This window comes from Gordionus sp. m RMFG-2023, chromosome 3, assembly GCF_954871325.1.
Source record: "Gordionus sp. m RMFG-2023 chromosome 3, tfGorSpeb1-WG-v2, whole genome shotgun sequence".
NCBI lineage: Eukaryota > Metazoa > Nematomorpha > Gordioida > Chordodea > Parachordodidae > Gordionus > Gordionus sp. m RMFG-2023.
This window is the reverse complement of record NC_088777.1, coordinates 16831371-16955695: the sequence shown is the minus strand read 5'-3', so window position 1 is coordinate 16955695 and position 124325 is coordinate 16831371. Positions and strand designations below refer to the sequence as shown.

The 124325-nt window shown below is 25.5% G+C and overlaps 5 protein-coding genes across 8 annotated transcripts; 2 read left to right on the top strand and 3 right to left on the bottom strand.

Annotated features, from left to right (window-relative positions):
* Window positions 1-8512: 8512 nt before the first annotated feature.
* LOC135926765 (cation channel sperm-associated protein 2-like) lies at window positions 8513-13812 on the top strand. The gene is made up of 9 exons (XM_065462697.1): window positions 8513-8660; window positions 8714-8872; window positions 10492-10640; window positions 10698-10822; window positions 10880-11052; window positions 11095-11227; window positions 13386-13469; window positions 13527-13600; window positions 13655-13812. The coding sequence occupies exons 1-9, from the start codon at window positions 8513-8515 to the stop codon at window positions 13810-13812; spliced, it is 1203 nt and encodes a 400-aa protein (XP_065318769.1).
* Window positions 13813-15985: 2173 nt separating this feature from the next.
* Window positions 15986-28161, bottom strand: LOC135926561 (transforming acidic coiled-coil-containing protein 1-like). The gene is made up of 6 exons (XM_065462480.1): window positions 28091-28161; window positions 25986-26219; window positions 24728-24820; window positions 23906-24012; window positions 19158-19233; window positions 15986-16174 (listed from the first exon to the last, which is right to left on the bottom strand). Exons 2-6 carry the CDS (start codon window positions 26091-26093, stop codon window positions 16109-16111), a joined length of 450 nt encoding a protein of 149 aa, XP_065318552.1. The 5' UTR covers window positions 26094-26219; window positions 28091-28161; the 3' UTR covers window positions 15986-16108.
* A 31678-nt stretch (window positions 28162-59839) lies between these two features.
* LOC135926599 (ankyrin repeat and LEM domain-containing protein 1-like) lies at window positions 59840-75049 on the bottom strand. Of its 2 annotated transcripts, none has more exons than XR_010571924.1 (4): window positions 74836-75049; window positions 74382-74794; window positions 74205-74333; window positions 59840-60334 (listed from the first exon to the last, which is right to left on the bottom strand). XR_010571924.1 is itself a non-coding variant. In XM_065462525.1 (4 exons), the coding sequence occupies exons 1-4, from the start codon at window positions 75005-75007 to the stop codon at window positions 60174-60176; spliced, it is 882 nt and encodes a 293-aa protein (XP_065318597.1). In that variant the 5' UTR covers window positions 75008-75049; the 3' UTR covers window positions 59840-60173. The 2 variants fall into 2 exon arrangements, 1 of the variants encoding a protein (XP_065318597.1); XM_065462525.1 differs by having other exon boundaries at window positions 74205-74340.
* A 3961-nt stretch (window positions 75050-79010) lies between these two features.
* Window positions 79011-87239, bottom strand: LOC135925739 (glucosamine-6-phosphate isomerase 1-like). Its single transcript, XM_065461200.1, has 5 exons — window positions 87078-87239; window positions 86928-87029; window positions 86632-86814; window positions 79848-80032; window positions 79011-79703 (listed from the first exon to the last, which is right to left on the bottom strand). Exons 1-5 carry the CDS (start codon window positions 87199-87201, stop codon window positions 79491-79493), a joined length of 807 nt encoding a protein of 268 aa, XP_065317272.1. The 5' UTR covers window positions 87202-87239; the 3' UTR covers window positions 79011-79490.
* A 9526-nt stretch (window positions 87240-96765) lies between these two features.
* LOC135927655 (solute carrier family 22 member 15-like) lies at window positions 96766-116000 on the top strand. Of its 3 annotated transcripts, none has more exons than XM_065463787.1 (12): window positions 96766-96889; window positions 96974-97055; window positions 102719-102982; window positions 106477-106710; window positions 107059-107255; window positions 107587-107810; window positions 108085-108352; window positions 108646-108777; window positions 108908-108990; window positions 110912-111032; window positions 114869-114941; window positions 115312-116000. In XM_065463787.1, exons 1-12 carry the CDS (start codon window positions 96834-96836, stop codon window positions 115447-115449), a joined length of 1872 nt encoding a protein of 623 aa, XP_065319859.1. In that variant the 5' UTR covers window positions 96766-96833; the 3' UTR covers window positions 115450-116000. The 3 variants fall into 3 exon arrangements, 2 of the variants coding, with proteins under 2 accessions (XP_065319859.1, XP_065319858.1); XR_010572138.1 differs by adding an exon at window positions 113723-113928 and having other exon boundaries at window positions 96802-97055; window positions 115312-115375; XM_065463786.1 differs by having other exon boundaries at window positions 96801-97055.
* Window positions 116001-124325: the final 8325 nt, after the last annotated feature.

Genomic DNA, 124325 nt, shown 5'->3' with positions numbered 1-124325 from the left:
CTTTTTTTAATAAAAGATAGGTTTTGACCTTTCGCCATTTATCCAGGTTGCTTTACGCAAAAAAATAAATATTAAATAATAATACTATTATAACAAAATGATCTATAAAACTACAGGGAAAGTCATTTCATGAAAATGAATGTTTAATTTTATATTTTTAAAGCCACGTATAAAAATCGATTTTTCTAAATAGAGCTAATTTTTAAAAAATAGGGTGATCATTTTTTAAAAAATAGGGTGTTAATATTAGAAGAATTGGGCACTGATCATTTTCTAAAATTGAAACTTATTTCTCGAAAGGAAAATTATTATGCCCACAATGAGGGAAAAAAGTCAGTTCTCATGATATTAGACGCAGAGTTTTGTTCTCTAGTTAAATCAAATGATGAGACTGCTGAAGAACCCATAAGTATCTGTTTGATATTTAGCCGGAGATGAAAATTCGATCTCTAATTTTCGCTTCATAAAAATTTAATTAACCGGACTTATCTAATTCTAGCATTTACCTGGCTACTGTCAGTCAATATTTAAAAGAAGTAATATATTACTAGCCGGAGAGCCTGACAAAATGTGAATCACATATGGTGATTATTCATAAACGGTGGTAAATCATAAATGGCATTGAAATTGAAACACAAATGATTTGAATATTAAATGAGCAAAAAGTGCCAAATCACAAATGATAATTAAAAAATATAATGTCAAATTTTATTTTTTAATATAAAACAAAGACAAAAAATTAAATGGGTTATTACAATATATATTTTATTATGTAAGTGATATTGTGTACAAAAGAATATTATTGGATATTAAATATAAAATCAAATAAAAATATATAGCAAAAATTTGCTTTGATATAATAGAAATATGATTAAAAATATAGGGTAAAAAACCATAAGGAATGATATTATATAATAGTAGTGTGTAAAATAAAAATATTTAAAAAAATAATAAAGAAGTATCTAAGAATTTTATTTAAAAATATATTTAAGTAAGAATATCCTGTAAAACAATGTTAGGGATAAAAAGAAATTATTATCCAAATGTTTACCTTGATGATGTGCAGGTAATATAATCTTGGTATTTTGAACTAAGATATGCTCATGCAAGTAAAAACCAACTTATGTAAATGTTTGTTCATGGCTTTGATTTATATTAATAACAAAAGCTGGTAGACATTATTTTATTGTAATAAATAAGAAGATAGATGATATATCTGGCATGCACGCGGAAACAGCATGGGCCATGAGAAATCAATTGTGGACACATGGACAGGGTTGCCAGGTCAAAATTTTCAAATTGTGGGAGAAATATAAAAATTGTGGGAGAAATTGCTAAAAAAAATTTTTTTGCAGGCCGGGATTTAGAATTGACTTAGTTATCCACTTATTTTTTTTATAAATATAAAATCTAATCTATATTTTCCAAAATAAAATAGGTAATTATTTTTCAAAATAAAATAGCTAACTTTTTTTAAAATAAAATAACTTTTTTTCAAAATAAAATAGCCAACTATTTTTTAAAATAAAATAGCCAACTATTTTTCAAAATAAAATATCCAACTCTTTTTCAAAATAAAATAGCCTAATTATTTTTCAAAATAAAATATCCAACTCTTTTTCAAAATAAAATAGTTAACTATTTTCCAAAATAAAATACCCATCTATTTTTCAAAATAGGTAATTACTGTACGACACAAAATTTCTTAGAGTACTATCTTTATTATTAAAAAAACATATTGATTTATTATAATATATTAATTTTGTTTAAAAATAATAACCAACGATCTTTTTTAAATACAAAAGAATGTAAACAAGATAAAATTTTATAAAAAATTGTAATTTTACAATGTAAAAAAATAAATGGGGGAAAGGAATTTGATATTTTGAGGTATCAAAAATCTTCAAAGCATAAATCAGTACAGGGCATTCTATCAACATCTATTTCAAAACAAAAATATTCTCTTCAAAAATAAGAAATAATATAGATGCAACTACAGTTGCGGAAATGGTAAATACCTATCATGCAGTACAACATTCAGAGAGTTACTCAACATCTCAATGTTGGTAGAATCTTTCTCCATAATATTTAACGACTAATATAAATGAATAGAATACTTTGTAGAACACAAAATGAGCAAGGCTATCAACAATGTTTTAGGATATAAATCCAGAAGGTCAATTCTTGACGATTTGAAAGATGTGCAAACATATGCAATTCTAACAGATGCATCTAATAAGGAGATATCAAAACATTTCCCTTGATCCTCCCCTATTTCAACAAAATTAATGTCATTTTAATAAAACTATTAAAAAAATTTTCTCCAGATATGAAATATCCAAAGACATAGCTAACCATATATAATGGTAAATATGGCAGATTTGGGATTACCAATGAATTGCATGGTAGCTTTCTGATCTGATAATTCCTCAGTGAATTTGGCAAAAACCAGAGTGTATTTACAGAATTGAGTCAGCATAATGTTGGTTGACAGGTTCCTCCCACCCAGGGTTGCCATGCCTCCCCCCATCAGTGGTAGTCTCCCACAAATTTTTAGTTTACCCACATACATCTCACTCCCACAAAACTCCCACAATTAGAAATCTCCCACAATTTTTTAATCTCTCCCACAATTTTTTTTTAGCATTTTAATGTTTTTAATATATAAATAATAATTTTGGGAGACAGTATTTGATTATTTTTATATTTTTAAAATAAATTTTAAATATTTATTCGAAAAATATGTCTAGTTCTTTTATTTTATTTTTCCGCTAATTTTAAATTCTCCATCCAATCCAATCCATTCGACATTTTCAAAATTTGAAGTTAGAATAGTATGGGAAACTAGTGCTTTTTTTATATTTTTATTTATATATACCATGATAGTTATCTTCTAGGTGAGATAAAGCACTAGTTTCCAATACTGATGTTGTTTTTTGGACAATAAAATGTTATAATTAAATATATAAAAAGAAAAATTATTTTCAATATAAATTGCTTATGTACTATTATATATTAAAAAATATTATTAATATTAGAAGTAATATAATATTTTTAAAATTTAGCAATGAAAGTGGAACTCATCTTAGAAAATATTATTATCCTAATCATCTTTAATCTAAGCTTAAAAAATCCAAAATATTATACATATTTTATATTTTTATTTATATATACCATGATAGTTATCTTCTAGGTGAGATTTAGATTGTTTTGAGGTTAAAGCATTAGTTTCCAATACTGATGTTGTTTTTTGGACAATAAAATGCTATAATTAAATATATAAAAAGAAAAATTATTTTCAATATAAACTGCTTATGTACTATTATATATTAAAAATATATTATTAATGTAATATTTTTAAAAATTAGCAATGAAAGTGGAACTCATCTTAGAAAATATTATTATCTTAATCATCTTTAATCTAAGCTTAAGATATCCTAAGAGGCCGAGTTAATGGTTAAACAAAATTATAAAATGTCATGCCAGGATTTTTATAAATATCTTAATAACGACGGTAAACGTTTAGTTCCATTATTTAAATCTCATATAAAATATAATTAACTATAACTATTTGACTTTCTATATTTTAATTTTATAAAATCTTATTTATACATTTGCATAAAATCAAATAAATTTATTTTTTACATTGTAAAATTAATATTTTGAATATTTTGGCAAATCATAAAAATAAAGAAGCATTACAATCTCCTCAAACATGACATCATATTAAATCTTATTAATAATTATCCGATAATAGTAATATTCTTACTTTGGTATTTCTGCAGCATAATTTAGTGAGCCTTTATTAAATTATATTCTTCTGATTGCAACTGCATATTAACAGCATATAGTAGATTTCCTATATGTAAAATTCCTAAATATACTTCTGCCATTTATTTTTGAAAATTATTTCAAATAGGACAGCTTTTATAATCTATTTTTTAAAGGTTTGTATTTTAAAATTCTACGATGGCGCGTATTAGGAGGAACCTGTCAACCAACATTATGCTGACTTAATTCTATAAATACACTCTGGTTTTTGCCAAATTCACTGAGGAATTATCAGATCAGAAAGCTACCATGCAATTCATTGGTAATGCCAAATCTGCCATATTTACCATTATATATGGTTGGTTAGCTATGTCTTTGGATATTTCATATCTGGAGAAAATTTTTTTAATAGTTTTATTAAAATGACATTAATTTTGTTGAAATAGGGGAGGATCAAGGGAAATGTTTTGATATCTCCTTATTAGATGCATCTGTTAGAATTGCATATGTTTGCACATCTTTCAAATCGTCAAGAATTGACCTTCTGGATTTATATCCTAAAACATTGTTGATAGCCTTGCTCATTTTGTGTTCAAAGTATTCTATTCATTTATATTAGTCGTTAAATATTATGGGGAAAGATTCTACCAACATTGAGATGTTGAGTAACTCTCTGAATGTTGTACTGCATGATAGGTATTTACCATTTCCGCAACTGTAGTTGCATCTATATTATTTCTTTTGAAGAATATTTTTGTTTTGAAATAGATGTTGATAGAATGCCCTGTACTGATTTATGCTTTGAAGATTTTTGATACCTCAAAATATCAAATATCCTTTCCCCCATTTATTTTTTTACATTGTAAAATTACAATTTTTTATAAAATTTTATCTTGTTTACATTACATTCTTTTGTATTTAAAAAAGATCGTTGGTTATTATTTTTAAACAAAATTAATATATTATAATAAATCAATATGTTTTTTTAATAATAAAGATAGTACTCTAAGAAATTTTGTGTCGTACAGTAATTACCTATTTTGAAAAATAGTTGGGTATTTTATTTTGGAAAATAGTTAACTATTTTATTTTGAAAAAGAGTTGGATATTTTATTTTGAAAAATAGTTAGGCTATTTTATTTTGAAAAAGAGTTGGATATTTTATTTTGAAAAATAGTTGGCTATTTTATTTTGAAAAATAGTTGGCTATTTTATTTTGAAAAATAGTATTTTATTTTGAAAAAAAGTTAGCTATTTTATTTTAAAAAAAGTTAGCTATTTTATTTTGAAAAATAATTACCTATTTTATTTTGGAAAATAGATTAGATTTTATATTTATAAAAAATAATAAGTGGATAACTAAGTCAATTCTAAATCCCGGTCCTTTGCAGGCCTCTCCCACAATTTTTATATTTCTCCCACAAAATACCTAATTTCTCGCACAATTTGTGAAAATTTTGACCTGGCAACCCTGGTTCCTCTTAATACGCGCCATCGTAGAATTTTAAAATACAAACCTTTAAAAAATAAATAGATTATAAAAGCTGTCCTATTTGAAAATAATTTTCAAAAATAAATGGCAGAAGTATATTTAGGAATTTTACATATAGGAAATCTACTATATGCTGTTAATATGCAGTTGCAATCAGAAGAATATAATTTAATAAAGGCTCACTAAATTATGCTGCAGAAATACCAAAGTAAGAATATTACTATTATCGGATAATTATTAATAAGATTTAATATGATGTCATGTTTGAGGAGATTGTAATGCTTCTGTATTTTTATGATTTGCCAAAATATTCAAAATATTAATTTTACAATGTAAAAAATAAATTTATTTGATTTTATGCAAATGTATAAATAAGATTTTATAAAATATAGAAAGTCAAATAGTTATAGTTAATTATATTTTATATGAGATTTAAATAATGGAACTAAACGTTTACCGTCGTTATTAAGATATTTATAAAAATCCTGGCATGACAATTTTATAATTTTGTTTAACCATTAACTCGGCCTCTTAGGATATCTTAAGCTTAGATTAAAGATGATTAAGATAATAATATTTTCTAAGATGAGTTCCACTTTCATTGCTAATTTTTAAAAATATTACTTCTAATATTAATAATATATTTTTAATATATAATAGTACATAAGCAGTTTATATTGAAAATAATTTTTCTTTTATATATTTAATTATAACATTTTATTGTCCAAAAAACAACATCAGTATTGGAAACTAATGCTTTAACCTCAAAACAATCTAAATCTCACCTAGAAGATAACTATCATGGTATATATAAATAAAAATATAAAATATGTATAATATTTAGGATTTTTTAAGCTTAGATTAAAGATGATTAGGATAATAATATTTTCTAAGATGAGTTCCACTTTCATTGCTAATTTTTAAAAATATTACTTCTAATATTAATAATATATTTTTTAATATATAATAGTACATAAGCAATTTATATTGAAAATAATTTTTCTTTTTATATATTTAATTATAACATTTTATTGTCCACAAAAAACAACATCAGTATTGGAAACTAGTGCTTTATCTCACCTAGAAGATAACTATCATGGTATATATAAATAAAAATATAAATAAAGCACTAGTTTCCCATACTATTCTAACTTCAAATTTTGAAAATGTCGAATGGATTGGATTGAGAATTTAAAATTAGCGGAAAAATAAAATAAAAGAACTAGACCTATTTTTCGAATAAATATTTAAAATTTATTTTAAAAATATAAAAATAATCAAATACTGTCTCTCAAAATTATTATTTATATATTAAAAACATTAAAATGCTAAAAAAAAAATTGTGGGAGAAATTAAAAAATTGTCGGAGATTTTTGTGGGAGATTTCTAATTGTGGGAGTTTTGTGGGAGTGAGATGTATGTGGGTAAACTAAAAAATTGTGGGAGACTCCCACTGATGGGGGGAGGCATGGCAACCTTGCCCATGGAGGCAAATTCTACCAAAATTGGTTATGGTGAGGAATCAAATGAATATGCCAATAAAGTTTTTAAATAAAGGAATTAATTGTTATCTAATAATTTAATCATACCTTTATGGCATAAATTTTTAATTTACCATCAAAAGGAGACAAGAAAATAAAAGAAAATATTTTTATATAAGGCACAGATAAACGTGGGAGCGGGAGAGTTTGTCTCCTCGGATTGTGACAAGATTGTCTTGAGAACCACCAAATTTGGTTCTTGTGCATATAAAAGTATATTTTAATTTCAAAAATTGAAAATATTACGTTATTACATAATATTGAGCGTTCAAATTAAACAGCTTCGCGAGTGATTGTTTTTAAGAAAAAACATGGTGAACGACTTTTATTTTAGACATATTGTTCCTGTTGTTTATGGCTATCTGATATAAAAAAAAAGGAAGATGGAATACATAAAATACATTTGTAGAGTTTCCTTAAAATAATTAAAATGTCTACAGTTATCTGAGGTTAAAAAATAAGATTAAATATATAAAATACATTTGTAGATAGTTTCCTTAAAAGAATTCTAAGTTTACAGCTATTTCATGTAAAAAAATCATAAATACATGTAGCGTCTACATGAAAGGATATTCATTTGAAGCAAACCCCACTCAAAAACCAATACTTACCCCCCCCCCTCCAAAAAAATCAATTCGCCGATTTGGCGGCAATATTATTATTAATTACGAGTCTTATCTTAATTATGATGGTACCCCTCAATATATTTTAAAAAGAATAACAAAAAAATGTCTGTAAAAGATATTTTTTAGAACATTAATTTAATTAAAAATCCTCTCATTTACGATGTATGCATTATTATAGCATATTGTTTGGCATGTATATGAGTTCTAATAGAATTTTTAACCCTTCTAAATTACATAAAAATAATAGTAAATTATCCCAAAATAAATTTTATTCTAAGAATAATAACAATGTATATACTATTGATATTTAGTATTCTATTATATGAATATATAATCCATAAATCATCCAAAAATGTAATAGATAACACTTTAAATAATTATACCCCCCCCCCCCTGACCCCACCTTTAAAATATATGGATGTATTTTTGTTCAAAAAATTGTATGGCAACTTATTCTAAAAAACGGCGATTATATAATTAAATATCATTTTAATATTTCACATTAATTTATTTCCAATCGTATTTTAAAAAAGAATAAGAAAGAAAACTATTTAGAATCAATTATATTTTTTATTAATTAAATATGTATAAAATGTTATGAATCATTTAAAAATGTATAATATAAAATGCAAACTGTAGTTGACAATAAGAAAATAAACCACTATTCCGACAACCAGAAATTAAAATTACTTGGATCCATAAATGATTTATGCTTTGAATTAAATAGAATGCTTGATGACCAGGAAATTCAAAGAAATGATTTTGGGATGATTCTACAAGAATTTAATAAAAAATTAGCTTTTTTTGAAGTAATGATTCAAGACCTCAAACGAAATTTGAGCTTTTTAGATAAAATACCGATTTTGAAATTATTTTTTGATAGATCTTAAACTTTAAAAAAATGTAACCAAGCATAAAATAAATTTTACCTATAAATAATATTTTGCACATATAAACATAATAATTCTTATTAACTAAATTTCATTATTTAATCTCGCCGATTTTAAAATTAAATTATAGAAAATAAACTATCTTATTGCTATCCTTCTAATATAATTCTTATAAAACTCGAACTTGTAATAATGGAAAACGAAGAGAAATTCGAAGGCAACTTTGATTTATGTGATAATGCCAAAATATTTAGATCAAAACTAATTGATACCTATTCCCTAATAGATAAAATAAAGAAAAAGGAAGCAAAAAAAATTGTCAATTTTGCGGACATCGGAAGTTAGCATATTGATCTACAGAATTTTTCAATTTAAATAAAATCATGTTTTAAGCTTTAAAGCAAGTAAATGAAAAGGAATTGGTATCTCTACCAAACCTAGAAATTAAAAACAAAAAATATGTTAGCGTGAAAGAACATGGTTTATTTACTGTAATGGTTGAGCACGGAAATAAAATTCCTTTCGAATTTTGGATATCCTGGATACGAAATAGTGAGTGTTATGTTATATATCTATTTTGGGGGAGAAGTTAATTTTGCGCATTCATTGTTATTAATGAGAAGTTAATTTTGCGTATTCATTGTTTTTTTTTAGTTAATTTATCGAGTCATCCCCGTAATTATATATAGAAGTGAGAATAAAATTAATTATTTAATTTAAAATGAAACCTATTAATATTTCAAATATTTGCAAGAATAGATATTTATTTTATTTTAATGGTGGGAAGGAGGGGGGGGGGCGAAGATTTTTTTATCTTCAAGCCTTTAATGTTGCAAAAGTCCTCTATTTAAAAAGTTATCAATTTGACATTATTTCCCCTAAAACCAACCTTTAGGACAAAATTAGAAATGGGTAGTCAGATATGGGATAGATAAAAATTTATTTTTATATATTATAAAACCTGGTTCGGAATTTTTTAAATTTCGTTATTTTGAATCCTTTGGCCCGAGCTTGCAGATCCCTAGTTTCTTATATTCATTTCATCTTTTGAAAATATTCTGCAGTCGATTCTGATCTTTTGATATCGATTCAATGCCGAATCGGCCTTCACTATTAATTATTAAGTTGTTCGATAGATAGGAATCGGATCGGTCAATATTATTTTTAAAAATAATAGTGTAATAAACTATATTTTATTTTTGACACACCCCTTTTTATAAAATATTAGGAATGAGTAAGAGAAGGGATGTTAAAAAACAGGAAAAAAGGAGAACAAGGAACAGGTCCAAAATCATGTTAACTAAATTTCTAAACCAAAATTTATATTTACAAAATTTGTAATAAATATTGGCAAATATTTTTTTCCCTATATTTTGATTGTACATTTTTTGCAGTAAGATTGAGACTAATATTATATGAAGAAAAAAATAGTTACTTTCTTCTAATATAAATATCTTTACCGACCAGAATTAAATTAGATAACATTTTAAATAAATTAGAAAAACTATCCTTAGAATACTTCTTTTTTTTATAAGACAAGTTAAGAGAATTATTCTGATTCTTAAAATAAAATCTCAAAGCTTAAAATTAAAATAATATTAAGAAACACTTTTTAATTAAATTATCGGATCGGTTTTAAAAATATTTTCAAACTCGGAACAGTGAAATTATTATAATTCATTCAGTAAACATAATCAAAAGCCTGTTTGTTTTGCCAAATATCAATAGTAATTATATTACATGAATTTAAACTAGAATTATTTTTTATATTTAGGTGATTGGTGGAACAAATTTATTATATGGATTATCATAATAAACTCTATCACAATTGGGATTGAAACCGGTTAGTATTATGTTAATTATTGAAATAATAATCGAATTTAAAAAATAGGCATGAGTACGCCTTTGGAAAAATACGCATGGAAGGATCAAACATTTTATATATTAATCATATCACTTGATATAATAAATTACTTATGTTTACCTATTTATTTAACCGACTTTATGATCAAAATGATTGACAGTTTTAAAGAATTTTGGCAAACTTCTTGGGATTTATTTGATTTATTTATAACTTTCATAGTGCGTAAATTTTAAAAATTTGAACTCAAATGTAATAAAACATTTAATTGGATAACAGGCTATAATATCGGAATTTATCTTTATAATAGTACCAATATCAAGTTTAGTAGACGAAAACCCTAGGCTAATAAATGTGGCGCACACACTGAGAGCATTTAGAATACTTCGAATATTGAAATTGATACCTCGTGTGCAAGCGTTACGTTTGGTAACCTTGGCCCTAAGTAGATCCTTCAAGGTTAACTAAAATCATTTTCTTGATTTTGCAATAAATTTTATAACTAACTTTTTTTAGGCAGGAATTTTTTTGTCCGTATTATTTTTCATATTCGCATTTATATTTTCAATAATTGGCTTATCATATTTTGAAGATTATACGATATCTTCTCTCAACGGATTAAAATATCAATACAGTTTTAGGTATATCTTATAAATATTTTTCTTTAAAACTATACAAAAAAACAATCCCATTACTAGCGGAATCATATATACAGGGGCTACTTTATTCAGAATATTTACGTTAGATGGATGGCATGATCTTTTAGAAGATGTATTAATCATAAAGGATCCCGTGTTGGCCTGCACCTATTTCATTTTGTGGATTATAATTGGCGCTTTTATCTTTAGAAATTTATACATAGGAATAATGGGTTTTTAAATACTTAACCAATTTATAGATAATGATTTTATAGTTAACAACTTCCAATCCATAAGAACCGAATTGCAGAAAGAAATGGAAGAGGTTGAAAAGAATAGAAAAGCAGAATTAAGGAAAGAATCTTTTAATATTGAATTAATGAAACAAGATTTGACTGATGAACTCAAGTAAAATTATTTTTAGGCTTGTTTAAATTGCGTAGCCGATCTAATAATTTAGACTTGTTTTGAGGATAATTTTTAAAAAATTTCTCTAATCGAAAATATTTTAGTAGTGTTTAGAGGGTTGGGAGCACATCAATCGGATCAGGTCAAGAGGCACGTAAGCTCAATTTCTATTTATTATAAAATCAATTAAGTTTAAAATTTAATCCTATGAATGACGGCAAGTTAATATACACCTTTCTACAAAAATTTTTTCTTAAGTAACTCATAATTTTGTACTAAAAATATTTTTTTTGTCCTATTAAAGTAAATAAATAGATTTTAGCATTTCATAAAATTTTTAATAGTTATCTTAAGTACAATAAATGCTATATAGAATTAAAGCTCAAACTGTATTACATCAAATTTGCAAATCTTATAACAAGATTTTATAAAATATCTTCTTTTGTCGTGAGATGGGGCAAGTCAAACCAAGGAACATAGAACCATTTATATTAATAAAATATAAGTGTTTCTCTTAGTCTTTATTGAAATAATACCTTAATATTAAAATATAACTTTTTATATGATCCTGGGTGTGGCCGTCTTACGTACTCCTTTAGGCCCAACATTAGGGCTGACATACTAATATTTTCTTGGCTTTCATACCAACTTTATGGATAATGTTAAAAATATTTATTTATGTCTTATTTACCGGAAAATATATCGATGAAATTATTACTTTTAAAAGGGTTAGATAATCTAGATCACTTATCTACATTTATTATATAAGTCTAGCATTTGTATTAGCAATATTTTTGTATCTAAGAAAATATATTTATATCAATTATTTATTTAGGATTCGAGATCTGCAAAGTCCGGTAAGCGGGCAGAGAAAATTTTAAAATAAATTAAATGGGCCGGGAAAAAATTATAACGGACGGAGAAGTCGTACAAAAAAAATTTGGGACAGGCAATTAGATAAAAAATTTGCACCAGGCTGGGTTTTCATAACATTTTCTACTTATATGGTATAATTAAAAAAAGTTAATAAAATACAAAAGTTTAAAATACTTTTATTTCTTTTCTTCATAACATATTTTTATAAAATATAATGTTAAATAAAAAGATAAAAAAGTCATCTATATATAGTGAAATGAAAGATGGAAAGAACTAGACTAAAATTAATAGCAATCTGTTTACTTAGGCAAAGAATAAAAAAATACAAAAGCAAAGCATATTATCACCAATAGCTAAATCTACCAACGGACAGTTCGCTCCATTAACTTTTAGTTTTTAGCTCACAAAATCAAATGGCAGACATCTAAACCAAGATAATTCCTATTCCTCAGACAGAATATACAAATTTAACTATTGTTCCTTTTTAGGAACCAATTATGTTACCCTTAAAATTAAATTATTTTTTTTTTATATTTTTGTAGATATTATAAATAATAGTTTTTCAAACCATTACATATTGAATGAAGGAAAGAAATGGCTCACAACTTTTGGAATAAAATAATGAATGATAAATAGTTAATATTAATAACAAACTATTTTATTGTATATTTTAAATTTCATATTCATAAAAAATAAATATTATATTTAATATTTTTATCAAGGTAAAAACGTTACTTAAATGCTTTCGATACCTTTGTCTAGAACGTTTAGTAGCTTACTTGCAAAATTAATTTTAATTTCATTCAAAAGTGAACCGTCTTTTGGTGGTCTATATTTTCTTTATAACGGTTTGGTTAAGGTTCACAAAATTATAACGGTTAGTTCAGATTTCGCGGTTCGGTTTGAAGTCCTGGTTTTCATATAATATGATCAAGTTGTATGGATAATAATTAAAATCAATAAAATACAATATAGGGAAAATATTGTTAAACCAATCAAAAGGTATAATTCACTACCAATATAATAGTAACTAGCCCTATATTATACACTGTTTTTTAGCTTGACAAATTGAAATAATATTTAAAAAAATAGAATTAACTATAAAAAATAAATTATATATTAGAGAGGCAAGTCACTTATCTATTGAGATATTCACCATTTTTACATTTACATCCCGACTATGTCCCGTTTCCCTTACGCATTTTCCTATCTCCAGTGATGCCATTGATTTATAAATTGGCATATTATAATTTAATATTTTAATGAAATACATTTAATCAAGTCCCGAATTCAAGGATAATCTTGACAACAAAAAGGGGATATCAGAAAATACAGTTATAGAAGCCACCAGTAAACCTCTAGATGGGTAAAAAAAAAATTTAGTTAAACTGAAATTTTTTGAATATTTATAAATTTAAATAAGTCTAGATCAAACTAATGAATTGCATAAAGTATCAAGTAATGCCGCAGTGTCAAAAACTTTGCAAGAAGGAAAAAGTGCGTCAGATTTAAATTTCGATATTTGTAAAAAATCGATTTTATAAAATATAGAATGGGATGGTTACGTACGCAAAAATCTAGACGTATTATCAAGAGTTCCGCAAAAAACGGTATGGCCTAAGGATACCTTATTTGTATACTTTCAATTGATGGAGGCTTTGATGGAAAACTTGGAAGAAAAAAAAGATATATTGGAGTTTATCGGTTAATTTCAATGAAATAAAATATAGTTTGATTTAGAGTGCTTTTACATATTTCTGCAATTTAATTTTTTTTGATATTATAAATTTAACTGTCAAAGAAAAATATTAGAGCATTCCAAAATCTAGACAAAATATAATTGTTGGTAATCTAAATAAATTTAACTATCACAAATAAAATAGTTATATATATGTTATCGGCAATGTGTTATTTTTTCAATTTAAATCAATTTTTAAGCGCGTCTTTATAAATTTAAAAATACGATTTTACCGAAAATATATTCCAGCATGTTTAGAATACCTATCTTATGAATTGTAGATAATTTATATAAAAATATGTAAATATTAATATAAATTATATTAACAAATGTTTATAGCAAAATTGTCTGAAATTATAGGTATTCCAAACATGGTAATACATTTCCGGTAATAGCGCGCAATTGCTACCGCTATTTTTCGTCGGTCGCTAAAAAAAGTAGTAAACTATCGCTACAAAAATGTAGCGCGCTATGTTAGAAAAAAGTATCTAAAGCTATCTTTTACGATATTTTCAATTTTTTTTAAAAATATTTTAACGTATTTATATTTCAACAAATAAAAAATATGACTACAATTCCAAATATATAAATTATTTATTTTTATTGCATTTCATTAATAATAACATTTCTATACTCTCATCTCCAAGTCTAGAGCGACAATCAAAAAGTATAAGCTTTGCTGTACTAATAATCAAATAATCGTTTAACTTCAACACTAGCACTTGAGGGCAATGTAGTATTAAATTTAATATGCATATTTTTTATATAAGAAAAATTATCAAAAATATTCATTTGAGTATTTTTACATTTAAAAAATGCGTCTAGAGGATTTTAGTATTTGTTTAAAAAAAATCACCTATAGTAGGTGGCGTTTTTGATCTGGCTAGGGTAACCTGGTTTGGTATAGTATTATTTAACGTTACCATTAGCCTGTCAAGTTGTCCTTTGGATTGAGTTAAATTAATATATAGCCAATTCAACTTAAACCTAGGAAGAACAATAGCAGCTGTTTAATATTCAGATAATAATTATAAAATATTATCATTAAATAGATGAGTCTGATGATAAAATGTTGTTATGGCCAGTTGAAACATACCATGTTTGAACTAGGCCAGAAAATAAACTCACATAAACTCATTTAGCTCAAAAACTACTATAGATATAGCTAATTTTATTTTAAAGATTAAGGATTGGCTACACATTGATATTAAATTTGTTTGATATATTACCATATGGTTGAAGCTACTAGTTTTGTTTGATGATAAAACCTTTTGGCACATCTTACAACGAAATTTATATAGTGTTAATTTTTTTATTCAGATTAAAATATTTTGCGAATTTAGGAAAGTAAATTCCATATTATCATCATTTCCCAGGGAAATTACTTTGTGGGCGATTTGTATCAAAATTATCTTCAATAACAATCTCTATTGTCATTTTAAACTTTTAATTATTTTGAAAACTAGATTTATAATACATATTATTTTTTAATATAAATTCAAAATTAAATTAAAAGATTAAGATTTTACAATTAATTATAAAATTATAAATATAATAATTTTTATGTGAATTTATTAAATAAAATTGAAAGTACTAAATTAGTAGTGAGATACCGCTATCGCTATTTGTTAAAATATGAAGCGCGCTAAAACTAAAACTACTGAAAAACGCGCTACTATAACAAAACTGGAGATTTTGAGTTATGTAAGATCATTTAAAAACTATTTTAGTCCTAGTAGTGTGCAGGCTATGGTTGTGTTATGAAAGGTTTATTATTCATTATAAAATATTATCCTATAATAGGGATAAAACCTTTGATATATCCACCTCTTATTGTAAAAAAAATTATAAATTTTAATTTTATTTTCTATTATTAAATGCTAACAACTATTTTTAATAATAAAAATATAGCTCAAACAATAATCAAATCATATCAAGAATAACAAAGTGGTATTAATGCTTTTTAAATCGTTCAAGTTATTTATTTTTCATCAATAGTTATTTATATTTTGCAATAAATATAAATGTTACTTTTAAATTATATTGTGGTCAACACCCACTTTATACCTTATTTATCAGAAATACGCTTGTTTATTACTTTTAGATTTTAATCAACATAATCAATATTAGAGAAATTTTTATTTGTATAATAAATTTCTAATATTAATACATTCTAATGATCAATCAAAAGTATTTATAAAAAATATACAACTGTAGGATTCTCGATCAAAAGTAAGATATCTTTAATAATACATATAAATATAAATTCAATTTTGTTCCATTTTGGCAATTAATTCGTCACACATCACATGGAGTTGAGCATTTTCTTCATTCTTTATTTAAATTTAAATAGATAATATATACATTGTATCTATAATCTCCTGACTTTATCAAGAATTAAGACATGCAAGGTTGTATTTAAAACCTGTTTTTTTAAATATAAGAAATCCAATTTTTTAAAGCTATAATTTTCAGCGGTCAAAATGAAATATATGTTTTTTAAGACAATATTAACTTTATAATATTTTTTAAATTCATTGTCATTTAATAACTAATGTTTCGCTCTCCGTGGCAAAGTTTTGTTCTGATTCATATTCAATATTATCATTTTCTTTAATTTTTTTTAATCAGTGTTCAATCTTCAATCGATTCCTGTTTAATAAGAATATTAACCCAAATCGACCAATCTGAAGAAATAGAAATTGTTAGTAAAATGGCACTTCTATTAATGGACATGGTCAGCAAAGCCCATTCCATTAACTTGAGACCGGAATCTGATTGTTTCCTATGAAGTTACTGGCTTCCACATAATTTTCTATAAAACATGCCGATTTTAATTCTGAAATTTATGATATCACTTGAAATATTTTATCACCTCCACCTTGTAAAACGCCTATTTCTTATATTATATCACATATTTCATTAAATTCACTATTTGTAAGATGCTCCACCTGATATTGGGGACCCAATAAATAGATCATATATATTTATATCGTTTTTCTTTTTTTTCATATTTTCTTCTTCAGATATTTTAGAGTATTTGACTAGATCATACTACTCTGGTCAATTGACTGTATCTGACCGGCCAATTGACTAACTTGCCAACCCTATAATTTTACATAAACAAATATTTGAGTTGTCTATTATCATACAACTAGTGTTTATTTAATAATATATGCATTATTTATGATACAATAGATTTTTTTTTCATGAATAAATAAATTTCGCGTTAAGTTTACCAAAATTTTAATATTAATTTAACTTAACAAGAATTGTTAATAGCATTTTAATAAATTTTACATTATGTGATAAATATAGAAATAACTTCTTTCTTTGTTCTTTTAATATAGCTGACATTTTATAAAGAGTTTAGTGTATATTTCCCAACTTTGAGTACATCCAAAAACATATTTCTATGAAGAATTAGACGAACCATTTCAAAATCTATCCATAGAATACTAAAACACGATTTCCATAAAATTTTTGAATCGCAAATTTCTCCATATTGATTAAATAATCTATTGTTTGGTGATACAATATTTTTGTCTATAATATTCAGTACATGACATGAAATGATGGTATGATAAATTCAAGCCTTCCTCTAAATTTAATTCTTTGCCATTAAATTAAAATTTCTCCAGAACTTATCTAAACTATCATCTTGTCGTATTGCATCTAAATTGTGATCAGGTTTCTATTTTATATTTTGTAAATGTAATGAAGAACTTTGAATTCCAGCGTTAAACTTCTACTCTCTCAAATATTGTTATCATTTTAAGAAATAAAGAATTTTCGAAAAGCTTCATTTGGTTTAATAAATTTTTTACACTGTTCTATGTGTTTATAATTTCTAATAAAAGTTTTATGATTATTTCAAAATTACTTTCAATTCATTTTCGCGATATTATTAGTCGCCAGCATGTAGGGCATAATTGCCTTAAAGAACTATCATTTTCATCTTGGATGAAATGAAATATCTCCATATGTTTAGGAGAACTCGAGCAAAAGATAATAAATCTTTCATTAATACTATAAAATCGCCAAATTTTGCATTAGTATTAAATGATCTTGTACCACAAGTTTTAATATATGACCTACACTATGTACAGATTTTTCTAGATTCTTCAATACGAAGATGCGTCTGTAAACTAGAAATCTTTACAATAACGTTAGAGGCTCCATTTTAACATAACCTCTGCATTTTTTGATGTCTCTGTAAACTAAAAATCTTTACAATAACATTAGACGCCCCACCATAATATTAACCTCTGCATTTTTTGATGTCAAAAGAATATCTAAATAATATAATATATTTTATTAACTCATGGGATTTTGCTAAAGTTTTGAGTTTATTTGATTTTATAACATATTTATCTTAGGCATAAAATATTATTCATTTATGGGTAATATCGTCATTGACCTAGTGAGGCGCAGAAGTGCCTTGATTGCAATTGGATTTTAATTTTCGTTTAAATAATTAGAATTTATTTTTAGGATAACAATAATGCATAATTTGGAAGTTTTATACAAAGTTTGTTTTATATATAAATGATTATATTTCTATCGATTGACCTTATAATATGTATAATTATTTTTGGTAATAAAAACCTAATAAATTGTGTAATTCTTTTAAATTTTACCATATTTTATCAAAATATTTTTTGCCCTCCCTAAGAAAAAATCCCGCGAGAGCCCCTGCACTATCATTTAGATATGTATAAAAAATTTACAATATAAATCTCGATGTATACAATAAATAGGGCTATGACAATATTTTAGATCCCAATATATATTGTTTCATAAAATAATGGAATCCGGTCGATATTTCCCAAAAAACCAATCTGATATTTTTATTGGTTATTTTAAAAAATTGGTTAAGAGAAAGAGTAATGTGATATTATTTTTTTTGCTATATTATTAGTAACAGCAAAAAAATATTTAATGATTCAAATGTAGCACATAAACATTGCCCAAATTTTAAATGAGATAATTAACTTTTGCGAAATTTACAAAAATATATACACGTAATAATTCGTGATAATGCATAAAATATTGCCTTGGCCATGAGAAACGGAAAATTTAAATTTGTTTTGCCTATAGTATATAGTTAGTTATTTTTTTGCGTAAGAATGATTTTATTTTTAATGAAATTGGTTCAAAGATGGGTGGTAAATAAAAAGAAATTTAAATATCAGATCGGTTTTGGATGAATAATTGGAAAATATCGGATGAGATAGGTGAAAAATTTAAGGATCAATAGTGGCCCTAATAAATATCCAAATATATATAATTAAATTTAATAGCATTTTTTTTTACTTTTTGAATCAACTCTCGCTCCAATCTCGTTGTCTTCATTTCTAGTTTATTATATTTTACCTGAGATACGTTAGCTCTACAGGATTTTAAAAAATTTTAAGAAATTATATAGAATTTAGCACATAGAAAAATAAAACTTTAATATATTTTATTAAAAGAATATAAATTATTTTCTTTATTATCAAATAAAAAACCACAAAAAAAGTGAAGCCAAATTTTAAATATTTTGCACTTTTAAAAATGGTTATAGGTAGTGTTGTTAATTAGTCGAGTTCTTTCGTGGAAATCGACTAAAACGACTAATAGAGTCGAGTAAAACGACTAATATAGTCGACTAAAACGACTAATATAGTCGACTAAAACGACTAATATATTCGACTAAAAAGACTAATATAGTCGACTAAACGACTAATTTAATAGTCGACTAAAAAGACTAATATAGTCGACTAAAACAACTAATTTAGTCGACTAAGTTGATTTATTTAGTCAGCATATAGGTAAAAATATATATTGTAAACATATTAAGTTAAAATTTATGTGAAGATTTACCATAGAAAAGTGACAATTGTCATAATCGTTATTTTTGAACTTTTTTGAATTTTTTCAAATCAAATAGGTAAAAATAAATATATTGTAAATGTGTTAAAATAAAATTTCAGTGAAGATGTACCATAGAAGAGTGATAATTGTCATAATCGTTATTTTTTAACTTTTTTGAATTTTTTTAAAGTAAATAGGTAAAAATATATATTGTAAAGATGTTAAAATAAAATTTCAGTGAAGATGTACCATAGAAAAGTTACAATTGTCATAATCGTTATTTTTGAACTTTTTTAAATTTTTTCAAAGCAAATAGGTAAAAATATATATTGTATAAAGATGTAAAAATAAAATTTCAAGTGAAGATTTACCATAGAAAAGTGACAATTGTCATAATCGTTATTTTTTAACTTTTTTGAATTTTTTTAAAGTAAATAAGTAAAAATATATATTGTATAGATTTTGCAGAAGGTTATAATATTGTATAACAAAATATTCAAATAATAGCTTTGAATTAGTGATCTGATCGGGCCTAATTTTCAGGCCCGGCCCGGCCCGAAATATTTTTAAAAAAGTTTACCCTGGACGGAACGAAATTTTTTTAAAAAAATTTACCGGCCCGGCTCGAATTAATTTAAATACAGAATTGATTTATATAATTTCTATAATTAAACGATATTTTTTATATGGTATCTAGTTTCTAGAAATAAAATATAAATTAATCATAAAATTGATAAATTTATATAAAAAAATTTCTAAGGCCCACCCGACCAAACCCTAATTTTATTAAAAAATATTCGGCCCCACCTAGTCCAAATCCAATTTTTTTAAAAAAATTCCCGGCAGGACCTTGCAAATGGTACCTCTACAGGTCTCTGATTTAAAATTTTACAATTACAATACTATTCTTAAAATTAGTCTTTTTATTCCATCAGTATATTCTAAAAATTAATATCTTAATTAAAATAAAAATACCCCCTCCACCCCCCCCCCCCGCATTGGTAAAAAAAATATTATTTAAAAAACAATGAATTTTATATACATAAAAATAAAATTATTCCCCTCCCCTTTGGTGCCAGCTAAATGATAATTATAAGAATAAAAATATTTTAAGTTATTTATTTTTTTTTATCTTGGAGAAAATTTTTTATTAAAAATATAATCAATTAAATTAATATTAAAAAATAAAAATTATAAAAAAAATAAAAATTATAAAAAAAATAACAAAATAAATAAAATATAATATTATCCCGAAACTTTTTATAAACACTTTTTTCATATGATCATTTTTAACTTATTTCTTCATTGTTTATTTTATTTTCTATCAAATTTACCTTTCTAATATTAAAGTTTCGAAAATGACTTGTGAAATCATTATTTAATATATATTTTATTTACATAATAAAAGATCAAAAAATATTATTTTTCTATTTGTATTGCACATAATATAACGAAAAAATATATCTATATTATATAATAATCTAGTGTAATAATTTATTAAATTAATTGTTCAAAGGAATAGATCGGATTCCCTCTTCGATATATCGTATCGTATGTGAATAGAAGGCTGTGAAATTGAAATTAGTGAAATTAAGTAATAGGCAAGTAATTGCCTCAATTATATGAATTCTGTTATTGGGTTTGGATATATAGAACGATACTGATTTTTCAAAACGCCTAAAAAATTCTCAATGGGATTTAATTGAGGGGAATAGGGTGGGAGATATACTATATTTTGATAGTTTTCTGTTATTATATGAGCTCGGTAAATGGGCGCATTATCCATTATTATTAGCAAATTCAACGGTAAAATGTATGATAATTCATCCAGGTAAGTTTTGAATTTTATTGATGTAAATGCCCCGTCTATAATCATGTATTTTTTGAAACCATTAATTCCTATGGTGCATAAAACCGATACGTTTTTCTTCTTTGAAGGAGGGAGTTTGACAGATGGCCTCTTACCCAGAGGTGCCCTTCCATAGTGGGAAATGACGTGGGAATTGAAGCCTGTTTCATCTAAATAGAATATATTTTGAAATAGCACGTTCATCATATTTAGGCAATATTCTTTACGAATATTTATAACATCTGGGGAATTCCGTCTATCGAGTTCTTTTCCAACCCTTTTCCTGCTCCATCCTATTGATTTAAGGCATCTTGATATTCCCGAATCACTCATTTTGAGATGACGTGGTAAATTTTCCACTATATTTTTTATCGTCAATCCATTATTATGTTCTAGTAGCTGTATAATTTTAGATTTTAATTCTGAATCATCCTTTTTGTTTTTTCCTCTTTGATGGATTATGTAATCGGCCAAGGGGCCACCGTAGTATTCGGAGAATGGTACATCTTCACTGAAATTTCATTTTAACATCTTTACAAAATATATATTTTTACCTATTTACTTTAAAAAAATTTAAAAAAGTTAAAAAATAACGATTATGACAATTGTCACTTTTCTATGGTACATCTTCACTGAAATTTTATTTTAACATCTTTACAATATATATTTTTACCTAATTACTTTAAAAAAATTTTAAAAAAGTTAAAAAATAACGATTATGACAATTGTCACTCTTCTATGGTACATCTTCACTGAAATTTTATTTTAACATCTTTACAATATATATTTTTACCTATTTGTTTTAAAAAAATTCAAAAAAGTTCACAAATAACGATTATGACAATTATCACTTTTATATCGTACATCTTCACTTAAATTTTATTTTAACATCTTTACAATATAGATTTTTACCTATTTACTTTAAAAAAAATTTAAAAAAGTTAAAAAATAACGATTATGGCAATTATCACTCTTCTATGGTACATGTTCACTGAAAACACATTTACAATATATATATTTTTACCTATTTACTTTTCAAAAATAACGATTTTGATAATTAATATTTTTCTATGATGGTACATCTTCACTGAAATTTTATTTTTACATCTTTACAACATATATTTTTACCTAAAAAATTTAAAAGGTTCAAAAATAACGATTATGACTTAATTTAGTCGACTTAATTAGTTCTTTTAGTCGACTTAATTAGTTCTTTTAGTCGACTAAATTAGTCGTTTTATGGACTATATTAGTCGTTTTAGTGGACTATATTAGTCGTTTTAGTGGACTATATTAGTCGTTTTAGTGGACTATATTAGTCGTTTTAGTCGACTAAATTAGTCGCTTTAGTCAACTATATTAGTCGTTTTAGTCGACTAATAGACTAATTTAGTTGCTAAAGTTTTTAGTCGAATTTTCGACTAAAACTATTAGTTAGTCGTCTGTTAATCGACTAAATTTAGTCGATTAGGCACTCATCAATTTATATATATATATATCATTAAGTTACTAAAGATCTGCAGATCCGACCAAAAATATGGTATGAATTTAAAATACACCTTAATTGTAAAAATGACAAAAACACTAAAATATATTTTATTTTAGCAAATTAATTATTCTAATGTTTTTATATATTCTCATTATAGTAATACATCACATATTTATGCAATATTTTAATTGCTATGAAATATTTAAAAACACTAAATTACATGCATTTATACCATAGTTTCCAAATATATTTTAAAGACAATGGAAAATTTTTAAAATTCATATAATAGAGCAATTAATTTGAAATTCATTTACTGCAAATATTTTCAATTTTCCTTTGAAACAGAGTTTTATTTTCGATCAAATTCTAATCAAAATTTAAAAATCGTTCAATAAAAAACAATTTTATGATTTTCAAAGATATTTTTCTTCAAAATTTAGGGCAAAAAAATGGACAAAATCTTTTTTAAAACTCTGCTTTGCAAATAATTTGCTATTCAAATAAACAAAATTTTAAAAATTTGAAGCCGGGATAAAAAAAATGAAATAAAAATCTGAGCTGGACTAAAAAATAATTTCCAGATGAATCCCGAATAGAGCGACATGGCACGCATTAACAATAATGTTTATAATAAAATATTATGTTAAAAAATCTAAAATTATAGATCTATCGACGTCATTTTAAAAATATATTATAAATTATGGCTTCATTTTTTTTGAACATGGTTATATGAATAAAATAACGAGCTGTGTATGTCGTTTATATATTTCTATGATAATAATATATTAAATTCACTTGAGTCCTCATATATAATAATTTTATTTTTCTAAATAATTAAAATTACGTTAGTTATTATATAATGTATCTTACTGTTTTAAAATTGCGTCTGTTTGATGTTTAAACTCGATTTGAACCTTTGTACTTTCTTGTAATTCACGTTCATTGTCGTTAATAGATCTTAAAAGGATTTCTTCATTCTTTTATTATTTTATTAATAGTTATATTAAAAAATAAAGTATAAAAGTGAAGCCTCTAATAGTCGAGCACTCAAGGTTAGTTTAATTTTTGTCAAAGAAGTAGATAATATATATAAATTTTGATAAAGATCTTTTGTATGATGACAGGGAATGACCGATTCAAAGGGGTCAAGAGGTTATCATATTTAGAGGCTTACCTTATATTCATAGATTAAATAAAACCATGACGGACAAAAACTTGGACCTTTTTATAAACGCTTGTATTTTAAATAATATAATCTTAGAGACCTTAACTTTAAGTAGAGACAATTATATATTATTTTTACAAAAATTAATTAAAATATATAGCAAAGAACAATAAAATTAATATATATATCAGAGATCTTAGGGCCCGGGCTGGGTCCACGGCCGTAAATTTTAAATATCCATTATTAGCTATAAAAATTAAAGATAATATATTTAAAAAAATCTGGGCCGAGCTTGAAATTTTTTTAAAAAATCAGGACCAAGCCATGCTAAGACCTATTTCAAGAAATTTATAATTTCTTTTTCGTTTTAGCGACAATTAGCAGTGGCACTAATATGAAACAAGTTTGTTATATGGCTAGAGCTAAGGTTAGATATAAATTAAATATCTTAGATCACAGACTTAAATAAATAATTTATTCACATATATATCATTTAACATTATAAATAATATTATAATGAAATATACCGATTTGTAATTTTCTAGGTTAACTTTTAATTTTTCGTATCTCCTATGCAAATCTGAAAATGCAACTTCAACTCCTTTAACATCTTCAAGCAACTTTATATGAATAAAATAAAATATTGAATCTAAAATTTAAACCAAAATAATAAATTTAACATTATTTATAAAAAAAATGATCAGGCATATTTTTGCACCCTATTTCTTTTCTTAGTGCCTAGCCAATAACAATGATAAAAGAAGTCATTTTTATGCTTGACACATCGCTTAAAGAAAATAAGTATCTAGCTATAAATTTTGTCTGACCTTACCAATAAGTATTTAATTATTAATTATAATGTAATATCGCTAATTTAATGTATGTTTGATCTAAGCGTTTTTTTTATATTTAAAAGCTAACATATCAAATAATGGTGGTGAGAATATGTTATGCGAAAATTAATTTCAGATGGATTTTATAAGCACTATAGTACATTGAAGCATGTATTATTTTCCCCATATTATATAGTAAATGAATATATAAGAGATAATTGATCATATCCTTAATCCTTTGCCCCAGAGGTCTGCAATAGCCCAAATAAAAAACAGGCAGGGCTGGGCAAAAATATAAATGGGCCAGGCCAGACAAAAAGTAGATTCCGGGCCTGCTTAATATACATTAAATAATTTTTTAAAAATATTCCAAAATCTAATTTTGATTAAATAATTATTTTTTATTGGCTTATAATTTTAATGACAAATTAAATTATTATTACGTTTTTTTTATTTTAAATTCAAAACAAAGTTAAATGATTATTAGCAGAAATAAGACATCTTTTATAATGTATTAGACTTATTGATGAATTCTGATTAAAGTGATAATCCATAAAGTATAGTTTTTAAATTTAACTACCTCCGACATTATAAATAGTTGTTTATTTTGGTGTTCAACTAAAAATATTTGAGTAAGCCTTATATTATAAAAAACAGTGCCAGGCCGGGCAAATTTAATAAAAAATATGAAGTCAGGCAGGTAGGCAACCTTAATAAAAAATTAAAATTAGGCCAGGCCGGACAAAAACTAAATTCCAACTGGGCTGGGTTGGGCCTGAGAATTCGGCCATTTGCAGACCACTGCTCACTATTCAAAAATAATCTTAATGTACAAGGAAAAATTCAAATAACGATCTCTTCACCTCTTGATTTAATTTTCTTCTTAATTCTTAATTTTGTGACCTTGAATCAAAAAATATTTAAATTATTAATAAAAAAATTAAGATTTTACCTGATCACGTTCTTTAGAAATTGCTAGATAATCTTCTTTAGGAATAAGAGTCGGGGGTTGGGGTGACGAAATTTGAGATTTATTAGCCTCCGATTGTTCCACGATCATTCGATATTCGGAAAGTAAACGTAGAGAAGTGCGAAGTAGTTGAAAATTTTTCTCATTTTCGGCTTCGAACTGACGACATTTATTCACTAAATCGCAATCGGTATCTGGCTGTGTTGAGACATAATTCTTCATTTTATTTTTATCACCATTATCATATGAAAAATATAATTTTTATACATTAGATAATTACAATATCTGACATCCATTTACTATATTTAAATTATTAAAATCTGTATAACACAGACACTGATATTTACCCTTTGGCGAAAATATCAGATAGGTAAATGTTTCTGTAAAACATATCTGATAAAGATTTTGTTTTTTGTAAACATTAATGTTATAGGTATCACAATTCTTCAAATATATTTTTAATCCGCGTTATGAAGGAGGGGTTAAGGTTACTTTTATAATTATTAGTTACAATTCGGTGTCTATACAAAGATCATTTTTATAATAGATAACAAAAATTTGAGTTATTTATTAAATAACTAGTTCTTATACATATTCATTCGTTCTTTATTGTACACCGGCCTATTTTTTCCTTATTAATAAAAATAATTACATATATTTTTTTTGAAATAGTTTGAGTTCGACCCAAATAATATTCATTTTTTTTATTAAATAAGATTATGTTAACATAACACATCATCGATATGTTAAAAAGCTAAGCAAAATCAGTGAGCCGAATATTTATTTATAACGGTTCAGTTTGATTACAGTTCAGTATGTAAAAAATTATAATGGTTATGGTTCGGTTACGGTTCTTAAGAAAAAATTAAAGTTTCGGTTCAGCTAATTGTAAAGATTTATAAAGGTTTATTATGGTTAGAATATTTTAAAACTATTATTGAAGCAACATCATCGTATAATGATTTTAGTTATATATATATAATTTATTAAAAATTTCGTGATCACTTGTTTATTTATAAAATAAATTTATTTATTTTTATTATAAGTATCTATGAATATTATATAAAAAAATATATAAGAATCATAACTCATTTTTAAATATTATATTTGAACGTGTTCGTATAACACAAATTTCGAAAAGGCCCTTTCAACAGAAACTTGTGTTGTGGGAACCGAGTTCCTATAAGAGCAAGTTTATATAATTGTCCCAATATATAAAAACTGATAATTTTTTAGATTAAATTAATTTAACTAAATCAAAAAATAGTTATTTAGATATTTTTCATACAAAAATATAGAAATAGTAATATGGTTTTAATACTATATGAAATAAATACAAAAAAAATATAAGGTCAAAGCAAACAAACATTGTAAAATTATAATATTAATAAACTAATTAGAATTGGTCATAAATTTGTAAAGCCACATCATATTGATATTATTGGTTTAAAAATTTACAATCCTTCACCTAAAAGATAATAAAAAAACAGATTTGAACAATACTTGCATTTCAAGAAAACACAAATCTATTTTTCATAATAAAGGCTATAAATATTAATGCTCTAAATGCCAAAATTCTATAAATTATATATAAAATTATAACCTTATAAATTCGGTCATTTTGAAATTTTTCATTGGTAGGTGATGATATTATATTTAAATTAATCAAATGCAACTAAATCAAAAATCTACAAATTGGTTATTTAGATATTTTGCATACTAAAATAGAGAAAATAGGAATGCTCTTATACTATATGAAACAGTTAAAAGATTGTGGATCAATTTAAGTCATAATGAAAAAAATCAATACATACTTCTTATGAATATTAAACAAATATGATCATTTAATAATTATTAATAACGATGCAGATATGGTACAGTGTGTGTATGATTTGTTGTAAAACATTTCCATATATGTTACAACTTTCTTATAAAAATGTTTGACTTGTAATTTTTGTAAAAATACAGATTGATAACATTTAAAAAAATAAGATTTAAAATTAAATAATTTTTTTAGAAAGTTGTTACAATTATATGGAAATGTTTTAAAACAAATCATATTTATACTGTAATATATGTAATAATACCACAAGGAAAAATGTAAAATTATTTATTATATTTTTGTTGAATATACTGATCGATGTTATTTTATTATTTATTTTGGCAATAGATTTATTTTTTTATATATCAATTTGTATTTAAATTTAATCGGTGAAAATTTTATATTAACATTTTTTTTATACATCAATTTGTATTAGTTATTTGTTTTATTATTGTTTAAAAAAATATATAAAGAGAAATTGTCTTTGTTGACGAAAAGATAAAAAGTAATTTATCTTTGAAAATAAAAATGTAATTTATCACATAATAAAATTTAAATTATGATTAAAAATAAAATGATAATCAATGAAAAATATGATATAATTATACTATAATAAACGTAGAATTAATTCAATTTCAACAATTTTGATTGAAACCGGTTAAAAAAAAATTTCTAAAGGTTCTTTTTACTCCTTTAAAACATTATTATATCCGTTTCAGTTATGGTTCATTCGAATCTAGGCGTCATTCACACCAGCAAGTTTAAGTATCATACTTAATCCCTTATGTACCCCACTAAGACACTATAAAATATTATTTAATAAAATATAGTATTAAAGCTTTATTATTTTATTATTATATCATAAGTGCGACACAAAAATTATACCATTAAAAATAAAAATGTTATGAAATCAATTCATTATATATTCACTAAAATGATTTAAACTTTAAAAGCAAGCAAAACTAATATAAGATAATAGTTATTTATTGTATCTGTATCTCTCTATATATATACACTTGTATAAAATTATACGAAGTATTGCAAATATGGTATTAATTTAGATGATTAATATTAATATGAGTAAGAAAAAATTAACACAGCAGAAAATTCTTAAACTTGATTAGACTGACTTCAAATGCCATCAGAAAATTTAAAGAAAAAAAACAGCGATTAGTATGAATTTTCAAGGTTTCCAAAAGACATTAATTGCAGAAAAAATTGAAAAATTTAATATATTTTTTTTCAACATCCACAAGAGGATATGGATACAATTTTAAATTTTAACACCCACTTTGACTGACTATGTTAAAAATCAGTATAGTAATTTTATTAAATTTAAGGACCAATCTAGTATTTAGATATTCATGTAACACTATACTACCTACCAGCATACCAGTTGAAAGAAAATAAACGTTTTATTTATGATATAATTTGTGTAAAATAATACATAGCGTTAAAATACTAAATTAAAATAATATAAAATAAATAAAATAAATAAAATATTATATAAAAACCGAGGTGGGACTACAAGTTCCCAAAAAACATGTGTAGTTATATTTTAAAATTATGATTTGGAGGTTTTGTTTTAAGAAATAAGATTCTTTAGGTTCTGATGTAAGGGCTCTTATCTTATCCCCTAAATTTTTTAAAAACTTTAAAGTTCCACTTGGCATATGTCCAAGGGAAGAGATGACAATCGGTGTAAAAATATAATTTGTGAATTTGGAATATTTCATTGTTTTTTTTTCTCGGCTATATCAACCGGATTAGAATTTAAATTTTTTTCTGATTGCAACTGAATATTTACTGCAGGAAGTAGATTTCCTACATGTGAAACGAATCCCAAATATGTTTCTGATTTTTCAAAATTTTAGGACAGCTTTTAAAATCTCTATTTAAGGAGTATTTTTTTAAGGGTTTGTAAAATTTTAAAATTCTATCGTTGGCAGGTTTAATGACAACCACCTAATAGGTATATATCGCAACAACTCACACCATTCCAAGTCAGACCACTTCACCAACTCTTTTAATTCATTAACTCTTTTAGTTGATGAACTAAATTCGTTAAAACATTCCATCACAATTATTTCGACATCCACAGTACATTCATTGCCTTCCTGTAAGAATTATGTAGTATATGGCATATACAGCCAATTGGTATTAATTCATTATTGTGCTGCCTCAATTCGGCAACTTTGGTTTTTGCCAAAATTTACAGAGGCATTATCAGCGCAGAAAGCTGACATTCAAATCATTGATAACCCTGAATCAGCTATATTTACCATTATGTGGCTAGCTACATTGTTGGGATTTTCATTATCCGAAGAAAAAATTTAAACAGTTTTTTGAAATGTTCTTATTCTTGTTGAAATAGCGTAATGTTTTAATATTTCCCTTATTAGATGCAGCTGTTAGAATTGCAAATGGATGCCCATTTTTCAAATCGTCTAGAATTGATCTCTAGGATTCTGGTAACACTTGTGATAGCCTTGCTCATTTTTATTCTGCCACAAGTAAGGTTTGCACTAATATTGGAGTGGTTAAATATCATGAGAAAAAATTTCGACCCACATTGTGATGATATAGCTCTGTGAATGTTGAACTACATGGTAGATGTATACGATTTCCGCAAATGTAGTTGCATCTGTATTATTTACTATTTTTGAGAATATTTTTGTATTGCAATCGATGTAGATATACTTTTTAAAGATTTATTCTTGGATAAAAATAAAACAGTATAGAAAGAAATATACACACTAGACATGTTTTTCGAATAAATATTTAAAATTTATTTTAAAAATAAAAAATAATCAATTGATGTCTCTCAAAATTATTATTTATATCAGAGACCTGCAGGCCCGGCCCTAAGCCCGGCCCTAAGACCGACCGTATTTTAAATTTTTTAAATATACCCGGGCCTAAAAAATTTTTTTTTAAATATATCCGGGCCGGGCCAGGTCTAAGATTGTTAAACCCAGCCGGGCCGGGCCTTAATATTTTTTATAAAAATTTTTACATTATGAGTTAATGGTTATAAGATTATATTATATTAAAGTTATGATTATTATAATATTGGGTGATGGTTAACACTACCTAACACCCACAGATCGATCTAATTATTAATTTCCTACAAATTTATTCAAAGTATTAATATATTTTTTTATAATTCATATCTAAATTTTTACAACATATTTTACCAAAACCATCAAATAAAAGAATATCTTAAATAAGCCCCAATATTCAAGTATTATTAATATATTTTTTTATAATTCATATCTAAATTTTTAGAATATATTTTACCAAAACAATCAAATAAAGGAATATCACTTCTTGAAGTTTGTAATACCTTTCAAAGCGAAAAAGGAGAAATAAATTGATTTTACTTAATATAAAGCATTTTTTAATTGAAAAATTTGTTTTACACAAGTATCATTTTATTTCTCCTTTTCTCTGTCCCAAATATAAGCAATTACATATATAGTCAGGGACAGATCGCAAGATGACGGAAAACTATATAAAAGATTATATTAAATTACAAGAGGCTCAGGAAGTAAATGAAATACCATCGACCAGTCAAATTACGACTGTTGTTAAACAAACTGAATCGTTTTATGACAAATGGGGCGATAGTAATTTTGGTAATATGTCAATACCCGATGATGAATATTATAATTACATAAATAAAAAAATAGATGAAACATTTAAGGTGGATAATTTGTTAGAGTGGTGGGCGGCTCATCAAAGCGAATTTCCAATTTTAGCAAAATTGGCAAAACGGGTATTGGCAATTCCTGCTTCAAGTGCAAGCTGTGAGCGGAATTTTTCCACTACTAGGAGAATTCTTGAAGAAAGAAGAAGTAATCTTCAACCTGAAAAGGTAGATATGCTTCTCTTTCTTCATGATAATTTGTGAATTTTTAATATCTTTCTTGAGTATAGGGTTTCGTCAATCATGCTGGTTTTTTACTTTGCAAACTGTCAAATATTTATTGCATTTTTTATATTTACCTAGAGTCATGAAAGTTTTTAATCCAACATTTTTCATTATTTTTTTTTACAATATTATATAATACAATTATCTTCTTTTGTTAAAAATTTATATTATAAAATAAATTATATTAATATTGTGCAATTAGATTATATTTTCAAAGTACTATTTATTATACATGCATTTTTTTAAATAGCGATTTATTTTTATTTTATAAATTAAATAGCAAATTAAATACAATATATTATATTCTCAAATATTTTCCATTTTTATAAATTAAATATTAGTTTTATTTTTTTTAAATGCAATATAAAATATAGTATATGCTCAAAATATTATTACCATTTTTATGAATATTAGTTTTATTTTTATAAATGCAATATAAAATATAGTATATGCTCAAAATATCCATTTTTATAAATAACAGTTTTATAATTTTTATAAATTTAATATAATATTCTCAAAATATTAGCTTTTTACATGTATTTTTTAAATAATAAGCGATAATACTCGCTGAAAAATATGATAAAATACCTCATAGGTGAATTTTTGTATATACCAGGTCGAATATAATTTTAAAAAATTCCGAGCCGGGCCTGAAATTTTTTTTTAAAAAATATCCGGGCCGGGCCTTAAATTTTTAAATCCGGGCTGGGCCGTGCAAATGGTACCTCTGCAGGTCTCTGATTTATATATTAAAAACGTTAAAATACTTTTAAAAAAATTGCGGGAGAAATTAAAAAATTATCTTAGATTTTTACGGGAGATTTCCAATAGCGGTAGTTTTGCGGGAGAGAGATGTCTGCGTGTAAACTAAAAAATTGTGGGAGTCTCCCGCTGATGGGGGGAGACATGGCAACCCTGGTCATAATCTTTAATTATAAATTTTTTGAGAGTACTGACCAGATTATCGACCCAGCCATCAACTTATACTAACTGTGAATACAAAAAAATATTTACTCTACCCAAGGGAGCTCTGCAAATTCAATTTTTTTTGGCCTGAGCCTATTGCAAGTTATTAAAACGCTATCTCAGTTATACCGATTTGTAGGCACTACACTAACAACTTCCTTTACCTCTGAGTCTGAAAATATTTTATTTTATTTTAAATAAGCTGTTTCGACCAAGCAAATTAACAGTAAATATATGATTATTTTTCTGTTAATATTTCGTCCTCTATGCATAAAAATATGATTGGGCAAAATATCCACAATAATATAATATGGTAATAGGTGCTCCGGTCCATGCTCGGGTCGATGAAAGGAACCATTTTTTAAAAAGGAATCTAATATTAAATAATAAATATGATTATTTCTATGTTAATATTGAAATATTTGTCTTCCATGCAAAATATAATTGAGCAAAATATTCACATTCAGTTCACAATAAAATAAAATAAGTTGGTGCTCGGGTCGATGATCTGGTCGGTACTCTCAAAAAATTTTAAAATTTAAGATTATGACACTTGTCACTTATTTAGGGCACATCTTCCCTGAAATTTTATTTAAATACACTTGCTACATTTATTTTTGCCAATTTGCGTCAAAAAAAATCAAAAAACTTTTAAAATAATGATTATGACAATTGTCACTCCAGGGTACATATTAACTGAAGTTTTATTTAAACATGTTTGCAATATTAATTATTTCCAATTTGAGACAAAAAAATTTAATAAACCTTAAAATTAATGATTATGACAATTGTCACTTATCTAGGGTACATCTTCCCTGACATTTTATTTAAACATGCTTGCTACATTTATTTTTGAATTTGCGTCAAAAAAATTTAAAAAACTTTAAAAATAACGATTATGACAATTGTCACTTATCCAGAGTACATATTAACTGAAGTTTTAAATATATTTGCAATATTAATTATTTCCAATTTGCGACAAGAAAATAAATAAACTTTAAAATTAATGATTATGACAATTGTCACTTATCAAGGGTACATCTTCCCTGAAATTTTATTTAAACATACTTGCTGCATTTATTTTTGCCATTTTGCGTCAAAAAAATTCTATTAACCTTATAAATAACGATTATGACAATTGTCAATTTTCTAGGGTACATCTTACTGATTAAACATGTTTACAATTAATTTTGCCCATTAACATCAAAAAAATCTAATATCTTAAAAATACAGATATAATTATCATTTATTGAAGGAACATCTCCATTTAATTTATAATTTATTATCTTTATAATATAAATTTTATTTTTACCCTTAAAAAATAACGATATTATGACATTTATCACATTAAAATATTATCCGTAAAAGATCTTATAATAGCATAAAATAGTTTCATATAAATATTTAAAAATAAATTATTTAGAAATTACCATTTCTTTAAATATACTTAAAAAATAATTTCAGAAAAACTATAAAAAAAACTATAAAAGATTTCATTCACCTAAAAGATTATTTATTTATATTAAAATTAATAAAAGAATTTCTCAAAAATGATTTATTTACAAAAACAAGATTTAAAATTCTTATCAAATGAAACTATGATTATATTTTGCTTAAAATTTTGGACGTGAAAATCACAAATTTATTGTTAAAATGATATTACAATTTAGCAGTATAACCTTTTATTTTAAAAAACATCAAGCCATTTTCATAATATAATATAAATTTCATTTCATAGTATAGTATAATATATTATATAAATAAAAAAAATATTAAATAATATCATGTTTTTTTATTGATAAATATTGCTGTAATAATAATAAAATATTCAAATATAAATAAAAAAATCGGGCCGATGCTCTGTGCTCGGGTCGGTGCTCTCGGGTCGGCGTTCGGGTCTGTGCTCGAGTCGACCAATTTGGTTTCATTGGTTTTGGTTCATTTTTTCGAACAAAAATCCAACCAAAAATCATGCTAATTCGACCCAACCAAGCAATTTTACCACACTACATGGGACAAAAGCAAATATATGTATTGAGATTTACTTGTAAAAATATTTTTGCCCCTTTCATAGGAATTACGCCTCCACTTGGAATTCCTGAGAGAACAAAATATTACCACATTTCTGTTAATAATATATTCATCCCATTAGTAGTTCTATCTTCCTGTTCTTTAAGTAGGAACAAATTTCTTTTCAAACTTATAAGTCAAAGAATTAAATCCACAATCTCAAGATCATTTAAAATTATAAAATAATAATCTTTAAAAGAATTAAAAATTCATTATGATGATAAAAACTTATAAATCTTATTTTTATAGTTTTCATACTTGTTATGCTTTAAATATTTTATATGTTTTATATATTCCATTTTTATAGTTTTACGTTAATTTTTAATATATATTTTTTGAAATAATAAAAGTCTAATAAAAATAAAATAAAATTTTATTTAAATATTATAAATTTTTGGTCAATGAGGTCATCATTTTCATCATGAAATTTAACTGTACAATAAACGCTCTAAAATGGTTATTAATCTATAATGTATAAAATGAACTTTGAAATCAATTCACAATCAAAACATAATTATAGTATTTCGAATCGTGTTAGTTCGGGAACAACTTAGTTATTAAATAATTTGTCCCTAAATGAAGGTCTTTAAATCATTAATCAATATGAAAAGGTGATCAAAATAGCACCACCCCCCTCCCCCATATAAAAATCATTATAAGTTTTAAATTATGTATTTTGAAATCGAAATTTTAACATTTGAATTTTAATAATTTTACTGGCCATTTATTGATAATGTTATTAGAATTAAAAAAAATTCTTGTGCCATTTTTGAACTTATGTGTACTCTTCCTTGACACATTTATGATTTTATTAAATAAATATTTAAAAAAATGAACTATATATTCAAAAATATATTATTTAAATGAAATTTTTCTTATTAGAAAATATATTATGCGTTTTTTATTTATATACTTTTCTTTTGTCATTATTAAGGTATGTAAAAAATCTGTTAACTCCTATGGTCAAGATTACGGATATCAGGAATTAGAAAGTCACGATTATGAATATCAACAGCTAAGTAATCAGGATTATGGACATCATTATGAATATTCACAACCAGAATATTCTTCCCCTGCAAATCCCTGGGAAAAGAGCAAATATTATTATGCTGGTAAATGAAAAAATAAATATAAATTTATTTCAATTAATCTTGCATACATAATTTTTTCATTTTAAAAAGATTACATGATTTCTTAATTATATTTCCATAAGCGTATATAACCTTAACTTGCCCAGACGGTTACAGAAAAGTTGGAAGTGGATGCTATAAATATTTTTTGGGATGCAATTCCAAGAAAACTTGGGCGGATGCTAAAAAAACATGTTGTAATTTGAATGGGAATCTTTTGAAAAATAAAGACAATTTAGAACAGTTGAAGCAAAATATATACCCACTACTTAAACAATTTGGTAATATTCATATTGTTTATCATACAGTTTATTGAGCACCATGCGAATTCAAAAAGCATCCCAAACGACCTTACTCAAACCCTTGTTAAAGACTTATTTATAACTATAAATTTAACAAGAAATTAGATATTGCTAAGGTGCTCAAATTATAAATTTTTAAGCATTTATATATTATTATGTTAAATAATCCTGAATATATATTCTCAGGAAAATTCTGTTTACCGAGGCGAATTTTATATATAGTTTCCAAAATTTTGGCTCTTGATAATTCGGGCAACTATTTTGAGTCGCAATCAAATTCTTATTAACTACTATTCGTCTTAATAAGTTGGACAACTGTCTAAATTAGACAAGAATCTTGGTCCCAGTGTGCCAAAATTAAACAGATTTTACTGTATATACGATATAATACTATTATACAAAATAATATTTTAACGTTTATAATTATAGAGGAAGGTAATATAATGGGTATTGCATGTAAAACTTATGTTGAATATCTAATACTCACCAAGAGGCTTTTTTTTTTAAATTATAAATTTTGTGAAAAATTTAAATAATTAAAAGTTCAATAATAATAAAATATTGGGAGGGCAGTATATTTTAAAAATTTCACAATGACGATATTTTTTAAATATTATGTGAATGGAACTTTTAGTCAAACTTTTATTTACAGAAGCGCTTTATTGCATGGAGATACTTATAATATATTAAAGAGATATTAAATAATCTGTTTTTCTACTCACAATCTATCCAGATTCTTGGCCAACCCCTCAACAAAAACCTATGGATATAATTCCTTCGACAAATATTCCCCTGATATAGATTCTCCAGAAATGAGAAAAGGGACAAAGCATATAAAGAAATTTAATAAAAAATTATTATAGCAATATTCTAAACTACAAGACAAATAAATTATATTGAATCATTTTTTTAAATATACACTAATCCTATTCCATATCTGACGACCCGTTGGCCCTACCCATAACCTAACTTTAACTCTAACTTCTTCTAAGAGGTTGATTTCTTAGTGATCTATAACACCTGACTCACATATACCACTTGAAAAATGATGATTATTGATAATAAAAATTTTGTGAAATTTTTGTCCTTATTTTTTTTCATCCTTAATGATTTTTTTTCCGGGGTAATTCTATGGGCTAGTATTTATGAGAAATATTATAAATATTTAATTTAAACATATTAAATTATAACATTTAATAGTCATTGAACAATTTACATTTTAATATTATTTTATTTATTTTTTAAATGTGGATTATTGCCGACAAGCGTCAATAGCTAATTATCTACCTTCCTTGATTTATATAATTGTATGTTTGGACTTCACCACCTGTTGTTGAATGCTGGAGTTTAGCATAAATGGAAAACCCGATTTATTGAGAATTATATTTGTTAAAGTATTGATTGTTATATATATCGAATGCTTTCCTTTGCTAAATTTATGCAATGGTAATGATGGTAGCCATTGGTACTGATAGCTGCTTTACATAAAATAAAAGTAAAAGACACGACTATGGAAACCCTAAGAGTATACCAATAGCACCACACGATTTCTCGCGCTGAAATGAATTCCAAAATTCTTTTAAGATTAATTTAAAGCCACTAGTAGCCATTTGCCAGGCTGGTAAACTTTAAACGAGTCTTCACTTTGGATTACGAATTCAAAAACCTCTGGCTAAGATAATATTTTGCATACTATATTTTTGAGGTTTTTTTCAGTAGCCTTATATTTAATAACTATACTATGTTTCTTGCATTTTATCTCATTCTTTTAGATATAAAGATGTAAAACAAAATATCGCAATACCGACTTGTTTTATTTTTCTGAACCATAACCGAATATAAAAAAATCCCAAGAGGAAAGAATCTAATCACCAATTAGAACCAGTTTAAACTGGTTTATAACATTATTTAAATATATTTACTTTAAATGATTAACATAATTTGAAATATTTTTTATTTATTTTGTGTTATCTTATTCCTAAAGAAAAGAATTCAACCTATTTCATTAATTTTGTTTAGTTTTTATTTTTAAAAGTTTAAAAAATATTTTTTATTAGATTATTAGAAAAAATATTATGCTTAATACAAATATTCCGAAACCTATAAAATCGTAACGAACCGATATCGTTATTCAAAAAATAACATAATCAGAACTAAACCGATTTAATTTAAACTAAACACCAGAATCTAACTCAAGCGTTATACTTAACGGTTCGATACCTTGAATAAACGTTTTTATTTTGATTGAGCGTAGATCCCACCTTGGTACTTGCGTGATCATTAAAAATATATGCTTCTATATTTCTATAAAAATTTAATGATGGAAAAATTATTATTTTTTTGCTTGTTTTTATTTATAATTTTAGTGAGAATAGATTTTATATTGTTAGCTAGCAACTTTTCAGTTTTTAGCCAGCAATAATACATAAAAAAAATTTTTATATTATCAAATCTTTTAAATTTTATACGTACATATAATTTAAGGCTAATTTAAATACATTTATACCTAAATAAAGAAATAATTGCACAGGGAAATTTTTTTTATATCTATACTTAAAATAGCAAAGTTATATATAGAAATTTGAATGAGTCATAATATTTTTAAAATAAGGGTGAGCTCTACCCTCCCACTCATTCTTCAATACTACTCGTATTATTTTTTTTCCAACTTATCACTCAAGGCCAAGGGTTAAATTGAATAATAAAATTTCAAAATATCGTCGTCTGAGAAGATTCCCATATTCACTTTTTGTCAATGACTTTTATATAAAAATAAATTTTTTATAATTATACTATTCTTTTTACATAAAATTATTCTAAATATTTAAAGAATATGTTAAATTATAGCGAATAAAAAGTTACATCATCATGTTGAAAATAATAAAAACTTAATTTTTAAGATTGGCCTCTCGTAATATTACAAAGGGTGGAGATGAAATAATCTAGTTCTCAGGCAACAATTTTACCTAAATTTATCTGATAGTGATAATATGATAAATATAACTAAATATTTTTATATAATGTTTTCAAAAATGTAGGTATATGTGCCATATGCAATACAGGGTTTAAAAAAAGACTAAAATCGAATCTCTTGTTATTTACTAACATATAAGTTGAAAAATTATTCAAATATTTAATTTGATTATTATCACATCTTAGATACTTTATAATTAATTGATTATTTTTAATAATTAAAAGCATGTTACTGGAATCCTGAATTTATTTGGATTGGAGGTTCGGATTGCGAGAAAGAAGGGAGTTGGGCTCTGAAATGGGACTGGACGCCTCATAAGCGACGCAAGAGATCAAATCCATGGTATAAACCTTGCACTAAAAAATGTTACAGTAGACAAAAGTCTTGTATTAAAAAATGTAGCCCAAGTCCTAAGCCATGTATTAAAAAATGCACTTCTAAGCCATGTATTAAAAAATGCACTCCTACGCCATGTATTAAAAAATGCACTCCTAAGCCATGTATTAAAAAATGCACTCCTAAACCATGTATTAAAAAATGTTATCAAAATCCTAAGCCTTGTATTAAAAAATGTTGCAATACTTCGGCGTATAAACCATGTACTGTGCCTATGTCTACCCCTACGCCTTATAAGAAAAAATGGAAATGTTGTAATACTATTACCAATTATCCCACATGGGTACCTAATCTATGGAACACTGACAATAAAGATTGTGAGGGTCTAGATGTGAAAAATTGGTTCCAATGGACCAAATTGAACTGCGGCAAACCGGCGAATTTCATATGTGAAGCAAGTCCCATAGTCTGGAATGATTGGAAATAATACTCATAATTCCATTATTAATGAGGCTGCGATATAAATTGATTTATCTCAAATTAAATAATTGTATTTATGTCATGAAAATAAAAGAGATAATTAAGTATCTAATGAAATTGTCCAATTGTTTAAAATAAATTTTTACCAATTTATTTTAAAAATATTAAAAATTATATTATTCAAATAGTCAGGAAATTTAATTTTTATCAGAGATTTGCAGATCAGAATTTTATTTATTTATTATTTTGCCATATCCCATTTTTATTTTTTTTAAAGATTCTAGCATTTAACGGCTCCGCCCTGTCATAATTTTCAAAATTTAGTAATTTTATATAATGATGGAATGTTTTATAAATTTTTTAGAAGGAAATTGGAAATATGAGCAGCAAATGAGGGCCCTGGTTTGTAATTTTTTCCGGTCCTGCACATTTTGAAACTATAGGCCCAATATTTTGAGTTCATCAAAACATTTATTGAACTCCCCATACTAGTGAGATCATCTCGGAAAATTTCGCAAAAAGTAAGGCCTTTTCAACTACGTTTTTATTAGAAACATTTCCTCATTTAACAAAGTAAAAATATTAAATTTTTCAAAACATATTTTTTTATATTTCAAATGTAATAATTGATGTCAAAAAAAATTCAAAATCACTTATAAAATGTCAAAGTTCCCATTTAGCACAATTAATTATTTCGTAAAATAAATAACCTAGTTTCAACAATAATATATGCCTTTTGATATAATGGCATTGGCATTAAAAAAAATTATAATTTTGAATAATTTGAGAATATATGAATATTTTTCTAATCGAAAACTTTAATATCAGATTCAGATTCATTATTTGAATTATAGCTCTGAAACAAGCAGGTCCTTTAAATAAATAAAAAATTGGAAGTAAGATTTTTTAAAACAAATAACGGGTCCAGGGGAGGGAAGGGTGGCAAGTTGGGTTTTCTCCATAAATTTTATTAGAGGTCTTTAAGATCACATATTGAAGGTCTATCTAAGAATAATTTTGGGGTTTAACTCAGAGACCTGCTGAGGTACCATTTGCACGACCCGGCCTTTAAAAAAAAAATTTTCAGGCCCGGCCCGGATTTTTTAAAAATATATATTTATTTTTGATTTTTATAGCTAATAATGGGGATTTCTAATATTTGGTTTTAAAATATACGGCCCGGCCCGAGTATTTTTTTAAGCTTAGGGCCGGGCCTGCTGGCCTCTAGTTTAACTCTTTTTTTTAATGTCTTAAAAATTTTGAAATTATAACTTTTACTTATTTTTCTTTCAAATTTTTGTTTATACTAATACAGTGTATACATTTGGGAGGGGGGGGGGTGTAGGGAGGAAATTAGCTTAAATGTTATTGACTAAAAAGGGAAAATTTTTGAAGGGGAGAAAGCTTCCAAGCTTCCCCCGGTGGCTCAGGCCCGTAGCCAACGAAGAGGGAGCAGTGGCTAGCCAAAAAAATGCAAATTACTTATAAATTTTTTTTATCTATAGCAGAAAGTAAAATGAATTTAAATAATAAATTTAAAAATATTTTTGTGCAAAGTTTTGCCGCACGAAATATATTTTAAACCAACACTGATCGACATAAACTTAGAAAAGTAAGAGATAATATTGATCTAGAATTTTATATAATATATGATGATTGTTCATGCAAAACCATGATTATATTATTTTGAGATTTGCAAGCCTTGATTTGCACCGAGATTAATATATAGTTTCAATATTAGCGTTGCTTCGATTGACAATCGTTGCAAAATAACATAAACTACCTTTAAATATATTTCTTGACCCAATTCATAGAACGACTTGTGACTCATTTGTATCTATCAAATTTACAAATATTATTGCCATTGCAGGCTGAAAATATATTTACTCTTGATATTGAAAACAATAATTAATTTCAGAATTTAAATCTTGGCATGAAACATTAATTCTAATCGTTCATGAAGGGCCGTGGAAGCATAACATACTTTAAAATGTTTTCGAGTTTTCCCAAGCTTATTAAAATTACTATATATTGGCAGCTATAACAATAAACAAAAGTACAAATGGGAAAACATTTTCTTGATTACGGAGAATATAAACTTATCTAAATAGATTAGATCTCCTTAATTAGATATTTGATTTTCAGTGCTGGGAAACTTATTGAAAGGCTCAACATCTACTATAACTACATAGTGTAAAAAAGATAATTTTATATATATACCTTAAAAATATTACAATGGTTGAATAATAATAGTTATATTTGAGTTGTGATTTGATCTTGGGTATTAAATGATCTTTTTTATTATGGTATTTATAAAATTGTTAGAGGATTATAGTTTTGCCTAATCATTAATTTAGCATCCAATGGTATGAGAAAGAGTCTCTTACTCTCCTTACTCCGAGAATTCTTCCACACTAAGCTGAAAATACGCTCAGATGAACCATTAGAGTTAAAGTAGAGGGAAAATATATTGACAATTTTTGAATACAAATGCATTTACATTTGAAAATTGCGCCCATTTTTCCTCTCCTCTGCTTTCAAATATTTCATTTTTTAATTTTCAGAATTGGAAAACTTGTTAATTCACCTATTTCTTCAAATAGATAATCATGATCAATATTTGGGATTTTAAAAGGTTTCAATTATATTTAAAATACCATCAAATAAATAATGGTTTATGGTCAAATGTAATAAATTATATATTTATAAAATTTATCTTTAAAACTAAATTTTATTCCAATTATATACTCAAATTCGTTTATAAAAAATATTTATATATAATTTTTTTTATATGAGAAATAAGGTCTATTTTCAAAACAACTTAAAATTTGCTACCTATTTTTAGAATTTAAATAAGTATTTATTTTAACGAGTAAAATTTTATGAAATCGGAATAAATTATAAGGTATTAAAAGAGATTTTAATTTTTTTTAGAAATTTATAGGAATAAATTAAAGATTTTTTAAAGTGAAAAATTATATATTTTTTTTAAAAAAAAACCATTAATGAGGGAGATTTTAGGAAATTTCTAAAATTGGTAAATTGGGGCACAGTTTATTTTAAAAAAAAATTTAAGGAATATTCCAGGAATGGATGATGTCTGGCAATCCTGATCGCCGGATAGACATTTTATATATGAGATGGGCATGGTTGAATTATTTTTATTTTATTGTTTATATCAGGGAACTGCAAATCCGGCCCTAAGCCCCGTAGTTTAATTTTTTTTAAAAACCCGAGCCTGGCCAGGCTGGCCATATATTTTTAAAACCATTTCAAATCGCTATTATTATCTACAAAAATTAAAAATAGATATAGTATATTTTAAATCCGGGCCGGGGAAAAAATTTAAAAAAAAATCCGGACTGGGTCAAAGAAATCTTAATAATTTAAAGAGTACGAATATTATTTTTTATAAAAACTAGGGATAGAGCAACGAGCTAATCTTCATACATAATTTCAGTTAAGTCTTTAATAAGTTTTGAAGAGCTAAGCTCATCCGAAGCCACGATGATCAAAATTTTTAGTAAAAAATCTTATTCAAACTAAATATTAAGGGACGCTTCCGCTACTATATCTTAAATTTTAATTCTCTCTCTTCAAACTTTAGGGTTAGACGCCATTTTAGCTTATTTGCCTTTTTGATATTTTTTAATGTTCTATAGAACATGTCAAAATATTATCTTCTCCCTAACGATCACCATCCTCAGATAGTTCTACAGATGTTTTAAATGGATAGTTTTATTAAACTTGCAATAGGGCAAAATCCTGTTGTGAAGCAAATTAATCAAGGATTTAATTCAATATGTGAAAAGTTTGAGGGGAAAGATGAATTAGAGAAAAAACCAGCAGACAAAGACAAAGTATCAATAGTGTTGGATGAGGATGTTAGAATCGCACAGGAGAAACAAAAAAAGTATGAAATTACACTTTTTCATATATTCTAATTTTTTAGGGCAAAAGAAAAAGCTGCATTTGAACGAACTATTAAAAGAGCTGAAGTTAGAACAGGTATACGTGAAAAATATAATATGCAACCAAATCAAAAGGATAAAGATCTATTAGAACATGATCCTGATCAAAATGGCCCTTTTAGTTTTTATGATAATACAAACCCAGAATTAACTACCTTACCAGTTATAAAAAATACTGTGCAAAAAAATGTTCCTAGGAAAAATTCTAATTTTAAACAAAAAGTAATGAATTTGTTTAAAATAAATGGTATTTAATTTCCATCCTGTTATTATTGGTGCTACCATTTACATAATTATGCAATTTTTATGTGAAATACAATATCTATATATTAAATGCACCATTAGTATATTTATAAAATGTTCTAACTTATTTACTTATATTATGATTATATGGGTCTAAATGAATAATGTAGTTTATTATATTCACATAGATAAAATAAATGAAAGCATTAAATTTAAAAAAATCTAAGTTAAATTTCTTTATATATTTATTTAAATATATTTGATTTGATAATCTATCATTAGCTAATTTAAATTTGGAGGTTTTTGAGATATATAAACTATAAAATAATCTCAAATCATAAAAATTAAATTTATTGACATAAATTCATTTCTCCCCACAACAACCACAAATTAAATACAATAATATACTAAATGATCAAAAAGAGTTTAATGGATAGATAATATTAATTAGCATCAATACACTAATATGAAAAAAATCTTGATTTTTGATTTAAGTCAAATTTTATAATTAAATTAAAATAATTATAGAAAATATTTACTAAAAGAAAATGACTCCTAAGTCAAATTATTAATTTTATATTTCTTTTACTGTGATATTTATGAATAAGTCATTGTTGAATTGACTAAAAAATATTTTATCAAGATTTAATATTTGTACATTTATGATAATTCTAGTATTCTGAATATATAATATATAATTAATTTAAACAATGTTCGATTTTAGTTTGATTATTATTTTTGCATAAACTAGAAATAAATAAATATTTGTAAACTGTATTTGATTTAATCATAATATCAATTAAATGGTTTGATCCAATTTTGTGCTAAGGCCAGCTACCCTGTCTGATTCAGCACAAAACCTATTTGTTTTCTTGCTAAACATAAATAAAGTTTTATGATTATTTGGATTTGACATGTCTGCTATATAATTATAATAACAATAAATTATTTAGAAATAAGTTGTTAAAATTTGGAAAATAAAATACTTAAATTTGTTATTTTAAATTAAAAGTGTGAATTTCAGAAAAACTAATTTGAATGGGATAAACAAAACAACTTATAATAAATCACAAGAGAATAAATTGTGATAATTTAAAAGAAATTTTAATGCATATAAGATACTAAGAATTTTTGAAGAGGAAAAATTTGGGGGTATGTGTGATCAATTGTGAGAGAAATTTGGGGTAATATTTTTCTGGCGAAAATATTTAGTTAACCATTATTAAGAATCAGCTTAAATGAGGATATTTTGCATCACTAGATGTATCTTTATTTAAATCCATTTTTAGACTATGTAACTGGAACCATTTTCAAAGTATCTTTTAACAACTCTGCTAATCAGCAAGAAAAATTGTATTCCTATTAGGGTTCTGTACACTGCCTGGCCCAGGTCTATTTTTTATATAATTTCGGTTTGGGCTAGGTCTAATATTTTTTAAAGAGTTTCAGCCCTGATAGAAATTTTTAAATATGATATCATTACACTTAAATTGATATATTTTTATATTCTTGCTGGTAAATAAAAACGCAAAATAATCGGATTTTAGTTTTAAAGCTATTATTCAAGTATATTGCCCACTTTTTTTAAAAATAAATTACTATATATTTGGTAGAGTATAGAATTTAAGCTATATTACTTATATTTAAAGTGTAATAACTGTTAGCCCATTCTAGGAATTTGTACAATTTGAAAATAAAAAAAAGCAATTTTTATTTTATAGCCAATTGCGGTTTTTGGCAATAGGTTTAGTTTCAATAAAATAAATTTTATATCATATTAAAGGGCTATTTTAGAAATATTTAACATAATTTAAATGATGTTTTTAGTTTAATTACTTTCTGAGATATTTAAAATTTAATATAGTGTATTTTGGAATTTTCGCGTTGGGCCATATCTCAAAATAAATGCATTATTATTATTATAATTAAAAAAAAATAAATAAAATATATATTTCTTTTATTTTAGTAACAATATGTTTATTTATTATTTTTTAGTTATAAATTTTTATAAACAAATTTCTCCCCTCAAAATTTCTGACTAATATGTCTCAATTCATATAATTCAAAAAGTTTTTTTTAAATAATCAGATTTAAAAAAATATAAAAATACATTATGAGATATGACCAGGGTTGCCAGGTCAAAATTTTCAAATTGCGGGAGAAATTTGCTATATTGCGGTTGAAATATGTTTATATAGATATTAACAAAGTCGTTAACGTTTTATAATTTCAAAATAGGTAATATTTTTCAAAATAAAAATAATCAATTACTGTTTCTCAAAATTATTATTTACATTTTAAAAACGTTAAAATGCTATAAAAAATTGTGCGGAAGAAGTTTAAAAATTGCGGTAGATTTCCAATTGCGGGAGTGAGATGTCTGCGTGTAAACTAAAAAATTGCGAGATTCTCCATCTGCAAATTTGGAGGATTATCTACTAAAATCTTTTATACCAAGATTTAAATTATGATATTAATAGGTCTTCAGATATATTTATTTCCTATGAGTAAAATTTAGCAAAATATTTAATTTTTTCAATATCAAGATTTAATATATCACCAGAAGGATTTATAGGTAATAGTATTTGTAAAATGGATACAGCCATTTAATAAATAATTCGTTCGTTGATTTGAGACAAAAATGTATTCAAACGTAGAATACCAATGGTTATTTTATAGTAATCCTCAAATGGGTCCACGTTAATATTGGAACCATTTGCTTTTCTAGGTGAAGTCTAGGCTTGCCTCAAAATAATTTCGTTTTCATCTCAACAAGCGCATAAATATCTCTTGAAATCTTCAATATTATTTCTTAATTTTTTAAGTTGTAATATTATAACATTCGTGATTCTCGTAGCTTTAACCAAAACCATATCGTTTTTCGAATGATGCTGCATAAAATTGTGGTGTAATTAAATAATTTTTTGAAACATTCCAATGAAAAAAAATTGGCTATCATATTGAATATAATAATTTATCTACATCAGATAAAATATCTAGTAGAGGCCATAAAACAGAAATAATTCTATTAAGCAAATTCTGTCTCTCTGGACATCACAAACACTTTAGAAATGTTGCCCAATCATAGTTAATATTAAAGATTAAAAAATTTTTTGGTTCATAAAGTTATCTTGTACCCAAATGATTAAGGTTTAAAAAAATTGTAAAAAAATATACTTTAAATTTTTGTGGGATAATATGTTAATACTCAGGGAATAAATATCTAAATCAATTTTAACCTCTTGCTTAAATTTATAATAGAATATATATAACTTATTTGTAATAGAATGCTTTAAAATTCACATTTCAAAAATCTTATATATTTTTCCAAATTTTTGCTACGAGGAGGGGAAGGGGACATTAGCTACGCATTTGTTAAGTATTTTCTCTAAATAAATTATCTGCATTTTAGGTAAAAAATATATATGAAACGGTTTTGGGATTTGGTAAGAACCAAGCATTTTAATAAAACCGGTTGGATCTTATATCGTGCTGATACAAAAAAAAATTAAATTCCAGTTCTTATAAATTTAATTAAATATCCCTTTATTTGATTAAAAAATTTTAAGAAAAATTGGCTTTGGTTTTAGTTAGTTTTTCGTTATTTCATAATACTTTATGCTTTATAAAGAGAGTTCCAGGACAAGATTTTTTTCAAATTAATTACCTAAATAGGCTTATATATATTAATATAAAAATAAAGTATAGTAAAGAATTTAAATCCAAAGATAACACTGACCTTGTACCCTATAATAATGATGAATGAAAATTTTGATTTATTAGTTTTGTTTCTAAATTCCTAAAACCTGAAAATTTTATTTAAAAAATAAAAGAGTATAAATTGATATAAAAAAAAGAAATTAGTTAACATGAGAACACCATGAAATACAAAAAAAAACAATTTTTAAAAGTTATGTTTATAAATATGATTATTTTAATATTGACTTTCCCTTGAATCATTCACCAAATGATAATTCGTCTGAGATGATCTCACTCCAAAATTCTGTCATTTCAAATAAAATCGTTGCGCTATAATAATTTTTTTTAGTTTTTTTAAAAAATCATAATTTATATTTTATTTCAAATTTTAATTTATTATTTAATACCAATTTACGAGCCCAAAATAAAATTTAAAGAACCAAATAAGCTACAAAGTCTGCGATACTTCTTATGACTATACAAAGACGTCGCTAGTTCTAATTATTTGTACAGCTGAAGGGTTGTTTATTTTATTTTGCTTAAAGGCGTAGCCTATATAAGATTTAAGTGTTCAAAGCAGAGAGTCGAATCTTTTGATATATAGGTTCGATTCAGGTTAAGAAAATCAATTTTATAAAGGTTCAGGTTAGGTTCAAAAAACTTTAGAAGCTTCATAAAGGTTTAGATTATTATTTTTTTTATACAAGGTACCCATACATATATAGCTCTATAAATAATTTTAATATTATTTATTTTAAATGTAGAGGAAAGAATAAAAATAATTTAATGATAACCCAGAATTTTGAATGTCAATTTTATTTGTATAAAAAATAATTATTTACAACTTCTAATTAAAATATCATCTAATATATATTTATCCAGTCTTGTTTTCTGTGGTGTTAAAATATATTTAAATCGTGAAAATGCTCCTTCGACCCAAATCTTCGTGACTGAGACATTTTGTTAATACATAGAGTTCAGTTTCGACGCTGTTGAAAAAATTACCTATTAATCTCTCTTATTTTGTATTGTGTGAGATATTTTGCTTTTATTTCCTTTCATTAAAAAAAATTTCAAAATCGTCCTAAGGGTCGGGATAATTATTTTGAGTTGAACTATGTGAAAGGACGTGAAATGTATATCATTATACATTCATCATCAAGTGCCTTACAGACTACGTTTTTATAAGATATTTTTTAGTTCTATTATTTTCTTTAATATTTGATATCGGGGATCAAGATATAAATATGCACAGAATGTGTGATTTTTTAGCTTAATCTCCCATGATTTTATAGAAGAAATTAAATGTTGTATTAAATATTAAATATTTTTTATTTAAATCGTAAATTTAAGAGAGAAGAAATTGAATAGAAATCACCTTATATGCTTTTTTTTAAACAATTCATACATTCTAAATTTTTAAAATTATAAATTATTGTTAATAAAATATATTACATATTATACTAATAATTTAAAAAAAACATAATACATAAGAAAGAGTTAAAATAAAATTAAAAAATGAGGCCTAGTATATATGGCAAAGAGATAGGATAACAACAATTAAAAATATAATTTTTTAATTACATTATATATTTATAAAATCAAAACCTATATAAACTTATTTTAACCGGTTTATAAAGACCCGATTTCACCCCTTTAATTTCTTTAAAAAAAAGGTTCAGTTCTAGTTTATTAAAAACTATAAGATGTTATACAGGCTCCATTTGTTTTTAAGATTTGGCTAGACATTCTGGGACTAAGCACTTATCTGCTCTCTAGCGACGCCACTCAACTGCTTTAATACCAAAAATATAAAAGCGACTAAGACCATAACTAAGTTATTTACAATAACTATAACAATTTTGCACAAGTTAAATAGTATATCATATTTCCATGTAATTAAAAGGTTACATGAAACGAATTTTCATTTGAGGATCAATTTCTTCACGAGGAAGCGACCACTGATAAGCAGTATTTACTTGTATGTCTTCACCTGTTGTATGGGTTAAAGTGTCGTTAAAATCTTTCATTCGAGGGGAGGAATTGTATCTATTGGACATTTGTTCGTTATAATACCTCTTACAAGATAAGATTTTAGATGAAGTTTCGACTATGTGCCACATTCCGACTATAGATTGTATGATTTTATTATGAGCGTTTTTCTCTTCTGGGGAATCTCGTAGCAAATATTCATTCATGATTGGTATTGTGCCATTTTCATCAACACGTCTAGCTTGTATTAAAATACCTCTATAAACCGAATAACTTGGATCCGAATGTAGTACGGTAATATCTGTATGCAATATTTTAATAATGTTTACAAGAGAAGAATATATAAGAAGTTATCGCTAAATGAAACATGAACATTATTTATAATATAAAATAAAAAATTACTTATTCTCTTGTTAGATAGATAGTATTCTGAATCAATATGCAAAGAGTATGGAGAATTTGATGTTTGAGGTCTTCCGTGTTTATTTGGCGAGGGCAATAGAGTAAAACAAGCCCTGACAGGAGCACCTGAGGAAAATTGAATTGTTACATCCATTTGACAACTTATGATCCATGCCAAACTTATAATATTATGGTATGTTTATAAATATTCCAATTGATTAATATAGAATATAATAAATAACTATTATTTCAATTATAATATTCCATAAGTTCATATTATTCATTAATATTGTTTGTGATAGATGGAATGGAAGTTCCATTTCCAAATTTTGCAACATAAGCAGAGAAATGGGTGAGTGTCAAAATTCCTCCGGCAAATCTTCAATATACATATTTTTTTTGTCAAGAATGCCGATCCCTAAATTTTTCACCCATCCAATATTTTTCCGCTTTGCAAACCAGATCTGATGTTTAGATTTATTTTATTTACAATTTATTTTTAAATTAATACCATTAAAAAATTTATTATTTTCCATGTAAAATAATAACAACCTGTAAGTAATGGGAAAACAAGAAACACTGAGATATCTGTCTCTCATAGCTAAGGCATTTGATACATTTTTTTAAAAAAAAAATTCAATCTTTTATTAAAATTCATATACAAATATGTTAAAATATTATTATTCAAATATTAACATTATAATATAAAGAATATAATAAAATATGTCATATATAAGTTTAAGTTAAAAAAAAAGTTTGATACAAATGTATATTTATAAAAAGAAAAAACATTTTTAAAAAAATATCAAGTGGCGTCAGGCCATGAAAGATTAAGTGTATTTTATTTTATTCTCAAAAATTAATCATCCCTTTAAAATAGAGAACATGTTCGTGGCTGATTGTAAGCAGGGTTGCCAGGTCAAAATTCTCAAATTGTGGGAGAAATTCGGTATTTTGTGGGAGTAATATAAAAATTGTGGGAGAAATATGAAAATTGCTAAAAAAAAATTTTTTGCGGGCCGAAGGAGAATTGACTTAGTTATCCGCTTATTATTTTTTATAAATATAAAATCGAATCTATTTTCCAAAATAAAATAGGTAATTATTTTTCAAAATAAAATAGCCAACTATTTTTCAAAATAAAATAGCCAACTATTTTTCAAAATAAAATAGCCAACTATTTAAAATAAAATAGCTTTTCAAAATAAAATAGCCAACTATTTTTCAAAATAAAATAGCCAACTATTTTTCAAAATAAAATATCCAACTCTTTTTCAAAATAAAATAGGTAACTATTTTCCAAAATAAAATACGCAACTATTTTTCAAAATAGGTAATTATAGTACGACACAAAATTTCTTAAATACTATCTTTATTATTAAAATAACATATTGATTTATTATAATATATTAATTTTGTTTAAAAATAATAACCAACGATCTTTTTTAAATACAAAAGAATGTAAACAAGATAAAATTTTATAAAAAAATTGTAATTTTACAATGTAAAAAAAATATATTTTATGCTAATGTATAAATAAGATTTTATAAAAAAACAAACAATTTTAAATTTACAATGTAAAAAATAATTATAATCAATGCGGGGAAGTTGTTCTACAGTATTTAGTTAATACAATGGGGGAAGGGAATATGATATTTTGAGGCATCAAAAATCTTCAAAGCATAAATCAGTACAGGGCAGTCTATCAACATCTATTGCAAAACAAAAATATTCTTCAAAAATAAGAAATAATACAGATGCAACTACAGTTGCGGAAATGGTAAATACCTATCATGCAGTACAACATTCAGAGAGCTACTTAACATCACAATGTTCGTAGAATCTTTCCCCATAATATTTAACGACTAATATAAATGAAAAGTATACTTTGTAGAACACAAATGAGCAAGGCTATCATCAATGTTTTAGGATATAAATCCAGAAGGTCAATTCTTGACGTTTTGAAAGATGTGCAAACATATGCAATTCTAACAGATGCATCTAATAAGGAGATATTAAAACATTTCCCTTGATCCTCCCCTATTTCAACAAAATTAATGTCATTTCAATAAAACTATTAAAAAAATTTTCTCCAGATATGAAATATCCAAAGACATAGCTAACCATATATAATGGTAAATATGGCAGATTTAACATTACCAATGAATTGCATGGCAGCTTTCTGATCTGATAATTCCTCAGTGAATTTGGCAAAACCCAGAGTGTATTTACAGAATTGAGTCAGCATAATGTTGGTTGACAGGTTCCTCCTAATACGCGCCATCGTAGAATTTTAAAATTTTACAAACCATTAAAAAATAAATAGATTATAAAAGCTGTCATAATATTTTGAAAAAAATTTTCAAAAATAAATGTCACAAGTATATTTAGGAATTTTACATATAGGAAATCTACTATATGCTGTTAATATGCAGTTGCAATCAGAAGAATATAATTTAATAAAGGTTCACTAAATTATGCTGCAGAAATACCAAAGTAAGAATATTATTACTATTATCGGATAATTATTAATAAGATTTAATATGATGTCATGTTTGAGGAGATTGTAATGCTTCTTTATTTTTATGATTTGCTAAAATATTCAAAATATTAATTTTACAATGTAAAAAATAAATTTATTTGATTTTATGCAAATGTATAAATAAGATTTTATAAAATACAGAAAGTCAAATAGTTATAGTTAATTATATTTTATTTGAGATTTAAATAATGGAACTAAACGTTTACCGTCGTTATTAAGATATTTATAAAACTCCTGGCATGACATTTTATAATTTTGTTTAACCATTAACTCGGCCTCTAATGTTGTTAAAGCAATTCGATTTCTCTCCTTTCTCCAGGTAGTCCTCATCAGGCTAAAAATGCCTCCGATGAGGCATTAGAATGAGGTAAGGAGAAAACATACTCGCAAATTTTTTCCAAGCATGGGGATTTATCGTTATTACGAAAAAATTCCACCCATTTCTCCTCTGCTTTTAGACCATCTAATTTTAAGTATTCTGGCGAATCATAAAAAATGGAAAAAATTACAATCTCTTCAAACAAGGCTTCAATGTCTATCGGTAATTTTAATATATTTATTAAATTACAAAAACCATCAAATGATGGTTTCTGTTCCAAAGTCATAATATTTATACACTTGTAAATAGAGTTATTAAAATCAAATCTTGATTGTAAATATTCCAAAATTGTCTTAATAAAAATATTTGCTTCATTTAAAAATACGTTAATTATAGTAATATTTGAACATTTTAATATGATATTTTTAGCAATAGCGCCATAAAATTTATTATCTATTTTTAACTGTAGAGATGAACAGAGCTGTAGCATGATTTTGTGAATCTTTATCAATAAAGAATCTTCTGATTGCAACTGAATATTAACTACATGAAGTAGATTTCCTACATGTGAAACTAATCCCAAATATGCTTCTGACATTTCATCCTCGAAAAAATTTTTCTAGGACAGCTTTTAAAATCTTTATTTAAGAAGTATTTCTTTAAGGGTTCGTAAAATTTTAAAATTCTCTCGATGGCAGGTATTAATGATAACCACCTATGTACATATCGCAACAACTCACACCATTCCAAATCAGACCACCAATTCTTTTAATTCAGTGACTCTTTTAGCTGATGAAATAAATTCGTTAAAACATTTCATCACAATTACTTCGACATCTACAGATAGTACATTCATTGCCTTCTTGCAAGAATTATGCAGTATATGGCATATACAGCCAATTGGTATTAATTCATTATTGTGCTGCCTCAATTCGGTAAATACACTTTGATTTTTGCCAAAATTAACAGAGGCATTATCAGCGCAGAAAGCTGACATGCAACTTATTGATAACCCTGAATCAGCTAAATTTACCATTATGTGGTTAGCTATATCGTTGGATTTTTCACTATCGGATGAAAAAAATTTCAATAGTTTTATAGAAATGCCCTTATTCTTATTGAAATAGCAAAGGATCAGGGGAAATGTTTTAATATTTTTCTTATTTGATGCGTCTGTTAAAATAGCATATGGATGTCCTTCTTTCAAATCGTCTAGAATTGACCTCTTGGAAGGTCCTGACACATTTGTGATAACCTTGCTCATTTTTGTCCTACCTCAAGTAAAGTTAGCACTTATTTTGGAGTCGTTAAATATTAAGGGAAAAGATTCGACCCACAGTGTGATGACAGATAGCTCTGTTAATGTTGAACTACATGATAATTTTGAAAATGTCGAGTGGATAATTTTATAAAAAATATATTTTAGAGCGGAAAAATAAAATAAAAGAACTAGACATATTTTTTAAATAACTATTTAAAATTTATTTTAATATAAAAATAATCAAATACTGTCTCTCAAAATTATTATTTATATATTAAAAACATTAAAATGTTAAAAAAAAAATTGTGGGAGAAATTAAAAAATTGTGGGAGCTTTTTGTGGGAGATTTCTAATTGTGGGAGTTTTGTGGGAGTAAGATGTATGTGGGTAAACTAAAAAATTGTGGGAGACTCCCACTGATGGGGGGAGACATGGCAACCCTGATTGTAAGGGACTCGTTAAAAAATTTTAAATTCTTTTCTTGTTGAAAAAGCTGATATCCCAACCTTTTCTTTTAAAATATGTTATATTCAATTTTTTTTTTACAATTACAATAAGAATCAAATAAAATTTTCGAGTTATAATATTTAGAGATAACTTAACGCGATATTTCATATTTTATGCATTAAATAAAACTCGAAAATTTTATTGCTTCTCAGTCCAAATACACCATGATTCAAGAAGCAATATATTTTTACCATTTTAAGATTTTTTAAAATATCAAAATGTTGTTTTTTTTTCGTTGACAAAGTGAATATTTTTTTAAATGTCTTGATTAAAATTTTTCTATAGTAATAATTTAATAACAAATTTGATTAAAATTTTTTCAGGAAAATTAAGAAATATGAGACAAATTCCTTTTTATTAAATATAATCTTCTGATAAATTATTTCGTAATCAACTGCATATATTAAACAATGGTGTTGTTTGGAAATAAATAAAAATTACGAAAAACACTATTTCATTGACTTGTTAGGAAAAAGCTATAATCATTTTATCTTTCAAATAAAAACAAAATTTTTTGTCATAAAACTAAATATTTTATAAAAAAAGTTCTCTGAATTTTTTTTGCTTTACGTTTAGGAATATATCTCTTTAATGGCAATTAGAATAACTGATTATCTAATTTTATAAAATATACAAAATTATGATATTTATATATTATAATTCAATATATAATAGAAAATTTATGACTTAATAAATATGCTTGAGGTTGGTTACTATCACCCAAAAATCATTCGATAATTTTTTTTTTTAAAACATACATTTTATTAACATTTGCTAACATATCTAACTCCGGTTACGTATGTGCACAATAATATAATTTTTTAGCAAAGGCAGGGGTTGTAGCGAGACCTGGTTTCTTTTATAACTCTTATTTTTACCAATATAATTAATATAGTAGCTATAATTTTTAATTATTTTGGACAAAATATTTACAATTTTTGTAATATATCAGAAAATTACTATTCTAACAAATTACAACTTCTACCAACGGTTCGTTTGTTCTCACCTTTAGTTTAAAAAAAAATTTTAGCTCAAAAAATTAAATAACAAATGTTTGAACTAGGGAATTCCTATTCCTTAGGCGAAACATACAAATAAACATTTTTCAATTAAACTATTATTCCATTTTAAGAACCCAATTATGCTTTTCTTAAAATAACTTTCGTTTAAAATTTTATTTTATTTAACTTGATATTTTATATTCATATTGGAAATTTATTAAAGTTTTAAATGTTTAAAATATTAAATGTTGAACATTTAATATTTTAAAATAAATTTATACTGTAAAAGTAAATATGTTTTTATACCATCCAAAAACGAATGATAGAAAATTCTTTTTAAAGATTATCAATTTGCTCGTGATATATCTATCTTAAATACTTTAAAATATGATTTTATCAGAGCGGAATCTTGGTATCATTTTTATGAGGTTATAACGAGCCATTTTCAGGCCAATTTTAGTATTACGCAAAAATAATTATATTTTTGGTTCCCGTAACAACTGCATAGACTCAAATTTTCTCGAGTATCGCTCACAAGGTACCCACAAAAATTCTTTAAGAAATGAAGTAATAAGGTAATTTGAAATTTAAAACGATTATAGAACGAATAGGGATAAACAAAATAATATTATTAAAATTAAAAATGACAAAGTACTTATAATTTTATGGATAACTTTATCTCAATTAAAATTATGGATAATGTCGAAAGTTACAACGCTTTCAGTAGCAGATTTAAATCTAAAAAAATTTGAATTTTATATCTTTCATTTTTTAATTAACATTTTCATTCAACCACAACTTTAACATACGGATCATTAACGGTCACTGATATATCTAATTGCTTTGCCAAATGCATAGGGCTACTGAAAAGTCAATTTTTTGTTTCATTTTTAAAAACATGTTTCAAATTAAACTTAAAAGGCACCTTGGCGATATCACTACTCAAGGTATAACATTTAATAAATTGTTATAAACTTACATATTCAAAAAAGGGAATTTGATGGAGATCATCCTTTATATTAAGAATAATGAAACTTATTTTGTCTAATGCAATATTTTATTTTAAAAATTTTATTCGTTTATTTTAGTCTCAGAAATTTATAATTCATATTTATTTTTTAATTTCGCATCTAAGTATATAAATATTCATCTTCCCTTAAATATACGTTTGTAAATACTTATAGTGTTATGTATTGTATTAATTAAAAGTTGATAGGGCTTATACGGGGCCTTAGGAGTTAGAATAATGTTTTGATACATAATAAAACTATTTATAAATTAAAGATGAAATATGATTAAGTCGAGAATAACAAAATATATTATATGTAATATGTATGACCTAAAATTTGCCCTTGTCACCCATCATTCTTTCTAAAAAGGCAATCATAAGAGTTCATTTAGAAAAGAAATTCCATTTAGTTAAAAAAAAAATTATTTGACAACAAAAAAATATTTTTGTTAAATGAATTTTGTAAATATTTTTTTCCATTATAATTACATTGTTTATTTTATAATATATTTTTTTATCATTTGATAATTTTTTAAACTGAGACCTATTATATTTTTAAGAGAAAAGCAGAAGTCAAATCTCTTTTCCAAGCTCCAATTTTAAATTCTATTTTTTAGCCTGGTTCTGATTTTTTATTTTTAGAATTGGCCCGGAGTTTAAGAATTTGATTATTTTAGGAGCCGGCCCTAGACAAATCGCCTTTTAAAAAAACAAATTTTCTTGGGGGAGACTATTTAACGTGTTGGCAGAATAATTGTAATTATAGGTAAAAGTGAATCTTTTTTGGGAAATCTCATGGCTGAACAGATACAAGGGTAGAAGAATAAAAAAAACAAAATGCCATTTAAAAAAATAGACAAAAGGGAGGAAAAAATAAGTTAAAATTATAAATTGCTTAAAAATGAGCTGAAGAAAATATTAAAACATGTAAAAATTTATGAAAAAATTGCCTCGAGAAAATGTTCATCTAAAAAACATTCAATAAAAATTTATGAAATTTAGTAAAAACATAACTTAGCATAAAATAGAAGACTTCTGAAAAAAAGATCATGATATAGAAGTTTTCTGTAATAACAGTTTCAAAATCCATACAATGCCGTTATGCCACAGTATACAGCTCTAGAACACTATAAAGAGTAGTTGCTTGGTCCAAAATTTTGAAAAATAAATCGTCAGGCCGAAATTTAATATTTGTTATCAGTTATGCGGTAGCCCATTACTGTATTTTAGATATAAGATCCTTTTGTATCTTTTTGGCATTCATAAAGATATTTATATCTGTATTTAAGGCACTTTATTTTAAATATTTTTTTCACTTTCTTGACAGAAAAAAAAAACTTTTTTACTATTATTTTTATTTCAAGAATTTAATATTCACATTTAACATTAATTTTCGTGAATTCTTGCATTAACTTCGCTTTTTCCTTTCTTTATATTTTAACATCTATTTTGACATACAAACTTTCTTGTTGTAGGCAGCAAATTAGATATTAAATTTTATAATTCCTTGTCAATATTTTATATAAATTTTAGCAAATTTCGTCCTACCAGATATTTTATCCTCATAAAAAAAGATAAAAATAATTAGATTATCAAACAATTCTGATTATAAAACGCCTTTTATTAACGTTCAGTAACAGCACCCATAGAATTTCATGGAAAATGAATGGCGTATTTTAGAGTTAAGTCTTCTTTAGCGATATGGCTCAAGCAAAGCCTAAATTATGATTAAGGTCCAGTTCAAAAAAATTGGCGTTACAACAGCTGATTTATTTATATCTATTTGTCCATTTATAATCACATGGCCTGTCAAGTTATTAATAAAAAGGATTAAATTTTATTAAAACCTAATCTAAACCTTAGCCCATATCTACCTATTCTTAAAAATTCTGACCCATATTCCTCTAACCTTTAATCATACTCCTTACTTTAGAAACTTGTTTAATTTTAAACATAATTCATCCAATAGTTGAACATTCGTTCTAACAATGTTAAATTATACAACTAATGGTATCGTCTAACAATGAATTACGTATCGCTTAAGCGATATCGAGGTTAATGTGACAAGATATTCATTCTTAAAAAGTTGATCACTATAAGATGGTACTCATCTTAAGGAGTTAGGGAAAAATAAAAATATGGGGAGTACCTCCGTATAATTATCATTTAGAGTATTCTTTTGTACTGATTACCTGATGTTCACTGTAACATGAAAAGCTGGAGGATAGATCCCTATTAGAAGTCTGCAATGGGCGGGTATTAAGACCGCTCATTCTACAGGGGTGCATGAGCGGCCAGGCTGAAATATTTTGAATATTGAGCGGGCTAAAAAAAAAATTTAAACAATGAGTGGGTGAATTTGAAATATTTTTATGGCTAAACGGGCAGAACAAAATATATCAAAATAAAATAGGAGCCAAACTATCCAAGAAAATAATTTTTAGATAAAAAAATTCTAAAAATATTAAAATACTGTCCGAACCGTGTACCCAAGCTAGGCTGCAGGTGTCTGATAAAAATGGCCTCCCGAGACATGGGGGGGGGGGTAAATGTGTATTTGGAAAAATCAAACCTTTGTTTATAAAAATGGAGTGGGAAAAATTATTTTTTAAGAATAAACTCTAATTTGAAAATTGACAAGAAAATAATTTTTTTGCTTTAGTTTTTCAATTTCGCTATTTTCCCCAGAAATGGAGCTACTTTTTATTAACCAAAAAAAATTACCCTTAGTTTGATCCCTAACTACTGTGATATTTATAATCACAAAAAACTTTTTCCGAATAATTAAAAATCACATTCCAAATTTTATTATGAAATTGATCACACTATAAAAATTCATTAAATTCATTTAAAATAAATTTTGAATCATCGTTTACAAAAAATAAATATTAATTTTAAAAAAGTCATAGTTAAATTTATTAATACTTTGACAATACAGGATAAAAAATAGTAATTATGAGATTAAAAAATTATATATTATAAAAAAAAATATTATCATTCCTATTATCTAAAATTGTCTGTAGATATTTTTATATGTAATGTAGAAAGCTGTATTTAGTTTTTGTATATCATATTAAAAAATATATATTAATCTTAAAGTTTGATTTGGGTCAAAATTTATATAAATAGATCTCAAAGATATACAAATATGATTATAAAATTGCATTAAATATTAAAAATATGTATATTATTGTATAAATAACTAAAATTTTATAGGTCTTGAGGTTTCATTTGAGTTTCCCCTTCACATATATAAATTTGAAATGCCTTATATAGCAAGTATGATCCTAATACACATTTTTTTGTTTGAGGCCATTCCTGAATTTCACCATAATATGTACCCCTTTTTTGATTAGTTAAGTTGCTTTTGCCTAATGTTATTGTTTAATATAATAAAATAATTAAGATATGCACCAATACTCCAATACTTACTTTAAAAAAGTATATAATGCTTGAATAACAAATATGAAAATGAAATAAAATGTACAACCCTATATTCAAATTCCTCGAAACAAGTCACAAGTTTACTTTGTATCAAACAGTATTTAAAAATGTTTGTGTATCGTAGTTAGAGATCTGCAAAAGTTAGTCGTCCAAAAGCCTGATCTGCAGGCTGGGCCAAAAATTAAAAAAAATTATAATGTGTCAGGCCGGGTAATTAGTATATATAAAATTTTGTGGTCACACAATTTATATATGAAAAATCAGAGTTTTGGAAATCTCTTTTTTTTTGTAAAATTTTAATAGATCATATCGGATATTAAATTTTTTTGTATTTCAAGCTTAATATTTTGATTAAAACTATTTGAAAATAAATTACAATGTTTATTTGTTTGATTTTATTTGTCTAACTAAAATATTAAATCTATAGATAATATAGTAAATCACAAAATTAAACAAGTTATTTATGATACGATCTAATTACAAATATACACTACACATACACAATATAGATATTAAATCTATAGATAATATAGTAAATCACAAAATTAAACAAGTTATTTATGATACGATCTAATTACAAATATACACTACACATACACAATATAGATATCAAACACAATTGATTAATAATGTAAATTGTGTAAGGAAAAATCTATCGTCATAAGGCGAGATATAAGAACCATAATTAACATTGCAAAAAATTAAATATAGAAGTTATAGGACTGTGCCGATATTAAATATCGGATAGACACCGATATTTAGCATTTTCAAAAAATATCAGATAGGGCCGATATTTTATAAAAAACCGATCTGATATTTTTTTAATGTTATTTTATGATTGTAATATACATTTTTTTATATTATAAATAATTTATAATAATAATTAATGAAGGGAACTAAAATACAATTTATTTGATGTAATGTTTAAAAAAATTATACCTATTTTTTGATATATTATTTGAGGCAAGAAAAGGATTTTAAAATATCTAACGAATCACATTCAGCTAATGTTGTTGATTTAGACAATTTAAAAAACAGTTCAATCAAGATTTTCGAAAAAATTAAATTACTCAAGTTTATTGATTTGGCCCACAGATGGCAGAAAGGTTTGGGCTTCTATTGGCAAAATTTATAAGCTTAAATAATAATATTGTGGCTAAAATCTTGATCTAGCCATTTTTAAAAATCGGAAATGGATCTGTTTAACAATACTATATTTTCCCATTAACATCGCAAATATTTTAAATGAGATTATGGAGAATAAAAAAAACAAAATACAGTTACCCATTCGTGAAACTTAGTTGGATTTATTTAAAATAGAAAATATTGATATTTTTATGACATTAGTTCAAAATAGTAATACCGGTTCGGTAAAAAATTGTGGATCGGCACTACCCTAGAAATTCAAAATGATGGCCAAAATTCATAAAAAATCTGTTATGGGTACACCTTTCGTAAAATTAAACGGGCTGAGTTGGACTTGACTTTTCGAGTCAGATAATTTGTGCAAAATTTTTTACGGCCCGGGATTTGCATGTCTCTAATCGCAGTCAATTGGTAATACTTTTTTGGTACCCTTATCATAAAAATAATTTTTTTCTTAAACATAAAGCATAATTATTTGATTCAAAAATCTATGGATAATGTTTCATTATTCATAAATATTCAAAATTATTCATAAGTATTTAATATATTCCTTGTGGAAATTTTTAGTTTTTAAATTCTATTAATCCATATTTTCATTTTTATAAATCGTTGAATATTCGATACCATAGTAATTCCATATTTTAAAGAATAAGGAATTATTTAATTTGTATAAATATAAATATAAGCTAGTACAAATATGAATATTCATATTTTTGTAGGTGTGATCCATATGCAGTCAAGGGGTGGGGGCATCCTAGCCCATTTAGAAATTTGAATAAATATCATTTTAAGCCAATAAAATAATTTGCCCATACACTCCCTTTATCCTAAGATGTATATATTATGTAACTATACGCTACAAATTAAAAGAAAAGAAGTAAAAGTTCATTTAAATAATGGCTATAATTTAAAATTTCCAAAAGGCATTTTAATAAAAAAAGTGGGAAAATTATTTTTAAAAATGTAACCCTTCCAAAAGCGTATAAATGGGCCTCTAGCAAAGTGTATGGAGGAAAACCCTACCTAATATTGACTCCCAAGCAAAATGCTAGCTACACCTATGATATAATTGATGCCAATAATATTAGCACAGGTAATAATTGTAATATTATTCAATATATCCACATTATTCAAGTAATATCTTTCAATGTATAGTATATATATATTAGTTTAGAAATATAATCAGAGACAACATTTTTAATTTTTTTTAAAATATCGTTTATCAGCTGATATTACTAAATTTTTTCCAATCCAGTCTAATAAAATAGTGTTTTAAAATTTTTCTAAATTTATTAATATTTAAGAAAATATATGTATATAAGTAGTGTTGCGTAATCGGCTAATTTTAGCCGACTAAAAAACGGCTTAGCCGAGATTTTAGGTGGAAAAATCGGCTGCCTAATTAGGCTAAGCTTAAAAATCGGCTAAACCTAATTAGGCTAAGCCTAAAAATCGGTTAAACCTAAAAATTGGCTAAGCCTAAAAATCGGCTAAAATTAATTAGTCAAAACTGCATCGATGCTTTAGCATTAATTATTATTTATTTATTTTAGTAAAATAATTTATTTTATTTATATTTAATGTAAATATTAATTATTATCAACAAATAAACATGATATGATTTAATATTTTTTATTTATATTATTATATTTTGAAATGAAAATAAATTTATTTATTTGATGTTTTTTTAATAAAAAAAGTAATATGCTGCTATATTGTAAAAATGTAATATTCTTTTTAATATAATTTATAAGTGATTTTCACAATCTACTTTGTAAATACATCTTTTATTGAGGAATTATATTGTAAATTTTATTAGATAAATAAACAATCTTTTAGGATTATCTATTTATTATTAAATGAGGTGGATTTTATGAAACTTTTTTGATGTTATTTTATATGATCTTTTTAAGGATAATATTTTAATGTGACAATTGTCATAATCGTTATTTTATAAGTTTTTTGAATTTTTTTGAAGAAAGTATGTTAAAATAAGTATTAATAACATGTGTAAATATAAATTTAGTGAAGATGTACCAATGAAAAGTGACAATTGTCATAATCGTTAATTTTAAAGTTTTTTGAATTTTTTTGACGAAAATTTATTAAAATAAGTATTAATAACATGTTTAAATAAAAATTTAGTGAAGATGTACTCTAGATAAGCGACAATTGTCATAATCGTTATTTTTAAAGTTTTTTGATTTTTTTTGACGAAAATAGTTAACTTGCATCGATATTGATTTTAAAATAGAAAAAAAAGTTTACCCAAATTTTAAACAAGATTGTCTGGTGAAAATTGGTAAAAAAATAATAATTTCTAACTTAGGATTAGATATTATGATATAAATTTTGCATATTAATTTCTGACCCGATTAACGGATGTAATAAAATGCCAATTTGCTCCTGTTTTTGGGGAAGAATCTATTATTACCATATGTTTTTTCTATGGCACATACTCAGGCAATTTTAATTTTACAATCTATATTTTTACCCATTTACATCAAAGAAATTTTAAAAATAACGATTATGACAATTGTCACTTTTCTATGGTACATCTTCACTAAATTTTTATTTAAACATGTTATTATTACTTATTTTAACATATTTTCGTCAAAAAAATTAAAAAAACTTTAAAAATAAGGATTATGACAATTGTCGCTTATCTAGAGTACATCTTCACTAAATTTTTATTTAAGCATGTTATTAATACTTATTTTAAAATATTTTCGTCAAAAAAATTCAAAAAACTTTAAGAATAACGATTATGACAATTGTCACTTTTCATTGGTACATCTTCACTAAATTTATATTTAGACATGTTATTAATACTTATTTTAACATATTTTCTTCAAAAAAATTCAAAAATCTTTAAAAATAACGATTATGACAATTGTCACTTTTCATTGTCTTCACTAAATTTATATTTACACATGTTATTAATACTTATTTTAACATATTTTCGTCAAGAAAATTCAAAAAACTTTAAAAATAACCATTATGACAATGTCAATTTTCTATGGTACATCTTCACTTAATTTTATTTAAACATGTTATCAATTCTTATTTTAACATATTTTCTTCAAAAAATTCTAAAAACTTATAAAATAACGATTATGACAATTGTCACTTTTCTATGGTACATCTTCACTAAATTTTTATTTAAACATGTTATTAATACTTATTTTAACATATTTTCTTCAAAAAAATTCAAAAAACTTATAAAATAACGATTATGACAATTGTCACTTTTCTATGGTACATCTTCACTAAATTTTTATTTAAACATGTTTTTAATACTTATTTTAACATATTTTCTTCAAAAAACTTTAAAAATAACGATTATGACAAATGTCACTTTTCATTGGTACATCTTCACTAAATTTATATTTACACATGTTATTAATACTTATTTTAACATATTTTCGTCAAAAAAATTCTTGTCACTTTTCTATGGTACATCTTCACTAAATTTATATTTACACATGTTATTAATACTTATTTTAACATATTTTCGTCAAAAAAATTCAAAAAATTTTAAAAATAACGATTATGACAATTGTCACTTTTCATTGTCTTCACTAAATTTATATTTAAACATCTTATTAATGCTTATTTTAACATATTTTCGTCAAAAAAATTCAAAAAACTTTAAAAATAACGATTATGACAATATAAATTTTCTATGGTACATCTTCACTAAATTTTATTTAAACATGTTATCAATACTTATTTTAACAAAAATTCAAAAAACTTATAAAATAACGATTATGACAATTGTCACTTTTCTATGGTACATCTTCTCTTAATTTTTATTTAAACATCTTATTAATACTTATTTTAACATATTTTCTTCAAAAAACTTATAAAATAACGATTATGTCAATTTTCAATTTTCTATGGTAATCTTCACTAAATTTTTATTTAAACATGTTATTAATATTTATTTTAACATATTGTCGTCAAAAAAATTCAAAAAACTTTAAAAATAACGATTATGACAATTGTCACATTAAAATATTATCCTTAAAAAGATCATATAAAATCATCAAAAAAGTTTCATAAAATCCACCTCATTTAATAAAAAATAGATAATTTTAAAAAAATGATAAAATTATAAAAGATTTCACCTAAAAGATTGTTTATTTATCTAATAAAATTTACAATATAATTCCTCAATATGTATTTATAAAGAAGATTGTGAAAATCACTAATAAATTATATTAAAAAGAATATTACATTTTTACAATATAGCAGCATATTATTTTTTTTATTAAAATAACATCAAATAAATAAATTTATTTTCATTTCAAAATATAATGATATAAATAAAAAATATTAATTCATATGTTTATTTGTTGATAATAATAAAATATTTACATTAAATATAAATAAAATAAATTATTTTACTAAAATAAATAAATAATAATTAATACTAAGCATCGATGCAGAATTTTGACTAATTTTATTTTAGCAGATTTATATAGGCTTAGCCGATTTTTAGGCTTACCTAATTAGGCTTAGCCGATTTTTAGGCTTAGGCGTAGTTTTTAGCCGATTACGCAACACTATATATAAGTCAAGAACAAACTAGATGGGATTCCCCTTTCTATATGATTGAAAGATTTTGAGAAAAAAATTGCAATAATTTTAGGACGCCGATCCACATATTTTTCACCGATCTGATCCGATATTGGTTCAAAACCGATCCGATATTTATATTGATTTTTCACCACCCCTCTTTGAACCAAATGTAATTAAGAAATCAATATTTTTTATGCAAAAGAATTATGCATTTAATTTTATTTTTTTATTTCAACAATAATTTAAAAAATATATTATAATAAGATAAAATAAATATAATAATTACGTGATACATAATAAAAGCGTTTTCGCCCTCTGGTTGTGGATACAACATAATTTATAATTTTATGTTGGTTTATAAAATTGTAATATTTAACATATAAAATTATAATATATTAGATTTTTTAAAATAGATATAAGAGCCTCTAGATTTTCAGGCAAAGGATCAGAATATTTATAAATATTAGTTTTATTAAGAATGACCGATATTGTTGGCTGACTTTCAGGACTCCTTTTTTAAAAAATTTGATTTGTTTTTTCTAATATTTCTCGTTCTTTTTGTATTAGCTCTTCGAATTCCGTTTGATGGAATCGCTTTAAATGTTTCCGAATATTTGTTGTATTAAATGAATTTTTTATTATTCCTCCCCGTGAAATTACAATTCCGCAGATAACTAATTTTGCAAAATCCTCTTTATCTTTATCAAATTATTTCCATAATTCAGAAACCATATTAAAAATAATTCTTTTATTTAAAGTATAAATAATAAAATTGGTATTATTTTTTAAAAAAATAATACTTTGGGTGTTCCTTTCTATTTTTATAAAAAAACTTCATGTCTATTTAGATTTGATTATTTTTATATTTTTAAAATAAATTTTGAATATTTTTTCTACAAACACGTTTAGTTTGTAAATTTTTTTCTATCCTGTTTTATTATTATTTTTACCCAATATTAAATTATCATTCATTCATTTTTTTTATTTTTTTTTGTTGTGTATAACATTCTCTATAGGTATCACATTTATATCATAATATATAACCAGTTATTTTATTTTACAGCGTTTATTTTAAAATTATGAAGAAACAATCAGTTATTAACTCTTATTTAGTTAAGTTAAACAAATGTCAAGCAACATCACCTCTACAAACTACAAGTAATACTACATCAGAAATTTCAGAAACTGATTCTTCTCATAGTTAGTATAAATTTATATTATTATTTCATGACTTATATGATATTGATATAGTGTAATACCTATATATTATTATTTCATATATATTTATTTTATATAAGATAAGAGACAGACATTTATTATTAATATTATCATTTTTGTATAATAATTTTAATTATTAAAATAAATATATTCACTCATATTTCAAGATATGAATGAAGCTAATAATCTATAAAATGATCCTCACTACACTCAGGAGGAGGAAGATGGTAAATAGTTTAAAATTTAACCCAAATTTTTCTATTTATATATTTTTGACAATATCAATAGGAGTAAGAGATAATGGTGTTTCATTATTACATTTTGATTTTAAAACAAATAAAGACGAACATCTAGCAACTCAGTCTCTAATTGTCAAGAGGCAACTAGTAATTGATTTATAAATATAAAAATTTTTATTTTTTTGTTAATCTTTAAAGATATAATGTTAATGACCTTTCTCTAGTTTTTAATACTGAATATCTATAATTTTACTGATCAACTTTACTGATAATCTTCATCAGGGTTATGCACTACAGTATAGCAAATACTTGTATCTTAAATACAAGACAAATTTTGTGTTTGTTCATTTTCAGCATGCCCTTCCTTCGCCCATCCTGATGGCCATTATTATTTATGACCCTTTCCCTCATTACAAATTATTAATTATAATATTTTTAGTGTCAAAAAAGTCCTTTAATGGTTCAATTCAAATTCCAGGTGATTTTGGCCAGAATAAATCAAATCAAATTAAACAATTACGCGAAAAAAGATATCCATGGAAGGCAAAGATCATTTCAAAAATCATGGTATAGAGGCCGAGACTGGTTGGAGTATAGTGTAGAAGCTAACGCTGCCTTTTGTTTTCCATGTAGGAAATACTTGCGTAATCCAAGTGATGAATTTGGACAAACGGGATTCAGAAATTGGAAAAATGCGTTAGCTGCCAAGAAGGGACTACTAAAACACGAGTAGCTCAAAAGCTCATTTAAATTCAATTACAATATGGCATGATAAAAATCAAAATATAAACAAAGGTACAGAAATAACTAAAATGTTGGGAGATGATCAAATTAATCGTAATCAATATTATATTAAATCAATATTTGATTTGATGCTATTTCTTAGCATACAAGAGCTACCTTTCCGTGGGACTGGTTCAACAAATATTACGGATGCTGCAAAAGATGAAAACATAATTTATTCTTCTGGGCTATTTATAGAAATGTTCCTACACCATCCAAAAAGACCCTGAATTAAATAAAATTATGAAATTTATACCCCAAAATGCCCAGTATACATCACCACAGATTCAAAACGAAGTAATATCCATTATGGCAGATATGGTGCTTGAACATATTTCAGACAAATATAATAAAAGCGAGATGCCTTTTTTTGTCTTAAGGCTGATGAGACAAAAGATGCTTCAGGTTGTGAAAACCTGAGCATAATAATTCGCTATATTTTTTCTGGAGAAATCCAAGAAAATTTAATAGGAATCATTAATTTAGAGTGTCTTTCTGCTGAAAGCATTATAGATTGCATTTTAAAGCAACTTCATGATCTAAATATTAATTCAGCTAATATAATAAGCTAGGCATATGATGGTGCAAACGTTATGTCTGGCCGAAATGGAGGAGTGCAAACACTTCTTCAAAAAAAAATTAATAAAAATGTTCCTTTTATACATTGCTACAATCACAAGTTGCATCTTGTGGTTCAAAATTGGTATAATAATATTGTTATTATTTCTAATTTTTTTAATTTATCAAATGCATTGTATAATTTTTTCAGGCGTTTTAACGTATCCTGTAAATATACAGGCCACACCCTTAAGAGACTTTTAGACCAGAGGTGGACTGGTAATTTGGAAACATCTCGCATTATTTATGAGAATTTTGAGGCTATTGGTGAAGTATTATTTTACTTTTCTAATAGAACTTTTAATTCCGAGGTTTCAATTCATGATTCAGGCGAAGCCTCTGGTCTTTTATCTCAATGTATTAATATAAATTACATTATATTAGCCATCATAATTTATGAGATATTAATTACAATAGATCTACTAAATAAATATCTACAATCAGTAGGTACTAATCTAATGGATGCTAAAAAATTGTATTGATTCTACTATCAATATAATAAAATATAAAAGAAGTGATAATTCTTTTGCTTTGATTATGATTAAGGCTGAAATACTTTTATCAAAATTTAATCTTACTCCCCAAAAATCATCACGGGTACGTAAAACGCCTAAAAATTTCCAAGATTTTTTAGTTGATAGCAAACTAGAATTCGTTTGTGAAAAAGACTCCAATTGGAGTTCTGTAAAAAAGATATATTATGATAATTATAGATAACTTTATGAATCGTTTTTTAGACCTGTTTCCATATTTACAGTTTAAGAGGGATTTTAATGGGGCCATTTTCATCTGATAAAAAATAATCAGGATCAAGGGGGAACAATGTATTAAAAGATGAAAAAAGATTAAAATCATCTTCTGTAAATCGGTCTAAAAAACAATCCACAAAGTTATCTATAATTATCATAATTTATCCTTTTTAAAGAACTCCAATTGGAGTCTTTTTCACAATCGAATTCTAGTTTGCTATCAACTAAAAAATCTTGGAAATTTTTAGGCGTTTTACGTACTCGTGATGATTTTTGGGGAGTAAGATTAAATTTTGATAAAAGTTTTTCAGCCTTAATCATAATCAAAGCAAAAGAATTATCACTTCTTTTATATTTTATTATATTGATAGTAGAATCAATACAATTTTTTAGCATCCACTAGATTAGTACCTACTGATTGTAGATATTTATTTAGTGGATCTATTGTAATTAATATCTCATAAATTATGATGGCTAATATAATGTAATTTATATTAATACATTGAGATAAAAGACCAGAGGCTTCGCCTGAATCATGAATTGAAACCTCGGAATTAAAAGTTCTATTAGAAAAGTAAAATAATACTTCACCAATAGCCTCAAAATTCTCATAAATAATGCGAGATGTTTCCAAATTACCAGTCCACCTCTGGTCTAAAAGTCTCTTAAGGGTGTGGCTTGTATATTTACAGGATACGTTAAAACGCCTGAAAAAATTATACAATGCATTTGATAAATTAAAAAAATTAGATATAATAACAATATTATTATACCAATTTTGAACCACAAGATGCAACTTGTGGTTGTAGCAATGTATAAAAGGAACATTTTTATTAATTTTTTTTTGAAGAAGTGTTTGCACTCCTCCATTTCGGCCAGACATAACGTTTGCACCATCATATGCCTAGCTTATTATATTAGCTGAATTAATATTTAGATCATGAAGTTGCTTTAAAATGCAATCTATAATGCTTTCAGCAGAAAGACACTCTAAATTAATGATTCCTATTAAATTTTTTTGGATTTCTCCAGAAAAAATATAGCGAATTATTATGCTCAGGTTTTCACAACCTGAAGCATCTTTTGTCTCATCAGCCTTAAGACAAAAAAAAGGCATCTCGCTTTTATTATATTTGTCTGAAATATGTTCAAGCACCATATCTGCCATAATGGATATTACTTCGTTTTGAATCTGTGGTGATGTATACTGGGCAATTTGGGGTATAAATTTCATAATTGTATTTAATTCAGGGTCTTTTTGGATGGTGTAGGAACATTGCTAAAAATATCCCAGAAGAATAAATTATATTTTCATCTTTTGCAGCATCCGTAATATTTGTTGAACCAGTCCCACGGAAAGGTAGCTCTTGTATGCTAAGAAATAGCATCAAATCAAATATTGATTTAATATAATATTGATTACGATTAATTTGATCACCTCCCAACATTTTAGTTATTTCTGTATCTTTGTTTATATTTTGATTTTTATCATGCCATATTGTAATTGAATTTAAATGAGCTTTTGAGCTACTCGTGTTTTAGTAGTCCCTTCTTGGCAGCTAACGCATTTTTCCAATTTCTGAATCCCGTTTGTCCAAATTTATCACTTAGATTACACAAGTATTTCCTACATGGAAAACAAAAGGCAGCGTCAGCTTCTACACTATACTCCAACCAGTCTCGGCCTCTATACCATGATTTTTGAAATGATCTTTGCCTTCCATGGATATCTTTTTTCGCGTAATTGTTTAATTTGATTTGATTTATTCTGGCCAAAATCACCTGGGATTTGAATTGAACCATTAAAGGACTTTTTTGACACTAAAAATATTATAATTAATAAATTGTAATGAGGGAAAGGGTCATAAATAATAATGACCATCAGGATGGGCGAAGGAAGGGCATGCTGAAAATGAACAAACACAAAATTTGTCTTGTATTTAAGATACAAGTATTTGCTATACTGTAGTGCATAACCCTGATGAAGATTATCAGTAAAATTATAGATATTCAGTATTAAAAACTAGAGAAAGGTCATTAACATTATATCTTTAAAGATTAACAAAAAAATAAAATATTTTTATATTTATAATTCAATTACTAGTTGCTTCTTGACAATTATAGACTGAGCTGCTAGATGAAGATGATTGAGTCTCTTCGTCTTTATTTGTTTAAAAATCAAAATGTAATAATGAAACACCATTCAAAAATATATAAATAGAAAAATTTGGGTTAAATTTTAAACTATTTACCATCTTCCTCCTCCTAAGTGTAGTGAGGATCATTTTATAGATTATTAGCTTCATTCATATCTTGAAATATGAGTGAATATATTTATTTTAATAATTAAAATTATTATACAAAAATGATAATATTAATAATAAATGTCTGTCTCTTATCTTATATAAAATAAATATATATAAAATAATAATATATATGTATTGCCCTATATCAATATCATATAAGTCATGAAATAATAATATAAATTTATACTAACTATGAGAAGAATCAGTTTCTGTAATTTCTGATGTAGTATTACTAGTAGTTTGTAGAGGTGATGTTGCTTGACATTTGTTTAACTTTAACTTAAAATAAGAGTTAATAACTGATTGTTTCTTCATAATTTTAAAATAAACGCTGTAAAATAAAATAACTGGTTATATATTATATTATAAATGTGATACAATGTTATAAACAACAAAAACAAATGAAAAAAAATGAATGAATGATAATTTAATATTGGGTAAAAATAAAACAGGATAGAAAAAAATTTACAAACTAGACATGTTTGTAGAATAAATATTCAAAATTTTTTTTAAAAATATATAAATAATCAATTCTAAATAGACATGTTTTTTGAATAAATATTCAAAATTTATATTAAAAATATAAAAATCAATTCTAAAAAAAATTTCTAATTTGGGGGGGGGGGGGCAGGAAATTTTTTGGGGGCCAAACATCTTTTCTGGAGGCCAGATTTGTGGGCCAAAATTTTTTTTGCCCCCCCCCCCACCTCGTGGCTACGGCCCTGTATGCACATTAACCTTTTGGAAGAAAAAGTTAGAGCCATTGATATTTTTAAAATGTACATTCATTTTATATATATATTCATTTTTTATTTTTATATTTTGTTTACATGTTTTAAAGATAAATAATTAATAAATAAAAATCTTTTTTATTATTAAAAAAAATTTAGAGCTAAGAAAGTTCTTTGTATCAGGAAAAATTTTTTCCATTGCTAGATTAATACTTAATGCAAAAAGGACTTCTTTATGTCACACGAATCTTGATAAAATACTATTTATTCATGACAATTATAATTTTGCTAATCTGAATTCTGATTTATTATATTTCATACTTTATATATTGCTTGCATTACAAATTTATATTTTAATTTGTTATAATAAAAATCATTAGAATATTACTAATATGTGTTGTTTATAAGACTCTGATCTGAGTAAAAATGCAATTCCTTAGTCTATTTCTGAGAATGAGAAAATATATAAATTTAAATTGGAGTGAGAGGAAATAATTTAAAAAATGAATTAAATATGTTAACAATGTGTTCAAAAAGAGCACCCAAATAAATTATAAAAAAAATGTAATACTTTGATTTATAAATTAAATTTATTAAAAAATACATTGATTTATATATTAAATTCATTAAAAAAGATTAATAAATACCGCGCCGTCAATTTAGTAGGTGGCTTTCGGTGGAAAATTAAAAAATAACAGACATAGGCGCACAAGTCTACCCACGCCAGGCTAAATATTTTTAAAAATTCCCAAGCTGGGCCTGTTTTTTTAAAAAAATGGGTTGGTCTATATATTTTAAATCATCACTATTCTATAAAAATTAAAACAAATGTAATATATTTTAAAAAAATTTGGATCAGGTAGAAAAATTTATTTAAAAATAAATTCAGACCATGCTGAAAATTTTTTTTAAAGAAAAATCCAGGCTGGGCTGTGCAAATGGTATTTCTGCAGGTCTCTGATATAAATTTATGTATTTTTAAATTGATGAATATAACAGAATAAATAAGCCGAAAATGATAGGTTAATTAAAATTGAATATATTTAAATGACTTATGTTTAGTCAAGATGTTTTGATAGAGGGGGAGGGAATACTTTTTTTAAATTAAAATAATTTTTGGAATATTAAGATTTATTATAGTTAATCATATTATAAAAATGTCAATTTCAAACACAAAATAATAAAATATTGGAAAATAAAAAATATTTATGAGTGAATATAATATTGTTAAAAAATATCATAGCTATATAAACTGGTAAGTAAATCACAATAAATTTAGAATTAATCATTATATGATGATTTCAAAAGTTAATCAATATATCGGTCATAAATAGAATTAATATTCATTTAATAATGGATTAGATTGGTATCCAAAAAGAGGATGGCAAAACTAATTAGTTTAATGCATAAAAATAAATATTACCAATTGCATCTATCATAGATGCCTCCCTGGTCAAGGCATCATTTGAGGGAAGATTATGAAAAATATGTAACGATATAATGCCCAACCCTTCCTCCCAAATTTTCTTAATATAAATAGTTTTTTCTTTTTCTAAAGTCTGAAATATTATATAATAATAAATTTAAATATATTAAATACTTCTTTAGATGTGTTAACTGTGCATTTTAATGTATTTAAAGCTTCAATTAAATGTGAATAAGGTCTAATTTGAGAACCTTTCCCAATATAAAAAATTGCCCCTAAAAATTCTTTAAACACATTTAGATTAAGCTGATCTTTTGATATATTTTGTTTTAAACATTTCATAGTTACAATTTTTGTGGTTTTATTTGGGTCTAATAATATATAATTAAAATATATTTTCTTAGATTTATTATATGAAGGTAGATTATAAGAAATATTATTATGAATTTTTCCAAAAAGTTTATCACAATATTTTATTAAATCTGGATGATGTTCAAATGTCAATATAGATTTGTTGCTATTTATGATATATTCCAGTTCCTGTGAATAATAACGAACACACCTTTTATTAATAACAGTATTAAAATCTAAATGAATATATAAAATAAGAAAGTATTATATTTATAACTTGATTCTAAATTTTTAGATTTATCTAGTTGTAAATAATTATTAGTTTTTAAATTATATAATTTTTTTTGATATAAATATCGAGTTGAATCAGTAATAGGACCTGGTTTATAACTATTTTTTTCTAATTCTAATCTTAATAGTTCATCTGATAGTTCTTGAATTTCATACATTTTATTTTCAGAAATGCGCAAAAAACTAAGAAAACCATTAAAAAAATATAACATCTGACATATTAGATGTGACAGGTTAAAAAGTTAGTATGACATATGACATTAAATATATAGTATAATTCTAATAAAGCATTAAAAAATAAAACAGTGTGTATTTATATTTTTGCATAAGGCCATTTCCAGACAAAACGTTTTTTCAAAGCTGTTTTTGGGTGTTATTAGCAATCAATTTTTTGTTTCCCAAAAAAAATTTTAACTTATTGAATTAATTTTTTTATATAATATAATATTTTAAAAAAAAACAATCTAGATCCCCATATTTTTTTTCGTAAAAGAAAAAAAACCAGTTTGATTTTAATAACAATTAAATGGCGTTTTGAAATATGCGTCCGTATTGTTTTTTCTAAAATATTATATATTATATTAAAATTAATTCTCGAATTTAACATTTTTTTTGGAAATAAAAAAAAAATTGTTGGTAACATTACCCAAAACCCGCTTTGAAAAAACGTTCTGTCTGGAAATGGCTTAATACTTTAAGTGTAAAAAATACATTATAATTTTAAAAAAATTGATATTTTGATTATCGTTTTTTACTTATTCCGATTTTCTATATATTCCCTAAATTATATTTCAATGTAAATTATATTTTTATAAATTTACATTCCATATTAGTTACCTAAAAAAACAACTAAAAACTTAGGCAAAAAGATTATATCCTAATTCTTTTTATAATTACAAAAAACTGGATATATTTAGACTCTTTAGTGGATATTTTTTTTTCATAACATTAATTTTTTTAAATGATTACAATATTTAAATTTATTAATATAATTAAAATATATTAAAAATAGATAAAATTATAATTATTTTGAAAATAATTTGTGAAATGACAAGGTTTTAGGTAATTGTAATAGAGCATCTATAGGTAGTTCTAGATTCTCCTCGGATAATTGTAGATTTTGTTGGTTTGTGATATCCTGCATTATGGAAATTTATTTATTTAAAACTTTTTTTTGTTAGTTGTAAAGTTTTAGCAAATTTGAAGGAATTTAAACACGAAGGTAAACTATTAATATTTTCCTTGTTTTCCAATATATTTATCCTTTTTTTGGTTTTCAGATATTATAAATTACAAACCTTTTCACATCTTTCCCTTAATTCCTTAAAGCACAACATCATCAGATCAATTAATAGCTTCTTAATAAAGTTGCCAATATTATTTTGAAAATAATCTTGCATCATCTTATATATTTCCTTATCTGTTAATTTTCATTCATTTTTAAATAATTTTTAAAAATAAGTAAAATAATTAATAATTTATGAAAAAAAACATTATCAAAAATTTATTTATATAAATAAAAAATAATTTTTTAAAAATAAATAAAATATTTTAATGTTGAATTAAAAAACAACATGCGTTCTTTAAAAAATGAAAAATTTACTTTTATAAAACTTTGTTAAATGCAACCATAGTGGCAAGTAACAATAGCCAGTTTATGCTCTGCAAATATTTATGTTCGTAATTATTCCGATAGTTAGCAATAAATATATAAATGTGTTTATATTAGCGCAGATAGTAAAATAAAATATAATAATACAAATTTTTTTAAATATGATAATATAATTTATACATAATTATTTAGATTTTTTAAAAATGGCAAATAAAAATATTATATGAAAAAAATTGTTATCCAATAAAAAAAATCACTTTCAAAATATTTGAATTTAAACACTTTTTTGAAAATTTATGAGAAATAACTATTTATATATGAGCCATTCCATGTCAAATCGATCAAAAAAGGCACATTTTCGGCTGACCCCTTTTAAAATTGTTAAAAATTTTGGGAATTATTTAGATAGGTATATAAACGAGAATACCGTTTATTTTAGCTCGCTAGCACACCTGGTTCTCGAGATATAGGGGTTCAAAAGTGAAAAAAAGAGCCACTTTGGATTCTGTAAAATTTTTAAAATGCTTATATCTCAAAAACTATTTACAGTAAAAAAAATGTATAATATATCATATTGTAGGTAAAATAAATCTCTAAAGGGCTATCAAAAAAATAATAAAAATTGGCGCCAATTTGAGTCTTTAACTTCCGGTTTACCTATCTTGCTTCACCTGTATTTTTAAACAAAAAAGGGAGTTTGTTTTCGAAATTTTTTTTTTGTTTTTTATTTAGACACCTTTTATAAATATATATAAGATGTCAAAACCTTGGCGACGCTATCGACTTTTCCGAAATATACATTTTTACCAAAAATTGAAGAAAAAAGTAGATGGCGCTAATGGTTGTAAAATATTATTCTTAACGAAAATGAAAATATTGATACGTTTATAAGAAATGTGATAAAATTTTCTAGTTCTGCCCCCCCCCCTTCACCATCCTTAAAATGTTTTACATTTTTTAGATCTCTACTTTGCTACTATAGCGAATGACTTATTAGCTCGATAATGTATAACAGCTGCAGTAAAATCGAATATTTTATTTGGCATATTATCGATTATATTTTACAAAATAAACTGTTTAAAAAGATCTCTCTTTCTGCGTAATATTTTTAACTTATCCGTTCAGATTTTAAATATTACAACCCGTCTGCAGCTTATTATTTTTCTGTCTACCAATAACATTCTGGATTTGGAGAGTGCAAAATCATATATTATAGGTGCAGATCAATTAAAATTTTATTCTATATCACAGATGGACGTACCAAATATTAAAATGTTGCAACCCATTTAATCTACAAAGACATGCTTATTATCGCGAGAATCTAAGAAAGATTCTACCCTGGATGACCCAAAAAAATTTACCATTCAATTTAGATATGTTAATATGCTCTTCATGCCGACAAAAATTAGCAAACATTCCTTATACTTAAAATAACAATTTAGATATTGATTCTCCCCCTCATATAATTAATCAAGAGGCTTTGGAAATTTGTTACATTATTAAGTGTCTAATGGGCATTTGCCCACTCTGCTCCTCAGTTTAATTAGTATATTTAATAGAAATTCAAAATTTTTTAGCATAAAAAGTGAAAATATCCGGTTATTGATAAGTTAGCAGCAAAATTTTAATCATAATCTGTAATTTCATAAAGGGCCATCTATTTTTTTATCAATTTTTGGAGTCGATAGCGTCGTCAAGATTTTGATATAGTATATATATTTAGCAAAGGTGTCTAAATAAAAAGCAATTAAAAATTTCGAAAACAAACTCCTTCTTTTGCTTAAAAACACAGGTAAAAATAGGTAACCCGGAAGTTAACGGCTCAAATTAGCGCCAATTTTTATTGTTTTTTGATAGCTCTTTAGAGATTCTTTTTATCTACAATTTGATATATTATAAATTATTTAATATAAATAGATTTTGAGATATAAACATTTTAAAAATTTTACAGATTTCAAAGTAGCTCTTTTTTGCACCTCTGAGTCCCTATATCTCGGGCAGGTGTGCTATCGAGCTAAAATAAATGGCTTTCTAATTTTCTTAACTATCTAAATAATTCCAGAAATTTTTAACAATTTTAAAAGGGGTCGGCGAATCGTGATCGATTAGACGTGGAATGGCCCATACCTTCTATAAAATGTTTTTTTATATTTAATTACATTTTTAAAAAGTGTATAAGTAGTGTTATTATATTCTATTACATTTTTTAAATGCCAAACTCTGGACACTTAGAATGGCTAAGATTTTTTCAGAGTTGAACTTTTTTAAATTAACCTGAAATTTTTTTTATAAATATTATTTGAAAAATATCAAAATACCTTCTATAAAGTAAAATTAGTATTTTATTTGCCATATTATATAGCAATAGCACAGCTTTTGTGTGCTGGATAATTATTTAAACTTATTTTAGATTATGAATTAGATTTTGGTTATGATTTTTACATAAACCTGGGCCAGGTAGGACTACAAAATTTAGGCTTATACAGATCTTTAATATCCTATTAAGATATTTTTTTTAATCTATATATAACTCTGATTACTTGAAAAGGTAAAATTTTAAAAATGTGTTTATTGATTTAAAAAGATCTAATATAATTTTTTTTCAAAAAGGAATATAAAGACGATATAAATCTAAAAATAAATTAACCAAAATAAAATTGGTTTATCGTATAAACATATTTTCAAAAAATTTATATAATAAATAAAATAATTACAATAAAAAATTCATGGTAAAAAAATTTGCATTTTTCTGCTATATATGTTCAAATCACCAATCTCTTTTTACAAGAATATATAAATAAATCATTTTTGAACAAGGAATATTTTGCCATATATAATTCATACTAAAAAAAATCGTTTAAAAATTTATTCGTATAATTATGAAATGATCTTAAAAACCCTAATACAATAGCTTATCTAAAATGCACATATTTAAAAAAGGTTCTATAAAAACTTTAAATATTTTATTAGTGTGTTAAAGCTTAAATATTTTTTTTTCGTTAAATAAAATGCATATGACTTGTGATATATTAGTCCTCGACAAGTTTGTTGTGCATGTGCATGAGCCCTTCAAAATATTTGACAGTTTTGACTTTGAGTTCAAGTGTGGCACTTTCGTCGCATAAAAACAAGGTTCTGGGATGCATTTGAAAAGCCGATACTGTCCACATATGGTTTACTCCTTCTTCTATGGCCTTATAAAGGGCTAAGGCTTTATGGGAGCCCGTTATGAGTATCATAACCTTATTATATGAATGATATTTGATTTTACAAAACATTAAAAAAATAAAGAGGGTAGAGGAAGAAGTTAAGTAAATACAAATATTGTTTGTTATATAAAAAATTTATAAAAATATATATAGTGAAATAAATTAAATAATGATCACTTCATAGGCATCCATGACAGTTCCTACTCCCACCGTCAAAGCCATAATAGGAACCTTGGTCAGATCATTACCGAAAAACCGGGCATTGGCCTCGATAGTTTCCCTAGCTAGAGTTTTAACGCGAGTTCGAGAGGATAGACTTGAACCGGGTTCGTTAAATGCGATGTGGCCATCCGGTCCGATACCTAAAATTAAGGTGTTTGTTTATAAAATTAGGAATATAATATATCATATTGCGAAACATCTTTATTTACTATAATATATATTTAATCAGAACTAATCTATTAAAAAAAATTTAAATTTTAATTAATCTCCATTTTTAAATATATTTGATCCATTAGTTGGCTTTTATAGTTTAAATATTTTGATAATCTATATATGAGTTTTTAGAAAAAATTTATAGAATAAAAATTAGCGTTTTTGAAAATTAGGGTGAGATGCCTAAAGGGGTCAAAATTTAAGGCTCTGCCCGATAAGAAATTTTATTTTATTCTCAAGCCCTGCCTGAAAATATTTTGGCCCAATCCCGATTTTTAATTATTTTAAGACCCGGCCCAGAATTTTTAAAATTTCGTTATTTTGAATAATTGTGGCTGTATTTATCAGGGAAATTGAAAATATATAGAAAATGAATAATAAACTCTGATTTTATGATTTTCCAACTGATTAATTGATATAATTTAAATATATATTTTTTTAAATAGGTAGGAATGAAATACAACATTAATTTTTTCAGGTCATGTTTAATTACTTCAGGACCAAGATTCCCTTTGTTATTAACGAAATAAAGATAATATTAGTTAAAAGAGAGTAATTGTTAAATTTTCACGTCTCCGTTTAGATTGTATAATCCCAATCTAATTCTCAATATAAAAATAATTTTTTAAAAATGTCTTAGAGAAAATAACTACTAAGGGGAAGTTAAATGGATAACATGCTTTAGTGTAGACAAGGGGAGGGGGTTTGGAATGACTCCCTCCCCCCTCAAATACATTTGGAAATTTTTTTTATTAAGAAAATACAATTATAAATTTAATAATATAATTTATATTACTAAAACAAATTAGATATATTATAAATATAAAAATAAAATTTATATTGTTAAAACCAGAGTTGTTAGAAAGTGTTTGCATCGGTATCTAGATACAATTTTTTAAGAGACACTTTTATTTAACGCTTTTTTATATTTAAAATGAAAATATTTGAATGCAAAATATTTTATTTCATATGAGCATATAATTTAAATAAATATATATTAAAAAATATCAAGACTAATATAATAAAAATATATGTATATTTAAACTTATATATTAACAAAATATATAAATATTTTTTTTCCTTTTAAATCTATAGCTATCAGTCAAGATTGTGAAGAATTTTTTCTCATGTAAAGGAACACATAAATCCTTGCTTAGCAATGATGCTACTTAATTATTTAAAACAATAACATTGAAGCATAAAATTATTTTAAGCAAATAAATTTCTTTATTTATATTACATTTTAACAGAGTTAAAGCTCCTTTTTAAAAGTAGCTAGCTCCCGCTCTTACTTTCTCAAAAGGAGCTAGCTCCCGCTCCCGCTACTACATTTTTAAAAAGTAGCTCCTGATCCAATTTTCATTTTTTTAGAAGGTACACGAAACAAAATCATTTTTTTTTTGTCAAAAAGTTTTATTTATATTAAATGATCTATCAAAATATTTATAATCTTATATTAGCCTCTATAATAAATTTTCTAAATTAGAATCTAACAAACATCCATGCCTCTCCCCTAAGACCTGTTTTGCAATACTAAATAAACTCTCCATAGAAGCACTAGAGGGAAGCTGGGTATTGTATTTTATAGTAATGAGAAAATTAAAATAAATATTAAAATATATTTAAAAAATTCATATCTATCAACCCAAGCTCAACTATAATGAATTGCCCAAAAATAATTATAACCATTTAAAAAAAATTATTACAAAATAAAAAAAAAATATGTTATCATTTCGTAAAGAAAGATTTTTTACTTTTAGATGCTTTTAGATTGGAGCTGCTCAGTTTTGAAAATGAAATACTTTTACTTACACACAAAAGGTATTTTGCTTTTAAATTTGTTTGATCATTTGGATCAACATCTTTAAAATTTTAAAATATCTTTTGTATGATGGAAGTGAAAATTCGATTTCTTCTTCTATGATCTCTAAATCCATATTATCGAAAACTATTTTTTTTATATATCTATAAAATGAATATTAATATGACATACAAGATTTTCCACAAAATTTTCAATATAAAAATGAAAAACTTGATGTTTAATATTTAAATGATTAGAAGAAAACCCAATATAAAACTCGGCTCAACATTTAATAATGAATAATTAAAATAAAATTTCATTTTTATCGAATTTTAATTAACAAATATTATTAATATTTAAAAAATAATTTAATTTATACCCTAAATTTAAAGGAGCGGCGCTCCTCCACTCTAGCCCTAAAAAGAGCTAGCCCCGCTCCTCATTTTTAAAAAGGAGCGGTGCTCCAGGTATTTTAGAAAAAATGTAGCGATGCTCCAGGAGCGCCGCTCCTTAACAACTCTGCATTTTAATAATAATCATCTCAATATTATCAACCCGAAGTGTAGATTGACGATCACAAAAAATATGTTTAGCCTTACTAAATAATTGCTCAAAGCACTTGAGGGTGGGTATTTAATTTTATAAATAAATTTTTTAAATATGAAGTATTAAAAAAATACTCATTTGTATATTTAGTGAATTAAAAAAGAAATTTAATGGGTGTTCAATTTCTATCTCACATGGACTTATTACATAGATATGCATTAGTTATGACAATTTTTATATTTTATAATAGTTGATATTTGGGTTTACAAATTTCGAAAATATATATTCCAATTCCAATATTAAATAATAAAATTTAAAAATTATAATTCACAACGAAATTATATTTTAATTTCCGTGTAAGTTATATTTTTAAAAAGTAGCATACTAACCCATTACCTATTTTAAAAAAAAGTAGCGCGCTATAGCTACCAAAATATATAGCGCGCTACGGTAGCATATTGCATTATGATAAACATATATTATTGTTATCTTTATTTTAATAAGACATACAAGTTCTAAACCACCATGAAGATCTCTAATAATAATAAACCAATTATATCTGGAGGGACTTCAGAAATCTAATTTTGAAGAATGTAAATAAAAAGGTTGTGGAAAAAAGATGAAATTGAATAAACATAATTCATATATTTGTTATGAAATAATTAATTTACTTTGTATAACAATTTTTTATTTAATATTTATATTAATAAAAACTTATTTAAAATAGTTTGCATATTAGATGTTAGCGACACTACTTAATTCAAGATCCCAAAATCTTAAAATTTGAATATTTAAATTCAAATTTTAAGAAATTGTTGTGATATTTAATTTAAAACTAATAAAGCATGGATAGAAATGTGGAGAGTGAGATTCAAGATGAAATAATGGGCCAACATTTAATTCATATACAGCTAAAATAGCTTGTAAACATTCCCTTTCAAATAGTTATTATAATAACAAAAGCAATCTAAAGCAAGAATACTATATTTTACTTAGCCAACAACCATATTAAAATAGGATGCAAAACCTCATGGAGAAAAGTGACTGGAACTTCCTAGGCTTGCTAATTTATCTTGTATAAAATGTGAAAGTGATACCGGGAGAGGAATGTATTAATCAGCATCGACTAATTATAGAAGATCTCACTTTTAAAGGCGCCAGGATCACTAAAAAAAGTTTGTGCCAGTGAAGGTTTGGAAATTGAAGGAGAGTATTAGACGTCAATTCAATATGACATTGGTGATAAGGGAGGAGCACAAGCGTCTGGGGTAAACGACAAGTGGTAAGCCATGAAGAAAGCTTGGGTGATGACAACTGAGGAGGTATGTGAATGGACAAAAGGGCCGTCTAGACATAAGGTGACTAAGTGGTGGAATCCGTAGGTAACGAAAGCTGTGGATGGAAAACGGGGGGTGCTTCAAAGAATGGTATAATAGTAAAGAAAATAGCGATAAAGATATCTACAAGATGGCGAAAAGAAATGCTAAGAAATGAATAGCGAAAGCGCAAGAAGAAAAAGGGCAGGAGTTTGCTAAAGAAATGGAATGCGCTGAAGGAATGGGAAATGAGGTTCGAGTGGCAAAGCAGATGGCAAAAAAGAGGCAGGATGTGGTAGGTGTTAAATGTTTAAAAAATATGGAAGGAAAAATAGTGATTGATAGTAGTGTTATTAAGAACACCGGAAGATCTATATGGAAGGACTTTTGAACGAAGAAAATGAATGGGATAATAATGTTAGTTGCGCAAAAATAGAGGTTCCAGGGTGTAAATCTGGCAAGGATGTAATAATGAGAGTAGTGAAAAAGATGAAAAAGGGAAGGCATCGGGTTTAACGAGGGTGGTATCAGAGATGTTTAAAGGTTCTGATGACTTGGGGATGGTTAATGAATTTAGCTAATCAAATTGTGGAACTATTCTCGAGGACTGACGAAAAAGTATATCTCAGTATACAAAGGGAAAGTTGATCCTTTAGATTGCGGGTCTTACAGAGCTATTAAACTCTTGGAACATGCAATGAAGGTATTTGAGAGGGTGTTAGAGAAGCGGATAAGGGAACAAACTAAAATTGATGAAATGTAGTTTGGTTTTACATCGGGGAAGGGCACGACAGATGCAATTTTTGTGGTGAGACAAATACAGAAGTATTTTGTGAAGGAAAAAAACTGTATTATGCGTTTGTTGATTTGGAAGAAGTATTTGACAGGGTGCGGCGCGAGGTTACTAGATGGGCCTTGAGAAAATCAGGTGTGGAGGAATGGTTGGTAATGACAGTGATGGCAATGTATGTGGAAGCACAAACTGCATATGGACGGATGATGGAGATAATAATTCCTCTATCTACTAAAACTATCAGCAATATAAGATTTGCAATCTAATTTTTAAATAGTTTTAAAAGGGGGTATATCATTAAATTATTTTTCTGGCATCCCCTTTCTTTAAGGCCTGGCGTAATTACCTTCCAAAAATTAATAAATACTTTGAAGTGAAGGTAGGACTTCATCAAGGATCCGTGAATTATTATTTATCTTAGTAATGGATGTGGTGGTTAGAGAAATGCATGAAGGACTTCCCTGGGAGCTATTATATGCAGATGACCTTGTATTAATGGCAAACAGTGAGGGATAATTGAGGGATAAAATTAGTCAATGGAAGCAAATGGCCTGAAAATGAATGCAGCAAAGACAAAGGTGATTTGGTAGGGAAAATCTAAAGATGGAGGAATCATGAAGTGTCCTTGTGGTGTATGTGGGAAAGGAGTTGCTAAAAATTTAATCCAATGTACCAGATGCCAGAAATGGGTACATAATAGATGTAGCGGGAAAAAGGGAAGTCTGATGTTAGCAAGAATGACCTTTATTTGTAGAACATATAAAAGTGGTACATAATAATGATAATGTATAAAATGGTGGTCTGGATATTGGTAATGGGTTATCCCTAGTAAAAGTGGATAAGTTTTGTTATTTGTGTGATATGCTAAACACAGATGGTGATGTAGATTCTGCCGTTGTTGCAAGGGTCAAACAAGTATGGAAGAAGTTCAGAGAGATGCCACCTATTCTAACAAATAAAAAAGTCTCTATGAAGTTAAAGGGGAAAGTTTACGTAAGCTGTGTGAGGAGTTGTTTAGTTTATGGTGGCAAAACATGGGCAATGAAAGCGACTCACAAAGCCAAATTTGAAAGAACAAAGATGAGGATGATTAGTGTGAGGTATCCGAGAGAAAGAAAAACTAGCAAGGAATTGCAAGCAAGATTGGGTATAGAAATGATTGGAGTGGTAATGCAAAGAAATAGACTAAGATGGTTGGGCATGTGGAATGTATGACAAAAGATTGGGTAAAGAGATGCACTTTGATGGAAGTAGGAGGATCAAGACCTAGAGGAAGCCCAAGATGATGCGGACAAATGTGAGCAGTGGATATGAGAAACATAATTCTTACAAATATTGATGCTCAGGACCATCAAAAATGGAAAAGAAAAATCAGAAGGAAAACTGACCTAACTGGATAAACCTGGAAATGGTCAAAGTGGAGAAGAAGAAGCTCTTTACGCTTCACCAATTTTGACAAAATATAATCTATTTGCAACAAATTTTAACTAAATTTGATTTCTAATTTATATTACTTTATATTTTGTTTGCATTCCGAATTTATATATACATTTATTTAATAAAAAATAAAACTGAGATGTGTGACTTAAGTAAAAAGGCAATTCCTTAACCTATTTTGGAGAATTAGAAAAAAAATAAGTAAAAAGGTAATTCCTTAATATATTTTGGAGAATTAGAAATACAGAAATTTATATAGGAGTGCAGAAAATGCTTTAAGAACTAGATTATTAACAGTTGGAACTAAGAATGTCCAAATAATATAAAAAAATGTAATACATTGAATTAAACTTATACTCAAATTTTAAAATAAGGTGACAGGTAATTGGCCACCTCTGTGACACCAATAAATATATCTAAAAAACCTATGCTGCTGAATGAGATTTCAACACACAGGTCTAGAAATGATATACTTTACAAATCTATATAATCTATGAATGAAGAAAATTGGGATAATTTTAGTATCCCAAAATATTTAAAACAAAATTAGAGCTGCTTTTCTAATTTAATTTTTTCTATAAATCCAAAAGTCAATTATAAGAGGGATATAAAGTTAAGTAAGGCATATAAAACCTCCAACAAAGAGTCTTATACCACCAGCCTCTTGTATATCTTCTTCAAATTTGTTGCATTCAATTTCCAAATTAGAAGCATTACCATTAAGAATATAGACATTTTGAGGTTGTATATCAACATGCTTAAAGAAATTGTTCCACATAAATGAATGATAACTTTCTGGATGGTCCCTTGGTAAGCCTAGAATTTAAAAAAAAATATAAGACGATATTAATATATAGAAGCTTTGATTATAAATTTTACGAGAATAAGATATAAAAAAATATAATTTTAAAATATATACAATCAATTACCAACATATTCGTCCATGTTAAATGTTTTAACATATTTAAATGAAATCGTGCCATCTTTATAGTATTCAATTAACTTTTTATAGGTTCCTAATGGAGTACTGCCTAAAATAAAGTATTAAGTCAATAATGCATGAGGCATTATTAAGATACCTGTTGGAAGTCCTAATGTAAAATATTTCTTTTCACTAGGATTAAACTGTTTAATTTTCTTTCTAATATATTTGGCAGCCCATTCACTAACCTTATCATAATCTTGCAAAATAATTAAGCGCATTCAATTTTAGGTGTGTTTTTTTAAATTATGGTTTTATCAGCTGATAATTCGTTAAATATTAAATTTAAAAAAAAAAATTGACGTCAATCTTTTAATAGGTCACGTGGTCATGATATAATTGATTAATTTGAAGTGATATGGGTTGAATCAGGCAAATATTATTTTATTTTAATCATATTTATTTACAGATTCTATGAACATTATATCTCAATATTGATAGTAATCATACACTAAAGAAATTAAACTTAAAATCAGCCATCACCCACCTTTTAAGTAATTAAATTATACTGTAGTTCTCGGGTATAGGCTCTTTTTTTGCCCCACTCCTTTTTAATAAGCCTATAGAGGTTTTGTGCCTACAAGTACGTGCGGCTTGCCCACAAACGTGTAGAGGGCTCCTCATATTTTTACTTTTATACCCAAATTAAATTATTTCCAATTAGATGGAAACGAGGAAAACCTAGCGTAGCTCTGTTGAACCTTCAACGCTAGACGGGCAGAAGCGCTATATATCGCGTATCACGTACGTATTATTTGCAAAAGATGCTAGTCAGTGGCGTCACTGGAAGGGGGGGGGGGAGCGCAGGAGCTCGAGCTCCCTGAAAATTTTGAATAGCCCCGTGAAGCAAAAAAAAATTTTTTTAATGGAATCTTAACCCATTGAACTTAAAATAAATTTTTTTGATTGCCCACTGAACGATTTCTTTTATAATTCCATTAAGTAATATATTGATTTAATTTTATATTTAAAAATTAATGACTGTCTAAATTTTTATTTAATGAATACTATTTTAAATATTAGATTAGAATTAATACATATAAATTATATTTACACTATGTCAGCTAGCAATCAAATTCTGTGTTAAAAATAGAATATCAATATCACTCACTAAATATTAATTTAGCATTAACAGTTGAAGCTTAATTGACTATTATTATTTAAATTATTATATTACCCTAATTAAATAAAAATAATCATTTATTAATTGAAAACTAACAAATTTAATTTTGTATTTATAGTTCAAAATGACTAATAAACTGTATATATTATTTTAAATTTAATTATCATACCTATTCCTAAAAATATTTTCAAGGTCCAAATAAGTATAAGAGATTTCTTTACAAAAAGTAAATAAGTAGATATATAGTTTATAATCCTCTATTATATACTGTTGGTTATAAAATATTAGATAAAATGCCAGTTTTATAGACGTATTTGACAGTTATTATTATTATAATAAATTTTACTAATAAATGCTTTTGATAATAAATATAGTAACAATTTGCATTCAAGTATTTCCATCTATTTAATTATAAATAATTTTAAAAATTAAACATTTTATTATTCATCCTACAATGGATGTAATAAATTAGATATCTTTTCTTTTTTTACGTGCTTTTAGGAAAGCTATTTTTTTCTTTTTCGAAAAACAGTTTTGAGTTAAATTTTTAATACAAGTATATTTTTGATATTATACTATTATTTTAAGATATAATATACCAACTGGTAGTTTCTACAAAATATAAAATCTTAATTGTTTCAACATATCATTCTGGTATTTATTTTATAATTAGAAAATATTTCATTTCTAATATGGCATCCTTGCCGTGTAAATAACTCAAGGCTTCAATATATTTGCATAATTATTTCTAAAAGATTTTTAGTGTTTTTATTTTATCAATTTATTCAACATAATAAATTCTGATATTAGTTTACATCCTGAGTATATGGTTATGATTGCAAATTAACCAGCATCTATTATTTGTGTTGCTATGTAATTTAGGATTATTACTAGAGCTGTTAAGAGCATATGATTGAATATTTTAGATAAACAATAATGGTCAACTGTGTAGTCGTTTATATACCATTAATGGAAGTTAATCTTTTAGAAATTTAATATCTCACAATAATTTTCTCGATTACTTATCTAGCTTGCATCATGTCATCTAAAAGGAAGTTCTAACCACTATATAGTTTTATGATTTGGATTGGTCGTTTATACTCTCTTCTTCAAGAATTATTGCTTTGGTTTAGGCCTATAAATTTTTCCTTATTAGTCCATTATATAAAACATTGTCTAAAATGGTAACTCTACCATGTTAGTTGCTAATAATTATATTATCGCATTATGTGCTTTTTAAAAACTATTATCAATTTAACCTTTTTTATCACTTGTAATTCTTTAGACACAAATTTTTTTATGTCAGCAATCGAATATATTTTATACTGTAATAAATAGATTTTGTATTAAAAAATATTATTTTTCGTCTTGTATTGTTTTAATTATTTATATGCCAATTTATTCTGTATACATAATATAATATGAAAAAATATGAAATTCAGAATAATTGTTCAGAGTTAACAAATTTTAAAAAAGTATAATATACTAATATAAAACCCGGCCGAAGACCGGGTAAAAGAGGGCCGAAGGCCCACAAATTAGAGTGTACGGGAGTGGGGGGGGCAAAGCCCCATAAATTTTTTTTAGTTGAGCTTCCTGAGATTGCAAAGGCTAGCCACGCCCCTGATGCTAGTTCAAAAAATCAGTAGTTAAATTTTATATATTTAAATTATTTTTATTGGAAAATTAAAATAGAATAGAAGTTTAAATTAGCCACTTCAAATGGTTTCCTTTTACGTTATGATGATATTATATAAGAAAGAAATAAAACTTATTCATTCATTTATTAACACATCCTTTATTTATTAATTTAATTATTTATTTATTAATTTATCCAATTATTTATTCATTCATTTTATTTATTTCCACTAAAAAATTATTTGGATAAATATTTATTAGAGAATGTGCATGTAAATCCTAATCCACATGGTTGAAAAAAATACAAAGATTATGGTCATAATATTTTATAAAGAATTCTATTATGTTATAGTCTAAAGAGTGTATATGGCTTCCCCGAACAATGGGGGTGGAGGGGGGATTGGGAAAGGTAGATGGTCTTGGCATTTCGGAGGGTGGGTAATATGACCTTTCGCAAAAAATTTGGTCATCATTTTGGATTCCAAATTCTACCAAAAATAATAATTCACTTTTGGTTATATTGGACAATCTTGTGATTCATGATCATTTCTGATTTCACGCCAATTGTGATTCACAGGCTACGATCCCATAGGCCGAAGGCATATAATTTTAGGTTGGTATAATTAAATTCCTATCTAGATTCATCACATTTATTTAAATTACGTTACAAAACAATTCAGTTGATTTATAATTCACTTATGATACAGATATATTAAATATTTTAAATGGAACGGATTTCTCTGCACTACAGGATAATTTTGAATTTTCATCTAATTTTATTTTAAATAACGGATTTCTATGTATAGCTGGTGCGGCTTTCATCTATTTTTTTAAATATGGAATGGATTTCTCCGCACCATAGGATAAGTATGACCTTTGATATAATTTATTCAGGGAATGACACAAGACCACACAGTGTTTGCGCAACACAAAGTTAAGGCATATAATCATTTTTATTTTATTCAATCAGATTATATAAATTTATCAATCACTTTTAAAGGAATTTTTTTGATAACTAAGTAAATTAATTCCTCTTCATAAACAAAAAATAAATCAGTTTTTTATTTCTTATTTATCAAAGAATGGTATAATATAAAGAAAAAGAAAAATATCATTAAGTGATATTTGATTATCGTATTATAATATAAGGAGGTAACCTAGATGGAGAGGCACATAATTAAAATAAAAAAACTATCTGTGTATTTGGTTTTTGCACACAATGGAGGATAAAAAGATAAGAAAAGAAAAACAGAATACTTAATTATATTTTTCTATATTTACAAACAAAAGTGGGGAAAAGATTCGAAAACAAAATATTTGTGTAATGAGGTCCATGAAGTTGGCCCCACACTTTTGGATTTTCAATGGTTTATCAGTTGGACTGATTTGTACCGATTTGTACCGTTTTCAGTTTGATTTGTACCATCACCGCTTTTAAGATATTCAAAGAACAAAATGGGGGGCCAACTTCACGACAGCCCCCCAACTTTTGAATTTAAAAATAAAAAAAGTATAATTTGAGATTTTTCGAACTTTTAGAACGGGATTGATTTGTATCCGATTTGTACCTTTTTCAGATTCGATTTGTACCAACACCGTTTTCCAGCTATTGACCGTTAAAAATATGGCGCCAAAAATAAAAACACTCAAAATTATTTTTTTAAAAACTTTCTTAACGTACAACGATAGAGAATTTTTTTCTCTTCCTTATGATGCCTCAAATTAAGCTTTATCTTCATTATTTATTTCGTAAATCAAATTTTAAACCTTATATTATAGCGTGAAGTTAGCCCCCCCCCCCCCCCCGATATTCAAAATTTGAGATTTTTCAAATTTTTAAAACGGGATTGATTTGTACCCGATTTGTACCGTTTCAAACTCGATTTGTACCATTACCGTTTTCCAGTTATTGACCGTTAAAAATATGGCGCCAAAAATAAAAAACACTCAAAATTATTTTTTTTTAAAATTTCTTAACGTACAACGATAGAGAATTTTTTTTTCTCTTCTTAATGATGCCTAAATTAAGCTTTATCTAAAAATATACACATATTGTAAATATTTATATTTATTTGTTTATCCTAACTTAATATATTTATAAATATATATATTTTAACAAAAATGCTTAATAAATTTTTAATAGTTTGGTTTGCTTATTTATAAATATTTTTCAAAAATGGACACATAATATGGAATATTACTTTATTATATATATAAATAAATATATTTACATAAATAAACACAATAATATATGATTTCGTTTTATTAAAGAAATATAATGATGTTTAATTTGAAGGTGTTTTTGTTGAATTCGTAGGTTATAATTAAACAGTAGTGTTTTGATTCTTTGATTTGCTCCATCAAAGTCTCACATTTGAAAAAGTATTTACTTCTGCTATGATTGTAGATACAATCTAAAATTTCAGTTTGATTAGTACTATCACCGTTTTCCAGCTATTGACCGTTAAAAATATGGCGCCAAAAATAAAAAACACTCAAAATTTTTTTAAAAAAAATTTCTTAACATACAACGATAGAGAATTTTTTTCTCTTCCTAATGATGCCTCAAATTAAACTTTATCTTCATTATTTATTCCGAAAATCAAATATTAAACTTTATATTATAGCGTGAAGTTAGCCCCCCCCCCCCCCGATATTCAAAATTTTAGATTTTTAAAATTTTTAAAAAGGGATTGATTTGTACCGATTTATACCATTACCGTTTTCCAGCTATTGACCGTTAAAAATATGGCGCCAAAAATAAAAAACACTCAAAATTATTTTTTTTTAATTTCTTAACGTACAACGATAGAGATTTTTTTTATCTTCTTAATGATGCCTCAAATTAAACTTTATCTTCATTATTTATTCCGGAAATCAAATTTTAAACCTTATATTATAGGGTGAAGTTAGCTCCCCCCCCCCCCCCTCCGATATTCAAAATTTGAGATTTTTCAAACTTTTAAAACGGGATTGATTTGTATCCAATTTGTACCTTTTCAAACTCGATTTGTACCATTACCGTTTTCCAGCTATTGACCGTTAAAAACTCAAATTTTTTTAAAAAAAATTTCTTAACGTACAGCGATAGAGAATTTTTTTCTCTTCCTTATGATACCTCAAATTAACCTTTATATTCATTATTTATTCCGTAAATCAAATTTTAAACCTTATATTATAGCGTGAAGTTAGCCCCCCCCCCCCCCCCCGATATTCAAAATTTGAGATTTTTCAAATTTTTAAAACGGGATTGATTTGTACCCGATTTGTACCATTTCAAACTCGATTTGTACCATTACCGTTTTCCAGTTATTGACCGTTAAAAATATGGCGCCAAAAATAAAAAACACTCAAAATTATTTTTTTTTTAAATTTCTTAACGTACAACGATAGAGAATTTTTTTTCTCTTCTTAATGATGCCTAAATTAAGCTTTATCTAAAAATATACACATATTGTAAATATTTATATTTATTTGTTTATCCTAACTTAATATATTTATAAATATATATATTTTAACAAAAATGCTTAATAAATTTTTAATAGTTTGGTTTGCTTATTTATAAATATTTTTCAAAAATGGACACATAATATGGAATATTACTTTATTATATATATAAATAAATATATTTACATAAATAAACACAATAATATATGATTTCGTTTTATTAAAGAAATATAATGATGTTTAATTTGAAGGTGTTTTTGTTGAATTCGTAGGTTATAATTAAACAGTAGTGTTTTGATTCTTTGATTGCTCCATCAAAGTCTCACATTTGGAAAAGTATTTACTTCTGCTATGATTGTAGATACAATCTAAAATAATATTAAATTTTTAGATAAAAAAAATATATTTTACTGGTTCTCAGATTCACCCTTTCCAAAAGAGCCAAAAGTTTATAATCCAAGAGCGCATTTATTCTTTAACTAGTAACCTTTGTTGTAATTTCTTTTATCATTGTTCATAAATATTTACTAATTTTTTGGTAACCTTATCCTATATTCTAAAATGATATAATATCAATTAATATATTATAAAATGATATTATAAATTACTATATTCTAACTTTATATAAATATAAATTAATATATTCTGAGATTATATAAATATAAATTAATATATTCCTAAATGATTAACATATTTATGTATTTTATTATCCAAATTTTATATATTATATTGTTATAATAATTATACAAATCCAAATAATTATGCAATTTTTTATATAGTTAGAAAATAAATTAATACTAATTTTTATAAAATCTATATCAAATTATAAAAAATAATAAAAATTTAAATTGAGAATAGATTTCATTATAAAAATGATAGGATATCAAATAGTGTATATATATATATGCGGTCTAATTTTTTTAGGTATATTGAAAATTTTTTTAACTTTTAAATTATTAAAAACCTTCCATACATTATTGCGACATAGGCAATAATCGATATAATGACCTAAAATATTTGGATCGTTTTGCTCATTGCCTTCATAAGCTATTACACCTCTAAGGGTGTAAATAATTTGATCAATTTTGAAATATTTTGGTATTGTTTTTATATCAATTAAATGGTATTGCCCCGTTTTTAATATGATTTCTAATAATTTATTATAACGATTTAAAAGTAACGTAGAAGATAATATATATTTACAAGTAATATTTGATAAATTTTTTACATTACATAGCCCTCTATCTATAGGACGGTCTAAATAATCATACAATTGATTCTAAATTAGATATATTATTTATATGTTCAATTGAAAATGATAAAATGCCAGTTTTGTAAATTCAAATTTTGAATATCGGGGTTAAAATATGATTTACGGAATAACTATAGGACGGGCTAAATAATCATATAATTGATTCTAAATTAGATATATTATTTATATGTTCAATTGAAAATGATAAAATGCCAGTTTTGTAAATTCAAATTTTGAATATCGGGGTTAAAATATGATTTACGGAATAAATAATGAAGATAAAACTTAATTTGGGGCATCATTAGGAAGAGAAAAAAATTCTCTATCGTTGTACGTTAAGAAGTTTTTAAAAAAATAATTTTGAGTGTTTTTTATTTTTGGCGTCATATTTTTAACGGTCAATAGCTGGAAAACGGTGATGGTACAAATCGCACTGAAAACGGTACAAATCGGTACAAATCATCCTCTATCGACCTATACATTTTTTATTTTTAAATTCAAAAGTTGGGGGGCTATCGTGAAGTTGGCCCCCCATTTTGTTCTTTGAATATCTCAAAAACGCTGATGGTAAAAATCGAACTGAAAACGGTACAAATCAGTCCAACTGATAAACTATTAAAAATCCAAAAGTGGGGGGCCAACTTCACGGACCTTGTGTAATGTACATGGGTGTTTAAAAAAGAGTGTTCCAGGTTACGCCAGATAAAATTTTCTACAAATTATAAAAATAAAAAGATTAAATACAAAAAAAGAAAGTAAATACAACATAATTATATTTGCAAAATTGTTTGCCTCTAAAATTCAAAATATATAATAACCTTACCTTACACCTAGTTCTTTATTATTTATAACCAACATACCATTTACATGTATCTGTTTAATTTAATTAAAATAGGATAAAAATGTGAAGCTGGCATATATTTTGCACAACACATTAGCTGTAAACATAATGATATCACTTGCAAGGGATATGGTTTGCGACTGCGCCAAATATTTTAAGTTTATATTGACATAATCCTATCAGGTTTGGGCAGTAACGCGAATACTTGATACTAAATATAAATACTTTTTTATATATAGTATTTATTTGAATATTTTTGAAAGTAATAAAAGGTATTTTATATTTATTACGATTACAGACAAATACAAATGCTTCTTTTTTTTTATTATAAATTGAATTTTAAATCTAAAATTTATCTATTAAAATATGTGACTGAGATAGCCAAAAAATTAACATAATATCATTTTATTTTTATAATGAGTATTTACGAAAATGAAGCCGATGTTAATTTTGTTTGAAGAAGATAATGATATAGAATTAAAAGAAGAAGATTCCAGTTCCTCTCGGGTTTTTAAAAATGCTATTATGTTAATAAGAAATTTTTTATAGAGAATCTATAACACTAACAACGTCTATATCCTCTATATGCCATTTAACACAGATGGAAGGTATGAGATGACTTTCAGCAACTCTTTTACTTATTTAAAAAATAGATGGGTAGCGGGTAGTGAAAAATATATACATCATATGTAGTAATGTAAGCATAGGGTATCTACGCGGAAAATTGATTTATTTTTCCTGGGAATATTTCTCATTTAGTTTTTATAAATATATGGTTTCCTTTTATTTTCCATGCCAAACACAAACCTACAAACTTACTGTTATTATATGTTATTTTCTCTGTTATATTGAATACTCGCTATATTGAAAATACTTGCCATTTTCGATCTATATATTATGAATATATATCTTAGATAATAAATATAAGAAATAGATAAAAAATGAATTTAACATCTGTAATGTTCCTTTTTTAAAAAAATTTTGTGGCTTAAAAATGCTAATTTGTTGTTTCTTATATTTGTGTATGTGATTACCTTTGGCTATAATAAAAAATATGAAATAAGATTAATTTAGCCAATAAAAATTTGGAATGAGTGAAGAAACTTTTATCTATCATCTCACTTGGCAAAATGCCCAATATAACGACATTTGAAGCCTGTGACATCCACTACATTATTTCTTTCTTACAAACTCTTTTTCGGTACTTCCCTCTCATTTTTAATTATGTGCCTACAAAGCAATATATTTCACTGTTGGAAATGCTCTGTTATTTAATGAACATTTATCTTGCGATCTTATTTTAAAAAAAATTGGTCAAGCGGTCTCATTTTTATGTTTTATTATGTATGACCGTTTCTTATATAGTTTTTAATTTTTATAACAAATTATCTAAAATAACAATTTCAAGGATTTTGATAAAATTATAAACAACAAAAAATGCAATGTTATAATTTTTAATAATGTTTAAAAATAACAAATGGCTCATAAACTTATGTTTCATAAATTTTTACTTTTAAAAGTAATATAATTGTCAAATTTTATTTCATCTCAAATGTCAAGCTTGGATTCCAATTTCGAAGAAATACTTAGAAATTTAGGATTTGGAAGGTATCAGCTTAAAAATTATATATTAATTTCTGCCATGATGTTCTTCCATCCATTTCAAATTCAATTGATTCCTTTCGTATCCAGAGAAAATCCTTATCAAACCTGTGGCTTCAATCCTTCGAACAATATGACTAACTTTACTTCAAATGTGACCTTCAATTCCTCAGTATTATTATTGATATATTATAAGAGTTGTTTGAAGGAACTAATAAATTTTATTAATTGTATAATATTTATAGAGGTTACGATATTTTTTAGTAAAATATTAAAACGTATAGTTATATGTAAATTGTAGGGACCGGGCTAATCAAACTGAATTTTGCATAATTGACTAGAACTCTTGTGCATAGTGATAAAAAATGGTTCCACTTATACCGAAAACGGTTTAACTTATTTTTTAGGCAAAAATCAGCATTTGCGCGAGCTGAAAAAAATTGGCTGGAGTGCAAGCCGATATGATCGGCTCTGCATTGGAGCTCGAGCTGAAAAGATCGGCTTAACCTTGGGGCGCGAGCCGGAAAAATTGGCTAAGCCTAGTGCTAGTCATAAAATCGATTAGCGAACCGCTTATTTATTTTTAAAATCAATATAATGGCAATAGAGATATTTTTGGTCCTGAATCCTGAATTTGCTGATGATATATTATTTCAAAATGCAAATCTATCAGGATAATCAGTTATTAATTTCTATTTTTATACAAACCGTTTAAAATTGGAATATAATAATAATTACTCTTATAGATTTGTTATTATATTTGACTATTTTTTAAGAAAAATTATATCAAAAGGAAAATTTTATTAGTTTTAAGAATGAAAATCTCAAACTCGATGTATGAATTATGAACGAACCGTTATTGAAAATGACTATTACTATCAGGGATGTGAATAAGTGATCTGCATAGGCTCTAATTTTTTAAGTCCGCCCCGGCCTGTAATTTTTTAAAAAAAAGTTTAGTCGGCCTGGCCCGAACCCGAAATTTTTTTTTATAAGTTTTGCCGGCCCGGCTCGAACCCGAAATTTTTTTAAAAATTTTTTGCCAGCCCGGCCTGAATCCAAAATTTTTTTTAAAAAAATTTACCGGCCCGGCCCGGCCCGGCCCGATTTTATTTAAATATATAAATTATTTTTATGATTACTCAAAATAAAAGACATATGTTATATGGCGTCTAGTTCTATAAATAAAATCAAATATTTTTATTTTTCATAAAAAATTTAATATAAAATATATAAATCTAAATATATTTTAAAAAAATTCTAAGGCCCGACCCGGCCCGAATTTTTTTTTTTAAATAACGGGCCGAGCCTACTTTTGCAGATCACTAATGTGAACCCTTCGAGAAAAAAAAGGGTCTAGGTTCAGGTTCGGGTACATTAATAAAATAGGGTCCGGGTTCAGGGAACATAAAAAAATGACTTAAAATAAGACTTTTTTTTCATTCATTTATTATTATATTTCAATATATACACATTCATAATTTACAAATAAAAAATTTTAAAATGAAATAATTTATTCAAATGTTTTCAATCGCACAATCATAATATCTGTAAAATATCATCCTTGAGATTTCCACGTAAATTAGACAATATATATTTCAAAGATGAAAATCCACGTTCTACGCTTACCTAAAATAGCTAGTTATCATTATAAAACAATTGAAGAATTTTCTTCCCAGAATTTTAAAATATTTGTATCCTTATTTATTCTCTTAACTTCTGAGAATTTTTCTAATAAAGATGTAATAGGCATTTTTTGATTCTCCTTTCTATCTGGTGATAATTTTTTTTTTCTCTATTTAAAAGTAAAATTTCTAAATTATCAATGTTGCTATCATTATGATTATTATCAACCAGTAGATATTATTGTCGTAGCCTCCAATATATTGTAAATAATGGAGTTTGCATAGGCCATAAATTCTTGAGATTGTCTTTAGCCATTTGTTTTTGATAATACTCAATAAAACTTGATATCGAGGGTCTAAATATATAGAATCGTATACAACACTATTTTGCAAATATTATTGCTCTCGAATTTTCGTGTTTTCTAATATTTCGTATAAAAAAGGACTAGTAAATCTTTCTAAACCTAATAGGCATCTAATCCATATGCCATAAAAATCAGATAAACATAATTGCTCTGATTGTAAAATGTTGTTATTTTTATAGTAACTAATACACTAGTAAGGTTTATTTGGCACCAATCATCTTCCCCCAAAATGACTTCACATGCTCCTATAATAAAATTATTACAGAAATCTTTCAAATTTAATAATCGTTCTAGCATCATACAAATTGAGGAACAACGTGTTGTGCAATCTAATATTGCCATTGACCTTTTTATTGATTTCAATATTCTTACAATTGTGGGAATTCTTAAAAATTTTGCAACATCCCCTGCTTTATCAATGATAGTTTTAAAGTGATTATTTTTTAGGCAATCATTAATAGCCAATTGTAGAGTATGGGCTGCACATCTGATGCAATATATATTTTTGGGGAGATTTATTAATAAATTTACATAATAAAATACTATTACCTATACTAGAAAATAATTTATGATATCAATCTCTAAATAAAATGGAAGTCCAGGAAGAAAGTTAAAAGAAAAACGCCAAGATAAAATAAATGAATCCACGAAAAAAAGTTAATAAATTTTTAAATTTTTATGGCACCTAGAACCCTTGGACCCTCCACTTTTAAAAAGGGTCAGGGTACAGCCAAAATACGAGAGTTCAGGAGAGTTCAGGGTCCGGGTTCACATACCTGTAATTACTATTGATTTAATGCTTATACAATATTTAGGAATATTTTCAATTTTCCGTCATTAGTCATTTTAAACTTGTTATATTGAGCTTTAATTATAATATCATCTCATGTGATCGAGAAAAAAATGACCATCTATAATAAATAAAAATTCTTCGAAAGAAAAATAAACGATAATATCTTTAAACAAAATAATAAAAATCGACAAATGAATTCCCAGAATCCGATAATAATATTCTTTACAAAAAATAAAAAATCTATATTCATATCAAGACTTTTACAATTTTTTGATGTAAATTTAAGAAGGGTGTTATGTCATTAATTGTAGAAAAAGATAGTTTATAATGACCAATTATAATCGTCCCTTTCGCATTTCTAAAAAAAGTGAAAATATTCCTAAATAAAAATAATTATCAATATTCACAAAAAATTACTAGTAAAAGATTTTTCTTCTAAAGAAATTATAAATACCAATCAATAGTCAAAGTCATTTTCAATAACGATTCATTCATAAATCATACATCGAGATAAACATTCACCCAATAACATTTTCCTATCGATATTTTATTTTTCATAGAAAATAGTCACGAGTATTTAAGAGTATAATTATTATTAGGTTCCAATTTTGAGCGGTTTATATAAAAATGGAAATTAATACATTGAATATCTTGATAGATTTACATTTTGAATTAATATATCATCAGGTTTAGGAGCAAAAATATCAATTATCGCCTTTATTAAAAATTAAAGCGCGTAGCTAATCGAATTTATGGCTGGCGATCCAAGGTTGAGCTAATTTTTCCGCTTGCGCTCCAAATGAACCGATTTTACAGCTCTCTCTTAGGTTGATCCAATTTTTTCCGGCTGGTGCTATAAGGCTTAGCAATTCGGCTCACGCTTCAAGAAAGAGCTGATTTTTTTTGCGCTTAATGCTTCCGACTTGAGTGGGATTTTGCATTACTACTTATGATTTTTTAGAGATTGGCAAGGATAATTTATCAATCTATATCTCAAACTTTCTTATCCCATATCAACCATTTTATAGAATAATTTATTTTTCATATAAATTTTTGTGAAAGTCTTTCATTTATTAAGTAGGATATGATTCGATATTTTTAAAATAAATGGAGAATAAATTTATTTTAAATTTTAATATACAATTTGAACATGTAAAATATCTGGTTTTTTGTATTTTTTTATTATCTCCTAAAATTTGATATAAATTATTCCATCCACAAAATAACCAAATTAAAATATATAAATTTAAAATTAGATTTTCTTGATGCATTATTTGTTGAAAGCATCCTGGGTTAGAGAGTGCTCACTATTAATAGCTTTTTCATCTTGATTAAAATAATATATGACACCATAACTCTTATAAAGCTTTTTCCAACTATAAAAGAGAGCCTAAACTTTGTTATAAGACAGGTTATATATATAATAATATATAGAAACCATGAACTATAAAAGAGGGCCTAAACTTTGTTATAAGACAGGTTATATATGTATAATATTATATAGACACCATAACTCTTGTAAGGCATTCTCGAACTATAAAAGAGGGCCTAAACTTTGTTATAAGACAGGTTATATATATATAATAATATATAGACTCCATAACTCTTGCAAAGCATTCTCGAACTATAAAAGAGGGCCTAAACTTTGTTATAAGACAGGTTACATATATATATAATAATATATAGACACCATAACTCTTGTAAAGCATTCTCGAACTATAAAAGAGGGCCTAAACTTTGTTATAAGACAGGTTGTATATATATATATAATAATATATAGACACCATAACTCTTGTAAAGCATTCTCGAACTATAAAAGAGGGCCTTAACTTTGTTATAAGACAGGTTATACACATGATAGCATCTATGTGTTTTTTCTGGCAATGTGTTTATTTTTTTCAACTTTAAATCGTTTTTTTTGAGCGCGTTTTTTTACATTTAAAATTTTGATTTTACCGGAAATGTATTCCGGCATGTTTAGAATACCTTACTTATAAATTGTAGATAATTTTACAGATAACTTTTGAGTCATTTATAATTCATATGATGAAAAAACTATATAAATTATTAGAGTTCAAAAGCGGAAAAACCACAATGATGCTACATACGAATCATTCTTATGATTTAATTTTGATTTAATTTTAATTGAAATTTAATCTTGCAAAATCGATAGAATTTGAGACCAAAATTAGTTTGCTATATTAAATTTTTTTAAATTAATTATTTTAAAATATTTTGCTTCTTCGCGAAAGAATAAGAGAATTGTTAAATATTAAAATAAGATTGAATGGTTTGACTTGTCCCAGGTTTTATCTAGTTACGATCTATTAAAATTTAAAACGCTAAATAATAGTTTTAATTTTAACTAAAATTTTTAAATTTTTCTTTATTTTATAAAAGTTGAACTGAACTAGTTTCTCTAAAATTAACAAATCTGTAAATAATTTTTTGAAAGATTTTGGAATCGAGCTAATTCAACTTAAGGCTGTGTTTAAAACATCAAAAAATTAAATTTACACACTTTTGAAACTTTAATGAAAATAAATAAATTAGCTATTTTAAATATAAAAATAAAAACATGGTCCAATAATAATTCTAGAAATTATAAATGTCTAAAATTCAACATACAATTTTATTAAAATTTTGAAATTTGCCAAATTTTTTAAACTTTTTGAATATTTTTTAAAATGGTTTGGACACCTAAAAAGAAACTTTTAAGTTTTAACCGAAACTCGGTCCGAATGAAAAAATAAATAAATTTTTTAATATGCGACACGATCTCATTTGAAAAAATAAACTATAAATATTTGAGCCAGCCTGAGATTTTAGAAGTGGATTTGAAGATCTATTAAAAAATTTAATTATAAATTTTTGAACAGGTCTGAGATTTTGGAACTGGATTTGAAGATCTTCTTGTCTATTATTTTAATTTTTTTTATTGCACTACAATCTTTATATATTAGATGATATATTGTCATTTTAATTCAGTATCTCTCAGTAAGTAAATAAAAATCTCAACATAGTGCTCTTTTTTATTAATTCCTACTTTTAGATCAAAAAAAGAGACACACGAAATACCGAATTGGATATAGTGAACACAGGAAGTGCGGAATTAGACAAAATAAAATCGGAATTCATTAATTTGTTTAAAGCCCACGTTCTAAAGCCGGCACCTAATGAAACATCTAAAAGTAAATCAAAAGTATTGGAGGGCATATTTTCATTCCTTCATAAAAATGTTCCATTTAATTCCTCTTGCTACGTGCAAAAATTTACAAATCAAAGCCTTCAACCAAAAATGACAATTGTTGACGAAGTAAAATCATTGTATAATTTTTTATTTTAAATTTAAAATTTTTATCTTCGATTTTAACTAAAAATGAAGCAAGTGAAATGTATATTTCTCAAATTATATTTTGAGAATTTTTAAATAATATAATATTCTTAGATGTATATAATTAAATTTATAATAAGATGTAAGTTGTAAAAAAATCAAAAACCTGCATAGCTCGGCCTACCTGGGCCGGTCTAAATGTTGTTCAAAATAAATACCAGGGCAGGACCCTATATTTTAATACCGAATATTTTAAACATTAATAGTTATGAAAATTGAAAATAAATGTATCATATTTTCCCGGGCCGGGCTGAACAATTTTTGAAAAGAAACCGGGCGTGCAAATGATACCTTCGCATATCTCTGAAAATAATAAATATTTCTCAATATTTTTTTAATGAATAATAAAGAGATTATTTTGAATTATAATATTTATTTAATGAATAATAAAGAGACTATTTTGAATTATAATATTTATAACTCTGCTCCATTCTGATTTAAAAAAAAAATTATTATGAGAATATTCAAATTAGTAGGGATAAAATAGAATATAATATGCTACATTTGCCTAATCAGTCAATACTCATGCCTTATTATGTGTGACATATTACAACATCTTCTGAAATTTATAGGGTATAGGTATTATACAGGTAAAATTAGATTTTTTAAATTTTAATTTTAAAGACGCACTAAATAAATGATTAGTTGGTTTTGAACAATTATTTGTCGAGGGCATTTTTTAAAAGAATCTATTTTGTCCAAAATGTATTCCAGTATATGAAGAATACTTTTTCTATAAATTTTAGACAATTTGGTCATGAACTTTTAAATCATTTCCAATTTATATTTTAACAATACATGGATCATCAGAGAGAATCAGAGACATTCATGAGCCTTGATTATTTGATCAGGCTCGGCCCAGGCTCGCGGTAAAGAATATTTGTAGGTCCAAGTCCACCCTAGTTTATATTTAATATTTAAAAATATTCTTAAGCCCTCCCAATAATAAGTTCCAAAAACTTTACCCGAGTTAGGTCCGACAAATTGTTTATCAATGAAAATAAACAATACAGTATATATTTGATCATTTTGTTTGCAATACTGAAATTTATTATTATTAGAAAAAAAATTGCAGTATATTTTTTTTAAGTTAGCAACTTTTTATAATGGTCTGTATGACAGCCCGGTCCATGAAAGTCTCTAACACGGATTAACTAAGATATTAATTAGCCAATATTCGTATTTACTGATTACGCGATAAAGCTAATGGGCTAGACTACTGTTTACAAGCCAGAGAGATAATTATCATTTTGCAAATTTTTTCCAGCTGTCTGGGCTCAGACAGATCAGGTTTATTTTATTTTGGCGGAAAAAATACGATAGTAGATGCGGTCCCCCCCCCCCATTTCAATCGGGTAAAATTAAACAGATAGTTAAAGCTGCTTTGAGTCTAAGTTATCAGTCGGAGTTCTTTCTAGGAACTCGCATCTAATAAGATACTCGTTTCAATTTAAAAAAAAACATAAAAATTAATCCTGTTCAAAGGGGTATACCAATTTTTTTTTTTATCCAGCTTCGACTACTTCAATATTTTTTTCACCCATTTACAAAAGAAATTTAAGATAAGATACGTCTTTAATTTATCTTTAAAATTCGTTTTATTTGAATTTATAATGGCTAAATTATAAAATATTATCCCTTTATTTTCGTCAACTTTCCCTTTATATTTTTCCATTTCTAGAATTTTTATATCATGTATTTTTTAAATACATTTTTGGATTTTTCTTAATTCCTTGTACCTTTTTATTTGTTGTCCTTATCGACCGACCCGTTTGAGTATTTTAATTTTTCTCTCTTTTCTGAATACATGTGTCTTTTCCCATTTTAGCATATGACTTAAATTTTATCTACTCTTATATTTCCACCCATTTTTGTAAGCAATGGACCTTATTCTTACAAAAAAATCTCTCCTGCGAGACATTTGGATTTATTTTGAAATTTGTTTTTGAAATATCATCTCTCCGATAAGTTTGCCAACAAATCAATCCACTTGTTCTTTGTAATGTTTATTCTCATTTAATTTGTAGAAATTCCACACTTAAATTTTTTTAAGCCACTTTCTCGTTAACAGATTTTTTTTAGAATGCTTTGTGGGTGTCTTAAATAGATTAAATCTATCATTCTCACTCATAATTAATGCCAAAGCATTTCTCCTTCTTCCAAGATCCACATCTTAAAAACTATCCCACTACTCAGAGAATAAATCTTTCCTGGGTGTAACTAAAAAATTAAATCATATTTTTTCATAATTCGCCTTTTTAATATTTATAATTGTTATATTCTGGTAACAACAGTGATTAAAATTTTCATATAAGTTGAGCTTTTAGTCTGAGCTTAAAACTTCCTTGTAAATACCGAGAAATACAAAACATAGTATATATCCTTTTTAGATCTAGGTAAAAAAAAAGGCACTGAAGGGAAGAACACTATGTGCCTAAAAAACGGTGCAATAGTTGTCCTAAAAAATATTATTCACGAGAATTGAATTCAACATTATTCATCTTTTGATTTCATATTGTTAAGTGTTAACATATAATACTTTCATATTGTTCATAAAATAATTTTATAATTAAAAAAATTAAATATAATATTTAATTGTATGATCAATCAAAGTTTTGTATATAGGATTTATTACCAAAAGAAAAGAAATGATAATAGTTGATACTGACAAGTGAATTAATTATGCTGCTTGGCACATAGAGATTACGGAAATTAGCTAGTTAGATGTGAACATTAGCTGCAACATAATAATATTAATCATCTATTCCTATTAATTTAACTATTTATGATATATTATCGACTTGTGTATATTAAAAAAGGGTACTATATTCATTTTTTAAAAAATTTAGGAGAGTATTTTTTAAAATGTTCTTTTATATACTGTAAATACGAAATCTCACTTTAATAATGCAAATAAATGATTATTCTAAATATATTTTAATATTTTTATTATTGATATGGTACAGTATAAAGAATTGATAGCTAAAAATAATGCATTTGACTTAAATGTTAATATAGAACATTATAATATTTTAGACGATATATACGTTATTTCCTCAAATTTGTCTTGTTAAACGGCTCATTTCGAGCCGATTGTTAAAAACGGCTAACTAAATATTTTAGCAGTATTTTAGCCAGAAAAATTTTGCCTAAGCCTCGAGATTTCGCTAATAGGTGTTTAGACCTTTATACTATCTATGAACAAATCTTCAGGTTTGCATATTATTTCCCTGGATAAAATATTGAGTTAACCGTTTTAAAAAATCGGCTCAAATATAACCGTTTAACAACATTATAATTAAAAATATTTAATTCATAATATTTATTAAATTTAATATTTTCCAAGAAAATTTATAATTCATATAAAAATATTGTGACAGCAATGTTGATTTATATATATATATTTTTTACCAAAGTGGAACTTGAGGGATGAACGAAAATATCTCGTACCATTGGCATCTTCGATATTTATGTTAGGAGGAATAGTAGGATCTTTCGTATTCGCCCTAATGTCGGATATTCACGGACGGAAGAGGGCATTTTTGTGTTCTATTTTACTATACTCTGTTAGTTCTGTTCTACCAGCCATTTGGTCACCGCATTATATCGTTTTTTCGATATACCGATTTTTTCAGGGAATGAGTCATTCGGTTTGAGTAAAATTTATTATTGTAAACTTGATTGCTCAATTGAGTCAATGAATTTTATGTCTAAATTAGTCATGTGATTATCTTAAGTAAAATCTTGACAAGGCATCTAATCAAAATTGTTTAGTAAAAGGTTGTTGTTGATTAATAGAAAATAAACAATCATGAGCTCAAAGTTTTAATTTAAAAAAAATAGCTTTCAGGGTTCTACTCATTATTAGTATGACATTTTAAATGATTTTTTTAAAGTTTTATCATATTTTAATTAATTTTTTTAAAATTTCATCATATTTTAATTTATAATTATGTTTTAATGAATTCTAATTAATATTTTTATTTATGAAATATTAGGGGAATTTCATGTGCCATATGGTACTATTGTCAGAACTTTTGCCCAAAGAAAAAAAGTTTCTTTTCACATTTGTGAGCACAATTTTTTTTACTCTTGGGCATATCCTATTAGCGATTATGGCATACTATCTACCAAATTGGAAAAATTTGCAGTTAGCCACAGGTATAATCAGCGCTTTCTATGTTCTACTACTATAGTGAGTTAATCTATTATATTATACATTTTTTTTTCTCTTTTCTCAGCCACCCTTATATTTGTTCACTTTTTTCATTTTATTCTTTGCCTTCTTTTACAATCGGTATATTTTATATGTTTGGGAACAGGCTAAATATTCTAAATTTACGGGAGATACCCCAAAATGCCCATTTAATTTAGCACGGAAATATAGATAGCATTTATGGGTAGTGTTTTTAATTATTTAATTTTGATTTTCCCGTACCTACTATATATTTGAGTTTGACTATTAAAAATTCTATAAATATTATAATTATATGTATTTATAAAAGGTATATATTACATTTTATAAGTTTTATAGACGAATCCGTATACTGGTTAGTAGCTAAGGGAAAAATGAAACGGGCTTCTAAATTGATAATTAAAGCCGCTCGATTTAATGGTAAGTTGAAAAATTCAGGTACTATGTTCAAATTTAATAACATAGTCACTTCTTTGCGAGAGGAATACCATCATATAACACCTACAAATAATACGCAAACTTTCGATAAATCTAAGGATGGATTACTTAAAAATGGTTGGTTATTATAGATCAACACTTTATATTATATCTGATCTGTATATACCTTTTTTAAAGATGATTTGAAAGTTTAAATTAATAGGAGAAAATGATAAAATTAAATAATATTAGCTCGAAATATAGTGTGTATAATAGATTCTTTTAAAATATTTTCATTTCATTGTTTAGTTTAATTCATTTATTATTTTTAATAACTTAATATTTTTAAAATGACTATTTCCTTAATAAACTTTGAAAATGAAAATATTTTTGTTATAACTTATTGTATAAGACAACAAAACAGAATCTGATTTAGCAACTTTAAGTGTTCCATTGGTTAAACCGGAAAATATAGAAGAAATGGAGAATATTATAGAAGTGAAAGAAAAAACAACAATGGATAAACTTAAATTACGATGGCCGCTAATGAGAAAAAACATATTGACTCCTAAAACAAAAGATATCGATAAAAATTTGGACATGACAGAACATTTACGATTTAGAGATATATTTGTGAAACCCATTTTAAGAGCTAGAACTTTTATGGCGGCTCTAAGCACGTATTATTATTTTTTTTAATATTGTGGTATCGTTAGATCTTTTTTTAATAAAACTACTATGATTTTCTTTATTTAGGCCCAAAATGCGACACGGTTAAAATATTTTTTGCATTTATATGCTTTACCCTTAAAAAACTAATGGGAAATAATATTTAAAATTTTATAAAAGCGTGGAATTTTCAATATGAGCTAGAATGATATATTTCCTAAGCTTCTTTAAAAAGTCAAAATATATTTTAGTTGGTTCAAAATATAATAAAAATCATAAATTATTATTCATTTCATTCAAATAGATTTTTCCTGTATCAACTCCATATGGCTCTAATATTTGGGAGTCATTTATTGCCTGGTAACCAATACATAAATTTTAGTCTAACTGGTCTAACTGAAATACCCATTAATCTCATCGGTCTTTATGCATTAAAGTAAACAAAAATTAAATATAATTATTTTCTCCATATCTTTTTTTTTACATCAAGGTATTTTTGATTATAAAAAACTAATTTATTTACAATTATTTATCAATCAAGCATCGATATTTTTGTAAAATTATAGGATAGGTCGTCGAAAACCACTTATTCTGTTTAATACTCTCACCGCTTTAGCTTTGCTCATTCGATGGCTAATTCCAACATTAAGTTTATTATTTTATTTATTACAAACTAAATGATTTTTTTTTAAACATTAAAAAAGTAAAATATAATATGAAAATGGTTTTTAATTACTACTTAAATTAAGTATAAGTGTAAAGCAGGTCCAATTCTAGCTTCGCTCATTTGGGTTGGGGGTTGGGGGAGGTACAGACAAAAATTGAAGGGGCCGTTAATAAATTGTTTTCAACACCATAGAACGAATATTTGAGTTATTTGAAAAACAAAATTAAAATGATTTTATTTTAAAAATACCACATAGAAATATACAATAATCAATTATGTTTAGAAAATAAAAATTGACTTTTAACTGGAAAGAATAAGTTGATTTAATGATTTAACAAATATTATATAATAACGTTAATATAGTATAATTGTGCTTGTATAATAGATATTAAGATTCAATTAAAAAAAAATATGTAATTTATAAAATATTTATAACTATATTACAATTGATATTATAATCATTTATTGAGCAGTGAAAACTAATAAAAATATAAAGCATTAAAATATAATTTTGGTTGAGATGTATTTTTAAATACTTTGAAAACATCAAAATAGTTTCGGTTATGTTATTTCCATGTCTAATAAAATCAAGTTACTCTTTCTTATATCACTACTCGAACGTTTATCTGATTTAATAATTACTTTTAATGGTGGATATAGAATATTTGAAAAACATTTGGAAATGCATTTTTATATGGGTATAGAAATTTGAAATCTGATCACAATATTAAAATTTTATAAAATTTTAACATAATTTTTTAACAATATCAATAACTAATCCCTCTTTAGTAATTAATAATGGTTTTAAATAAAGATTTTAATTTTTTTATGCCTAGAAAATAATGGCTATCTTAATTTAAATTTGCTAATTACTTTATATAAAAAAATTGGAAAATCTCTTGGTCTTATGATCCACTTCTTTAATGTATTCTGCAATTATAATGTTTCTCACGGCCCATGTATATAAGAACTTTCTTCCGGTTGGCAAAATCCGTTTTGGTATAGATTTGATTCACCATTATTTAAATTATAGATCTTACAAGGAAGGCAAAAAATGGCATAAGCTTCAATTAATTATTCAACCTTATACGTATTTATAAAACTTTCCATTATTAGTAACAGTCTTTTGGTATTGTTGTTAAAAAGTCCGATTTGGGTTCATTTTTAAAAACGGCCCGATTAAGGTTTTAGCCAAAATAATATTATGTAAGCCTCATCATTTGGAAAATAGATGTCCAAACCTATATATCCCATCTATAAAATATCTAGACTTACATAATATGGTTTTGATTATAATTTTGGGCTTTTTTAACACCCCTAGATGTTACCGCATTTGGTAATACCTGTTTTAAACAGTTGTAAAATATTTGCAATAAGAATAACTAAAAATCTAGCCTATATATTTAGTTTTTAGAAGCTCAGGATCATTTTCCTTGTTCTGAATCTTGACATCTTGATTATTTTCATTCTTCCACCAAATTAACTACATTTACATTTTCTCCTTTCTCATTACAATAATGGTGCGTTGGCGTTATTAGGTATTTCAGCAGATATGAATAAATCGTTTTTTAAACCGATAGGGGTTTGAATAACAATTATTTATCTCCCATTACTTTCTTAAAATAAATTTATCAAAAAATATAAAAAATATTCAGAAACTAAAAAAATAAGGGGGGGGGGCAGTTTGAAATTTTTTTGGCCCCTTCCCTTCCCCAAATAGGCCTAAAATTGGGACTGTATCCTTTCTATTACAATTAATAAATCTAAAAATGATTTCTTTTACTGTCTAAAAACGTTCCTATTCCACTGAAAATTGTATATACCTATCTTTTATTGAATGTAGTAAGACCCTTTAATTTTAGACAATTAAATATAGTTAATATTAATAAAATTTGTATTTTAGGTGGCAGACCAATAAATAATGCTCTTAACATAGCATTGTATATGATTGGACGAAGCTTCAATGGTGGAGCCTTAGTTATAACATTTCTATACATCGCTGAAATATATCCTACCGAAATTAGGTATATACTTATAAAAATATTAAATGTTATTATTTTCCATTTGTTTTACAAAAAAATTTTTTTTTAAAAGATTTGAATTTGTTAATTAACCCAAATTTATTTTATTATGAGTTACAAAAAGTTGTTTCACAATAAGGTCAGAATTTTTAGGAGGAGCATGGAATATTTCAAGTTGTGGGCATTTTAAGGTTTATTGTAGTATGAATGCCAATATTTTTATATTTTTAATTTTTAAAAATTTTTTTATAATTTTTAAAAATTTTTTTATAATTTTTAAAAAATTTTTATAATTTTTTTTACAGTAAAAGAATTAGATATTTATTTTTACTTCCTTATTTAATTTATTTTTTATATTTAAATACACGAATCCTCCCTCTTTCTAGTCACTAAACATTCTAATTTATAAAAACGTCATTTTCACAATTATCTTATAGTCTACCTCGGATTTCATTATCAGAGATATTAACCATATATTCACCATAGTAATACCTCCATTTCTTTCAGGACTCTATATCTAAAATTTTTTTCATTGTCTACCATCTCAATGCAATATGAACCCACCATCTTTTGAATTTCCCACTTCTACTCTCTCATCCTCTGATTCAAAAATACACTTAAATCATTTTCTTGAATGGCTTGGCTTTTATATAATATTTCTCAGGCAATTAAACCTGTAACATTTTGAGGAATTTAGAAGGATTGGGTGATTAGAACCGTTGTCAAATAAAGAAAGGTTAGAACTAAAATGATACTAAATCAGACTAATATCCTCGATTATATATACTTTTCTATAATATTCGTCAAAAAAGAAAAGTTAGAACTAAAATGATACTAAATCTTTATTAAATAATAAGATAAAAACATAATCAAAATAAATTAATATAAATTAAAATTAAAAATTAAAGATTAAATATTAAAAAGATTAAGTTCGTAAAATCATAATTTAAATCATAATTTCTCCTTATATATCCTTTTTCTTTAATCAACATTTGCATAGTCTCAATTTGTACCGAGATTTAATTCTTGTAGATTTGAATATCTTTGGGCTTCGTAATTTTGTTTAAAAGTAATTTGCCTATCTGGCGTTTTTCTTAATCTAGTAAATTTGCATGTTACCACAATTACAACACCTTTCCACTTAGATTAGTCCCACCATTCTGCGAATGATCTCCTTTCTTCCGATTTTGACTTTACTGATCTTGTTTCTCCACCAAATCTATTCGTCTTAATCTTTAATGTCTTCTAGTTTCTAACGACGGCGGTCTATTGTCTAATATTCTTCACTTCTAAGGACTGTTTGTATCTGATTACACTCTGAAATTCTTGATTCTTTCTGTTTCTTGTTAACCCCTTGTAAACGATTATCTCTTGATCTCTATATGCCATTGACGAATCTGTTATCATGATTCCCGATACATTCTTCTAGCTCTTTTAATTATATTTCGTTTTAATCCCAAATTATCCTAGTCTTTGCTTGTTTCTAACGGTTTCTAGTAACTAATGACGGTAAACGACTGCCGATAATTTGTCTGCGAGTAACGATGGTTTCCACGACTTCTTGTTTCTAATATCATCGATTTTTTATCCTATACTAAAGTTTTGATAAGCAACTGGCGATAATTTGTCAACGATTAACGATAGCATCCTGGTCTTGACCACTTGTTCTACCTAGTCGCTTGTCAAGATATCCACGTTGTCTTAAGATCTCTTATACGATAATAATTTCTTGTATCTTTTGATCCAAAATAAAAAATCCGATCTCTAATTGAGCTCGATTGCGGCATAAATTTTCTAATGACGAAAAGCCGTTTCTCTTTATGAAGATTTTGGTTAATCAACAACCTGATATTTTGCTAAATATTATCATCTTAAATAACAGTTAACCGTATATCTTTAATAAAAATTTATAACAAATTTCTTTTAGCTACATCGATCACTTGTACGTATAACGATCTCTTGTGACGAATTCCTTTTAATTAAACGACTAATTCTATTCTTTTCGAATTACGACCATTGATATTGACACCATGTTTCATTGACCTCATTCTTTGTCTTTGTGTCGATAGTCATTTCATACATCCCCTTCCCCCTTTATTTAGAATCTCTTTTCAGAGTTAATTAGACTGAATTATTGTAATGGCCCGGTCTCCTCCGCTCTCCAACACCAATGTAACATTTTTAGTTTTTCTAAGGATTGAGTGATTAGAACCGTTGTCAAATAAAGAAAGGTTAGAACTAAAATGATACTAAATCAGACTAATATCCTCGATTATATATACTTTTCTATAATATTCGTCAAATAAGAAAAGTTAGAACTAAAATGATACTAAATCTTTATTAAATAATAAGATAAAAACATAATCAAAATAAATTAATATAAATTAAAATTAAAAATTAATTAAAAAAATTAAGTTCGTAAAATCATAATTTAATCATTTTTTTCGCATCATAATTTCTCCTTATATATCCTTTTTCTTTAATCAACATTTGCATAGTCTCAATTTGTACCGAGATTTAATTCTTGTAGATTTGAATATCTTTGGGCTTCGTAATTTTGTTTAAAAGTAATTTGCCTGTCTGGCGTTTTTCTTAATCTAGTAAATTTGCATGTTACCACAATTACAACAAAACCTATATAACTATATTGTTTAAAATATCGAATATCTCGTTGTGAATTCCTTTCCACATAGCCAACTTTGTCTGAATATATAGTCCTTCTCCTTCGTGGGGTCCCACCTTAGTGAATTAATGTATGATGAAATACATAAAACGGACATCTACCGCTGATACAATCACACTAGACTCTAGATGGAATCTCTAGAAACTCCCAGTTCCTTCTTACTTCTTACATAGTGTTGTCAATAATTTGTACTAAAGATTATTCTAAATTTAAAAAGTATGTAATAATATACATATTTTCTTTCTCCTATCGAATTTATATGTTTAGATTAGAATACATTTAGAGCTAGATTAGTTATAATCAGGGTTGTGCATTTGACCGGTCAAATACGTTTCGGTCAATTGACCAATATTTGACCGGTCAAATATGGTCAAATACGGTCAAATGTGGTCAAATTCAAATATATGTTTTTTTAAAGTTAATATTAACTTTATTTTGAATATAATAGTAAAATAAAATATATAATATTAATTTTTTAAATTCATTGTCATCCAATAACTAACGTGTAGCTATTGTAGCGGAGTTCTTGTTCTGATTCATTTTCAATATTATCATTTTCTTTAATATTTTTTAATCAATTTTCCTGATGTCTTAGATCTTCAATCGATTTCCATTTTCATAAGAATATTAACCCTAATCGACCTATTTCTTTCTAAAGAAGAAGTAGAACTAGGAATTGTTAGTCTCTTAATGGGCAGGGTGGACAAAGTTTAATCTATTAACTACAGGTCGGAATTGATTATATCTGGAAATTACTACTTTCCGCATAATTTGCTATATTAAACATGCTGTTTTTGCTTCTGAAATTAATTATATCACTTAAAATATTTTGGTCATCACTATCTTGTAAAAGAGCTAATTCTTGAATTATATCACATACTTGTGAGTTCTCCTCTTGATATTGTGAACACAAAAAATAAGCAAACATTGTGATCACATGTATTTACATCTTTTTTCCCTTTTTTAAACATATTTTCAATTTATTCTTCCTTTAAATTTTTTAGAGTATTTGACCGTATTTGACAGGTCAAATACTCCTCCGGTCAATTGACCCGTCAATTGACTGAATTTGACTGGTCAATTGACCGACTTGCCAACCCTGGTTATAATACCTAAACTAATTTTATTTTAATAAAAAAATTTTTTTACTTTCAAGAAATTCAGGCTACGGCTTTAACAATGCAGTTAGCAGAGCTGGATATATGATATCGCCTTTCATATCATATTTGGTTAGCTATGGATTTTATTATATAATATTTACATTATTCGAGATATAAAATTTATACTGCTATTTAACTTTAAAAAAAACATTATTACAAGATTAAAAAAGAATTTAGATTTTTTATAATATTGTATAAACTATATTAACTGTTGAGGCCAAATATGAATATATTTTAAATTCGCTAGTTTAAACTGCGTTATATATTTCTCGGGCATTCCTTAACTTTGTATCTGGAACAAATTAAACTAACCTAATATTTGTACTATTTTATGTAATGAAAAGAGAAAATAAAAAGTATCTCTACATGATATTATTTATATTTACTCATATAAAATATTCAATAATAATGTATTTTTACTAAAAAAAAAACTAATAAGGAAAAATATCATACCGCATATTTCCCCTTACTAATGGTAGTGTTTTGCTTCCTATCGTCACTATTCACGGCTTTCTTGCCACCAACAAAAAATAAAGCAATGGCTAAAAATCTGTCGGATCTTACTAAAAATAACTAAATATTTGTTTTTTTTCTTAAATATATCTTGCTTTTTTTCTCAACCAATAATATTTGTAAATGAATTTAATATTTTGCTAACTTATGTTATACAACTGATATAATTTTACTTAAAACAATATATAATATATAAAATTATTCGGTTTAAGTCAAAACACAAATAATTAAATAAAATTATCGTGATGGTAATAGCTAGCGTTAAAATACATTTTTTGAAAAAAAATAATTGCAGGTTATATTTTTTATGATATAATGACAAAAATAACTAATAACTATCTAAAATATGTTAAATATTTAAATATATTTCTCCATTATTCATATGTTGATTTTCAAAATTTTGAATTACTACTGTTATATATAATGCTCCTTACATTAAGCGCTTCTGCGAATGTTTTGTTTAGTCTAGGGAAACTTATTTTTGAAGAAAAACTAGAGCGCCTTTTAACCAATTTTGAAATTGGAAAATAAATATTATATTTTGCTTTTATTTTTCAGCGCGAATAAATATTATATTATGAAATTCTTATCAGTGGAAATAAATACTTTACTCTGGTTTTTTTAGCGCAATTATTTCCTTATTTAAATTGCATTTTTATTTCCTTTGATTAGTATTGTAATTCGTAAAATTATTTTATATATATAATAAAAAAAATATATAAAAATATGAGGTAGTTATATAAATAATTTATAAAGAACCGTCCAATTTTATAAAAAATAATATTTAAATAATGCAACTCGTTACCTTTTTAAGAATATAACCTGCTACCAGTTACTTTTTTACAACTCTAAATATTATTGTAACATAAATAACTATATTAAAATTTTTATAGAAATTTAAATCTCTAACTTTTGTCTAATAATAAAATTATATATTCTTCAAAATGTAAAAAAAAATTAGTCTCTTTCAAATGGATAACATTTTAATAATATAGACTTTGATTCACAACATTCAGAAATATAGGTTAAAATATTTTATCAATTTAATTAAACTAGTAGAAAGCCCGTCAAAAATGACGGGGAATGAGATTTTTATTCATTTTTTACGAAAGATGTCATGCCAGGTTCAAGCTCACAATATTAGGAAGCATCCAAGATCTTATAATTATAAAAAAGTTTATCAAGCCCAGCTCAACCCTTAATTATTTATAAAAGATATCCCCAAGTCAGGTGCAAGCTAATATTAATTTTGAGGTTCCAAGTAGTGTTGTTAAAACGCCGCGAGTCGCGACCCCGACCCAAAGCTCGGGTCGTTTTATTCGACTCCGACTCAATGTTTGGGTCGTTTTTTTCGACTTCGACCCGAGTTCAAGCCGAAAAAAACGACTTCGACCCAAAATATGGGTCGTTTTTTTCGACTTCGACCCAAGTCCAAGCCGAAAAAAACGACCTCGACCCAAAATATGGGTCGTTTTTTACGACTCCGACTCAAAATTTGGGTTGTATTTTTCGACTCAAACTTGAAATTTGGGTCGTATTTTTCGACTCAAACTTGAAGTTAGGGTCGTATTTTTCGACTCCAACTTGAAGTTTGGGTCGTATTTTTCGACTCAAACTAGAAGTTTGGGTCGTATTTTTCGACTCCAACTTGAAGTTTAGATCGTATTTTTCAACTCCAACTCAAAGTTTGGGTCGTTTTTCTGACTCAGACTCAAACATCGGGTCGTTTTATTCAATCCGACCCAAAATATGGATCGTTTTTTTTAAAGACGCCTTAAAGTTAGGGTTGCTTTTTTTCACCTAACCAAATATCTAGATCATTTTTTTCGACCAAAAGTCAAATAACATTTAGTAGATATTAATATTATAGGCGGGAAAGTTTCTTAAAGCTTCTTTAAATTATAACGCTCTGGATTAACTATTCCATCATAGTTATTTTTTAAAATTTTTAAGTAAAGATGTACCATAGAAAAGAGCCATTTGTTATGATGGTTATTTTTGAACTTTTTTTAAATGAAATAGATAAAAATATATATTGTAGACATGTTAAATCAAAATTTCAGTGAAGATGTACCATAGATAAGTGACAATTGTCATAATCGCCATTTTTGAACTTTTTTGAGTTTTTTTAAAGCAAATTGCTAAAAATATATATTCTGAACATGTTAAATTAAAAATTCAGTGAGGATGTACCCTAGATAAGTGACAATTGTCATAATCCTTATTTTTTAACTTTTTTCAATTTTTTTAAAGGAAATAGCTAAAAATATATATTCTAAACATGTTAAATTTAAAATTCAGTGAGGATGTATCATAGATAGGTGACAATTGTCATAATCGCTATTTTTGAACTTTTTCAAATTTTTTTAAAGGAAACATCTTAAAATATATATTCTAAACATGTTAAATTTAAAATTCAGTGAGGATGTATCATAGATAGGTGACAATTGTCATAATCGTTATTTTTGAACTTTTTTCAATTTTTTTAAAGGAAATAGCTAAAAATATATATTCTAAACATGTTAAATTTAAAATTCAGTGAGGATGTATCATAGATAGGTGATAATTGTCATAATTGTTATTTTTGTACTTTTTTTAATTTTTTTAAAGGAAATAGCTAAAAATATATATTCTAAACATGTTAAATTTAAAATTCAGTGAGGATGTATCTTAGATAGGTTGTCATAATCGCTATTTTTGAACTTTTTCAAATTTTATTAAAGGAAATAGTTAAAAATATATATTCTAAACATGTTAAATTAAAAATTCAGTGAGGATGTATCATAGATAGGTGACAATTGTCATATTCGTTATTTTTGAACCTTTTTTAATTTTTTTAAAGGAAATAGCTAAAAATATATATTCTAAACATTTTAAATTAAAAATTCAGTGAGGATGTATCATAGATAGGTGACAATTGTCATAATCTTTATTTTTGAACTTTTTTCAATTTTTTTAAAGGAAATAGCTAAAAATATATATTCTAAACATGTTAAATTAAAAATTCAGTGAGGATGTATCATAGATAGGTGACAATTGTCATAATCGCTATTTTTGAACTTTTTCAATTTTTTTTAAAGCAAATAGCTAAAAAAATATTTCCTAAACATGTTAAATTAAAATATCAGTGAGGATGTATCATAAATAAGGGACAAAAAATGGTTATTATATATACGAGTAGTTAGGTACATAATAATTTTTAAGTGATAAAATGAGATGCTAATATATTTCTTGTAATTTTAATTTATAATAAAATTCTTAAATATGTTATTGTCATAGACTGGGTTAGAAAATCAACTATCACATAAACTCCTATGTTTTATTCATATTATATTTTTAAGTTTGAGGATATTAAAATATTTCCTCTTTGAAGTTACTAGTTAGGATAAAATTTACTTGGCACATCTTACAATGATATTTATACCTTGTTTTTTTTTTCGAGAATAAATTTTATGCGATATCTCATGAAGGAAATTACATATCATTGTACAGAGAATTAACTTTGTATATATTATCTGCACCCATATCTTTTATATCAATCTCTATCGATGACATTTTAAATTATATTGGAAACTAGATTGTGTAGATTTCTTAATATTAATTTAAAATAAGATGCTAGAATTAATTATAGATATATCTTAATAATTTGTATATGCATTTATTATTTAAAATCTCTCGTTTTAACCCTATTTAGCAAGAAAAATATTGACTAATCCTGAAAATTGGACAACTTTTATTAATAAAATTTATGTTACTTATTAAAATTAAATTATAATTTTAAAAACAAAAAATGAATAAAAAAAAAAATTAAAATTTAATTTGGCTACCCTCAAAAATAATAAAAAAAATTTGGAAAGTTAAAAAAAATGATTATTAATCATATCCCTGACAATGAAGAAAAGAAAAAATCTCAACAAATTTGCCGTCTAGCTGGCACCACGCTAAGTAAAATAAAATATCTTTTTTAATTTTAGAATTTAAATAGTCACTTCACTTCCATATGGACTTTTTAAACTAATAAAACAATAAATTTTTTTTATAAGTATTTGCGATTCCGGATGCATTTTTTTTATAAAATATGAATTTTTTTAAATATAGTTTAGTAATTTAGGCGAGCCATATTTTTCAAAAATGTAGTGTTAAGTCGAGTTTTTTTAAGTCGTACTGTAATTCTGAGCGTTTTCCGTACTTTTGCATGATGGCTAAAGATTTTTTGTCGCAGCAAAGTACATCCGTTGAGAGCGAGCGTGTCTTCTCAAGAGGGGTGGACACCGTAACAAAGAAAAGAAATCGCATGGCCTCCGAAACACTTAAACAGTGTTTATGTTTAAATTCATGGGATATCAATATCATGAATAATAAATTTTATATATAATTTTTATATCTATATATATTGTTAAATTAAATTTTTTGTACATTAATAAATATATATAATTTAAATAAAAATATTTAAACTATAAATGTATCAAATATTTAAGATGTTTTGAGCTTAGTATTCTTGTTTCAGGCTGTTGTTTTTTATGAATACTGGAGAATATTAGTGTTTTAATATTATTTGACTTTAAATTGATAACTAAAATAGTTTTTGATATTAAGATATAGAATTTTGAACACTTGAGAAAAATTACACATTAAAATTGATACTGGGATTAACTTTGAACCATGTTATAAAGCGCTTACTTTTTTTCAGGCGTTAATTATTCACTATTTTATTAAGAAGAATATTATGAGAGCAATTTTTCTCATAGATTATATAAAGGTATAGATATCTATTATCAATTTCAGGATTAGTCAATATTTTTCTTGCTAAATAGGCTTAAAACGAGAGATTTTAAATAATAAATGCATATACAAATTATTAAGATATATCTATAATTAATTCTAGCATCTTAATCTTTTAAATTAATATTTAGAAATCTACACAATCTAGTTTCCAATATAATTTAAAATGTCATCGATAGAGATTGATAAAAAAGATATGGGTGCAGATAATATATACAAAGTTATTTCTCTGTACAATGATATGTAATTTCCTTCATGTATATCGCATAAAATTTATCGAAAAAAAAACAAGTATAAATATCATTGTAAGATGTGCCAAGTAAATTTTATCCTAACTAGTAACTTCAAAGAGGAAATATTTTTATATCCTCAAACTTAAAAATATAATATGAATAAAACATAGATGAGTTTATGTGATAGTTGATTTTCTAACCCAGTCTATGACAATAACATTTAAGAATTTTATTATAAATTAAAATTACAAGAAATATATTACCATCTCATTTTATCACTTAAAGATTATTATGTACCTAACTATTCGTATATATAATAACCATTTTTTGTCCCTTATCTGTGATACATCATCACTGATATTTTAATTTAACATGTTTAGGATATATTTTTTTAGCTATTTCCTTTAAAAAAATTTGAAAAAGTTCAAAAATAGCGATTATGACAATTGTCATCTATCTATGATACATCCTCACTGAATTTTTAATTTAACATGTTTAGAATATATATTTTTAGCTATTTCCTTTAAAAAATTGAAAAAAGTTCAAAAATAGCGATTATGACAATTGTCACCTATCTATGATACATACTCACTGAATTTTTAATTTAACATGTTTAGAATATATATTTTTAGCTATTTCCTTTAAAAAAATTGAAAAAAGTTCAAAAATAAAGATTATGACAATTGTCACCTATCTGTGATACATCCTCACTGATATTTTAATTTAACATGTTTAGGATATATTTTTTTAGCTATTTCCTTTAAAATAATTTGAAAAAGTTCAAAAATAGCGATTATGACAATTGTTACCTATCTATGATACATCCTCACTGAATTTTTAATTTAACATGTTTAGAATATATATTTTTAACTATTTCCTTTAAAAAAATTGAAAAAAGTTCAAAAATAGCGATTATGACAATTGTCACCTATCTATGATACATCCTCACTGAATTTTTAATTTAACATGTTTAGAATATATATTTTTAGCTATTTCCTTTAAAAAAATTGAAAAAAGTTCAAAAATAAAGATTATGACAATTGTCACCTATCTGTGATACATCCTCACTGATATTTTAATTTAACATGTTTAGGATATATTTTTTTAGCTATTTCTTTTAAAAAAATTTGAAAAAGTTCAAAAATAGCGATTATGACAATTGTCACCTATCTATGATACATCCTCACTGAATTTTAAATTTAACATGTTTAGAATATATATTTTTAGCTATTTCCTTTAAAAAAATTGAAAAAAGTTCAAAAATAGCGATTATGACAATTGTCACCTATCTATGATACATCCTCACTGAATTTTTAATTTAACATGTTTAGAATATATATTTTTAGCTATTTCCTTTAAAAAAATTGAAAAAAGTTCAAAAATAACGATTATGACAATTGTCACCTATCTATGATACATCCTCACTGAATTTTTAATTTAACATGTTTAGAATATATATTTTTAGCTATTTCCTTTAAAAAAATTGAAAAAATTTCAAAAATAAAGATTATGACAATTGTCACCTATCTATGATACATCCTCACTGAATTTTAAATTTAACATGTTTAGAATATATATTTTTAGCTATTTCCTTTAAAAAAATTTGAAAAAGTTCAAAAATAGCGATTATGACAATTGTCACCTATATATGTAATATCCTCAATGAATTTTAAATTTAACATGTTTAGAATATATATTTTTAGCTATTTCCTTTAAAAAAATTGAAGAAAGTTCAAAAATAACGATTATGACAATTGTCACCTATCTATGATACATCCTCACTGAATTTTTATTTTAACATGTTCAGAATATATATTTTTAGCAATTTGCTATAAAAAACTCAAAAAAGTTCAAAAATGTCGATTATGACAATTGTCACTTATCTATGGTACATCTTCACTGAAATTTTGATTTAACATATCTACAATATATATTTTTATCTATTTCATTTAAAAAAGTTCAAAAATAACCATCATAACAAATGGCTCTTTTCTATGGTACATCTTTACTTAAAAATTTTAAAAAATAACTATGATGGAATAGTTAAATCAGAGCGTTATAATCTAAAGAAGCTTTAAGAAACTTTCCCGCCTATAATATTAATATCTACTAAATGTTATTTGACTTTTGGTCGAAAAAAATGATCTAGATATTTGGTTAGGTGAAAAAAAGCAACCCTAACTTTAAGGCGTCTTTAAAAAAAACGATCCATATTTTGGGTCGGATTGAATAAAACGACCCGATGTTTGAGTCTGAGTCAGAAAAACGACCCAAACTTTGAGTTGGAGTCGAAAAATACGATCTAAACTTCAAGTTGGAGTCGAAAAATACGACCCAAACTTCTAAAAATACGACCCTAACTTCAAGTTTGAGTCGAAAAATACGACCCAAATTTCAAGTTTGAGTCGAAAAATACAACCCAAATTTTGAGTTGGAGTCGTAAAAAACGACCCATATTTTGGGTCGAGGTCGTTTTTTTCGGCTTGGACTTGGGTCGGAGTCGAAAAAAACGACCCATATTTTGGGTCGAAGTCGTTTTTTTCGGCTTGAACTCGGGTCGAAGTCGTAAAAAACGACCAAAACTTTGAGTTGGAGTCGAAAAAAACGACCCAAAATTTGGGTGAGCTCTGTTCGAGCCGACTCGGCTAAGCCGATTAACAACACTAGTTCCAAGCCCAGTCCTACCCAGGGTTGCCAGGTCAAAATTTTCAAATTGTGGGAGAAATTAGGTATTTTGTGGGAGAAATATAAAAATTGTGGGAGAAATTGCTAAAAAAAATTTTTTGCAGGCCTTCGGCCTGCAAAGGACCGGGATTTAGAATTGACTTAGTTATCCACTTATTATTTTTTATAAATATAAAATCTAATCTATTTTCCAAAATAAAATAGGTAATTATTTTTCAAAATAAAATAGCTAACTTTTTTTAAAATAAAATAGCTAACTTTTTTTCAAAATAAAATAGCCAACTATTTTTCAAAATAAAATAGCCAACTATTTTTCAAAATAAAATATATAACTCTTTTTCAAATAAAATAGCCTAACTATTTTTCAAAATAAAATATCCAACTCTTTTTCAAAATAAAATAGTTAACTATTTTCCAAAATAAAATACCCAACTATTTTTCAAAATAGGTAATTACTGTACGACACAAAATTTCTTAGAGTACTATCTTTATTATTAAAAAAACATAATGATTTATTATAATATATTAATTTTGTTTAAAAATAATAACCAACGATCTTTTTTAAATACAAAAGAATGTAAACAAGATAAAATTTTATAAAAAATTGTAATTTTACAATGTAAAAAAATAAATGGGGGAAAGGAATTTGATATTTTGAGGTATCAAAAATCTTCAAAGCATAAATCAGTACAGGGCATTCTATCAACATCTATTTCAAAACAAAAATATTCTTCAAAAATAAGAAATAATATAGATGCAACTACAGTTGCGGAAATGGTAAATACCTATCATGCAGTACAACATTCAGAGAGTTACTCAACATCTCAACGTTGGTAGAATCTTTCCCCATAATATTTAACGACTAATATAAATGAATAGAATACTTTGTAGAACACAAAATGAGCAAGGCTATCAACAATGTTTTAGGATATAAATCCAGAAGGTCAATTCTTGACGATTTGAAAGATGTGCAAACATATGCAATTCTAACAGATGCATCTAATAAGGAGATATCAAAACATTTCCCTTGATCCTCCCCTATTTCAACAAAATTAATGTCATTTTAATAAAACTATTAAAAAAATTTTCTCCAGATATGAAATATCCAAAGACATAGCTAACCATATATAATGGTAAATATGGCAGATTTGGCATTACCAATGAATTGCATGGTAGCTTTCTGATCTGATAATTCCTCAGTGAATTTGGCAAAAACCAGAGTGTATTTACAGAATTGAGT

Coding starts and splice junctions, on each gene's coding strand:
- LOC135927655 (XM_065463786.1), top strand. CDS start 96,834: ATGTCAAGCTTGGATTCCAATTTCGAAGAAATACTTAGAAATTTAGGA. Junction 108,778..108,907: donor ATCGGTCTTTATGCATTAAA/GTAAACAAAAAT, acceptor GTAAAATTATAG/GATAGGTCGTCGAAAACCAC. Junction 108,991..110,911: donor ATGGCTAATTCCAACATTAA/GTTTATTATTTT, acceptor TTTGTATTTTAG/GTGGCAGACCAATAAATAAT.
- LOC135925739 (XM_065461200.1), bottom strand. CDS start 87,201: ATGCGCTTAATTATTTTGCAAGATTATGATAAGGTTAGTGAATGGGCT. Junction 80,033..86,631: donor TATAAGACTCTTTGTTGGAG/GTTTTATATGCC, acceptor CCTTAATTTTAG/GTATCGGACCGGATGGCCAC. Junction 79,704..79,847: donor CTGTCATGGATGCCTATGAA/GTGATCATTATT, acceptor TCATATAATAAG/GTTATGATACTCATAACGGG.
- LOC135926599 (XM_065462525.1), bottom strand. CDS start 75,007: ATGTATGAAATTCAAGAACTATCAGATGAACTATTAAGATTAGAATTA. Junction 74,341..74,381: donor CAGTTAACACATCTAAAGAA/GTATTTAATATA, acceptor ATAATATTTCAG/ACTTTAGAAAAAGAAAAAAC. Junction 60,335..74,204: donor ATCTATGATAGATGCAATTG/GTAATATTTATT, acceptor CAATAACATTAG/GCAAAAGCAACTTAACTAAT.
- LOC135926561 (XM_065462480.1), bottom strand. CDS start 26,093: ATGATCGTGGAACAATCGGAGGCTAATAAATCTCAAATTTCGTCACCC. Junction 24,821..25,985: donor TTTCTAAAGAACGTGATCAG/GTAAAATCTTAA, acceptor ATTCATATAAAG/TTGCTTGAAGATGTTAAAGG. Junction 16,175..19,157: donor AGCGAGAGTTGATTCAAAAA/GTAAAAAAAAAT, acceptor ATTTAAATAAAG/AATGAAGAAAATGCTCAACT.
- LOC135926765 (XM_065462697.1), top strand. CDS start 8,513: ATGGAAAACGAAGAGAAATTCGAAGGCAACTTTGATTTATGTGATAAT. Junction 8,873..10,491: donor GATATCCTGGATACGAAATA/GTGAGTGTTATG, acceptor TCTTTATAATAG/TACCAATATCAAGTTTAGTA. Junction 13,601..13,654: donor AACTTTGCAAGAAGGAAAAA/GTGCGTCAGATT, acceptor TATAAAATATAG/AATGGGATGGTTACGTACGC.